Source organism: Kogia breviceps, chromosome 4, assembly GCF_026419965.1.
Source record: "Kogia breviceps isolate mKogBre1 chromosome 4, mKogBre1 haplotype 1, whole genome shotgun sequence".
NCBI classification, from domain to species: domain Eukaryota; kingdom Metazoa; phylum Chordata; class Mammalia; order Artiodactyla; family Physeteridae; genus Kogia; species Kogia breviceps.
In genome coordinates this window covers 60,439,584-60,576,735 of record NC_081313.1, presented here as the reverse complement: position 1 = coordinate 60,576,735, position 137,152 = coordinate 60,439,584, and the positions used below count along the sequence as shown (strand labels likewise).

General features: G+C 40.1%; 2 protein-coding genes and 1 non-coding gene across 5 annotated transcripts; 2 read left to right on the top strand and 1 right to left on the bottom strand.

Annotated features, from left to right (window-relative positions):
- Positions 1-37,796: 37,796 nt before the first annotated feature.
- Positions 37,797-50,299, top strand: ZBED3 (zinc finger BED-type containing 3). 3 transcript variants are annotated; one of them, XM_067031179.1, is made up of 4 exons: positions 37,797-37,896; positions 41,326-41,361; positions 44,872-44,987; positions 45,689-50,299. In XM_067031179.1, the coding sequence occupies exon 4, from the start codon at positions 45,703-45,705 to the stop codon at positions 46,342-46,344; it is 642 nt and encodes a 213-aa protein (XP_066887280.1). In that variant the 5' UTR covers positions 37,797-37,896; positions 41,326-41,361; positions 44,872-44,987; positions 45,689-45,702; the 3' UTR covers positions 46,345-50,299. The 3 variants fall into 3 exon arrangements, with proteins under 3 accessions (XP_066887280.1, XP_058917395.1, XP_058917396.1); XM_059061412.2 differs by lacking the exon at positions 41,326-41,361; XM_059061413.2 differs by lacking the exon at positions 41,326-41,361 and having other exon boundaries at positions 37,797-37,963.
- LOC131756517 (small nucleolar RNA SNORA47) lies at positions 42,758-42,895 on the top strand. The gene has a single exon (XR_009335690.1). It is a non-coding gene; the product is annotated as a small nucleolar RNA SNORA47 (small nucleolar RNA).
- Positions 50,300-60,177: 9,878 nt separating the features above from the next.
- AGGF1 (angiogenic factor with G-patch and FHA domains 1) lies at positions 60,178-108,899 on the bottom strand. Its single transcript, XM_067031178.1, has 15 exons — positions 108,330-108,899; positions 105,730-105,832; positions 104,283-104,485; positions 103,062-103,226; positions 100,608-100,796; positions 84,384-84,714; positions 83,283-83,394; positions 82,176-82,227; positions 71,268-71,369; positions 69,879-70,044; positions 68,668-68,750; positions 65,393-65,520; positions 63,404-63,503; positions 61,935-62,137; positions 60,178-60,887 (listed from the first exon to the last, which is right to left on the bottom strand). The coding sequence occupies exons 1-14, from the start codon at positions 108,537-108,539 to the stop codon at positions 61,937-61,939; spliced, it is 2,145 nt and encodes a 714-aa protein (XP_066887279.1). The 5' UTR covers positions 108,540-108,899; the 3' UTR covers positions 60,178-60,887; positions 61,935-61,936.
- Between the last annotated feature and the right edge of the window lie 28,253 nt (positions 108,900-137,152).

Sequence of the window (137,152 nt, the reverse complement as noted above, 5' to 3'; positions counted from 1 at the left end):
TATTATGATAAAAGTTATATCACAGGATAATACAAATATATTTTATTTATCCATTTCCCCTTTGATAGGCATTTCCGTTGTTTTCAATTTTCACAATTACAAGCAATATTACAATAAGCTGCAAAGTTTTCAAAACAAACCTTATGGTATTGGCAGTAGGAGTTACTGGGTAGTGGCCACCAATTAAGTGGACAGGTGGGTTTGTTGAGTCAGATGCTGGTAAGGAGGAATGTCCTGCTTCAAGTGACCCGTGGTCTGTACAGAAATAGCCAAAGTCGGATATGACCCTGTCTCCAAATTGCAGCTGAACAAAGTGGCTCTGTGATGCATCCTGCAGAGCTGGAGATGATTCAGAGGACTTCAGTGGCCCACAGAGTTTAAATCTGAGTTGGACACAGAGGGGATCCAAAGCAGAGGACCTTCCGTGACACAGGTACAGCAAATGCCTTTAGCAACAAGCCATGAGCAATTCAACTCTATCCACTGCTGTTTAAATTCTTGAGGGTTTTAATGTTAAATGAGCATCAGAAAATGTACAGTCACTCTTCTAGATTACTGTGTGATGTATATGTAGTAAACCTGCCTTGTTTGTAGTATTATTCAGATCCTTCTTTATGTTTAATTTTTACTTTCTTGATTTGGTAAAGTCTCAACGTACCATGTTAAAGTCTCCACTATGATTGTATTTCTAACACATTTTGCTTTGTATATTTTGATGCACTGCGATTCAGCATATACAGATTCCCAAATGTTATGTCTTTCTTGTGAATTTTACCTTTCATTATTATAAAATTATATCTCAAAAGTGTGAAGAGAATCTCCAGCATTTCAGTGGGCTGAGCTGATGCAGAAGAGTTCCCCTTCGGCTACTACTACTGAGAAACACTGGACCAACATTCGTGTATATATAAGCCATTGACCGTAAGAAAGGGAACTCTCCCTATTCTAGAAACAAAGAGGGAACCTAGAGGCTGAGCAGTAAGTAGGGGCTAATGCCTCTGTAGCCTGTGCAGGGTTTGAACCAGCTAGGGATTTTAACACCCTCGCAGGCCAGTAAGATGTTGTCTCTGGTGTGAGCAAGGAAGCAATGGGCGGGCACTGAGCAATCTGCAAAATCTGAGTTCCTGAGCACTAGGCTACTGGCAAAAACAGGATCAGATAAGTTCCTGCGCCCTCAGGCTATAGGTGAAAAAAAATTCATCTACAAAAACTTGAAACTATACCTGTGTCATACATTGACATGAGTTCTGCATTTTCACTGTGAGACAGAAATACCAGACTGAGAAGGAACATAAAAACAAGTTGAGAACTGGTGATGTCTCTAGGAGTCTAGCAGAAGCAAACTTGCAACCACAGTGAAGGGACAATCTAACAACCCCAGGCACACAGTTCTTCCCCAAGGGGAAAAAACCCTGCTGAAAATAAGCTTATAATAAAAATTAAAAATCATAGGAGGAAGTCACCCAGGGCCAGATCATGAAATTAACAGGAGAAATAATGCCCCACGAAGTAGAGAAAACAGATCAACCTATAGATGGCTATAAAATAAGTATGTTTTAGATGACTTACAAGAAGGAATAGAGAGTACAAAGGAAAACAGGAAATCATGGAAAAAGAAAAGGTAGATTTGGAAAAGGACCAAATAGTTCTTTTATAAATGAAACCTATATCCACTGAAAGTCAAAACTAAATAGATATATTTAATACTTGCATAGAAAATAAGGAAACTGGAACTAAGGACATGTCTCAGAATGTAGCACAGAGATAAAAAAGGGGGGAAAAAAAGAGTTTAAGAATCACCAAGGACAGAATCATAAATAACAGAAAATATACCCATTAGGAGTTATGGAAGAGGGAAATAGGAAATGGGGAGGAAGCAACCACTGAAGTGATAATGACTGAGAATTTTTACCAAATTGACAAAAGACGGTGTACAGAGAAGTACACTGCATCAGAATATATTGCTATGTAACAAACCAACCCCAAACCTGGTGGATTAAAAACACCACTGTTTATTTAAATCATAGTTCTGTGGATGAACAAGTTGGGCTTGCCTCTGCTGAGAGGTTACCCACGCGTCTGTGGTCAGCAGGAAGTGGCCTCACTCACTTTAGCGGAATGAGAAATAAAGGGGAAGAGAACTGGCTGAGCCCGAGGGCTCCCTGCAAAGAGCGCATTCTGTTTCCCTTGGCAACTATTGGGCGGCAGACAAGTCAGCCTCACACTACCCAAAGGCCTCTGTGTTCTGATTTAATGTTTTGCAGCTGGGTTTTCAAATGGGCTGTTGTGTAGCATGTTCTGCCCTTTTACACAGATTGTGACAGACGTCGACTTACTGGGAACAACTTGGTTTCAGGAGGGAAGTTGGAGTCATTTTCATTAATGACTTGACATTTCTTTGCCTCTGTTGCAGGCTTGGGGTAACTAATTGTTAGTTTTACCTATGACCACTTCACCCTCTGAATTGAGTTCAAAGCACCTAAATAAAAAAAGAATCACTTGGGTCAGTGTTAAAATTTGCTTTGCTAGGACTGCGGTACTAAGACTTTTTTTGGGCAGGGGGCGTAAATTATGGTTAATGTTTAGAAGAATCAACAAGAATTATATTTACACAGTCTTGTAGATTGATGATTGGGCATAGTAGGAAAGGGGGCTGGATTGTGGGAAATAAAAGCAGGTAGAAAAGTTGAAAATAATTGATTAATAACTGATTAATTCAAAGGAAAAAACAAGAAGGTTTTCCTACTTGGGGTTTCCTAAACCATGAATCCCTAATTCCTCTCAGCCAAGAAGTAGAAGCTAGAAAAAATTTGTTTTTCCTAAATAAATTCCACACCAGAGTCTTTGATAAACAAACTCATAGGAAATAAGGAGATCTTGTTAATCATCACAATAGACTAGAATTGACAGCACTCCGTGTACCTGTTCTGGAAACACCCTGTTCTGGAAAGGGCTCTCAGGCAGATAATCCTCACCCATTTGTTCTACTCAAAACATACATGCTATTGGGCAAAGAAAAAAAAAACTGAGAGCAAGAGGGAAAAGTGTCACTTGTCCTAGGAAACTCCTAACTTAATCTATTTAGGGCCTGAAAGCAGGGACAGAGGGTGAAGGGTTAGGGAGGGGTGAGAATAAGAAATCATTGTGGTGCCTCAGGCTGAGAGGGGCTGAGGAGATGGCATTCTTAGGCTCCAACTTTCCAAGGATGGTACCTATTTCAAATATTCAGACTCCATGTCCTCATGAGTGCCCTTGGACTTTTCGAAACAGATGTTTAGATATATGGTTTTGAGACTTTGGTCACTATCAACATGGGCAGCCTAAGGTGCCAGGGAAGTGGAGGGAGTTTCTCCTGCTCCCTGGGCATCCATTCTTATTTGTAATGATTCTCGGGTGGGCAACACATCTGTGCCTTCGCTCCGGTTAGTCTGTGGATTTGGTGTCCCCCCTTGGCCACCTCAGACTTAGAAGTCTCCCCTCTGCTTTAACAATGACCAATCTCTAGCCATACCACCCTACATCCACCACTCTATTTTACTCCTGCAGGGGAAAATAATGCCCAAATTGAAAAAGATATACAAAATGTGATGGCAAAGTAGATAGACTCATAGCTAGAGCAAGAGTGTGACTTTCTGAGGTTTTGGTAAAGTGGTCTTTTCTATAGAGGGCACTCGCTGACTCTGGAATTTGACCACTGGTGTTCCTTACTTTGTGTTAAGACACTGAGGACCAGGAAGCGGTCTTCTCTAAGCTAGTGGCATCCAGACAGGTCTGACACGGCCACTAGAAGAGCTTGGACAGAAATTCAAATAAGCTGCTTCCATCTTGACTCTGCCTTGGCCAGCCCATGAGCGCTAGAGCTTCCTTCTTCCACATCTGATTGAGTCCACCCTCAACCCAGTTACAGTTCCCATCCCATTTTTGAGCAAACCATTTGGAAACGTGCTCTTTCCCATCTCGATCATGCTTCCTGCTCTTGGCATTCGATCCAGCTGCATCTATGTACACCTGCAGTGTTGGTGCCCCAAGTTCTCCTAGACCAGGCTCTCCTGGCATAACCTACACAAGCTAGTTAGGAGTTAGGCATTTACTCTTTTAACATGAAAAAAGCCTGGGGAAGAATTTCAGTTTTAAGGCAGTACAGAAAAGAGATGTGTTTCTCCTTTCGCCTCTCAGCAACAAGTAAGATGAGAAACAGAAACACACATGCAGCACTGATGAAACCAGTAGGCCCTTCTCTTCTCAAATCACAATACATGAAGACAGAAAGTGACTAGAAGATTCTGGCCTGAGCAGAGTAGAGAAAGGTGGAACTTAAGAACCTGCAGAGCATGAACTCACCAAGAAGCAAACTGATTTTGCAGTGCACACCCCCCTGAAAAGCTGAGGCTTTGAGGCACTAATTGGAGTGAGGCAACTGATGAAAATAGGGAGATTTGTTCAGAATCCATTTAATGAGCATTTGGTCCTCACCCACAAGCCAAACAAAGTAATTTAAAAAAAAAAAACTTCCCTACATATATTTTTGGGGGAAAAAAATTGAACCAGAGGCTTTTAGGATGTTAGATTCCAGAGTAAAAATACTGAATGATACAAATGTCCTCATCTCAGACTCAAAAATCCCAGCAGCTAGACATAGATCCTTTAATAATGAGACTGGAAAATTCTTCTTTCCAGACATTAATAGTCCCAGAGAGAGACGTCCAACAGACACTGACATTTGAGTTTCCGCCACTGAAATAGCCAGCTTAATGCCATATACACTGCAATGGAGCCAAGGGGTGACAAGCCCCTCCCAAGCTCACAGACTGTCCATTAAGCTGGTTAGTGACTAATTCTTAAATAAGTAAGAGGAAGTAGAACAATGCCAGGAATAAATGAATAGTTCAAAGACAAAAAAGCTAGAAATAACACCTTTAGGTAAGAAGAGAAGGTGCATTCAGGAAATAAAAACAAGATACTAAAGAAAACAGATAACTAGAAAATAAGAATGAACTCTTGGAAATTAAGAATAAGAAACCTGAAATTTTGAAAATTGATAGAAAAGTTTGATGATAAAGTTGAGGAAGTCTCCCAGAAAACAGAACAAAAAGAAAAAAGATATGGACAATAGAAAAGATAGGAAAATTAGAAGCTTGATCCTGAAGGTCCAATATCCAACTTAATAGGAGTTCCAGAAAGAGAAATCTGGAGAGAAGATTTGAAAAGAAGAAATAAAATTTCCTCTAACTGAAAGTCTCGAGTCCCTCAATGCAGAGGGTCCCCCAAGTGTCCAGCACAGTGGATAAAAACTACACCAAGTCATAGTACGTCAATTGCTATTGCCAAAAACACTATGGGACAGGTCCTCTGAGCAGCTATCGAGAGGAGATTAGATGTACAAGAGATTTACTGGGGTAAATGTCTGTGAAGGATAAAGGGATAGAGAACAAGAGTAGATGGAAAGAAGCTTCAGATCACAACACAGGTCTGATACCTGTGAAAGGAGAGGGGAAAGAGAGATTTGAGTAGGAAAAGCTTCAGACCTCAGAACAGTTCTGAAAAGGTATCAGCCAGGCCAAAGGGGAGTCTCTGAGCCACAAACTGTTCATGAGAGGAACAGGTAGGCATAGCCTAGCTCTAGTACCCTCACCTTATTCAGTTATTAGCTGGAAGCTGTCTAAGGGAAGTATGGCCTCTTTGTTCCTGTGGTATTGGATCCAGAGGTGTGGCAGCTGGGCTATCAGTCAACTTTGATATACATGGCAGATTATCTTTAAGGGACATCTAAGCAATACACCTCTATGACTACTACAGTCCATTTCTTGCCCTATACAGATCAAGTTCTCCATGGTTTCTACAGGCCTCTCTTCTGGAGGAGAAACTTAGAAGAGAGAAGTTATGGGAAGAACTGCAGTCCCTGATGCTGCCATTTGTCTTCAGGTCACAAATAGTACTCATTCTCTCCCACCTGCACTATCCGATTTAAATTCCTCTCCCCATCAGCTATCAGTTCTGCAGCTTTTGGTGGCTTACTTGGTGGGGTGACCCCAACTTTCATTCTACAGGCATCTTAGTAATCACATTCTTTTCAAGCAGAATGTGCTGCCCATATATGTTCGGAGATTGAGCAAGGGTGGAGAAGAGATGCCCATGAGGATCACTTGGGATCCAAACACGTTTCCTCCTTTCCCCCCAGTGTGCAAAAGCAGCTCCACCTGCCCCTGCGGATCAAAGTCAATTATCTCTGCCTAGACGATGACTCCCTTTTTCACCTGCTGGTCATTGGTTATAAGGCATCCAAAATGCCCTGGTGGCAGCCATAGCATATAGTTCAATGGGACTCTTGCTGTGTCTCCTGTCAAGAGTGCACTACATTTGGGTAGCAGGACCTCAGAGCCCAGAATGGCAGAGACAAGAAACACAAATTTCCCCAGTGGGTCATTGGGATTGATGATACAGGGTACCACTCCTGCTTCCACCACTTGGTTCCCAGACCCACACAGTCTTCCTGTTGAGGATGCATACCACACGGAGAACCTGATTTAATGTATACAGTGCTTCCTGAAGGATAGCACCCTATCCTTTCAAGGTATAATTATCTCCAAGCTGGAGATACAGCTGTGCCTTAGTAACCATTCCAGTGCTTTATGAAGCTTGCTCCTTCTAGATGATGCCATATGTGACATGGCCAGTGGATCCCGTGGTCATGAGCTTACTCTCACACCTCCTTTGGTATGAAGTGGATCCAGTGGTTGACATTATGTTGTATGTGATTTCATGACTAAGATCTAGCATTCTGTAAGTCCTCAGATAGTGGTGCTTGCTGAAGCTCTGTGAGCAACAATGGCAAACCAATAGCCAGAACAGGTATCTAACCCGATGGGATGAACTGCTGAGCCTTCCAGGACAGAGGGGGCCAAATGTAGTTGACTTGCTACAATGTAGCCAGGTGGAGATGAAAAGGTTATTTTCCAACTCAACAATTCCTGGGCTCCCTCTATTCCATCTACATTTTCCTTGAAAACTGGCTGGTTCACTTATGAACTCATCTCTGTCTTGTAGTCCTATTATCGGCAAATAAATACAACTAGCTCACACTTTCATCATTTTCTCTGGAGATCTCTCAGCATAAATCCAAATATTTTTAGGTGAATATTCCAATTTTCAAGTTACCAATGATTTATAAAACATTTCATCCCTACATAACACAGGTCTACATTTTCTTTCCAGCCTATTAGGCTTCTTATGCCCACCATCCAGTCCCCAAACCAATGCCACTTATTTTTTGTTCTCCTTGTGTCTATATCCTACTACTGATACCAATTCCTAATACCAATGAGACACTAGATACCAATTTCTGACACCAAAAGCTACTGCCACAAAATGTTATATGACAAACATTCAAAAACTCAGTGGCTTAGAATAACAGCAATTTATTATCATTGATCTGTGAGTCAGCTGAGGGTTGGCAGATCTCAGCTAGGCTCAGCTGGGCAGCTCTGATGACTTAGGTTGAACTTGGCCAGGACTGATTGGCTTTGTTCCAGGTATTACTCATTCTTTTCCTAGAACCAGTGGGCTACTCCTCAGCACGTTCTGCTGCTTCTGATGACAAAGCATGGGAGAGCAAGCTCAACCATTTAAGTGCTTTTCAAGCTTCTGCTTGCAACATGTCTGCTAATATCCCATTAGCCAAAGTAAGCCACATGGCCAAGCCTAGAATCAAACAGGAGGGAAGCACACTCCACTCACCTAAGTGGGAGGGGAAGGGAGAACAGTGAATATTTTTGAGCAATAATCTAATCTAATCACATATGCTTTTGTGGATTTTTAGACCACCTCCAAAGAGGATAATCTTCAGGTACAAAGGATTGGGAATTCGAATGCCAGAACCTCTCAGAGTAATACCAGAAGCTAGAAGATAATGGAATGCCTTCCAAATTCTGAGTAAAATGATTTTCAACCTACAAGTCTGGATCCATCCAAACTATCAGTCAATTATAAGGCTAGAATAAAGACACTTTGAGACATTCAGAGTCTCAGTTGATCTACCTCTCATATAGCTTTCCGCAGGAAGCTATTGGAGAATAAGATCCACCAAAAAGAGGGACTAAACCAAGAAAGAGGAAGATGAGGAATATAGGAAATAGGAAACCCAACATAGGAGAGAGGTGAAGGAAATGTCCAGCATGATGGCACATGGAAGTTCCATCCTGTTGCACACAGAGCTACAAGAGCAATCTGGGGTGGAAGGACAGAGGCCTCCATGTGCAGTGTGTGGAATTTCATTGTGTGAAAGATATATAAAATGCCATTGTGGAGAATGGGAACACTCAAGTATACATAAAACAAAAAACTAAGAAATGGAAAAATGACTTATTATCAACTTTAGGAAAGTAAAACAGATGCATATGGAAAGAAATATAATCATAGTTCACTATGGTTCAGCTGTAAACAATATTTCATATTAATTTAGTCATAAAAATTATACTATAACTATACTGGGGGTATGGGAAGAAGAAAGTAAAATCCTTACCTACCATAATAGAAAGTTACTAGATATTATCCAACATTGATAAATCTGGAGAAAGCAATTAGCAGTAGTGAAGAAATATGCTGACTCTGGAAAGTGGAATTAGAAAATATGAAGCACGAGACATGGAATTGCTATTTTTTTGTTGCAAGTCTTCTATCAGCCCATATAACACTTTGGTGAGAGCAAATTTCATCCATTTTGTCGTTTACTGAGTAATCATTTATGCTTGGTTTCAGGCATCAGAATAAAGATTAACACTTCACAGTGTTTAGTGATTACAAAACAGGTTTGCATATATTTAGTCCTGTGACTTAATTCTCACAACTCTATGAGGTTGACACAGAAGTAAATTTACCATGATGCTAATGAATCTTAAGCTTCAAGACCCTTTGAGGAATGAACCCCTTCCTAACTCCGAGAAGGGGCCCTAGCAATATACTGACACACACAAAAAAGGCCTTTTGTTAAGGCGATGGTTTCTTTATACTCCAACTTCCAAAGCATCATACTTCCCCTTATATGGCCACGGGCATTATTCCTAACTAAATATACATTTTGTACCCACCCAATTTGTATTCACAATTTTGTATTCTTTTGTTTAAAAAGGGTTCCCCCAAAGAGTATAAACTTCAAGGCCCATAAAACCTGAATTCATCCCTGGGTAAGTACTATCTATCCCATTTCACAAATTGATGAATGAGGTTAAGTGGCTTTGCCCAAGTTTGCACATCTAAATTCAGATATTTGAATGTCCAAATCCATTTTCTTTCTAATACTCCACAATGCATATCTAGATGGTGAAAGAAAGGTTAAGAGGCATCAGCTCCTTTACTGGGAAAATCAGTCCTGGAACATGGATGGAAAGGGGGCAAACCTGAGCCATCGGGATTCATGTGGTGGTGTTCTGGCTAACAGGTGGTGGTGAAAGATACAAAAGGGAAGTTCACTGAAAGCAAATCATGATGACACATCATTTTCTCTTCAGCCGGCTCAGCCTAGTGCTTGGAGAGCAATTACACCAAAATGCCACCTGTGAGACACAATCCGCTTGGAGTAGGAAGAGGTGATCTCCTTCTTCCAAATATCTATTTCAACGTGGCCTCTGGGAACAGATCTTGGTATCTCCATAATGCATCTCTACCTGGTGGGAAGAGCCTGAGGCAGGTTGAAATCAGAGGTTAGGAAATCAAAGATGTGCAGAATTGGAAGAGACACTTGGGGGAATTTAGCTCAACTCCATAAGAAGAGGCAGATGGGGCTTCCCTGGTGGCGCAGTGGTTAAGAATCTATCTGCCAATGCAGGGGACATGGGTTCGAGCCCTGGTCCGGGAAGATCCCACATGCCACGGAGCAACTAAGCCTGTGCACCACAACTACTGAGCCCGCGCGCCTAGAGCCCATGCCCTGCAACAAGAGAAGCCACCGCAATCAGATGCCCGCGCACCGCAACGAAGAGTAGCCCCCACTCACTGCAACTAGAGAAAGCCTGTGCACAGCAATGAAGACCCAACACAGCCAAAAATAAATAAATAAATAAATTTTTTTAAAAAAGAAAAGGCAGAGCATAGTGAGATGCAGCCCATGGGGTGGTTAAGAGTATGACTTTGAGCAAGGTATTTAATCTCTATGCCTCAGTGTCTTCATTTGCAAACGAGAGATAGAAAAATGAGTCCATATTCCCTCATCTAAAATTCAGAATCGATAAATCTCAAATTATTTCAAAACCTATTTCATGGGAGGAGCTAACCTGACCTCATTTGGCAGCAAAATCTAACCCAATTCATGTAAAGGTATGTATTCCATTTAATGTAAAACTCATATGCCTCACCACAGAAATATTAACGTATTTGACAGTGCCATGGGAGTGTTTTCTAACATGAGGTAGATGTGCCAGGCACCTTTCTAAAATCCAAAGAATTTTAAAATACATCTGGTCTTAAGTCTTTAGGATAAAAGCCTGTGGATCTTAAGTGTGTATCTCATAAGGCTGTTGTGAGGATTAAATTAGTAATATAGGAAAGGTGCTCAGAATAGTACATGGCACAAAATAAGTGCTCTAGAGAGGTTTTCTGTTACTACTGGGAACTCCCTCTATAAGTATATTCCTAAGACATGTTATCTGGCATTTATCTGACTCCTAGGGAGGAGAATACAATTCCTTATGAGACAATCTTGTTTAAGTGCTGGATATTTCTAATCTAATCTAATCTTATAATTTCTAAGATTATAAAGATCTTATAAAGCTGAAATTTGCCTTCTAACTTCCACCCACTGGTCATAGTTAGCTTTCAATACAGCTTTTGCAGATAGCTACTGCATCTCCCCTGGATCTTCTTTTCTCCAAGGTTAATTGTTCTTCATATATTGCTCCCAAACCAGCCTTTTAGCTCTCCCCTTGATACACTCCAGTTTGCCAATATATCCTTTCAAATGCAGTGCCCCAAATAAAACCCAGAGGTCCATATGGGCTCGGAACAGCATACAATACAGTCCATATTTTTTCTGTGCTCCAGGTTGTGAAAAACAACTGCATCTCAATGTGAAAACAGAAGTGAGATGGGAGGAGATTTGGAAAAACACAATCAAAGTAATCACAGAGTTTCATTAGAAAAACATACTAAAAAAAAAAAATTCAGGGCTTCCCTGGTGGCGCAGTGGTTGAGAATCCGCCTGCCGATGCAGGGAACACGGTTTCGTGCCCCGGTCCGGGAAGATCCCACATGCCACGGAGCGGCTGGGCCCGTGAGCCATGGCCGCTGGGCCTGCGCGTCCGGAGCCTGTGCTCCGCAACGGGAGAGGCCACAACAGTGAGAGGCCCGCGTACCACAAAAAAAAAAAAAAAAAAAAAAAAGGAAAAATTCAATTTCAAAACAATGTATTCTGATTTCCCTGAACTAAGACAGAAAACAGTGAGCAGCCTAGGCCAATCGAAATGCAAGAGTCAAATACTGTAGAAGATTGGTGATTTATGCCAATTCATTTACTGTGAAATCCTACAGACAGTAATGCTGGAGCCCACGTGAAGGTCACCGACCGTATCCCACAGTCCAAGAAAAACCAATGACATTTCAACAGCAGGAAAAGAAGAACAGAGCTAAATAAAACTCTGACAAGTATCAGCACCAATGCACAGCGAATTACTGAGAAACAGGAGGACACTGCTCCCTCTGATTGGCACAGCTAGATCCTTCCTCATCTCTGGCCTTGACCACTCTGGTCACAGAGAACCTAAGCAAATGAACCCACTGGAAGGGAAGAGATCCGTTTCCAGGGTAGGCAAGCTGTGATGGGAATAGTGAGAAAAACATTCTTCTCTGGCAGTGGCCATCTTGGCTACCTGCAAAGTAAGCCTAGAATTCTAGATTCCTTTGGCGTCTTGGTAAAGATCCCCTGAGAGCTGGCTGCCAGGTACATGGGGATTCATTATTCTATTCTTTCTATTTTGTGTATGTTAAAAATTTTCCATAATAAAATGCTTTGAAACATCCTCAAGCATTTGTAGCTTTTTAAAAGAATGGTGACAGTGTAATAATTGAATCTCCTTTTCCCTATACTGAAGATATTTTTTAAGTCAGAAGGTACCTTCATTAATAAACTGGTCAGGAAAATGTTAGTAATTTTTTATGTGAATATATTAGCTCATATAGTAGGTTACACGTCTAATAATTGAACAGGGAAAGAATCTATTCAGACAGTTTTTTTGTTTGTTTGTTTGTTTAATTTATTTTTGGCTGTGTTGGGTCTTCATTGCTGCGCGCAGGCTTTCTCCAGTTGTGGCGAGCGGGGGCTACTCTTCGTTGCCGTGCGTGGGCTTCTCACTGCAGTGGCTTCTCTCATTGTGGAGCACGGGCTCTTGGAGCGTGGGCTTCAGTAGCTGTGGCTCGTGGGCTCAGCAGTTGTGGCTCACAGGCTCTAGATAGCAGGCTCAGTAGTTGTGGCACACGGGCTTAGCTGCTCTGTGGCATGTGGGATCTTCCTGGACCAGGGCTCGAACCCGTGTCCCCTGCATTAGCAGATAGATTCTTAACCACTGCGCCACCAGGGAAGTCCCTCAGATAGTTTTGATACTGAAAACTATCTTCAAAGTTATGTTGGTGAATGAAATAGCCATCAGGTTCATATCTGACTGAAGGCAAGGATGTCAGTAACTTTGGGAATCTCCAGCCTGCTTTCTCCTTTAATCTACTGAGAAATGGATCTGTGATCATGGTCCTCAGACTCAGACCAAACCCACTATCAGAACCACACAGATTAAAGAGTAGTCAGGAAATTGGTAAGGTGAATAAACTTTGACCTAGGTCTGGTCAAATGCATGTAGGAACTGACCTCCAATTTACTTGGGCTCAAGTAAATGCTTGGAATGGGCTGACAATGTTTTGTATACTAATATTTGGCTAGAGGCAGAGCCTCCAGTGTACCGGAGTCCTGAGCACCTTTCTCATCCTGGCCCTGCCATTTACCCCAGCCACTGCTATGGACAACCAGTTCCACACAGGTGTCATCTGACAGCACCTCAGCCCACATCCACACTATGGATCTCTAGATTTTGCTCCAGAGTTTCTCTGACACCAAGATCTGTGATGCCTGTTGAAAGCTACCTGGCAGTCACACATGCACAATTCAGAGGTGTTCAGCAGTTACTACTTTTGAGGCTCCCCTTGGATAGGATGTTGTAGGTAGACAGAAATAAGGACCCCATTGTGGTGGAAGTGCAGATCCAGTAGCAACACAGTTAAGGCTCTCACCTGTGGTGGACTGGGATAAGCTACAGGTAGAAGGAGAAGCTTTGGGTTATGCAGTTGCTGTGCACCTGAACGATATGGAAGCAATGATAATGATAAGAAATGGGGAATTCACTGGCTTTTGCAAACTGCTTTGGAAATCTTGAAAAGAGGAAATTGATGGAGTCAGGGTAACCAACAATCAACTCAAGCATACTGTGAACTCTAGAAGGTCTCCATGGCTATGTTTAAAACACTTTATCTCCTAGAGGTGCAGGGAATATTGTCTTGAATATTAAACCGATAACTGAGTCATAATGTGACAAAGTCAAAAGGCAACAGAATACAAAGCCTCAACAGGTCTCCTGTTTCAGTTAGGGTCCTTAAAGGAAATGTTTAAGATCTTAAGAACTGGAGGGCTTCCCTGGTGGCGCGGTGGTTGAGAATCCGCCTGCCGATGCAGGGGACACGGGTTTGTGCCCCGGTTCGGGAAGATCCCACATGCCGCGGAGCGGCTGGGCCCGTGAGCCATGGCCGCTGAGCCTGCGCGTCCGGAGCCTGTGCTCCGCAACGGGAGAGGCCACAACAGTGAGAGGCCCGCGTACCACAAAAAAAAAAAAAAAAAGATCTTAAGAACTGGGATAGGGTAGACAAGTCTGAAAATATTGTCACTAGATATATTTTAATCCTCTAGGAGAGCAGAACCAGCCTTTGTCCCCCCGCTAGAAGAGGACAGCCTCACCTGGCCAGGACACCCTGCAAAGACCTTACCTGAACCTTGCCTTGCACGATGATGCTTGTCCTCCTCAAGATCCTCTCCCACCTTCACTCTCTGCCTCCAGGATAACTAGAGCCAGGGCTTGGCTCAAGCAGGAGGGGAAATATATCCCAGCTCCAGTAGGAAATAGTTTTACTGAATGAATGGAAGGCCGTAGTTAATGCATTCAGCCAGGAACCCGGTTATGCTAGTGGGATTGGGCCTCGAGGATGTCAGACCAGGTAGAGTGCATGGAAAGCAGAGAATTAATTGACATGACAGCGCCCTTCTTTGATTTAAACTGTCCTGGTAAGGAAACTATCCACGGCAAAGATAGCTTCTTGAGGCTTGGACAAAATAAGGGCCTACAATAAATAAGGTTCAGTTGCTGGAACTTTCCTGACATAGCTCTGAGAAAGGAGTGAGAAAGCTCAAGATAAGGAGAAATATTAGAGTAGACTTATTTTTTCTTGATTATTCATTTATGACAGATCGCAGAAAGTGTTCATTAGGAATTAACAGAGGCAAAATGTAATTTAAATTTCTACAAGCATCTAATTTTTTTTTTAAAGTTTGTAGGGGGCTTCCCTGGTGGCGCAGTTGTTGAGAGGCCACCTGCCGATGCAGGGGACACGGGTTCGTGCCCTGGTCTGGGAAGATCCCACATGCCGCGGAGCAGCTGGGCCCGTGAGCCATGGCCGCTGAGCCTCCGCGTCCGGAGCCTGTGCTCCAGCAACGGGAGAGGCCACAGCAGTGAGAGGCCCGCATACCGCAAAAAAAAAAAAAAACAAAAGAAAAGAAAAAAGTTTGTAGGAAATACACATAGATTCCATTTTACATAACTGAATTCCATCAAGCTCTCTGATTTTTTTCATCATCATTGAATGACCTATACTGGCCAATAAGGCATGGTTTATACTTGAAGAGTGGTAACAATTTTAAAAAATTTTATCATGGTAAAATATACATACATACAATTTACCATTTTAACTTTTAAGCCTACTACTCAGCGGCATTAAGTACATTCACATTGTTGTGCAACCATCACCACTATCCATCTCCAGAACACTTTCTGTGTTCCTAATTAGACTGGCATTCAGACAAAGATTCAAGAGGATTCCTACAAAGACTTCTTGAGTTCTTTTTGTATAACTCTCTCCTCTCAGGTACTCTGCCTCTAAAATTATAGTTACCTGGGCCTTCTTGAACTACAATCTCTATCTACCCAATTCAGTGAGACTGTCACATTCCATATAGTTTCCTCTACCTAAAGCACAGCCTTGGAGCTATCTACAAGCAGAAAGCCTATGCAATGGTAGGTCTTGTCCCATTCGTTTCCCTCTTCCCACGGATCACAATCTTGTTTGACTCTTGCCCAGTGTTTGAAAACAATTATTTCCTAAATTTTGCTTCGTCTTCTACTTGCTTAGGTTCAAAAGGTAATTCCAGACTGGATCACTCCCTCATGGCTGGAAGCAGTTATTAGAAAGTGCTTCAAATACTCAAGCTTAAGTGTCAGCTCAGGGAAAACATCCTGCTGTTAGGACACTGTCTTCCAGGATATTGTATATATGTGCTAAAACAAGAGCTGGTATATAGTGCCATGTCCCCTGTATCTAGCAACACTGGTCCAGGAAACACGAAGCAGAAGTAGCATTGGCCCCCCACTCACCAACACTCCTTATAATCTAGTTAAAATTTGTGTTTCCCATTCCCACAATTACAATTCTGTTGTAGTAATCAATTTCTGTTGAATTAATCATCCTACATTTAGGTAGGAGAATATTTCCTTAGGGGAAATGGCAGGCCTTCTACTGAACTTGAGGCTATGACCTGTTAACTGTGGCCTCCTCAAGGCAGTAAACTAGCAAGCAAAGAAAGGTGTTCTTATACTGGCAAGAATAATTGACTCTGATTACCATGAAGAGCTAAGGCTGTTCTTAAATAATGTGTGCAGGGAGGAGTATTCTGGAACACAGGAGATTCACTGGGATATCAACTGATGATTGATCAGAGATGATGAAACAGGCAGCTGCAGCAGTCATGGCCTTAGAAAGACAACTAAAGGGCCAGACCCCTCCGAGATGAGGGTCTGAGTCATCCATTCAGGAAAGCAACCAAGATCAGCCAAAGAACCAGCTGAGGGTAAGGGAAATCTAGAGCAGATAGTAGAAAAGGGAGATGACAAATATTAATTATGGACTAGGGACATATTGTAGCAGCAGGGAATGTAACTTTTTCTACTAACCGTGTTGTATTAAATCTTTGTAGGGTTTGCAGCTGGCCAAAGTTTGAAGATGACTCTGGACAGATTGGATTTAATGCAGAACAGAAAAGTGTATAAAGGACAAAGGTTGAACCCTATTAGAAATATGTTGTGGTCTCAAAATAAGTCCACAAATTCTTTGATGCTCCTTCATTCAAAACGTGACACCTAATTCCCTTCCCCTTAAGTGTGGACTGTACTTAGTGACTCACTTCTAAGAAACAGAATGTGGTGCAAGTGACAGTGTATGACTTCTGAGATGAGGTCATAAAAGGCCTTGTGACCCCTCTCTCTCTCATCACTCATTAGAGGAAGGCAGGTGCCATATCATAAGGACACTCAAACAGCCCTACGTTGTGGGTGAACTAATGTAGTGATCTTTCAGCCCTAATCAAGCTTTCAGATAAATGTAGCCCTAGCTTGAAATATTGGATGTAACGTCATGTGAGACCCTGAGCCAGAACCACCAGTTAAGTGGCTCCTGAATTACTGACCCATAGAAACTGTGGGTAATAATTGCTTGTTTGCTGTAAGACACTAAATTTGGGGCTCATTCCTTATGCAGTGACATGTAACTAACTTAATGATTCCTCTACAGCACTTACATCCTCTTGTTTGACTCTTAACTGCAGCATTGCTGGAGGTGACCATTTCTGCATAGGCTTTGACCTGCTGCCCCCAGGTGTAATCTGAAGCATACGACCTCAGCCCATGCTGCAGACCTTTAGCTTCCTACACTGGGAATTCTCTTAGGTGTGGGACACTTGCAAGATGCCTCCTAGCACTCACATAATGAGAAAGAAACCAAAGGATAAATGCTTTCCCTTTCACCACTCAGGTGTTAAGTTCTGAGGTGGCTTTCACAAAGCTTCTGAGAAGGCATTGGTAGGCTTCAGTACCATCTGCTCAAATGTCTCAAACTTGACAAGGTAGTTTTCTTTTTTTTTTTTCTTTTCTTTTTTTTTTTTTGGTGGTAAGCGGGCCTCTCACTGTTGTGGCCTCTCCCATTGCGGAGCACAGGCTCCGGACGCGCAGACTCAGCGGCCATGGCTCACGGGCCCAGCCGCTCCGCGGCATGTGGGATCTTCCCGGACCGGGGCACGAACCCGTGTCCCCTGCATCGGCAGGCGGACTCTCAACCACTGCGCCACCAGGGAAGCCCCGGTAGTTTTCTTTTTATCCTACTTTTTATTATGAAAATTTTCAAACATAGAGAAGTTGAAACATAAAGAAGTTCAAAGAATTTTACAGTTAATATCCATATATCCACCACCTAGATTATATAACATTTAACTCTTTCCTTTACTGCATGTCTATTATCTATCTCTCTATCCATCTACTAATATATCTCATTTTTAAATGCATTTCAAAGTAATTTGCAGACAACAGTACAATTCACCTCTAAGCACTTCAGCATGCATATCATTAACGAGAAGTCAATATCTGTGATTTTTTTCTTTTAAGGCAAAACCTATATTCAGTGAAATGCAGAAATCTCAAGTGTACCATTCAAAAATAAATGTACCTGTGTGACCCAAATCCTCTGAAGATATGAGCACTCCCTCATGTCCACATTCTATCAATTTCCATTTCCATACACATACAACCACTCAGACCACTGTTTTGATTTTTCCTCACCATAGATTAGTTTTGCCTGTTCTAGAACTCCATATAAATGGAACGAGAGAGTACTCTTTTGTGTAAGGCTTCTGTCACCAGCACGTTTTAATATTTATCCGTATTGTTGTATCTACAGCTTTCCTTTTCATTGCCGACCAGGACTCCACTGCATGAACACGCCAGTTTGCTCATCCATCCTTCTGTGAATATGCTGTTCCTAGTATCTGACTATTATGAATAATGTCGCTGTGAACATTCTTACCCAAATCTGGCTGTGTATAGATATTTTCACTGAGTAAGTATTTAGGAATGGAATTGCTGGGTCATAGAAATGTATGTTTAGTTTTATGAGAAACTGCCAGATTTTTCATAAGTGGTTGTCCCATTTTACGCTTCTACCAATAATTTATGAGAACTCCAATTATTCCACATTCTCAACAACATTTGCTGCTGCCAGTCTTTGTAATTTAGCCATTTTAGTAGGCATCCAGGAGGTGTCTCATTGTGACTTGAATTTGAATTCCCCTGATAACTAGTGATACTGAGCTCTTTTTCATGTGCTTCTTGGTCATCTGTGTATTAATAGGACATTCTTGTACTGGCTTTTCTGCCTTCCTTGTTTCACTCTCCCATTCCTCACTCTTGGTATCTAGTATCATTTCTCAAACTACCTGTCTGTGACCCTTTGTCTTGGCTTTACTTTAGGGATATGCAGGCTAAGACAGCAGAGAAAGCTGGAGAGCTGAGAAGGTACAACTCCATTCCCTCCCCGACTCCTATGAAAAGAGCAAGGGCGATGCTTCTCTCTTCTGGCGACGCCTCACCTCTCCTAGGTTAACAGGTGTGCTTCCATGTGATGTCGGAGGGAGAGGGGGTGGAAAATACACCTCTGACTGGGAGTATTCTATAAGACCACATGCAGTTAAATTTCTATATCCTTCACAATTAAAGAAATCTTTTGTCTTTTGACTCTCTGTTATCACTGTTAGAATCACCAAGATGGTCATTCACACTAAGTTCAAACACAAAGGACACTGGTCTAAGAAACAGGCAGAGAAATGGCTTAGAAAATAAAATTCTTCTTTCATTCATCAGCTGAACTTCACGTAAGACCCAGATCAGCTTCCACATGGTGGACACCATCCTTCCTCAACACCCAGAGCACTCTGAAGCACCTCCTGACTCTCCAGCATCCAGGCCCAAGAGAACAAAGCTGAGAGAGAAGCCCTCACGACGCTCCCCTTCCACCAGCACTACGCTCATATTCTGCGCCAGGATCTGGGTCTTCCTGCCACCACAACAGCAACAAAAAAAAACCTTCAAGCTTAACTGAGGATTCTAGACTTAGATACAAAACTACCACCTAGAATAGTGCCTGTACATATGCATTCAATAGTTTTGGTTGAATAAAATAATAAAGGTACAAATGAATGGATGCAGATTTAAATAACAGTTCAAATAGAATGTGGCAAGTACACACACACACACACACACACACACACACACACACACACACACACACAGGCACAGGCACAATGAATGATACAAAGTGCAAGTTCCATGGGGAAGTCCAAGGATGGAAGAGGAAAGTACACATCCCTACAACTAGTGTTACTCCCAGCTAGTCTGGGAGTAACCAAACCCGCAGCCTCACTACTTCTGACCTGTCCAGGAGACCTGCACCAGCGCCAGAGGCTCTGAGGAAGCCAAGGAGACACAGGTGATGGTGGACAGAGGTGGTGGCAGCTTGGAGACCAACACGTTCTCACTGCCCCAGGCTCCAGAGGAGGTGGCTGCACCCTGGGACCCTTCGAGCTGTGACCACACTGCCCAGGTCCAAGTCCATATGGGTCACAGTCATAAAGCCACCAAAACAGAGCAGGAAGAGGCTTCCCCCCCAACAGAGGGCCTGGAAATAGCCTCTGCCTGGGTGGCAACTGACAGCATCTTGGAAAATGGCTCTCAGGGTGCAGAGCCACAAGGTCCTGCTGTGCAGAAGGCTCTGGAGACCTGTGGTGCACACGGGTCAGGGTGGCAGGTGGTGGCAGCTGTGCAGGCTGAGGAAGTGACAACTGGAAAATGTACCATTTTCCCAGTAGCAGTGGAAGGGGAGGTGATGGAAGTGGAGCAGGTGGAGAAGAGAGGAGGAGATGGAGGCAAGAAGCTAGCAGGTGAAGACATGGACATGTCCAATAGAGATGAGCTGCACACTGGACTTCAAAGACTTAGTACAGAGAAAAGGAATGTAAAACACCTCAATTTTTATATTGATTGCCTGTTGAAATACTACGTTTGATATATTGTATGAAATAAAATATAATTAAATTTTTTAATATGGAAGAAATCAGTGGGCAGGAATGGGCATGAAAGATTTATGGGAGCTGAACAATGTGAACTGAGCCTTGAAGGGTACGTAGGATTGAGCTGGTGGAAGAAAAGGGAAACAGCCAATAAGAGAGGCCCCAGACTGTACAGACCTGAATTCTTTCTGATGGCTCTCTTCCGAGCTGAAATTAACCTCATCACGGCATTGAAAAGATCAGGGACACTGGAATCTGAAGATTTCGATTAAAAAACCCCTTTCACTATTGATTAGTGTTGGACAAATCACTTAATAAATCTGAGACTCTAATATGTCATCCGAAAACAGGTATCAGAAAAATTCTATCTCACTCTAGTGATACCTAAATTAGACAGTATGTTAAAGAGCTTTGTTATAAAGAACCTGGAAATATATCACTCTCACTTCTTCTCCAGTATTTCTGTATTAGTACATCTTCTCAACAGTTTATTTCATAAGACTTGTGTTTCTCCTTCAACACCTATGTGTAGTCAGGGAGGCCTGTGTATTTTAATATATTTTCAAATGCTTCCCTTCTGCATACATATTTCTTCTGTAGATATCAGACCCTTCTAATTGGCTTTGGGGTGTAGAGGGTGGGGGGGGTCTCTGCAGAAGAAAATGGACATTTCCCATCTTCCTGATTTGCCTGCTCAATGAGTAGCTAGCAGCACCATCCACCCAGCTGAGTTACCCTTAGAACAACACTCCCTTACTGGACAAATCTGAGAATAAGCCCTATTTTACCTCTCAAACACCTTTCATTTCTCTTGCTGCCACCCAAGTCTAACTTTTATCTTTGCCCGAACTACTGCAATAACCTCTTAGATGCCATTAAATCCTTGTCTTCTGTCCATCTCTCTACAATCCATCCTTTACTCTGCAGCAAAAGTGATTTTCTCAATATTAAGGGAAAAGCATTCAGTCTTGAACCACTCAGTGTGATGTCAGCTGAGTTTGTTCTTGTTGTTGTTGATCCCCTTTTTTAGGTTAAGGGACTCTCTTCTGTTCCAAGATGGCTGAGAACTTCTATGATGAATGGGTGTTGAATCCTGTCAAATGCTCTTGATGTGGTAAATTACAGGAACCCTGCCTGAATGGGAGACAGAATTGGAAAAGCCGGGGGAGATGGTATTGTCTGAAATAATTGGATGTGTTATGGCTAGAAGGAGGCCAACTAGAGGTCATCTTGCAGTCCCTGTTGCCTCCACGATTCAAAGGCAACCAGGTACACAGCACGGCCTTTGAAACTGCTGATTCTCCCTTAGTCTGTGGGTAACAACTGGGATACATTCTCTAAGACCACCATCTCAGGATGCCCCTAGAAAGTTTCAGTTGGTATCCATTCCCTCAGCTTGCTGTCCTTCAACAAAAGGCAATTGTGACATCTCCAATATGAAATTGGGCGTGCAGATTACCTACTATTCATTGGCAGTCCTTGTAACTAGCTATTGAGCTCAGGTGGCAAATCCCAATGCAAATCTATTCATCAGAGTACAATTAATTAAACTTGACTTTCTTGTTAGACACCTATAGTTTTCCTAACCTTTCATTCAGGCTAAGGATTCCATGTAATGAATGTCACCTTACAATTTGTCGTTATCAGTCATATCATTTTATCTTACAGTACTTGATACTACTTAAAATGACATCTCTTGGGCTTTGCTGGTGGCACAGTGGTTGAGAGTCCGCCTGCCGATGCAGGGGACACGGGTTCGTGCCCCGGTCCGGGAAGATCCCACATGCCGCGGAGCGGCTGGGCCCGTGAGCCATGGCCACTGAGCCTGTGCGTCCGGAGCCTGTGCTCCGCAACAGGAGAGGCCACGACAGTGAGAGGCCCGCGTACCACAAAAAAAAAAAAAAAAAAAAAAGACATCTCGATTTTGCAGAATGATGAGCTTGAAGGACAAAACACTGGTTATTTAATAATTAAAAGATATTGTGGGGCTTCCCTGGTGGCGCAGTGGTTGAGAGTCAGCCTGCCATGCAGAGGACACGGGTTCGTGCCCCGGTCTGGGAGGATCCCACATGCCGCGGAGCGGCTGGGGCCGTGAGCCACAGCCGCTGGGCCTGCGCATTCAGAGCTTGTGCTCCGCAACGGGGGAGGCCACAACAGTGAGAGGCCCGCGTACCACAAAAAAAAAAAAAAGATATTGTGAAACAACAAAGGCAGTAAAATATGTTTAGTAATTCATTTCTATTGTATTAACTTTGAAAATCATTTTCAAATCTTCACTCTCTTAGCCACCCACCTATATGAACGATGCTCAATCCTCGGAATGCCTTATATATACTGGCAAACAGTTTATGAGCAGATTCCTGGACCCTGATCTTAGACTCCGATTCTGCAAGACTGGAAGCACTCCAAGTGATCTGGATGTCGGTGATCCATGAGCACCTTTGGAGAGGCTCTGACCTCTGGTATTGGATCTGCCTCTGTCAGGGACGGAACAGTCTCTGCCTCTGCTGTCTGAGTCCACAGAAAATTTCCAGGCAGAGGTGGGTTTCAGCTAAGCATCCAAGAGAAGCCCCAAGGGCAGACATATCATGAGTTAGCCACTACCTGTCTACCCTCTGCAATCTAACTTAATAAAGGCCCCACAGCCCTGGGAATGAGGTGCAAGGTCACCATCATGATAGGAGTGAGCACCACTGAAATGGCTGAGGACAAGCCTCTTCAGTTTGCCTTTAGAAAATGTTTCAATACTTAACTGCCTTGTCCTTCCCTCCCCACTGGTCAAAGTCTCCAGGGCCTCTTCTTTGTCCACTGATACAAACAACAACAGTAATAATAACCCCTTATATTTTATAACGAGACAAGAGAGTCACTGAATTTCAGAACCAGAAGAAATCACTGAGATTGCTTCATTCAACCCCAGAGAGGTGAAAAGCAGATGACGCGGTGACAGGGCAGAGAGGCCTGACTCTTAGGCCAGGGTTTTCCACTAGAACTTTACAAAATTACCTCATGTCTTCTAATCATTAATCCATCTGTCTTATCTGTGCCCCTGCCTCAGAGCAAAACTCAAAATGCTCCCCAGAGGACAAATCACAAGCAACCAAGCAACCGAAGCACACTGTCTGCTTGGTGGGGCAGTGTGTGAGGTGACCACTGCCTGGGGCTGGCCCTGCCCGGGCTCCACCCAGCCGGGGCTGGGGCGGGCACACTCCTCTACAGTACTACACTTCCTGTCCTGAATAATCACGAACCGACATGAACAATAGTGACGACCTGAAAAAAATTGCTGACAAGAAAAGTTCTCTTTTATTGAACTTGGTGCATGTAATGTTGCCAGCAAAACAAAAAGTAAAAAATAAAAAGTAAGATAACACAGTACAAACATGTAAACATGATGACTGACTTTTTTCCCCCCACTCCATTCATGTATTTTTTTTGTGTGTGTGTGGTACTTGGGCCTCTCACTGTTGTGGCCTCTCCCGTTGCCGGAGCACAGGCTCCAGACGCGCAGGCTCAGCGGCCACGGCTCACGGGCCCAGCCGCTCCGTGGCATGTGGGATCCTCCCGGACCGGGGCACGGACCCGTGTCCCCTGTATCGGCAGGCGGACTCTCAACCACTGCGCCACCAAGGAAGCCCTCGTGTATTTTTAAAAGGAAAAAAACTTAGACCTACCTAGTGGTCCGTCACAAAAACAAATATTACAGTTAAACAACAAAAGCAATTAAGACGAATAAACTTCAATTTTTAAGGATATTACTCAAATCAGAAAAAGTTCATGTATGAATTAAAATTTGCCCCTACCAAACAAAAATATCAATATTACACCTCATGGTTTCAACTGTTTTAAATTTTAAGCATAAGTAAAAACTCTAGTAGTCACATAGACTCCAGAATTGAGGTACGTAAAGTTCTGTTTCTTCATCTTTGCATTCATTGTGCTGTAACTGTTTATTTGGACTCTACTGTGTAAACACAGGAATATGTTCATTCCAGGGGCTGGAGGCACAAACTGTACCTGAGGCAAGCTGGGATGATTTCAATCTGTTACAAATTCTCCAAAGAGCATATGCAGCCAAGTTACAGTGTGTGCAGAGAGAACAGGAGGGCAACTTATGACTAGGGATTCTCTTCACTTCCACATAAAATGCAACTACTAATGGATAATCAATATAAATGTGTGAATTCTAAGATACATATATATTAAAAAAAAAAAACCAACAGTAACTCAGCAATTGTTTGGAACTTTAACAAATAATATTTGGGGGACACTGTTTTTTCATTGACATGTTTAGAATTGCCAGAACATGGTAATAATTAAAAGCAGACTAAATTTTAGGGCATCTAAAAAGAACCTACAGCTAACATCATGGCTTCCTGGTGACAGACTGAATACTTCTCCCTAAGATAGTGAACACGCAAGAATGCCCTCTTTCATCACTTCTATGCAACACTGAACTGGAAGTTCTAACAACTGTCCAAAAAAAAGGCTCAGAAGAGAAAGAAAAGGCATAAATATTGGACAGGAAAAAAATAAAACTATCTTTTTTCACAGATAACATTATTGTGTTAGAAAATCCTAAGGAATCTACACATACACACACACACAAACACACACACACACAGCTACTAAAACTAGTAAATTGAACTTATCAAGGTCATAGGATAACAAGGTCAATATACAAACTTGATTATATTTCTATATACCAGCAATGAACATTCGGAAAATGAAATTTAAAATACACTTACATTTATAACACCACCAAAAAACATGATATACTTTGGAGTAAATTTAACAAAGTATGTGCAAAACCTATACACCAAAATTATAAAACTTTGCTAAAAAAATTAAGTAAGACCTAAATTAACAGACACATATATCATGTTCATGGATCTGAAGATTCAGTACTATTAAGATGGAAATTCTTGGGGGCTTCCCTGGTGGCGCAGTGGTTAAGAATCAACCTGCCAATGCAGGCATCTCAGGTTCGAGCCCTGGTCGGGGAAGATCCCACAGGCCGTGAAGCAACTAAGCCCGTGTGCCACAACTACTGAGCCCGTGAGCCTAGCATCCGTGCTCCACAACAAGAGAAGCCACCGCTGTGAGAAGCCCGCACACCGCAATGAAAAGTAGCCCCCACTCACCAGAACTAGAGAAAGCCCATGCGCAGCAACAAAGACCCAACGCAGCCAAAAATAAATAAATAAAATAAATAAATTTTTAAAAAGAAAAAAGATGGAAATTCTCGGGCTTCCCTGGTGGCACAGTGGTTAAGAATATGCCTGCCAATACAGGGAACAAGAGTTCGAGCCCTGGTCCAGGAAGATCCCACAGGCCGTGGAGCAACTAAGCCCATGTGCCACAACTACTGAGCCTGTGCCCTAGAGCCCATGAGCCACAACTACTGAGCCCATGCGCCACAACTACTGAAGCCTGCGTGCCCAGAGCCCGTGCTGCACAACAAGAGAAGCCACTGCAGTGAGAAGCCCGCGCACCGTAGCTAAAGAAAGCCCGCGATCGGCAACAAAGACCCAAAGCAGACAAAAATAAATAAATAAATTTTTTTTTTTTTTTAAAAAAGATGGCAATTCTCTCCCAAATTGATTCACGGATTGAACACAATCTCAATCAAAATTACAGAAGATTTTTTTTTAGGACTTGATGAGCTGATTCTAAACTTTCTGTGGAAATGAAAATGACCTAGAATAACCAAAGCAATTTCAAGACTTTCTATAAAATATAGTAATCAAGACAGTATGATAGTGAAACATGTAGACCAATGGAACAGAGAGTCCAGAAAGAGACCCACAAATGTATAGTCAAGTGATTTTCAGCAAAGGTGCCAAGGCATTTCAATGGGGAAAGGGATGCTGCAAAAATTACAAGTATTGACCCTTACCTCAATTACAAGTATTGACCCTTAATTATTGAGCATACTCAATAATTAACTCAAAATGTATAACAGACAACATACGAAATTGAAAACTATAAACTCCTAGAAGAAAACCTAAAAGAAAATCTTCATAACTTTGGTATAGACCAATATTTCTTAGGGCATAAAAACCACAAACAATTAGAGACATAACTGGAAAATGGGGCTTTCTCAAAATTAATACTTTTGCCCATCGAAAAACACTATTAGGAAAATGAAAATAAAGCCACAGAATAGGAGGAAATATTTGCAATATATATACCTCACAAAGGAATTATATGCAGAATATATAAAGAATGAATATAATTCAACTGTGTAGACAGAAACCAACTAAATATAGGCAAAATATTTGAAAAGACACCACAAAAGAAGATATATGAATGACTAATAAGCACATGGAAAGACCTCAACATCATTAACCATTAGGAAAATGCAGATTAAAACCAAAATAAGATATCACTTCACAGCCACTAGAATGACCAAAGTAAAAGAGACAGACAATACCAAGTGTCAGTGACATTGCTGATAGGAGTGTAAAACACTACTGCTACGTTGAAAAACATTTCAGCAGTTTCTCATAAAGTTAAACATATGCTTTACCATATTGCCCAGTAATTCCACTCCTGGTATTTATCCAAAAGAAATTAAGACATATATCCACACAAAGATGTGTAAACAAATGTTCAGAGCAGCTTTCAAAAATATATACAATACCCCTAAACCAGAAACAACCAAATGTCCATCACCACGGGAATGGATAAACAAACTGTGGTATATCTACATAATGGAATAAAACTCATCAATAAAAAGGAAGAATCCAAGGATACACTGCAACAACATGGATCAACCTCCAAAGCACTATGATGAATGAAAGATGCCTAACACATTTATATGAAATTCTAGAAAATACAAATTTTCTACAGTGACAGAAAGCAGATCAGCAGTTGCCTGGGGGTGAGAAGAAGGGGAGACTAACTGAACAGGATATAAGGGAACATGGGGGTGGGTATGGAAATATGCTGTATGTGGACTGAGGTGGTGCTTACATGGCTGTGTACATTTTTCAAAACCCACCAAACTTTACACTTAAAATGGAAGCATTTTGTTGTATATAAATTCTACTATAAAACTCATTTTAGGGCTTCCCTGGTGGCACAGTGGTTAAGAAACCGCCTGCCAATGCAGGGGACATGGGTTCGAGCCCTGGTCCGGGAAGATCCCACATGCCGTGAAGCAACTAAGCCCTTGCGCCACAACTACTGAGCCTGTGATCTAGAGCCTGCGAGCCACAACTACTGAGCCTGCGTGCCACAACTACTGAAGCCCGTGTGCCTAGAGCTCATGCTGTACAACAAGAGAAGCCACAGCAATGAGAAGCCCGCGCACCGCAATGAAGAGTAGTCCCCGCTCGCAGCAACTAGAGAAAGCGCTCGCACAGCAACAAAGACCCAACGCAGCCAAAAATAAATAAAAATAAATACATTTCAAAATAAATAAAACTCATCTTAAAAAAAAACAACAGTAGGGACTTCCCTGGCAGTCCAGTAGTTAACACTCAGCACTTCCACTGCAGGGGGCACAGCTGAAGCCAAGCCCATGAAGTCTAGCCTGTGTTCACGTCCACAGCCTCTGCTCATGAACTCACTCTGTTCCTGACCACCCTGCCAGCCTCCCCCCGGCACCCTGCCCGAAGCGCACACAGTCAGGGGCAGGCTCAAGGATGGTGTTCAGAACAAATAGGACCTCGGCCCAGAACACACAGTCCTGTTCGCCTCTCTGCTCCAGCTCTATCGAGTGCCCAAAGTTCAGAATCCTATTAAGTCATTTTCTCTGTAATTCAAGTACAGAAGTACTTTTAAGAGACGCATAGCATTCTGGCTATTGCCATGTGCTATAAATATGCGATTTATGGGGAAAATGGGAACTCTGTGTCACATTCAAACTGAGAACTATTTGAAGAAAGGGGGAAATTATCCCATCCTATTGAGTCATGGGGAAAAATAACCACAGTATATCATACTAGTAAATAGGAATGTAAAAATAGCTTCTGTTTGGAAGTGCAGACTGTTAATGTGGCCTTGAGTTTATTTCAAGTATTTTCATTAAGCATTTTTTATTTTTCCAATTTCATCTTTGCAACCCGAAGCTCCCTCCGTATTAAACCAAGGTCAAATAAGTTCAGATGCCAACTTGAAAAACCTTAAGATCAATGTGCTCAACTCCCTAGGAAGAAACCGAAGGCAACTGTTCTTTGAAAACAGGCCACCATGACATATAGGTCATTAGTTACTATAGAACAGGACCCCTGAGGGTGGGGCCCATGGCTGATTTTCTTCAGCTAGTCCAGAGCAGGAAATACTGTGTGCAGTGGGCTCCTCGTTTCTCTTTGCCCAACACTCCTTTTTTCCAGGAGGCAGGAATTCTCTTCACTGAAAACTGCCCCCCTACTCCAACCTCTGGTCAAGTGAGAGTAGCCAAAGCTGGTCTCACCTGACCAAGCAGGTGAGACGGCCAGCCAAGCCTGGGTCTCGTTGAGTCCTTTCCCAAGATCTTTTTAATTTATTTATTTTTTAAAATTTAATTATTTTATTTATTTATTTATTTTTGGTTGCGTTGGGTCTTCATTGCTGTGCATGGGCTTTCTCCAGTTGCGGTGAGCGGGAGCTACTCTTCGTTGCGGTGCATGGGCTTCTCATTGTGGTGGCTTCTTGTTGCAGAGCACGGGCTCTAGGCGCACGGGCTTCAGTAGTTGTGGCTCACGGGCTCATGGTTGTGACTCATGGGCTCTAGAGCACAGGCTCAGTAGTTGTGGCACATGGGCTTAGTTGTTCCGCGGCATGTGGGATTTTCCTGGACCAAGGATCGAACCCGTGTCCCTGGCATTGGCAGGCGGATTCTTAACCACTGTGCCACCAGGGAAGCCCCAGATCTTTTTAATTTAAATGAAAGAAAGAGAGCACGACTGGGGACACGTGAGCCCAGGAGCTGCTAGCACAGTGTCTGGCTGAGCGGAGAAGTCAGTCTGCAAGAAAGAGCCTTTAGGCCTCTAACTCTCTGGTCCGGTTGCTCCTCCAGGCAGCAAGCCGGTACCTTCCAGGGATTTGTTACAAGAGGGATCGCACGTCCTAGATGAGGCACTGTTGGTCTACGGGGGACCTGTAGTCCACTTGGCTTCTGCTCAAAGCCACGCTGAAGTCACAAAATCAAAGAATTCCCTGATGCCATTTATAGACAGGTCCTGGGTATCTCATGTAACTCATCTCATTTAATCCTCATAAAAACCCAGTGGAAGAAAATATGACTATTATCCCCATTTTACAGGTTCAAGTTTTTTAGATCTTAGGTAACATGCCCACAGTCAAACCGTCCCTTGCCTTTTCCCATTATTCTGAGGACAAAACTAACACTGGTAACATTGGTCGGCATGTGGACCCCTTCCTAACCATTCTCGTGAAGGCACGAACTACAAAAGACAAATCTAGACTAAAAGCCTGATGCAATCATTCCTGTGTTTCTAAAACAATGGGGCTAGCAAGTGGGAAGCTGAGCCCAGTATCTGAAGCCTGCCCAGAATGCCCATCTAACTGGAGATTTCATTCACACCCAGATATTGATTCTGCACACCCGCACTAGGTGGGGCAGCTGAAGGCAGAATGAGGGAAGAACCTCCGATTTCTATGGTATGTGCCTTTTAAAAATATATACTTTCGGGCTTCCCTGGTGGCGCAGTGGTTGAGAGTCCGCCTGCCGATGCAGGGGACATGGGTTAGTGCCCGGGTCCGGGAAGATCCCACATGTCGCGGAGCGGTTGTGCCTGTGAGCCATGACCGCTGAGCCTGCACGTCCGGAGCCTGTGCTCCGCAACGGGAGAGGCCACAACAGTGAGAGGCCCATGTACCACAAAAAATAAAAATAAAAATAAAATAAAATAAATAAAAATATATACTTTCTATTGTGGTAAAATATACATAAAATTTACTATTTTAACCCTTTTAAAGTGGACAGGTCACTGGTGGTAAGTACACTCACTGCTGTGCAGCCACCACCATCCAGCTCCAGAATGTTTTATCTTCCCAAACTGGAACTCTGTACCCATGAAACACTAACTCCCCATTCTCCTCCTTCCCCACCACCCCGGCACCCACCTTTCTACTTTCTGTCTTTATGAATCTGACTACTCTAAATACCTCATATAAGTGGCACAGTACATGTTCTGCATTTTCAATCCCTCCGCGTATATACTGAGACCTACTACTTGCCCAGCACTGTGCTAAGCTGTATGGGGGGAATGTATAAAATATGAGATCTGATTTCTGCCGCTGAGATCGTTACAGGTGACCTGTGAAGGGGCAAGGCTAGCTTCTAGGATCTCTCTCATCTAAATTTCCCCTGTCCTCCAAGTTTGTCTCATGCACTTCCACATCGTATAGTCTAAGAAGTCTTCATAACAGTGGTGGCTTGAGAAATGAGAATGACGTGTGGTTGGGAAGAGAGGAGGTTCTGAATTAATTAAATCACTCACAAATCCAGGCAGCCTGGATCATCCCAAGCCAACCCAGGAAAAGCCAAAGGGCCACAGCATAATGACCTGGCTTCTCGGAGGACAAGATGCTGAACTCTAGATCTGTGAATCAGACTTCTGTTTGTATCCACAAACCACACATACAATGGTTTCCTTTTCCCCTATTGCAGAATAAGACACAAAAGAAAATCAAAATCGTTTTGTTGTCGTTGTTATTCTTTTTAATGATCTCAGAGAATAGCCAAACCAGCTCTTTTGTGCAAGTTTGTCTTTTTTCCTTTGGCAGAAGAAGCTAGTAAGAACTTCTGAAACTTGTGTGGAATGTCTGACCACCAGGGTTAGGTCACATCAACCTTGACCACGGCAGGGGACACGGACCCCTGGAGAGATAAGCCTCCAGATGCTCACCCTAACAGTCACACCAGGCCTTCAGACAAGCAGTATAGACACCACCCCTGACGCTCCAGCCCCGCCAGCACTTTGAGCAAGTGTCCAATGCAGCCGCACTCAGACAAAGCTGTCTGTGCAGGGGTGCCGCACACCTACCATGGCTCCTCCTGCCCGGTCTGCTTTCCAAGCACAAGCCCCCGCTGGGGACCCTGGTGGGAAAGAACAAGAAGGCCTTCACTGCTGTCACTCATACTGCTTTGCCTTTTCTGTCCCCCTGCCTTCTTCCCTTTAAGATGTGGCAGTTACAAAAAACAGTATTCCCTACTTTAAGACATTAACATTCCTTAGCGTGTCCCACAGCATGTAGGTTTGATTCTGACTGTCCATTCAACTGTATGTTAACAGAAATTGCAAATGTGGGGCTAAGTGAAGTAGCCAGAAAGTGCACTGTGGTTCTTTTTTTTTTTTTTGCAATATGCGGGTCTCTCACTGTTCTGGCCTCTCCCGTTGCGGAGCACAGGCTCCAGACGCGCAGGCCCGGCGGCCATGGCTCACGGGCCCAGCTGCTCCGTGGCATGTGGGATCTTCCCGGACCAGGGCACAAACCCGTGTCCCCTGCATCAGCAGCCGGACTCTCAACCACTGTGCCACCAGGGAAGCCCATGCACTGTGGTTCTTTACAAGGCATTTTACAGCCCTTGGAGAAGGAAAATGTGAAATGGCAGCCAGTGGGTCCTACCTGGATACTTTAAGCCACCCACAGTTGGAGGCATGCAGTAGTTTATGGTGAATGGATGTACACAAACCACAACAAAATACAGGATGGTGGATTAATGGATTCTGAAAAGGGGTGGAAATTCTGAGATAAGCCCTTCTATTATTTCTTCCTAATAGTTCTGAGAAATAGAAATCAAGTTCTAAGGCCCATCTGAGAATTCCCATAGGAAGAGAGCCATTTTTTTTCTGCTACCAGTGTCTCCCTCTCATCCCAGTGACCTGGAAGAGGTCACCGGAGGACCACTACTCTCTAGAGGTGGGTACCACAGGGATGCTGCCCTCTGAGCAGCAACCCAGGCACCTCAAGCACACCAAGGCCAGGAAAAGACAGCAGGGAGACATGGAACCACAAACCACACTGCAGTTACATGTACCAATTCTGTCATCCACCCATTCTCTTGCTTATTATTTTCTGCTACATATTGAATTGGTTGAATCTCAAACTATCTTGGTTTTGGCCCACAATATTGCAATATTGGTCTACCTGTCTCTTTTTTTTTTTTTTTTTTTTTGTGGTACGCGGGCCTCTCACTGTTGTGGCCTCTCCCGTTGCGGAGCACAGGCTCCGGACGCACAGGCTCAGCGGCCATGGCTCACGGGCCCAGACGCTCCGCGGCACGTGGGATCCTCCCGGACCGGGGCACGAACCCGTGTCCCCTGCATCGGCAGGCGGACTCTCAACCACTGCGCCACCAGGGAAGCCCAGGTCTACCTGTCTCTAGTCTGTTTTTTTCCTGCACACCCCACAGCCTTCCCTGAAGTGGTATACTTAAAATAGAAATCTTACTGTGTAACTCTCTTGCTTAAAACTAGCTCCAGGATAAACCCCAAGCTTAGCTCACTATGTTTCAAACAAAAAGAGACTTGCACTTATATATAATTGTAGTGAAAATGTCAAGTTTCAAAGGTAAGTTTAAAAAACTTCCTAAGTGTCCAAGCCAAAAGCCAACCAACGAAATAAACAAAGTCTATAGTAACACATTAAATGACAGAAAATGATAAAGTTACAAAAATGAAGAAGTTGGGTCTGAAAAAGCCTAAAGGTGAGGATTGAAAACAGTTTGTCACGTGGGGATAACTTTTGTTACAATCATGACTATAAATATAAAATGAAGACATTATTTGAAAGGCACACAATTATTTAGAGTTAAAAGAAAATAAAGCTTCTTTATTTTGGTGTGCATTACTCTCCCTGCTCCCCCATCCCACCTCCTGTGATTACCTCTCAAGCTACTTGCATCATAGTTTTTGTCTTAGTTACTGCATTTAAGGGAACACAAGCTAAAAACCAGAGTGGTGCTAGAAAGCAGAAGCTTAAAACCTGTGAACCTCCAAACCTCCTGCGATTCTGGAACTGGATTGGTAACAAGGCTCTCATTTCTAGTGGTAGGTGGAGCAATGAGAACGCTTAGTGTGCTGTGGCATTAGGATTAGGATTCTCACCTGTGATGGATTAAGATGAGGAAGAAATGAAAGGGAAAATGGTTTATTCAGTAGCTTTGGCTGACCCTGTAAAACATACACATCCAGAAGCAGCTAGCCTGACAGACCATTAGAATAGCCTATTAAAGTTTCAGCTAAGGTGACATTTGTATCTTATAGGGATGGGAAGCTGTCGTCCAGGGTAAATTGTATACATTAAATAAATGATTTAATGGGTCTATGTCCCCGGTAGCTAGAATACATGGGTCCTCAACACCATATAAGCTTTCTGGGGACTTCCCTGGTGGTACAGTGGTTAAGACTCTGCACTCCCAATGCAGGGGGCCCCGGTTCAACCCCTCGTCAGGGAACTAGATCCCACATGCTGCAACTAAGAGTTCGCATGCCACAACTAAGGAGCCGGCAAGCCACAACAAGGACCCGGCACAACCAAAAAAAAATAAGAAACAAAAAACAACAACAACAAAACACTATATAAGCTTTCAAGCACCACAAAACCTGGATCCATATTGTGTCTACTAATGTCAGCATTAAAAGCAGCTACATCGGGCTTCCCTGGTGGCGCAGTGGTTGAGAGTCCGCCTGCAGATGCAGGGGACGCGGGTTTGTGCCCCGGTCCGGGAGGATCCCACGTGCCGCGGAGTGGCTGGGCCCGTGAGCCATGGCCGCTGAAACTGCGCGTACGGAGCCTGTGCTCCGCAACGGGAGAGGCCACAACAGTGAAAGGCCCGCGTACCGCAAAAAAAAAAAAAAAAAAAAGCAGCTACATCATACCCTTCTTTTCCTAATCCTCAGCTCCTCAGACTAGCTTCTAATTTTTCTCTAAGTCAGCTAAGCTGCAGGCAGCTGCTAATCACGGCTCTCATTCTCACCAAAAGAATAATTCTGAGGCTCTGACAAAGCCCATACAGCAAAAACACTTTTCTGGCCAGTCTTCCCCACCCTCACTCCCCATTCCTGCAACTCTGTCTGATTTTGGGGGGCAAACTTTTCTTCCTACTTCCCTTTCTCTCTTTTCCTTTTTCTTATCTCCTTTCCCACTTCCTTTCTGCCTTCTTTCCTTCGGACACTGCCAAAGATGCATATAATTAAGGAAAAACTAAGTAATTCGGAGAATTGGGACAAAAGGAAAATAAAGGTAGGAAAATAAAAGGTTTGCACATAGAAAAGTTTACCATATGGAACTGGTAGGTGAGTGTTATGAGTTGAATTGTGTCCCACCTGCAAAAAAAAATATGTTAAAGTCCTAATCCAGGGTGCCTCTGAATGTGACCTTATTTGGAAATAGGGTTTTTGCAGATATAATCAAGTTAAGTTGAGGTCATTAGGATAGAGCTTAATCCAAGCTCCATCCTGCTGTCCTTGTAAGAGGGAAGATTGGACACACACACACAAGGAGAATGCCACAACAAAGGCAGAGATTGGAGTGATGAAACTGTAAACCAAGGATTACTGGCCACCACTAGAAGGTAGGGAAAGGCAAGGAAGGGATCTCCCCTACAGGTTTCAGAGGGAGATGGCCTAGCTGGCACCATGATTTCAGACTTCTAACCTCTGGAACTGTAAGAGAATAAATTTCTCTTGTTTTAAGCCACTTAGTTTGTGGTACCCTGTTACAGCAGCCCTAGGAAACTAATAGCATAGGCATCCCATATTTGACTCAGGCTCCTAGCAGCTGAAATAAGCAAACAGTCCAATACATGAACCACAGTGGCCACAGGATTCAACGGTTCCATTTGTTCATGGGATGCAAAGCTTTCCATGACATGACAGATCAGAGAATGGTCTTCTCTCTGGGTCCTACAGAAGAAACACTGTGGCATACAGTGGACAACTGTAGTCAATGACATTATGATACTGATCATGATAATGAATTTTATGTAGCTATGTCCTACAAACTACCTCACTGAAGGCAGATGGCATGACCCCAATGGAAAGTTCATTAAAAGCACATATAGGAACCAGAAGTGAAAGAGGAGACATTACTACCAACCTTACAGAAATTAAAAAGGAATACTATGCACAACTGTACACCAACATATTAGATAAGTTGGATGAAATAGACAAATTCCTAGAAAGATACAAACTACCAAAACTGCCTCAAGTAGGAACTGAAATCTAAAAGACCTAGAACCAATGAAGAAATCAAATTAGTAATCTAAAACACTACCCATAAAGAAAAACTCAGGTCAGATGGCTTCTCTGTTGAATCCCAACAAACATTTAAAGAAGAATTAATACTAATTAGTCACTAAATCTTCCAAAAAATAAAAGAGGAAGGAATATTTCTCAACTCATTTTGTAACGCTGTATTACTCTGACACCAAAACCAGACAAAACCATCCAAGAAAAAACTACAGACCAAAAGCACATATAGGAAGGATGTATTGTACCAAAAGAGTGTGGTCCACATACACAGCTCTACAATTTCATGTCTTTGAGGCAACCTCCCTAAGTAATTTTCTCAAACTGGGTTTTTGATAAGGATTAGAGAGCAGATTTCAAGGTTATAATCTCTGGCAAGAATCTGGAGAGTAAATGTTCTTCATTATCAATGAAATGTAAGTCCTTATGCTTGCCAACTTCCAGGGAAGAAGACAGAAATGAGATCCTCTTATTTATTTATTGTTAACAGCATGATGAAAGTTAAGGGAACTGCTACCACCAAAATAAGAATTAAAGAGTGTTTTTCTTGCTGAAATTTGAACAAAGAGTGTGGGGCAAAGGAGAAGAGTTATTAGATATTTTAGATATATTTTATAATTTGATTTAAAATTTAAAACTACAAGAAAGATTTCAGATTATAGGAATGTTTAAGCATTGACTTAAAGACAGAAAAGACAGGCTCCTTTTCTCTGGACTTTAAAAATAAATCCAAAACACATCTTGCAAGCATAATAAACATAATTCCAGGAGTCCAAATTCTACCCTTTTTTAGGTCTTAGTTAAATGCTGCCACTTTCAAAAAGATGTAGCTGTTCTCCATTTACTGTGGCACATGAGGGTTTCCTCTTACATTTTTCACTTTCTTCCTGGAGTTGCATTTGTCTTACTGTCTCACTGGAGTGTAATCTTCTTGAGGGCAGGAATGGTGTCTTGAATTAAGACTCTTGCTCAGGTATAGGATAGTGCTTTGGGTACAAATAGCACTAACTAGAACTAACAAAAATACCATGTGTCTCATTAAACGGTCAGTTAACGGCTGAATGGATTTTTAAGGTAGTCAAAGTGTTAAAGCCTCTTGTTAAAAGGATTGTCAGGTACAATAAACTTTAAAATTTTGTTTTTGAATTAAACCATGAAAAAGAGATGGCTTTAATATGATCCATTTATACTATGTACTTTTAATCAGATGTCCTCAGCTGTAAGTATAGACATCTTTTGGGAGAAAAGTAGTAACCTAATAGTTAATCTTCATTTTACAAAACTATCCCTTTGAAGACACCCAACCAGTTTCTTCTTCTGAAACCATTCTTGGAATGGTAAGCAGAAACCCCATTAATAGACTGTGAAACTCTGGTTTATAGAAAGAATGAGGTTTTCAGAAAGAAATTACTTAAACCAAAGTATGTAAGGCAGATTGTATTATTCTAACCAGTTGTTTACTCAACTTCTTTTAAAAGGATTATACAATCTCTGCCTATTAGCATGTGACTGACAAGGCTTCCTTATAAGAGGAATATACTTTCTGGCCCCACTGATAGGCCCTGTCATGTTACTTGCTTTGGTCAATAGAATGTGAGCAAAACTGAGGTGAGCAGAACTGAAGCATGCAGAATGTGAGCTGTTTTCAGTTTTAAGAAAAGCATGGGCCAATGGTTTATAAGAGCTGATTATTACATTTCCAGAAACTTGGCAAGCCCCTTGTTAAACTGTTTGTAGCCTGAAATCTGCCATGGTGGGAGTATTCACATCGTGGAAATAGCAAGCACTACAAATCAGTACTCCTCCTCCCTCAAGGTTGGGTCCAGCACACAGTGAGCGTGTCCCCAAAAAGTTGGTCTTTCAACCTGGAGCCTGCAAGCCAGGACACCAGTGGAGTAGAGCCAAAGGTGTCTGCAGCAGATGTAATTTGCTTGAGAAATGAATCTTTGTTTTTGTAAATTACTGAGTTGTAGGGGTTGTTTGTTACCTCAGCATAATCCACCAAAAGCTGACTGATACACCATGCTAGTGTTACTAAGTTTTAGTGAACACCAATGAGCCCTACCTTTATCTGTCCAGATCTTGGTTCAGGGGATTTCTTCTAACGACTTGTGCCATCACACACCTTGAATCTGAAAGGATGAAAATTACACTCAGAGACTCAAGCCCAGGAATCCAGGTCTTGGAAGGTTACTATAAAGATATAAAACAGTAATTCCATTTTTAACAATCACTAAACTACTGCATCATTTTTTTTTAAACCTGGGCAAACACAAGTCTGTCGCTCATGGACCTGGACGGTTCGGGGAGTGACTCCCCAGCCCTTTCAACACCAGGTCGCACGTTTCCATCCCCCTTTCCACTCCAGGCGCATGAATGGAGCGCTGTGTCTTTAAGGGGGACGCGGCGCTGAGGTTTCCGCACAGGACAAAATGTCTGCGAGGATCCTGGAGGGGATCGGCGATCCCAGACACCCAGCCCACCTCCCACTTCGGGGGTGATGGGGTGAGTGAGGGCTGCGAGACTCGCGGCGGCGCGTGCCCACAGGAGACCGGGGAGTCCCGGGGGACAGGTGAGGGATCGCGGGAAGCTGCCTGGGGGCGGCGGAGTGAGCTGGGATCAGCCGGGGGCCTGGCGGGGGATCGCAGAGCAGCCAGAGCCCCGCAGACGCAGACGCGCAGGCTTGCTAGTGCACGGGGTGCCGGGCGTGCCCTCCGCGGTGGTGGGATTACCGTTATTGTAAAAGATGCATTTGGACACGGGATTCTGCGTAACGCCCGGTTCAGTTTCTTTATGCACCTCATTTTTGCTCCTGCTCTACAGTCTCCCTTCAAAAAAGTTATTCAGGAATATCGAAAGTCATGTGCTCTCCCTTTATTAAAGTTGCCTTATTGCAGTCAGTCCTTTAACTGGGCAAGTGGTTGGTGGCCCTTTCTCTAATTGAGACTTTCTGAATGTTTCCCACTTTGGGGAGAAACCGAATGCAAGCCAGCTGCTCAAACAAAGACCCCGATCCCCACCGTGCTCAAACAAAGGAATTTTCTGATCCTTCAGGAACATACAGGAGCAGTTTGCTATAATCACTTACACTAAACTAATGCCCAAAGTTTACCAAACAAAGTTAGTTTTCCCTCCTTGAAAGAAAAAAAAGTACCTGCTACCATCCCAACTTCTAATTAGCCAAGACTACGAAGATGCGGTGTTTAAGAGAAACTGTTGTAGAAATAGCTTAATAAATTGACATAATTAGGGTAATCATTTTCTGTACTTTTCATTAATGTAACTATTTATATACTTTTTTAGCCAAAAATAGCTTGAGGCAGCTGACAATGAAAAGTATACAACAATGTATGCAAAGACCAAGAGCCAAAACCAGATAATTCTTAATTAAAAAATCTTTGTTACAGAGCTCTTCAAAGTAGGGCAGCTTTAAATCCCACTAATTCATATTAAATAATGCATCTCACAAGATGAAAATGGATCAACACCCTTCTTTTTAGGAACACATGTATTAAATAAAATAATGTAGGCCTGAAATAAAGGTCCACTTAGGGAAGAAGCTTCACAATTTTCATTAAAAACAAATACACTAATAGAGAGCGTTTCTCAGCCTTTTAGCTAATGAAAGAAGTATCTAAACTTTTGGCTTATGACATTTAGAGAACATCTCTGATTTACCAGTTAATTAGCTGTGGGTCCAGTACATTTTTTACAGTCCATGTGTAACATTTTTCCAAATTTTTTCACACTTAACCCTTTATTCCCTAACTGAGGTATATCCATCCTTTACAGTTTGGAAGAATTTTTACTTCTTCTAAGCCTTCAGCCTGGTGACTATAGACTAATTCTTCTAACTGTCTAGATTTGTTTATAAACAGATTAATATATGGCAGTAAATTAATATTTCAACAGAGATGGACAGGTAACAGATGAACTGTGGTTTCCTTGATACCTCAGTTGTCAAGGCTAATTATTTGTTTTAATTATTATATTCTGCTTTGATTAAAGTTACTGGTGGATAAAAATGTTTTTAGTGTTTTCACATAAGTCTGTGTGGATTTGACATTAGGGTGAATTTCTCACCTAAGATCCAGCCAGGCTCAACCTACACATATTTCTTCACAACTCTGAAAGATTAATCCAACTAAAGGGATTAGACTTGACCATGCAAGGACAAATAGAGCTTTCTGTGAAAGCTCCAGAATACTGCCTGGTTCTTTGACCTTTAGCCTGCCTGATATTTTGTATGTGTATAAGGACAAGTGTAAAATAATAAAATTAACTTTTGTGGGTGGTTTATAGGATGATTCTCAATGTTATAATCATACATTGTATGTATACTCCCATATTTACACAAAGTATTCATCCAGCGATCTCTTCCTTTATTCTCTATATTGGTATTCAGGGAGATCGTATTGAGGAATATGGGCTTTAATCTGATAAGTTATTAGAAGAATAAAACTTCTTCAGAGAACATCAAGTGCAGAGGTAATTAATATGAATGTCTTATCTTCCACCAGCTTAGACTTCGTATCATCCCTTCCAGATAATGGATACGAGAATGAAACTCATCATAGAATTAAGAGGCATCATACCATCAATACTACTCTCTCTCCTTCCAAGAAATAACTAAAATCTACTTTTTTTTTCAGCTTTTTTCCCTCTGAAACTGGGGACTCAAAAATTTCCACTGTTAAATTAATTTCATGCTAGCAGTGCATTTATTTAGCTTCCAGAAATTTTATTTAAAATACGAGCTTGGAAGCCTAACTATACAACTAAAGAACTGGACCTTTATTTATTAGAGTCAGCACTAATGGTGATGTGTTTTAGTGAATGTTGTACCCTGAGCAAGGTGGGGAAGGGAAAGAATGCTTAAGCACGGGTATCTGCATGAACCTTTGTGTTGTTAGGGTCCCCAAGCCCACCCTTCCCCACTCTTCATGAGTGAACATTGCTCTGACCTTTACCATGGGTGTCAACATCTTGAAGCATCTCTCCCCACCAGATGGTAGGCTTCCAGAGGGCAGGGACTATGTGGTGCTCCTCTTGGCATCCTGGGCAGCAAGCACGTGCCTGGCCCTGATCAGGTGGTACACAAGGAAAGTTTGAATGAAAGAGTAGATGAAGTGAACGGATGTAAACAAAATAATCATTCATTGGCAACTTTCTGGTAGGTTTAAAATTGTTTAAGGAAAAATAAGAGAGCTTTTACTTTTCGTTTTCTTCTTGTTAGCTAACCATACAAGTTAATAGGTGTTCGGTTTGGGGACAGTACTTGGTAAGGAAGAAATGCATATCACAGGACTCTGGCTAACGAGGCCTCTCTATCATCTTCTACCTGAGTGACGAGCCACCTATTTTGCAGGAAGATCAATTGAGAAAGTGAAAATAAATTTGGTTGGGGGTGGGGAAGTGGATCTAGGATTCGTTTTAATTTGCTTTTTGTATGTAAAAATCCCCAAGATGGGCTTCCCTGGTAGCGCAGTGGTCGAGAGTCCGCCTGCCAATGTAGGGGACACGGGTTCGTGCCCCAGTCCGGGAGGATCCCACATGCCGCGGAGCGGCTGGGCCCGTGAGCCATGGCCGCTGAGCCTGCGCGTCTGGAGCCTGTGCTCCGCAACGGGAGAGTCCACAACAGTGAGAGGCCCGCGTACCGCAAAAAACAAAAACAAAAATCCCCAAGAGAATTCTTCCAACTTAAACTACTTCCTCTATTGAATAACAGAATATGTCAAAGAGAAAAACAGCACTGCCTTTTAGCCACTAAGATCTTCATGTAGGCATGTTTGAATAGTAAATACTGGGAGCTTCCTCTTGTTCATGCTTTGAATTGATAGCGCACTAGCGAGTCCAACAGTGACATCGCGTGCATCATCTGATTTCAGCCACCTATTTATTAGGGGCAGCTAATCTTATCATTTCTCCTGACAGATGGAGAGAGAGAGACTCCGGTGAGCTGGGGCTAAGGTAAAGTCGGGCTCATTTCATTTAATGCAGTGTCCCCTGAGTGCCTGCCCTATGCAGGGCCTATGCCAGGGAGATGAGTGAGGTGTGCTACCCTCCCGTGGCATCCTCCGTCTTACGTCGATATAGAATCTCTTTCTGCTCAGGCAGGGCACAGCGAACCAGCCACACTGAGCAAGCTCACACATTGGGATCCCTCCAGGGCCAGATGGCAGAGCACTATGCCCCATGGGACTGTTCCCTCCAGTCTCCAGAGTTAAGGCTGCCTAGGCATGCCTGAGCTCACATGCTTGCTTGAGGATTGTTTTATAAAATTACTTTTTATTTATGTATAGACCCTGCCATATACATACTCTACCTAAATGTATACACATGATCACATGCATGCTTTCTCAGCACGCTTTTTTTCCTTTTGTCTTTACTTCTTCCCCTTCTCCTTTCACATCAGCTGCCACCCCCTCAACCCATAGTGTATCTCCTTATTTTTCTTCATATATATAAAAAAAATCATTAATCTATATATCCTATACAGATCAACTTATTATTTAATAAGAGTGAGATCATATTGTACACACTTTTCTGCATCTTGCTTTTCTCCCTAAACAGTTCCTCCAGAAATCCCCCTGACAGAGCTCCAATCCATCCTTTTTAATGGCAGCATAATATTCCCTGGGGTGACTACACATTATTTACCCAGCCATTTTCCTGCTGATAGGCATTCTCTTGACTCCAGTTTTTTGCCATTCTGAATAATACTATGATAAACATCCTAATACATGTTACTTTACATATTGGTACTTTTACTTCTACAGAACAGATTCCCAGGAGTTGGAACCCCAATTACATCTATTTTTAATTAATAGAAATTGCAGACTGCTTTTCCTAAAAGCCTTCACATCTCCACTAGGAATGCATGAGCATACCCTTTTCTCTGCCCCCCTTCCAACTTTGGCTGACAGACCTCTTCATTTTTGTTAGTGTGATGGATCTAACATGAGACCTTATTGTTACTTTAATAGCACTTCCCTGAATATAAGTGGTGTGCATCTCTTCACAAATTTCCTGGCCATCTGATTTTGCTCTTGGGTCATTTGTCTACTCATATTTCCTGCCCATTTTTCAATTGGCTTGTTTGTCTTTTTCTTCTCAGTTTGTAAGAGCTCTTTGTATATTAGGGTCATGGCTGAAGATTCTAAGACTTCTCTCCCAAGCCAAGCTGACTTCCAAGCCAAGCTTCTCTCCCTCTGCACTGTAGGGATGGTTGAAATGAGCTCAGGGATTGCTCAGCAGAACTAGGAAGGCTCTGCTAGGAATGACTTGTGGCCACAGTTACTGCTGGTCACTCTTTAGAGACTGAGTCTGAACAGAAGACTCTTTTGAGCCAGAATGTAGCTGTGGTCGGAGGGCTGAGAAGGTGAGGCAGTTCTGAACCATGCTGCCTTCCACCGGTTAAAACCTCCGAGAGTGAAGGCTTGCCAGGGCAGAGGAGGTCACTCTGCCGCCCTCAGAGGGGCAGCACTCTGCTGGCCAACACTTGTGGTGCTGCTTGTCCCTGGCTCAGATGAGGGCTCCACTAAGTCTAAAGGATTAAGACACCAAAATCAGTGATCAGTGCTTCTCATCCCTGTTTTCCACCTTAAGTCTTAGATGCCACTCCTGTATGTGGCACTCCTCTGGGCATCCCAGATTTTGAAGAAACCCAGAGACATCTTGTAGGGAGGTAAAGCTTGACAGTAATTGGTCACCTCTGGCACTTGTAGGGGCACATCAGTAATAATTGCTCTCAGACTCTGGCAGAGGTAGAAGAGTCTGCAGCAATACAATTTTCAACCCCCAGCTCAAGAAAGCATATCAGAATGCAAAGCAATAGTCTTAATGTTATACAAAAACTTTAAATCTCTTTATTTTTTTTTTGGGGGGGGGGGGTGGTACTGTGGCCTCTCCCGCCGCGGAGCACAGGCTCCGGACGCGCTGGCCCAGCGGCCATGGCTCACGGACCCAGCCGCTCCGCGGCATGTGGGATCCTCCCGGACCGGGGCACGAACCCGCGTCCCCCGCATCGGCAGGCGGACTCCCAACCACTGCACCACCAGGGAAGCCCTTTTCTAAACATCTTTATTGGAGTATAATTGCTTTACAATGGTGTTAAATCTCTTTTAATTTATAAAGTAAATATAGGCACTCATAATACTACTATTCTCTCCACTTTTGTGTATGTCTAGTAATTTTTTAAAAGGTCACAGTCTGGAAAGGTAAGATTCTAATTCAGAAGGAATGGAATTCTAAAAAAAGAAAAAAGAAATGTAGAAAAAAATGTTAAGTAAAGCTGGATAACAAAAAACATCTCCAAGACTAAAATCTGGTTCTGTTTACTAAACACAATGTTTACTAACTGCAAAAAAGTTATCCTTGAAGGGGGTCTGTAACTCCCCTCCTCATCCCACCACTCCAGCTTTGGGGACTTTAGTGATTTAGTAAATCTCTTGGGGGAAATCTAGCCTTTAATTTCTAAAGACCTTTTATACTACTTATCATGGGTAACCATATTCAACAATGCCTCATATCAGAAGATATGTAAATAGCTATTTGTTTTGTTAGAAGAGGCCTGGTACTTATTATTTTTTTGGATGATTCTGGTAAATTCATTCTTTTTTTTTTTTTTTTTTTTAATTCAAGAGATATGTTAAATGTCCTGCCTGATCTCAGTGGACTTGCTTGGTGGGAAAAAAACAAATGAGGTTTAGAAAAGTGTAATGCATCTGTAACAAGACTATTAGCAACTGAATTAAAAGCTTCACTAAATACTATTATTCAAGCAACATATTTTTCCTGTTTTCATCTTTGTCTTCAGTCATCCCTAGTTGCCTTTAATAAAAGGATTCTGGAACTTCATCATCTCCACTGCTGCTGGTTCAAAACCTGACAGTAGGAATGGGCACTGGCTATCTCATTGTCCATTATTCCACCTTGGCCTGAATTTTCCTGATGAAATAAGTTCTCAGGAGACCTCCAAGTCTGTCATATATTCTTATTATTTTTAAACTTTCAAAGCAAATTTGTCTAGAATCACACATTTGACCCTTTGTGAAGTTATTTTTTAAAGAAGAAAATTCACCCTTTCTATCTCCCCCCTCATTTGATAGGTATAACAGTGGGAAATGTTTTCTTAATAGAAAAGACCTGGCAGTGATAGGCACTGTGTTGTATTTGGATCCCTTTAACTACAGGTATTTGTTGGACAAAGCAAACAGCTATTACTTCTATTTTTCTTCTTTAATTAAGAGAATCCACCAAGCTTTTTGTCTTGCAAATACAGAGTGCGGGCCATTTAGTTGGGATAAGCAATATAGAAAACTAATTTTATATTTTTTTATGACTGGAGCACCTATGAGAGGGTCGGTGGAATGAACACCAGAGGGACATGACACCATCCAGGATTTCTAGTATCTACTTTCAGGGCTCTTTAATTGAATTTCTTTTACTCCACTGCCTGTCCTCTGAATTTACTCTTAGCACTACTGATGGTTCTTGCGAACTCAGAAGCCACACTGCAGTGTTTCCACCTGAGAACCTGGGCTGGCTAGAAACCCTGAGGCAATGATAGAGACAGCCCACCGCCTGATTTGAAGGTAAACGTTTAGAAAACTGCTTTGTATATTGCTGTTTTCTAAATTTGCGTATTTTTAAAACATTTTAATGATTCTTAGCAGTCCATGTTTCTCATAAGCACATCGTTTTAAAAATCACAAAAACAAAGATATTTTTACCTTGAAAAAAGTTGTCTCCTTGAAAGCTTTTTGAAAAGCTGCTCAGTCCTAGCACTGTCACTCTTAAAGTCTAAGAAACAAAATTTTCATTCCCGAAACTTTTTTTCCCCACTCCTTTCTTGTGCAACACTGCGAGGAGAATTCAAAAGGGAGCCTTGCTCCTTTTTTTTAAAAGAGCGTAAAAGAGACTAGTTAAAACTAACATATACATACAGCACTTATTTAGCTTATTCTTATGAGAAGCTTGGCTTCCCAATTTTAGTCTTAGTACTTGTTAGCCAGGGAATCCAATGAATTTCGAAGAAAATTCCTGGTTAAGGAAAAAACGGCTAGGCATTTTCTACCTTTCCCCCCCCCACCCCCCACGAGGAATCAACTGTTAATACCTACTGGAAAAGAAACGCAAGCATTTACCCAAACTAACCGCAGCATTTTTGTCAGTAGTGAGAGGGAGGCATGGTTTCTTGACAGGCTAACTCTCGTCCTAGAAGTTGTGTGTTGGAGCGTGTGTCCGTGTGCACATATAATTTTGTGGTCGTCTTACCCTGTGTCCCTCGGTGCAGGCGCTGCCTAGAGAATGAGGAGCGACGAGCCGGCCGTGACCATGGAAGAGACGGGCGGGCCGGACGCGGCTGCGGGCCGCCTGGGGGCGCCGTACTCCGAGGCCTGGGGGTACTTCCACCTGGCGCCGGCGCGCCCTGGCCACGCGTCGGGCCCCTGGGCCACCTGCCGGCTGTGCGGGGAGCAGGTGGGCCGCGGCCCGGGCTGGCACGCGGGCACCCCGGCGCTGTGGAAGCACTTGAGGAGCGCGCACCGGCGGGAGCTGGCGGAGAGCACCGCCCGCCGCTCGCCGCCCGCCGCCCCCGGCCCCGCCGCGGCCGCCGAGGGCGACTGGGCGCGCCTGCTGGAGCAGATGGGCGCGCTGGCCGTGCGCGGCAGCCTGCGGGAGCGCGAGCTGGCGCGGCGCGAGGCGGCCGTGGAGCAGGGCGAGCGCGCCCTGGAACGCAGGCGGCGGGCGCTGCAGGAGGAGGAGCGCGCGGCTGCCCAGGCGCGCCGGGAGCTGCAGGCCGAGAGGGAGGCGCTGCAGGCGCGGCTGCGGGAAGTGAGCCGCCGGGAGGGCGCCTTGGCCTTGGGCTCGGCCCTGCTGCACGCTCCGCTTAAAGAGGAGCCCGAGGGGGACCCCAGGGACGGCTACGTCATCACGAAGGTCTTCCTGTAGGTTTTAGCCGCTCCCACTCCCCCACCCCCGGCCAGCGCTACTCAAAAAGTGTGGCCCGCGCACCGGCGTCTTCAGCCTCGCCTGGGAGGGAGATCTCAGGCCCGTTGCCGCTCTGCCGAATCGAAATCGCCAAATGTGGGGTCTTGAGAAGCACTTCGGAGACCAGGCAGAACCAAAAATCATTCCGTGGTCCTCCGGGGTGCCTGGGAGCGCAAGCTCCAGTGGCCTCCAATGCTGGTGGCGTTTAGTGGCATCCGTGCAGGCGGTGGTTTTCCTCTGACTCTCTTTGGAATGAGAGCTCCAACAGCCCAGTGAACCTAGATCACCTGGAGCCATGGCCATTTTGTGCCTGGTTGGTGACTTTGAAAGGACAGGAGCTTCCTTACACACCAAAGACTATCACACCAGGTGCCTGTACACCAGCCAGGGCAACCCAGGGTAGAGGGTGCATGGAAATGATAAAGCATTTTTACCCAAAAAAGAGTTTTCCTCATTTCCTAATGAGTAAATCTTTGATGAGTAGTCTTTCCCCAGCACCAATTTCTGAACGGGAGAGTTTCCAAGACTGCTCATTACCCTGTCATTTCTAGTGCCTTAGGAAGGCATTCCTGGAGAAGCCCTCTTTTTGCTCCCTTCCCCAGCTTGCCCGGCAGGCCCAAGCACCCTATCTTACCTCCGCCCTCGTTTTTCCCCGTTTCAGAGCCAGTGGCAGCTGTGCTGTTTCCCCACTTAACTGCCTCACACCTGCCGCCTTACTAGCAAGACATGACCCCATCCCTCCTTGTTGTTAGGAAGGGAGCTTCTGCCCCCGCATCTCCATAGTCCTCACTCCTGAGCCAAGGGGAAGTCACCCTCCCATCTGAGGCCACCTCCTCCTCTCATGTTTTCATCCATTCCTCTTCCACCTTTCCTGGGCCCTTCCTCCACTACGTTACCTCTTTTCCTCTGTCTCATTCCTTCCCTTTCTTCAGAGTTTTCCTTTTTAGCAATACCCCAGCCTTCCTTGAACTGAAAAGAAAGACTACCCCAGCCTGGATGCTCCCAACAGAGCACCCCCTAAGCAAGGACTGTCAAGCAGTCCTTGCTGCTTATATTTCCTCCCCATTCCTTACTCCTTCACTCGTGGTCAGCTTTTCATGCTACACTGGACTCTTAAGAAGCCGCTAGTCTCACAATGGCTGAATATGATAATTTATTTTCAGCCTTCATTTTGCTTAATCTCTCCCTTCTTGAAATTTTTCCTTTGGTAGATGGAACTTGCTTTTCCTCCAGAGAATTCCTTTTCCTGATGTAGACTGATTTCCAAACAGTTTTTCTTCAGGTCTCTTTTTTCCTCATTTTTCTGAGAATTTGAAAATGTTCAAGCATCCAGAAAAAGTTGAAAAGCTAGTACAATGAATACCCACATATACCCTCCACCTAAACTGTTGTTGGCATTTTTGCCATATTTATTTTTCTTCCCTCCACCCCAAACATGCATGGCATTTCATCCCTAAAGTATTTCAGCATGTTTATCCCAATAGCCTCTAAGATAGAGTCCTTAATTGAAATTCCCTAATTGTCCCAAGAGTGTCTTTTTCTCTTTTCTAGAAAACAGGGCCCAGTTAAGATTCATACATTACTTTTGATTATAACTCTAGTCTCTTTTAGTCTAAACAGCCCCCTTACTATATTTTTTCCATGACATTTACTTTTTAAAAGGTCCCGGCCATCTTATGTATGTCTTATAGACGTCCTGTATTTGTATTTATCTTCCTTAGGCCAATTTATGTACCCAATCTTGGTTCATCTACCTGTAGAGGTACAATAATCACCTCTGTGCCAGCGACTCCTGACTACCTCCAGGCTTGAGTGTTCTTCCGGGTCTGTCCTTCATGGCCAGTCCCCTGCAGCATGTCTCCACCTCTACTTGCATATCTTGCCACAGGAGATGGTAGGGGTAATTCTATTCAACTCTGCATCTCCACCCCTGACCCAATAACTAATAACTACTGGGCTCTTAAAATGTATCAGGTACATTTACATGTATTATCTCACTTTATTTCCACAGCAGCTCCTTGCGGGGGCGGGTATTGATACTATGCCCATTTTACAGCTAAGGAAACAGAGAAGGGTTAAGTGGCTTGTACGAGATTACAGCTAGTAAGTAGTTGAGTCGGGTTCCAAATCCAGTCTCTACCGGCAGATGCCATGCTCCCAGCTGCCGTACTGTCGGCCTTGTTACTCAGTCACCGGAGCTGACACCTGTTTCCTTCCTAACTCCAACTCCAGGTAGTACCATCAGTGACAGTAACATGTACTGAGCACTCACCATGCCAGAGCTGTGCTAAGACGCTTCACAAGAATAACTGCCTCTGCCTACTATGCAGCAACCCCATGATATAATTACTCTTACACCCATTTTGTAGAGGAGAAGGGACAGGCTCAGGGGAACTAAGTAATGTAGTGGCAGAGTGGGATTTGAGCACCAGTCTCACTGAATTCTAGGCCCCTGACCTACTGAGTCTATTTCTACAAAGTATCACAGCTGTCTTCCTTCTGATGCCACCTGCCCAGCTCGGGCCCCATTTATCATTCATCTGGGATTCATCTTCCCATCCGTGTCTTCCCACACTGTCCCCTACTTGGCCAAAGGAACTGTCCTAAGCTGACGTTGATTGTATCACATCTCCTGCTCAAAGGACCCCCAAGATCACCCATCATCTACAAGCTCTAGCTTTGTGGCTTGACATTCAAGTCCCCTCTACCCCGTGCCAGTCTTATCTGTCCCTTCCCCTACATGTGTAGGGGAAGCTGTATGCTTTGGCCAAATTGGACTCCTTGTTCTTCTGACATGCCCTGGTCTTGGCACCTCTGTGCCTCAGTTTGCCTTCCCTCCACTTAAAAAAGCCCCTTCAATTTCTAAGTATGAAAAATCCCGCCCATTTTCTAAGAGCTAGCTCAAAGTCGACTGCCTACATGAAGCTTTCCTGGATTCCTCATCATTCAGAGATGATTCTTTACTTCTCTGGACTCTCAGCATTTTGTATCTCAAAACCCTTAGAAAGGCCACCTAGGCGTGTGGCTCTGTGGGTTCCTGTCTAACCTCCCTTGCCTGAGCCCTTGGGAGTAAGGATGGAGTTCACTCATCCTTCTACTCCCACAGTGACTTGCCTGTAACAGCTGCTCAATAAATATTTGAGGCATTGAACTCAATGTCTTTAAGATTTTCACAAGTCTTCTCAAATTATTAATATAATTATTCATTTATCTTTAATCCTCTAAGTAGAATTCCTAACAGAAAAAAATAGCCTAAAAGGAAGTAGCAGTAAATTTTTAAAAGCTCTTTAGTCAATAAAGATTTAGTAAGTGTCAGTTATTGGGCTGTTTGGTTTGAATCCAATCACCTAGCATGTCATTATCAGGAACACTTTTCTTAAAATTATTTTCTTCACTACACAATTAATAAAAATGCAATGCCTCACTCTACGAAGGAAAGTTGAAAAAAAATCCCCCAAAGTCCTGTCACCTTAGACTGCTATTAACATTTTAATGTATTTTATTCTTTTGTCTCTTGCAATTTTTGTATTACTCTAATAATAGTATGATCTTTCTTTTAAGTATTGAAATTTAACTTCTTCATGTGGATTTATAAGTTGGGCTATAAGATCTGAATCTGGACTTTTTGGAAGGAAAAAAAAAAAAACTTCTACAAATGTCACTCTTCAGTTTCACCAATTGTTAGAACCACTAAAATAAGCAAAGATTGACTTTCAGGATCTTAACCGCTCCTTCAAAATAGATGGCTAATGGGAGCCTGTTCAGGGGATGGGGAACGCAATTAGCCTGACTGATGACTCACCACTGGTTGTGGGAGTTATATGCTTTTTACACTTCTGCATTGCTCTTTTTTATATCAAGCATAAATTACCTTTATCATTAAAAATAAAGTTACTTACCTCTTGCAAATGGAAAATCCTTACTACCAGCATTCAGCTTCCTTATTTAAGATAAACAAAACTTCCAACACAAGAACTGAAGATAATCTGCAATTCCAGAGAAGCCTAGAAGGAAATGCAGCCCTTGTCCAGTCCAACTCCATCATTTGACAGAGGAGAAAATCGAGCCTGAGTGGCTCATCCACTCTTAGTGGCTATGATGACTCACCTGACTGCAGCCTCCTTATCAGATATTCTACCTCTTTGGCCTTGAGGGCTTCTGCTGGCTCACCTGGCAAAGCACAAGGGCTATCAGGACCAACTGGCTAAGCCGGCATCCTGTCAGCTAAGAGCTGGGATCTGAAAGTGCAGAGGTGGGTTCCAGGGATTGCATCAGCCTCTCTGGCTGTGGCACAGTCTGCTCACAATTAGAGTTGTCACTGCTAGTGGGTGATGGTGACATGCCTTGCGTGTACTGGCAGAGCTTCCCTGATTTATGTGACTAGGCTTGCTAATAGCACCAGCCAGCACTGCCTTTGAGGGCAATGCATGCAGTGGTGAGATGGATGGCTGGAATTGGGATGCAGAATGCCCTGAACCTGACTCCTGAACTCCTGCCATGATGTAAAGTGATCAATCACTTCTTTAGGTTGAAATTTGTCAGGGAGGAGGGGCTGTGGGCAAAGCAGGGTAATGACAACCAAGGTTGAAAGAGCTAGGGCCCTTTATGCACCTAAGTTTTCACCCTTGGAGGCTAGAGAAGGGAAGGGCTTGGCTTGGTTTGGGCTGAATTTCTACTTTAAACGGCTGTCCATGTCTTAATGTCTTAGAAGGGATTCATGAAAACTGACCTGTTGTTTTGTTTTGCTGCCATGGACTCATTAGGGAATTCTATTTCTAAAGGTTTGATCTTCTTACCTTTCTACAACTTGAATCTGCTCCTTTGTCTGGAAAATGGATGAGGTGATCCTTAAGGTCCCCTTTAGCTCTAACATGCTATGATTACATAAAATACAGTGAAACATCAATCAATCTTTGAGTGAATCAGTTGTTCTGTTTAGATTTTGTTAATTGCAGATTTACAAGAAAATGTTGAAAGTCACATGTGCATTTATTATTAAAAATAATAATAGTATATCACACTTCTACAGAACTGAGGTACTAACTCTATGGGATTCATTAGAACTGAAAAATGTGTGCATTGGTAATGAGCGTGCTCTCCCATACCATACTCTTTTTGTCTTCACAACCTGCTGACAGGACAGGTATAATCATCCATGTTTTACTGTGAGGCTCCACACTTCAACAAGGTGAAATGGGCTGCTAAAAGCCACACAGCTTAATAAGTAGCAGACTGGAGGCTGGACCTCAATCTGTGGTTCCCAGTCAGACTTGGGACCAAAGAGCTGCACCTCCTTCTACAACTCTCTTCTGGCTCACCTCTTTACCAGTGCCAGGACCTCTGTATCATGGCCTGTTTGCTGACACTTGTGTCAACATTGGCTACTTCCCACCCGCAAGCTCTGGTGCTGAGGGTAAGCAAGGCAGCTTTCCCAGAGGAAGCAATGTTGGCCTTTATTAATAGTTTCCTATTGCTGCTGTAACAAATTACCACGAACTTAGTGGCTAAAGACAACACAGATTTTATTATCTTACAGTTCTGCAGGTCAGAAGCCTTGAAATGCATCTCAAAGTGTTGACAGGGCTGTGTTCTTTTCCAGAGGCTCTAGGAGAGAATCTATTTTTTTTGCCTTTTCCAGCTTCTAGAGGCTGCCCACATTCCTTGGCTTGGGGCCCCTTCCTCTTCAAGGCCAGCAAGGACCAGTCTTTCTCCCGAGGCATTACTCTGCCTCCCTTGTCCACATTTAAAGGACCCTCTCCTTATTTTAAGTTCAGTTGATCAGCAGCCTAATCCCATCTGCAACCTTAATTCTCCCCTGCCAGGTAACACTGCATTTCCAGGGATTAGGGTATAGACATTTGGGGAAGGCGGGGAGGTGGCAGGCATTATCTACTCACCATAGCATTATACTGCCTGACCCAGGTCTGGGGGGTTGGGGGCGGTTTAGAAAGGCATGTGCCTGATGGGGACCCCCTATTCCTCAGGAATCAAAACTTTCCTGGGGGTCCTAATCTTCCCCTCTTGTATTAATATTTTACTCAGCCTCTCTGCCCAGTGCAGGGAGTCCTCATAGACTTTTCTAAGAAAGATACCTAGAAGGTGACTACGAAGAATGCCTCTGGGGGGTAAATCAGAGGCCTCCAGAGTTCTGAGAACATTTACAAATTTGTGGCACTGAGTAGGATCTGGCTGACTAGGAAGGCTGGGGGTGTGTGCACAAGGAGCTGATCGAGCCTTTGGAGTCAGATGTGAATTAAACTCTAAGCTTTCAAAAAAGAAAAAGCACTCAAATGTTATGATTAGTGAAAACGTTGAAACATTTTTTTAAAAAGTAAAATAACATCTAAGCTCCCAACCACCTATGTTAGCTGTCACCTTGGCAACCAGCTCAATCTCTCTGAAATCCAGTTTCTTCATCAGTAAAACAGAGAGAAGACATACCTTACAGAGTTGTTATAGTGATTACTATTTAGGCAAATTCTGACATAGTTTAAACTCAATAACCATGACTTCTTTTTTTCCTCTTACTTAGCTGAATTGGGAGCTCAAAACCAATCCAAAGAACTTCAGAAAGAGCAAGTCCCCTGGGATGATTCCCAAGAGGAGAGGCACATAAGCCACAAAGGTTTGCCAAGTCATTTTCCCTCATGATGGAACTATTTTTCTATGAAAACATAAATTTCATACCTGATTTACCAAATAAGCTAATCCAGTCAAACTCAATATGACTTGTGACTACAAAAGAATCTGACCAATCTTACAATATATCAAAACCTACCCATTTAAGCACTTCTGCCTTCAAAGTTGTCACCTTTGAAGACTATATAGTTATTCCAAAAATGCTTCCATGCTTAAAACACTTCCGGAACTCCCCTTTTAGAGTAGCTCTTGGAATTTCTGGCACATTCTTTGAAACACCCTAAAGTTGGTAAATATTCATCTTACCAGGAAAAGTTGATTTTGAAAAGAGCTGCCAGTTACTCAGAGCCCAGTCTGGTGAATATAACCAGATTAACATTTCTTGTTAATAAGGTGTGATTATAATAAAGCAGTGATAATTCTGTGTGTGTGTGTGTGTGGTTCATAAATTGGCCCTGAAGGTTTTGTACATTAAGGTTAAGTAAAGGGAGCACAGTTGTAGTAGAGATTAAAGCCCATTTGAGTGGGTTTATGATGTGAATGAATTCAGATAGCCCTGGGAGTCATTACATATTTAAATAGTACTAGATGTTTCTCTTTATGAAAGTCTTAATTATGACATTCTCTAAAATCTGATTTCATAGTATTAAAACGAAGGCTTTAAGGAAAAGCAGTAAATGCTAATGAAAACTTTATTATTTCAGTATATCTTTTCCTGGGCCTTTGGTCAAGGTAAGTCATAATCAGATGAATGAGCTGCCAGAAGTCTGTTAGTAATTGGAAGCTAAGTAACACACTGTCACATGTTTAAATATATTTAATAATATTCCACCAATGTTTCCCTGTCTTGCTTTGTGGGCAATGAAACGTAGATGAGGAAATTTCTGGGCATTTTAACAGAGATGAGGAAAGCTAGCTTTCTGCTGGAAAAGTTTCTGAAAGTCATTCTTACTCAGCAGACACAAAACATTGTTTGCCTCCAATCACATTGGCTTCCCCGAGTGTGTGTGTTCCTCATCCTCCAGGGACTTTTTGATTTAAATGTTTTCCATCAACTCCAATTTCTAACAACCTGATAAATGTTGCTGCTTTTTTTTCTTGGTACTTCAGTGCTCTATTGTTCAGACTTAGAACCACAAAACCCCAGTGTCTGAGCAGGCAGAGTTACTAAGAGGAGATACATAATCAAATGAGGGGCTGCAGCCTCAGTAAGGTTCTACTGCTGTCTACATATCCAAAACCCTTAAAAACATGACTAAAATATTTTGAAGGCAGAGTTTATAAGATTTCCCTAAAAAGGTCTGATTTAGAGACAGATCTAAAAGCATTAAAAACAACAACAAATTGCTCCTTCCCCTCCACTCCAAGAACTTCGGCTTCTGAAAAAACTTGGAAGTGAACAGAAACCATTTTGGATTAATACTTTTTTTGAAACTATCAAGACCTTCATGTGACTACTTGGCCTTTGCATTCTACCAAATAGTATCTAAAAATAAATGTAAGCCCCAAGACTGCAGCAAGTCTTGCCCAATTTGTTTACGGCTGTATCCCAAGTGCTGAGAATAGTGCCTGGCCTATATTAAGGCCACCTGCTGAAGGAATGCATTGCTGCTGAACAGTATCTGAAATCTAGTTGTTCGAGTTCTCCCTGCAGCCCTGCTCCCACAGGGTACTGAGAGCCAGGGTGACCTGCGAGCCCTCCCTATCATTTTCTCCAATGGCTTCATTTCCAAAGTCATGCAAAATCCACCCCTTCTTTGAGAATGACCTCAAAGGGTCACCCAAGATACCTTCTACCCTTTCTCACCGTCTATCATCTACCGGTCTCCCATTCATTCTCCAATATTCATTAAGAAACCCAGCTCCTGGGCTTCCCTGGTGGCGCAGTGGTTGGGAGTCCGCCTGCTGATGCAGGAGACACGGGTTCGTGCCCTGGTCCGGGAGGATCCCACATGCCGCGGAGCGACTAAGCCCGTGAGCCATGGCCGCTGGGCCTGCGCGTCCGGAGCCTGTGCTCCGCAATGGGAGAGGCCACAACAGTGAGAGGCCCGCGTACCGCAAAAAAAAAAAAAAAAAAAAAAAAGAAACCCAGCTCCTGATGCAGCCTTGTCCACTATCATCACCTCAGGGAATGAAGACGACCCATCCACTTACTCGCCTCATCCATCATCCTCCCTGACTTCTACTAATAACCACCATCTCTGCTCCAGGAGTCTACTCCCAACCGCGCCCTTGGGATTTTTTTTTTAAATAAATTTATTTATTTTTGGCTGCGTTGGGTCTTCGTTGCTGTGCACGGGCTTTTCTCTAGTTGCGGCGAGCGAGGGCTACTTTTCATTGTGGTGGCTTCTCTTGTTGCGGAGCACAGGCTCTAGGCACACAGGCTTCAGTAGCTGTGGCGCGTGGGCTCAGTAGTTGTGGCCAAAGGGCTTAGTTGCTCTGTGGCATTTGGAATCTTCCTGGACCAGGGCTCAAACCCGTGTCCTCTGCATTGGCAGGCGGATTCTTAACCACTGTGTCACCAGGGAAGTCCTGCGCCCTTGGTATTGATAGCACAGCATAATAACACTAACAGTCACTAATATTTGAGGGCTTATTATGCACTGGACACTGTGCTCAGTGCCACACAGGCCTTCTCTCATTTAAACTTCCCAACAACCCCATGAAGACATTAAGCTAGAGGTTTAAATAAATTTTTAAACATCACTCAGCTGAGGAGTGGTGGAGCTGTGATTTGAACCCAGGTCAGACTCTTCAGCCAGCGCTCTTAACCATCCCACTGGGATGAAAAGAATCAAAACTTAAAACCCCAGCTATGCCACTCTGTCACACAGACTTTTTCGCCTCGAGCAAAATAAACACCTAAGTCTCAGCTTTCTAATTCATAAAATACTGGCAGAAATAAAGAAGATAATATATGTTAAGTGCTTACTTAGAACAGTACCTAACATACCACAAATGTGTGTTCCATCCATCCTATTAACAAATGCTTAACGAACACCTCCTAAGCATCCAATCCTGTGGCAGGTACTGAAGACAAAGCAGTGACTAAGACAAACAAGTTCTCTGCCTTCACAGGTCTACCCAGACCCTGCTGCATGCTCAATAATAAATATTTGATAGAACAAGTCCTCAAGGAGGTCTGCTAGCCTCCACTCTGCCTCTCTTCAAGCAGCCACAGTTATTTTGTTATAAAGCAATCTAATTAGGGCCCTTCCGGGCTTAAAATCCTTCAGAAATTCCTCATTTGCAAAGAGATAAGAACCAAATTTCTTAACACATTGAGAGCAACTGTACGTAAGTGGCTCAGTTCTCCCTACCCCAACCTCCTCTTCTTTAATCAGTGAAACTCTTTTTCGTTTGAAATCTATTTGGAATCTTGAATTGTAAACCAGATCAATGTAGACCTATTCTGTTAACCTAACCCCTTCCCATCTTTCTCTCTCTCTCTCTCTCTCTCTCTTTCTCTCTCTCTCTCTCTCTCTCTCTCTCTCTCACACACACACACACACACACACACACACATCTGTGTCCTAACCCCTTCCCACATCACACACACACACACACACACACACACCTGTAGCTCCTAAGGCAATGCCACAGGTTCTGTCAAACAGTTTGAAAACCAAGTTTAGATCAGTCTTTTTCTAACTGTAGGGCACAGCCCATTAGTGAATTATGAAATCACTTTAGTGGCTGGAATCTGACTCGGAAAACAAAAATAAAAGTGCATTACATGAACTAATGGCTAAGTATTAGTATATAAAACCTGTTATATACTCACACACACACCCTCACATTCTGAGCTGTGATATAAATTGTATTTCTTAATGTGGATCATGGTCAAAATGCTATTGCTTTACATCCTCTTCTAGCTTCAGTTCCTTCCATTTCCTCAGTCACATAAAACTCCATCCGTATCAAGCCACTTGTGGTTCCCCCAAACCCATCCTGCTCTTCCTCTTCTATGCATGTTAAGTGTATGGTGCTAGACACCAGGAACGCAGTTGCAAGAAAAAAACAAAATCTTGCTTACACGGACAAATATACAAATCACACTATGTAGCTGTGAACCCAAGTAAGTAGTCTAAATGAAACAAATTTGGATTTTTAAGAACACGTACCAAAGACAATTAGGGAGACAAGGGAGCCATCCCTGAAGAAGAATCAATTAGCAGAGATCTAAAGAATATGTCAGAGTTAACTAGGTAAAAGGGTAGAGGAAGAGCATTCCAGACATAACAAAATATAGGCAGCCCTGGGATGAGAGAGGATATGGCATGTCTGAGGAACTGAAAAAAAGGCCAGAGTGCTGGAGCCCAGAGAACAAGTGGGAGGGCAATATGAGACAGGATGGGAAAGGTTGGCAGTGGTTAGACCAGGTGGGGACTTACGGGCTAGGATTTTGTTTTCTGTCCTCAGAGTAATGGAAAGCCATGAGGACGATTTAAACAGGAGATGATGAAATAGGTGTTTTGAAGACACTATGTCTGCAGTGTGGAGGATGGACTAGTGGGAAGGAGTGACTGCAGGGAGACCTGTTAGGAAGCCAGTAGAATAATCCAGGTGAGTAGTGACAGTGAATTGATTCACTATACTGGAAGTCAGGGGAAGAAGAGAGAGGGTGTGGTAGTGAAATAGAGACTGACTCCTAGGTTTTGGCTTGCATAACTGGGCAGATGGTGCTGCTAGCTGAGAGTAAACTGGAAGAGACAGGGTTTGGAGAACACTCTGGGTTCAGTCTTAGATAAGCTACATTTAAGGTGACTTTGAGTTGGATATGGGTCCTGCTAAGACAACCTGGAAGCCATGGGAGTATACCTGGTAAACGAAATTGGGCATGAGTGTGAGGAAAATACCTGGGCTTGAGCCCTGAATGCCTCGCCACTCTTCCTGGTGTTGTATTTCTACTTATTAAAAATGTCTATGAATACACATAGTTAACTACACAGTTTTACTGCTTTAAAGTTCAAATATGGAAATAAGAAAAAGCAAAACTCTGCTCACTTCTTGGGTAATGTTAACACTTTGATACGTACCCTCATATAGTTTTTAAATGGGATGATGCTTTCATACTTTTCTACAGTATGCTGCTTTTTTTTTATAAATTTATTTTATTTATTTATTTGTGGCTGCATTGGGTCTTCGTTGCTACACGCGGGCTTTCTCTAGCTGCAGCGAACGGGGGCTACTCTTCGTTGCGGTGCGCGGGCTTTTCATTCGGTGGCTTCTCTTGTCGTGCAGCACGGGCTCTAGGCACGCGGGCTTCAGTAGATGTGGCACGCAGGCTCAGTAGTTGTGGCACACGGACTTAGTTGCTCCGCGGCACGTGGGATGTTCCCAGACCAGGGCTTGAACCCGTGACCCCTGCATTGGCAGGCAGATTCTTAACTACTGCACCACCAGGGAAGCCCCAATATGCTTTATAAAATCAGCAATGTAATAAGAATATTCTTCTCTATCATGGTATAGACAGTTCTATCTTACTCATCTGAATGGCTACAAAGTATTACACAGTAGGCCTGCATCACAATTTAACCAACAACCCAAGTCACCACTAATGGATAGCTGGGTTATCTGGCAGACAGTTACCTGCCCGTTCAGTAGCCATTGTCCCCCTCTGCCTTGCTCATTGAACCTGATTTTGTTCCAACAAGCAACATGTTCTGCCCTAGGTGATAGTTCATGATTCGCTTAAGGCAAGTGAGACCATCCTGTTGGCCTACCTTTTCAACTTCCCTTGCAGCTATGGGCAGCAATGTTATCAGGCTCTAGCTAATAACCCTAAGCAGAAGTCTGTTGTGTGAGTTTCTGAGTAAGCTTTTGCTTTCCTGATAAAAGAGAACTAACAGGAATACTGACTGCTCTTTCCCCTTTCTTCTGTTTTGGACATGACTATGATGACTGGAGTTCCAAAAGTCATTTTGCAACTACAATGCCATAAGCCAGCACTAAGAAGAGTAAAGCAGAAAGGCAAAGAGAAAGCCTGGGCCCTGATACACAGACACACACGTAAACACTGACTCATTTTAAAGAATCCAAATGTATTTCCACTTTAAAGCCTGAAAAAGTAAAATGAATGCTTTAGATCAAAGATTCAAGGCAGAGATATAAGTGATGCCCTACAAAAATAAGAAGCACACTTAGAACAACACAATGGGGAAATGCTTTCAGCTGTTCCTGAGCACCTTTAGATGTTATGTCTAGAAATGCCTTTCTGGCTCCCTGCCAAGCACATCCCCCTGCCCTGCAACTCGTTAGGAAGGCCTTTGTATACAATCTCTCCTTGTTGGAAACTTCTATTTCTTTTGCCTGCCCTTTGAAAATGTGCCAAATTAAGAAATAATCTTTTACATGAAAAGTTGGAAGGTGTTTGAATTGGATGAACCATAACTTTTCATAAGTTCACAACTAGAGTAAGTGAAACATCAGAAGTAAAAACTTTTTAAAACAGAAAGAAAAAAATCCCCCACTTTCTGAGAAAAAGTGCTTCCTGGCTATTTAATTCTAGAAAATAATTTGTTATTTTACTGTAATGGTGATGGTTTCTTCTGTTCTCAATTTTGCCAGCTTCTCATGTTCTGGCAAAATATGTTAGATTTCTCAAAATTCAGCAACTTGTAGCTCCACTTAAAATAAACACTTAGGGCTTCCCTGGTGTTGCAGTGGTTGAGAGTCCGCCTGCCGATGCAGGGGACACGGGTTCGTGCCCCGGTCCGGGAGGATCCCACATGCCGCGGAGCGGCTGGGCCCGTGAGCCATGGCCGCTGAGCCTGCGCGTCCAGAGCCTGTGCTCCACACAACAGAAGAGGCCACAACAGTGAGAGGCCCGCGTAACGCAAAAAAAAAAAAAAAAAAACCACTTAAAGGCTATTAAGTTAATAAATTTATACTGCATGAATAAACTATAGTTTTAAATATGAGACGCAAAACAACTTTATGCGTAACTCAAATTGTACATAATCCATATTTATGCTTCTAAACAAACAGAAGCTCACATTTGTACTACTTTTACAGTTTACAAAGTGCTTTTACACACATTTTCCCATTTTCTATTCAAGACAAACATGTGAGTTAAATATTCTCATTTCACAGGTAGAAATAGAACCAGACATTATTCAGTGCTTTAACCAGTATATAGTATAGCCCTGAGACTTTAGATCTGCAAAGGGTTTTAATAAAGCAAATATCACATATATTTCAATTTTTATCACCATTTTCAAGTTTCCATTTTCTTAACAAAAGAAAACAATGAAAAAGTTTTCCACAATCTAATATTAAAAATGGGAAATATTACATAGACAGTTGTATACTAACCCAATGAGTGAGATCTACCAGAAGCAAGTTTACTCTGAGGGTCCTATATTGTTACCTGTATGTAGGGCACGGGCACCAGAACCACATTTAGATGAGTAATTTTTCTACTTTAGAGAAAATAATGCAGGACACTCCTAGTGCCTGCAAGTCTAATGTACATATATGTGTGTTAGGGTATGTAGGTGGCCAAAAAGGATACAGAAAATTACTTAATCTAGATTTTTAGAGTTATAGGACCTCTGTTTTTTCCCATCTTAGGCCTTTAATAACTTGACAATTGTTTGGTCATATGTCTCATATCTTTAGTAATGCATTTATTTTTCTTTCCACACCCCCCTTTCTTCCTAAGTACCCTGTACATTAAGACTAGAAATTCCAACAGGTAGCCTTTCTTTCTGAATTATCTTCCGTACTGCATACATTTTTCCAGAATTTTCATTTCCTATTTCTATATCTTGAAGACATTTCTTTTAATAGATGAAGGAGCTATACAGTTTATATTCATTATGAGAAAAGATCAGTTCCAGCACTGATTTCCCGGCAAAAAGCTGAGAGAAAAGTTGAACAGAAAGGAAAAGAACAGTGTTAGCTGGCAGAGCGGTGACACCTGCACTCAGAAGCTGCACTGCAGTCTCCGAAAATCTGAGGTTATCCTTTCATTATTGTGCTGCCAATTTACAGAGGAAAATTCTGGCTGGTCATGAGTTCAAAGCAGACCAGTATGTTTAAATTATTGGTTCAATGAATCATTCTTTTTGATGTTATAATGTTTTTTATTGCATTTGAAGACGTTTTCAATAAGTATCTTGAGTTTGAGGCCTTGGCTAGGTAACCCTTTTGCAGTAGAAATCAGATTTTTCTGGCACAACTCCATTGCCAGCAATGGGATTTATCAAAACTACAAATGCCAGCACACTGAATATTTCAATACTGTACTCAATTGTTCATATCTAAATATTTCAGCTATGAAACAAACCAAAGGTAAATGCTTAATATATAGTACAAATCAACAGATTCTTCACAGAAGAAAACAATGAGACTGATTTTCTACAACATGTCAGCTGTTCATTAGTTCTTCAATAATATTACCTGGGTTATTTCAAATATAGTAACATTTATACACCACTACCCATGTTTTCTCAACATTTTCTACCTAGGTCCTAAAGGGCATAAACAAGGATGTATATAGTCAGAATTGTTTTTATAAACTTTCGATGGCATCATACAATAATGAATATAAGGAGACAAGGACAAATATACATTTAAGTTAGTGGTTACATGAATTTTGCTTATATGGCTAGTTGCTTATATGGGTCTTGCAAATGACAAAATAAAGTAACAAAGCTTGATAAGCTCATCTGTGCCCTGTGAACTTTAGTCCACTAACAGCATAACTTGATTCAGTCACTATTTATTAGTTTTTAAAAATGTTTTTTAAAAACTGCAAACCACACTTTATTACACATTTCTGAATCAAGAGGGGGTAAATTGTGACACGGTTCCCTCATGCCACTGACTCTTTTGGAGAGAAAATTTCTGCAATTAAACAAGAGTTTCCAAATTCTATAAAAAAGCTTTTGTGTTCTATGACTGACCTTCACTCTACAGTCCCTTTGACCCAAGGCACAGTTCCTGGTGCATCTTTTTGAGATTTAGTTTCGGGGAAGTTTTCAGCAAACCTCTCTCGTGCTTTCTCCCAGTTATTTTTGCTCTTGTTTTGGAGAAGGTGAACATCTTCAATTGAAGATGGCTTGCCTGTCCCCAAGCCTGCATGTGTTCGCCGAAGCTGAAGCTGGATCTGTTACCAAAAGTTAAGAAAAGAACTTACTGTAGTATCTAAACACACTGAAATCTGCTGTATCTATTTTGGTACTTCAACTATAATTCTTTGAATTAGAAAAGATTGATGCATAAGAAAAAACTGTCAAATGCATCAAATACATACAGGAATAAATACATGATTACACATGGAACTTAAACTCATTTTTCTACATTGTCTTGTTTGTCAATAAGTACAGTTGACTCTACAGAAAACAGAATCCTCCTTAAATAGCAATCACCAAATTTCACTGAGAGGCTGCAGAATCAATCTGTCATCTACTCTAACGAGAAGTAAAAGCAATGGATGTATTTAAACCTACAGTCCAAGCCTCACCTAAGTAAGTGAACAGGTAAGTTAAACACTAAGAGTCATAAAAAGAGAACTTGTTATTTTCATAAAAGGAGGGGAGGACTTCGCAATATACTGAGAACCATTATAAGCCACCAGTTACTGAGTGCCTAATATATGTCAGGCACCAATCTAGGGGCTTTATATTCCGACATCCCTGAAAGAGTTCTCATTATCCCCATTTTTACATATGAAAACTGAAATCCAAACTTGCCCTAAGCCACACAACTACTGATAGAACACATATTCTAACCTGACTACTAAACCCATGTTCATCCCACTGTACCTCAATGAAATGAGAAAATTTACATTAAACTCACACTGATGCACCCATTATTTCTTTAGGTACTAAGTAATTATCAAGAAAGTTCTCTGATCATATTACTACTTTGTAAGGTTTTTGTGAAAGAGAATCTGAACCTCCAATGAACCATGGGACTACAGAATTAAACCACTGTATTGTTTTCCAGACATGATTCTCTCTATTGCTTGTTACATGCTCTGAATCTTGAACCTAAAACAGATTCTCCAGCTAGTACAGAGTCTGCCCGTTGATAAAGAAACACTGTGATTGCTCTTGCATGTTAGGACAAGGAACAGTAAAGAAGTCATTAAAAATAACTAAAAGACACAGAAGAACTTCTGGCTCAGGAAATAACATTCACTATCCTAGTCTGATGAAGGAAAATACTCTTAAGAGCCTTCCTAAGAACTTTAAAAACAAAACAAATCATAAACACATATTTGGTAACTGTGATTGCCACAGAGGTAGTACTTATGTCTCTTTTTGCTTGCTACAATACTCTTAGCACTTAAGGCAACACCTGGCATATAGTAAGTACAGTAAACACATCCGTTACAAGAATAAAGAATGAAAGAAATCTCGAGTCTTACCGGAGTTTTCATTCCTCCACCATCCTTCCCTAGGCCCTCTCCTTTTTTCCAACCCATTTTTTCCAACATCTTCCGACCTTTATTGCTGTCAGTAATTTCACTTTAGAGAAAAGTAGGATGAGAGTTGAGTTCTAAAAGACCATTTAAGTCACACTTATAATAAATTCATGAATTAAAAATAACTGGTACAACTACTTTAGAAAACTATTTGGCATTACCTAATAAAGTTGAAGATACACAAATTCTACTCCTACATATACTACTTAACAGAAAAGGGAATGTTTTAAGCCAAATCTAACAATAACCACAAATTAGAAACAATCCAGATGTCCATCAGTGGTAAAGTGGATAAACTGTGGCATATTCATACAAGAGAATATTATATGGCAATAAAAATAAAATGTACCTAACATAACAAAGCAATGCTGTACAAAGATAATATAGACACAAAATAAATACTAAATTATCCCATTTGTTTAAAGTTAAAAAATAAGTGAAATTAATCTGATGCTGGTGAAGTCAGTACAACAGTTACCTTTGGGGAGGAGAGAGGAATAGTGATTAAGAGGGGACACTAGGAGGATAGGTTTCTGGGGTTACTGATAATTTTCTATTTCTTGACTAAGATGTGTATTCTGCAATGTGTTAATCTTACGATGTATCACTGATATTGATACTTACATTTGTGAATTTAACATCAACAAAAAAAGTTAAAATGAAACTAAACCTCTCATAAACTATTTGTATTCTGTTTTATGATTTTAAGGTCTGCTAATTTAAGGGCATTTTAATTTTATGTTCTATCACATTGCCTTTTCAGTTCTACAAAATATGTAAATTAGCTCTTCAATAACGATAACCCAAGCAATGTCAGACCAATGGATTTCACATTTCATTTCTGTCTTCTAATTTAACTGTAATGCAATCTTCATATTCTCCAGCAATTATTTCAAAAATATTAAACCTTAAAATATACTTGTCATGTTGCTTAGCATATCTAATTTAAAATGCTATATTTCATAAAATGTGACTCCATAAATTCTAAGATGCACTGTTAGTCTATGTACCATTAAGAAAAAACTCCTATCACATATAACTGTAAAATTCTATCCAAGTAGTATATCTTAGAATCAATAAAATGATAATAAGTCAAAATTTAGTAACTAATTGTGAGTTCTACATGAAAGATTTAAATGTTAACTAAACCTAGAATTTATATTCTGAGAAACAAAATGTAGCTAATATATGATTAAATGCAGAAATATAATCATTTTGTAGGCTTCAAAATTACATTTTTCCTGTTTATCAATGCTACTTTACCAAGAGAAATGAACCGAATCAAAAATAAGTAAGGGACTCCCCTCGTGGTCCAGTGGTTAAGAATCCGCCTTCCAATGCAGGGGATGTGGGTTCCGTCCCTGGTCGGGGAACTAAGATCCCACATGCTACGGGGCAACTAAGCCCACGCACCACAACTAGAGAGAAGCCTGCACCCCTCAAAGAAAGATCCCACGTGTCACAACTAAGATCCCGTGTACCACAGCTAAGACCCGACGCAGCCCCCCCTCCCAAAAAAAGTAAGAAAAATAGTATTTCAGGGTCAAGAACAGAAGCAGCTGAGTTCTGAAATAACTATTAAAAGTATCAGTCCATACCAATTTCTTACTAGCCCAGCCTCCTAAATATCTAATATATAAAAAGTATGGTTACTCAATTGTTTGGCTACAATGTTAGCTATGCATATATATGTGTGTTTAAGTTTGTATGTAATAAATCTGTATGTATACTTACATATATGATCAGTAATTTTCTAGGGAATAAAGCAATACCAATATTAGAGGAAAATGTAAACAGATGCAGTTTCCATCTTGTTCTATATTATTCCTTTAAAGGCTACCTATCAGATTATATAGCCCTATAAATCACATTACCCTATGAATGTGATTATGGCACAAAGACTGTTTCAAGCAATTAAAATTTAATACTTACGAATGAACAGATGCAGGAGCATCATCTCTTTGGAAAGTTCCTTCACTTCCAATCTGCTCTCTACGTTTTCCAGCTCTATCTTTATATTTTGGATTCTTCAAAGCCTTTTCATCTTCGTAGTCTGTATTCTTCATAAACATGAAATATTCATTGAGGAAAACAAAACTGATAAATAAAAATATAATGTCTGTATATTTGCCTTGCTTAGCAAATATGGTTCAATGTGGTCTCCATTAAACAAGCCATGATATAAATTAAGATATGATACAAATTAAGACAATTACATTATTAAATATTTCTATTCTACCCCCTTTAATATAGTGAAAATATAGTATATTTTGAATCAATGCTGTATACTCATATTCTCATATGAACTACCAGTATTCAAAAAAAATATGGAGAACCCCTGGGGTTGGGGAAAAAAATCTATTTCTCCTTTTCTCTAAGGAACTGAAAGTTCCAAAGGACCTAAAATATTTTGATACTCTTCCTTAGAAGGGAAAAATGTAGAAAGTCTTTAAAAAATAGATAAAAGGAAATAAATACTCTTTTACCCTGGCAATCATAATAGCTTTTTGCTTCAATACAGCTTCATTATATGATTAATCAGTCACTCAACAAATATTTTCTAAGAGTAAGTTATGCCCTATGCTAGGTGACAGAATGCAAAGAAATGTATAATCCTGAAGTGCAGACACACACAGTCTTCAGCATGTTACAGTATGACTGGTTCAACAGTTAAGGTATACACAAGATATGGCAGTGGCACAGAAGAGATAGGCAATTCAGCTTGGGGTTTCAAAGGCTCCTCTTCCCCTTTGTTACTATTTGCTAATCTTTATATAAAAAGTACAACATTCATCCAAAAAGATGCTACGGACTGCTAGAGCAATACAAGGAAAGTACCACAGAAGTTTTTACTTAATTCTGCTTTCAAAACAGAAAAATACAGACCACCAACCCTAATGGGTATTCCCCCCAGAAAATGATGTAGAAATTGAGCTAAAATTTTTGAAAAAACATTTTAGTATCTCCTTATATATCTTCTATTTTCCTCCCAAATTAACCTCTTAACATTTTTTTCTATTATGATTTCGCTCCCTTAGTACAACAGTAACAAAAAATACAATTCTGCATAAAAATGTTATTTTGCCAGCATCTTTTCTGACTTGTTCATAAAGTGTAAAAAACACTGGACAAATACACTTAAGACCTAGATCCTATATCTAGCTCTGTCATTTAGTAGGTAGGTGACCAGCTCTAGTTTCTCTAATGTAAACTGGCAATATTAATTAGTTTCCTGGTCTACTTATAGGATTAAATGGTAATTTTTTAAACTGCCTTATTGAGGTATAATTAACATACAATAAATTACACATAAAGTGTACAGTTACTTCTGAGATTTGTATACTTATGAAACCATCGCAATTAAGATAATAAACATATTCATCTCCCACAAAAGTATCCTCGTTGTTCTTTGTAATCTATCCCTCCAGCCCCTCTCCCTGTGCATCTTCTCCTGTAGCCAGGCAACCAATGATCTTTCTGCCATGATACATTAGGGTTGCTTTCCTAGAATTTTATAGAATCGAAGTATATAGTATGTTGAGTTGATCTTTGAACAACATGGATTTGAACTTGGTGGATCCACTTATAGATTTTTTTTCAGTGGTAAATACTACAGTACTACATGATCTGCAATTGGTTGAATCTGTGGATACAGAACCCCAGGTATACAGGAACTGGACATAGAGGGCTGAGTACCAGCTATATGCAGATTTTTCAACCAAGGTGAGAGTCAGCACACTTAATCCCCAGGTTTCTCAATGGTCAACTGTACTCTTTTTGTCTGGCTCTTTCACTCAGCACAATCATTTTGAGATTCATCCATGTTGTAGTCGGTATCAATAGCTTATGCTTTTTTATTGCTAGAGTGTTTGACCATATAGATTTAACATAGTTTATCTATTAATGATGGACAGATGAGTTTTTTCCAGTTTTTGGCTATTAGAAAAAAAGTTGCTGTGACCATTTGCTCACTAGTTTTTGTATGAACATATGCTTTCATTTCTCTTGGATAGAAATGAAATACTTTGAAGTAGAATGGTGAATATTCAGTAGGTGTACATTTAACTTTTAGACAAAGTACTAAACTCTTCTTCAAAGCAATCACACCATTTATATTTTCACCAGCAGTTCCTGAACAGGAACAGAGTTCCTGTTCCTCCACATGCCCACCAACACTTAGTATGGTCAGTCTTTTTAACTGGTTTTGGTTTTACATTGCAATTCCCCAATGGCTAATAATACTGAACATCTTTTCATGTGTGTATTTGCCACCTGCTTTGGTGAAGTGTCTATTCAAATCTTTTGCTCATTTTTAAATTAAGTTGTTTTCCCTTATTGAGTTTTCAGAGTTCTTTATATACTCTAGGTATAAGATACATGATTTTTATCAGATATATGATTTGCAAATATTTTTCCCAGTCTGTGGCCTATCTTTTCATTCTCTTAATCGTATCTTTGGAAGAACAGAAGTTTTGGAGGAAGTACAATTTGTGCTTTTATGGATAGTGCTTTTAGTGTTAGATACCTTAAAAAATCTTTGACTTTTTTTTTAAGGTTTGCTTCTAGAAGTTTAATAGTTTTAAGTTTTAAGTTTATATGTATAGTCCATTTTGAGTTCATTTTTATATGTTATGAGGTGGGGATCAAGGTTGTTGTTGTTGTATATGGCTATCTAATTGTTCCAGCACTGACTGCTGAAAAAAGACCATCCTCTTTCCAGAAAATTGCCTTCATGCCTTTGTTGAAAATCATACACACACACACACACACACACACTTACACATTTATCTATGTATCTACCTATCTATATGGGTCTATTTCTGGACTCATTATTCTGTTCCATCAACATATTTCTTTATCTTTTTGCCAGTACTATACTGTCTTTATTGCTGTAGTTTATAGTAAGTCTTGAAATCAGGCAGTATTAGTCCTCCAACTGTGTTTTTCAAGGGTATCATTTTAATGCAAGTTTTTTAAAAACCAGAAATGGCTATTCCAATATAGGGTATTATCATCACTTTCCTACTCCAACCTCAACAGTTGTTGAGGTAAAAACAGTAAACAACTAACAGGAATTACATAAATCTCAGAATCATTCTAAATAGCTCTCTTTTTATATATAAAAATGGACTATGCTTATCTACAGGCAGTTTTATACAAAACCAGATGCACAGTTTAACACATGTAACAATATTTAACTCCCTTACCTGCAAACCATATTTTACTCGTATTTTCTTTAATTCTTTTCTCCTTTCCAACTCTTTTTCCTCCTTACTTAGAGTTGGACCAACTAAAAGGAAAAATTGATTTTGGTTTAAAAAGACAAAAACAAAACAAAACACTAAATCTGATATAATACTATTTAATAATGAAAAACTAATAGTACTAGTATCCCATCTGCAGATTAACAAAAAGTTCAAATAAATTAATATAAAAGGATCTTAGGTTGTGATGATTTCCTTTCAGCATTTTGGTAATTAAATCTACTTGGAAAGTAAACCAAACTCAAAGATTATAGGAATGTTTTAGATACTGAAAGAAACAATGAACGTCTTAATTTTTCAATATGGTTACTGTAATAGAAATCCAAATGCAGAAATATTGCGAGTTTTCCAAAGGAACATAAGCTTGTGCAAAAGAAAAACAACAGAACCCAAGATTCACATTACTACGTAATGTGCCATACTCATTTTCATAATGTAGTATGAGAAAATAAAAAATACATAATGAACATGTATAGTTGGTATTTAAAGGAAACAAATGATGTGAAAGAAATTACTTCTTACTAGTTAAAAGTATCTTTCAATTTTTAAAGCCTTAGATGAGTGGGTTTTAAACAAGATAGCAACATTTTACAATATTATTTATTATAGAAAGTAATGGTATGTACACAGATAATATATCAAACAAACTGTAATATAACAAATATATCAACCAATAAATCTTAATACCTTGGCCTATTATTTTCTATGTTACTATTTTACATCAGAGTTCAACTGTGGATGACTTTTTATATCAGTAAATAGATGTTAAAGGGAAACCAATCTCTATTTATGTCACAATTACTCCTTTGAAGTACATTTAGCTACCACTGCAGCGCTGCTTCAAAAGCCTATAGACTGGATTAGCAAAAACAGAGCTAATGATTATCATTCCTGGTCATAAAGTAACCTAACGCTGTAATAGTACAACTAAATTATTATACAGAAAAACCAACTACAATCATAATCTACTAGTCTAGGTCTCAAATTTCAAATACATGTCATTTCTTAGTCTCATTTGATAATATTCACTTAAATATAAATATATCTCAATAGAGCATTATATCAATTAGATATGAAGCTGGTAACTGATACTTTTTTAGAACATGCAGTGAATTAAAAAGCTACCATGCCCATAAACAGTATGTTTCACATACCAAAAGGTTCATCTTTCTTATCAAGACGAAGGTGAGCTCTAACCTGCCCTGGTTCACAGCCATCACAGGTATCACTGCCGGGGTGAATGTGAAAGGACAACACAGTCTCTCCAATTTTCACTTCATCTCCATGCTCAAGTACATAAGGGTCACATTTAGTTTTGGGCTAAAGGAGAAGAAAATTACAAAACCAAACCCAATAGAGTTACATATGGTTATTTTATTTATTTTATGTCTACTGTAAGTAATGTCTGATTATAAAAAAAAAATGTGAGATTGTTCTCAATGAGATAGACATATGCAGACACATTTCCACAAAACTTGAAGGTGATGCATAATATTCTACTAGTCGAGAAGATGACAGCTGAACCGAGCAACTTCTAATTTTTTAAAAATATTTTATTTATTATTATTTATTTTTGGCTGCATTGGGTCTTCATTGCAAGGCGTGGGCTTTCTCTAGTTGCAGAGAGCAGGGGCTACTCTTCATTGTGGTGCGCGGGCTTCTCATTGCAGTGGCTTCTCTTATTGCAGAGCACAGGCTCTTAAGCGCGTGGGCTTCACTAGTTGTGGCACATGGGCTCAGTAGTTGTGGCTCACGGGTTTAGTTGCTCCGCGGCATGTGGGATCTTCCAGGACCAGGGCTTGAAGCCGTGTGCCCTGCATTGGCAGGCAGATTCTTAACCACTGCGCCACCAGGGAAGCCCTCTAATTTTTATATTATCAAAATCCACTGATCTCCCCATCTCCATACCCAATTCTATCACAGAAATACCCAACTCAAACTTCAAACAGTCTATTACCAAAATGGAGATAAGTGCATCATATTTCCCTTTTTCCATCCTCTCTTGATAATTCAGTTTTATCTCATTTTTTATTCTTACAGACTAAGAATAAGACCTCCCTCCCTCCCTTCCATATATTATCTTGTTATGTGCTAAAGCACTCTGTTACATGTTCGGATAGAAGAGTTAACTGAATAGACATAGCCCCTGCCTTCAAGGAGTTTACAGTTTAACAACATTTCCTTTAAAAGTTTAAACACACACACACACACACACACACACACACACACACACACACACACACACACACACACACACAGGATGGCCCCTAAATTTGCTATAAGAACATTTACTCTGAATAGCTTTAAAATGCATTTACTTCTAAAAGTAAGGCATAGGTACATAATTAGAAGTCAAAACTCAAGTATCCACTTACTGTATACATTTTTTAGCCCTAAGAATTCCCTTCCATGTTAACACATTTGGGTGAATACCAATCTGAACTAAATGATATGTATAATAACTATGGCCCTGAGGGATAAAAAGTTTCATTTCAGTTTTTTAAAATAATGTGCAAGTATTTAATTAATAAGTATATACTCACTTGAAGAATCTGTTTTCCATTAACAATTGTACCATTCTGACTACCTTGATCCACAAGGACATAACTTTGTAAGTCGTGGTCAAAATAAATTTCTGCATGAAACTTAAAAAGAAAAAACAGGTAATTATAAAGTATTATACCTTTTTTTAAACCATAGATAATTTCTCTATGATAAGATGCAACGAACTTTAGTCTCTTAATAATTTAACGTTTATTATTTTTAATACATTCTTTTCAGAATACAAAAGTGTAATAATGCTTCTGGTAGAAATCAGAAGGCTACAGGAGAAAAAGTCACCTATAATTCTACCTATAATTACCATTAATAATTTAGTATGTGTCCTACCTTTTCTACTTTTATAATATAGTTGAGATTATACTATATATATAATTTGAAATAATTTTTTCACCTAATATATTTATTCATGTTATTAAAAATTCTTAATAAGAAAGGTGATTTCAAACATTCAAGGCCAACTTCTCATTTTCCAAATTTTCAATACTCAGAACTAATCACTCCCTTCTGTTCCACAGCACTTTGTTTATATAACAATTAAATTATACAAAGCTTCCGTATATGTGAATGTCACTGTACTGCTTACAATTGTCACTTACATTTATTTATTTTTATTTAATTAATTTATTTACTTATTCATTTATTTGTTTATTTATTTGGCTGTGTCAGGTCTTAGCTGTAGCATGCAGGATCTTCCTTGAGGCATGCGGATCTTCCGTTGTGGCGTGTGGGTTTTCTCTCTAGTTGTGGTGCGTGGGCTCCAGAGCGCTGTGGGCTCTGTAGTTTGCAGCAAGTGGGCTCTCTTGCTGGGGCGCTCGGGCTTAGTTGCCCCACAGCATGTGGGATCTTAGCTCCCCGACCAGGGATTGAACCCACATCCCCTGCATTGCAAGGTGGATTCTCTACCACTGGACCACCAGGGAAGTCCCTATTGCTTACATTTAGTTTACAATTTTCTTAACACTTAGTACATAATGCAGTGCCTCACATATTATATTGGGCATGTACTCAATGTCTAGTTAACTGGATATAGAGTTGCAGAAATATTTAATTTTAAATTTCATAAACAATACTTTGCTGGTGGGAATGGAAAATGCTACAGCTGCTTTGTGGGGGATCTGACAGTTCCTCAAATGTCAAACAGAGTTACCATGCAATGCAACAATTCTACTCTGAGGTAGGCATCAAGAGAAATGAAAACATACCTCCAAACAAAAACCTGTACGTGAAATGTTCACAGAAGCATTATTCTTAATAACCAAAAAGTGGAAACAATTCAAATGTCCATCAGCTGATGAACAGATAAAATACACTGTATCTGAACAACAGAATATTATTTGGCAATAAAAAGAAATGAAGTACTGACATATGCTACAACATGGATGAATCTTGAAGACATGCTAAATAAGTAAAAAAGCTAGTTACAGGGGCGGAGTCAAGATAGCGTACTAGGAGGACAGGGAATTCGCGTCTCAGCACAACTAGGGCACCTAGCAGGCACCAGTGGGGGACAACAGACACCTAAGGGTACAGGAGGAACCCCCAGCAACTGGGTAGGATGTGGGGGGTGGGGGGAGTGAAGGGGGAGGAGAAGTGGAGACGGGACTGGCACCCCTAAGGGATGGTTGAGGGAGGGGAAGGGATCCCATGCCTAAAGGGGGAAATTGGGGAACCAATGGGAGGGCAGAGGATCAAAAGGGAGTGTGGCCAGGCTTCCCCTGCCCACTTGCGCACCCAGGAACCTGTTCAGATCCCAGGCCTGACTCTCTGCCCACCGAGGCCCCCTCCAGCCGCAAGCATCCTGAGGAAGTGGGAGAGAGGGAAGGGGGAGCAAAAGTAAAGGCCGGACCTAAGGCACAGCACCCCTGAGGGGTGGCTAGGGAGGGGAGGAGTTCCTACACCCAGTGGGACCCACCCATGGTTAGGGGTCCAGCGGTGAGGGAGACCCTGGGGTAGACAGTGGGGGAGGGGCACAAAAGAACAGAAGGGAACGGGGCCAGTGCTTTCTTTCCCTGTCCACTTAGGCACCAGGGAGCCTGTTGGGCTCCCAGGCCTAATCCTCTGCCCTCAGAGCCTCCCTCCTGCCTCGCAGAACCCAAGCCCCATGCCCACACACCCCCACCCAGGGCCCCACCTCTGCACTCAGAGACACCCTCCACACGTGGCCTAAACCCCACCCACACACCCTCACTCAGGGCCCTACCTCCAAACTCCAGAACTCCACACTCCAGAGGCCCTTCTTTCAACATGCTGCCTCCTCTCCCTTTCTGCACAGGTCCAAAGCAGAGGCCCCACCCAATGCCTGAACATGGCCACCTAGGCCCCCGCCCCATGCTCAAATGTCACCCCCAACCTGCCTAGGTCCCGCCCCACCCTAAATCCCACCCCTGCCTGTTCCACCCCAGCCTAAACTCTGCCCCCATAGCCAAGGTGCATTTTTTTTCTTTTTTCCTCTTTTAGACTGGGGTTCTGCTTTACCTTGTTGATTCACTGTTATTCTTTTATATTTTTATTTTTCCTAATAAATCTTTTATTTTTCTAATTTTATTTTATTCTTTATACTTTGTTATTGTTCTCTCCTTCTGGCTTGTTCCCTGCCCACCCCCCGTTTTTTCCTTTCTTCTGTTTTGGTTTTATTTTACCTTGTTGCAGTTGTTTCAATTATAGTTTTCTTTTTCCTAATATAATTTTTATCTTTCTATTCAATTTTGTTTTTTATTCTTTGATACTGTACTGCTCCTTTTCTTCTTTCTTTCTTTTTTTTTTTAACCACGCCACAAAGCTTGCAGGATCTTGGTTCCCAGGCTGGAGATCAGGTCCAAGCTCCTGTGGTGTGAGCTCTGAGTCCAAACAGCTGGACTAACAGAGAACCTCAGACCCCAGGGAATATCAATCGGAGTGAGGCCTCCCAGAGGCAAACAACCAGTAAGACAGGAATACAGCACCACGCATTAAAAAAAAAAGAAACGACCAAAAAATATGTTACAGATGAAGAAGCAGGTAAAAACCTACAAGACCAAATAAATGAAGATGAAATAGACAACCTACCTGAAAAAAAATTCAGAGTAATGACAGTAAAGATGATCCAAAATCTCGAAAACAGAATGGAGAAAATACAAGAAACATTTAACAAGGATCTAGAAAAACTAAAGAGCAAACAAACAATGATGAACAACACAATTAGTGAAACTAAAAATACTCTAGAAGGAATCAATAACAAAATAACAGGTAAGAGAGCTGGAAGATAAAATGGTGGAAAAAATTGCCAGGGAGCAGAAAAAAGAATGAAAAGAATGTCTCTGAGGAGTCTCAGAGACATCTGGGACAACATTAAACGCACCAACATCCAAATTACAGGGGTCCCAGAACAAGAAGAGAAAAAGAAAGGGTCTGAGAAAATATTGGAAGAGATTATAGTTGAAAATTTCCCTAACATGGGAAAGGAAATAGTCAATCAAGTCCAGGAAGCACAGAGAGTACCATACAGGATAAACCCAAAAAGAAACACAGAGACACATATTAATCAAACTATCAGAAAATAAACACAAAGAAAAAAATATTAAAAGTAGCAAAGGAAGAGCAACAAATAACATACAAGAGAATCACCATAAGGTTAACAGGTGATCTTTCAGCAGAAACTCTGCAAGCCAGAAGGGAGTGGCAGGACATATTTAAAGTGCTGAAAAGGAAATATCTACAAACAATATTACTCTACCCAGCAAGGACCTCATTCAGATTTGATGGAGAAATTAAAATGTTTACAGACAAGCAAAAGTTAACAGCATTCAGCACCATCAACACAGCTTTACAACAAATGCTAAAGGAACTTCTCTAGGAAGGAAACACAAGAGAAGGGAAAGACCTACAAAAACAAACTCCAAACAATTAAGAAAATGGTAATAGAAACATACATATCGATAATTACCTTAAATGTAAATGGATTAAATGCTCCAACCAAAAGACATACACTGGCTGAATGGATACAAAAACAAGACGCGTACATATGTTGTCTACAAGAGACCCACTTCAGACCTAGGGACACATGCAGACTGAAAGCGAGGGGATGGAAGAAGACATTCCATGCAAATGGAAATCAAAAGAAAGCTGGAGTAGCAATTCTCATATCAGACAAAACAGACTCTAAAATAAAGACTACAAGAGACAAAGAAGGATACTACATAATGATCAAAATATCAATCCAAGAAGAAGCTATAACAACTGTAAATATTTATGCCCCAACATAGCAGTACCTCAATACATAAAGCAAATGCTAACAGCCATAAATGGGGAAATTGAGAATAACACAATAGTAGGGGATTTTAACACCCCACCTTCATCAATGGACAGATCATCCAAAATGAATATAAATAAGGAAACATAAGCTTTAAATGACACATTAGACAAGATGGACTTAATTGATATGTTTAGGACATTCCATACAAAAACAACAGAATACAATTTTTTCTCAAGGGCTCATGGAACATTCTCCAGGATAGACCATATCTTGGGTCACAAATCAAGCCTTGGTAAATCTAAGAAAATTGAAAACATATCAAGTATCTTTTCCGACCACAACGCTATGAGAGTAGATATCAATTACAAGAAAAAATCTGTAAAAAATACAAACACATGGAGGCTAAACAATACACTAGTTAATAACCAAGAGATTACTGAAGAAATCAAAGAGGAAATTTAAAAATACCTAGAAACAAATGACAATGAAAATATGACGACCCAAAACCTATGGGATGCAGCAACAGCAGTTCTAAGAGGGAAGTTTATAGCAATACAATCCTACCTCAAGAAACAAGAAATATCTCCAATAAACAACCTAACCTTACACCTACAGCAATTAGAGAAAGAAGAACAAAAAAACCTCAAAGTTAGCAGAAGGAAAAAAATCCTAAAGATCAGATCAGAAATAAATGAAAAAGAAATGAAGGAAACGATAGCAGAGATCAATAAAACTAAAAGTTGGTTCTTTGAGAAGATAAGCAAAATTGATAAACCATTAGCCACACTCATCAAGAAAAAAGGGAGAAGACTCAAATCAACAGAATCAGAAATGAAAAAGAAGTTACAACTAACACTGCAGAAATACAAAGGATCATGAGAGATTACTATAAACAACTATATGCCAATAAAATGGACAACCTGGAAGAAATGGACAAATTCTTAGAAAAGCACAACCTTCCGAGACTGAACCAGAAAGAAATAGAAAATGTGGACAGACCAATCACAAGCACAGATAATAAAACTGTGATTAAAAATCTTCCAACAAACAAAAGCCCTGGACTAGATGGCTTCTCTCAGGCGATTCTATTGAACATTTAGAGAAGAGTTAACACCTATCCTTCTCAAACTCTTCCAAAATATAGCAGAGGGAGGCACACTCCCAAACTCATTTGACAAGGCCACCATCACCCTGATACCAAAACCAGACAAAGATGTCACAAAAAAAGAAAAGTACAGGCCAATATCACTGATGAACATAGGAGCAAAAATTCCTCAACAAAATACTAGTAAACAGAATCCAATAGCACACAAAAAGGATCAAACACCATGATCGAGTGGGGTTTATTCCAGGAATGCAAGGATTCTTCAGTATATGCAAATCAATCAGTGTGATACACCGTATTAACAAACTGAATGATAAAAACCATACAATAATCTCAACAAATGCAGAAAAAGCTTTTGACAAAATTCAACACCCATTTATGATATGCCAGAAAGTAGCAATAGAAAGAACCTACATCAACGTAATAAAGTCCGTATATAATAAACCCACAGCCAACATTGTTCTCAATGGTGAAAAACTGAAACCATTTCCACTAAGATCAGGAACAAGACAAGGTTGCCCACTCTCACCACTCTTATTCAACATAGTTTTGGAAGTTTTAGCCACAGCAATCAGAGAAGAAAAAGAAATAAAAGGAATCCAAATTGGAAAAGAAGAAGTAAAGCTGTCATTGTTTGCAGATGATATGATACTATACGTAGAGAATCCTAAAGATGCTACCAGAAAACTACTAGAGCTAATCAAAGAATCTGGTAAAGTAGCAGGATACAAAATTAATGCACAGATATCTCTTGCATTTTTATACACTAATGATAAAAAGTCTGAAAGAGAAATTAAGGAAACACTCCCATTTACCTCTGCAACAAAAAGAATAAAATACCCAGGAATAAACCTACCTAAGGAGACCAAAGACCTGTATGCAGAAAACTATAAGACAATGATGAAAGAAATTAAAGATGATACAACCAGATGGAGAGATACACCATGTTCTTGGATTGGAAATGTCAACACTATACTACCCAAAGCAATCTACAGATTCAATGCAATCCCTATCAAACTACCAATGACATTTTTCACAGAACTAGAACAAAAAATTGCACAATTTGTATGGAAACACAAAAGACTCAGAATAGACGAAGCAATTGTGAGAAAGAAAAATAGAGTTGGAGGAATCAGGCTCCCTGACTTCAGACTATACCACAAAGCTACAGTAATCAAGACAGTATGGTACTGGCACAAAAACAGATATATAGATCAATGGAACAGGATAAAAAGCCCAGAGATAAACCCATGCACATATGGTCACCTTATCTTAGATAAAGGAGGCAAGAATATACAATAGAGAAAAGAGCCTCTTTAACAAGTGGTGCTGGGAAAACTGGACAGCTACATGTAAAAGAATGAAATTAGAACACTTCCTAACACCATACACAAAAATAAACTCAAAATGGGTTAAAGACCTAAATGTAAGGCCAGGCACTACAAAACTATTAGAGGAAAACATGGGCAGAGCACTCCATGACATAAATCACAGCAAGATCCTTTGTGAACCACCTCCTAGAGAAATGGAAATAAAAACAAAAATAAACAAATGGGACCTAAAGAAACTTAAAAGCTTTTGCACAGCAATGGAAACCATAAACAAGATGAAAAGACAACCCTCAGAATGGGAGAAAATATTTGCAAATGAAGCAACTGACAAAGGATTAATCTCCAAAATTTACAAGCAGCTCATGTAGCTCAATATCAAAAAAACAAACAACCCAATTCAAAAATGGGCAGAAGACCTAAACAGACATTTCTCCAAAGAAGATATACAGACTGCCAACAAACACATGAAAGGATACTCAACATCGCTAATCATTAGAGAAATGCAAATCAAAACTGCAATGAGGTATCACCTCACACCGGTCAGAATGGCCATCATCAAAAATCTACAAACATTAAATGCTGGAAAGGGTGTGGAGAAAAGGAACCCTCTTACACTGTTGGTGGCAATGTAAACTGATACAGCCACTATGGAGAACAGTATGGAGGTTCCTTAAAAAACTAAAAATAGAACTATCATATGACCGAGTAATCCCACTACTGGGCATATACCCTGAGAAAACCATAATTCAAAAAGAGTCATGTACCACAATGTTCATTGCAGCACTATTTACAATAGCCAGGAAATGCAAGCAACCTAAGTGTCCGTCAACAGATGAATGGATAAAGAAGATGTGGCATATACATACAATGGAATATTACTTAGCCATAAAAAGAAATGAAATTGAGTTATCTGTAGTGAGGTGGATGGACCTAGAGTCTGTCATACAGAGTGAAGTAAGTCAGAAAGAGAAAAACAAATACCGTATGCTAACACATATATATGGAATCTAAAAAAAAAATAAGAAAATGGTTCTGATGAACCTAAGGTTAGGATAGGAATAAAGACACATACGTAGAGAATGGCGTTGAGGACATGGGGAAAGGTAAGCTGGGACGAAGTGAGAGAGTAGCATTGATATATATACGCTAGAAAACGTAAAATTGATAGCTAGTGGGAAGCAGCTACATAGCACAGGGAGATCAGCTCAGTGCTTTGTGACCAACTAGAGGGGTGGGATAGGGAGGGTGGGAGAGAGGTGCAAGAGGGAGGGGATATGGGGATATACATATGCATACAGTTGATTCACTCTGTTATACAGCAAAAACAAAACACTGCAAAGCAGTTATACTCCAATAAAGATGTTAAAAAAAAAAGTTACAAAAGACTACATATTATATGATTCCATTTATATGAAATGTGCAGAACAGGCAAATCCACAGAGACAGAAAGTAGACTGGTGGTTGCCTAGGGGTGTGGAGGTCAGGTGGAAATGGGGAGTGATCACTATTGAGTATGATGTTTCTTTTCATGGTGATAAAAATGTTCTAAAATTGACTGTGGTGATGGTTACACAACTGTGAATACACTAAAATCCTCTGAATTACACACTTTCAATGGGTAAATAGTATACGGTATGTAGACTATATCTCAATAAAGTTCTTAAAAATTTTCGTAAGTATAAAATTATTATAAAATGGTTCAAACATACAAAAGAATATACTGAAAAATGTCTACCATATCCAGCTTTAATAAATTTTGCTATATTTGCCTCAGATACTTAAAAGAAAATAAATTATTATCCATCGATGTGTACTTCACTCTATCCTCCACCCTTTCTTTCAGAGGTTTGATGTTTATTTAATCATGATGTATTTCTTTATACTTTTGCCATATACGTATATATCCATAAAAATTATGTTTATTTTGTCTTGTTTGGAACTTGATATAAATAGGAATCACACTATGAATTTTTTATTGAGACACAGTTTATAGACCGGAAATTCATAGTTCTTAAATGTAGTTTGATGAGTTCTGACAAATTTATGCTAAGAGTATATATTTCTTTTACCTTGCTTCTTTGGCTTAATATTATGTTGTGAAGTGTATATCTAGCTTGTGCATAGTTGTGCTACTTTGCTGAATGGTAATCCATTGTATGACTGTACCAATACGAGTTCTACATATTTCTACACATTCTTCTGATGCCGACATCCAGGTTTTTTCCAAGGTTTTACTATTTTTCAGAATGCTTCTATAAATATTCTTATACATGCACCCTTCTTGTGGACAATACAAGGGTTTCTCTGGGGTATACACTTAGGAAGGAAACTGCTAAGCCACAGTATATGCAAACCTTAAACTATGATACTGCCATTATCATTTTCCAAAGTGGTTGGACCAATTTATATTCCACACCAATCTATAAGAATTCTTGTTGCTCCATGTACTCTTAAACAACACTTTGTCAGAATTTTTAGTTTTTGCAAGTATAACAGGTATGAAATTAATCTCATCACTGTGATTTTAATTTGCATTTCCCTTATTACTGTTGAGACTACAACCTTTTCTTATATTTATTAGCCATTTGGGTTTCCTCTTCTGTAAATTTTCTCTTCATGTACTTCGTACATTTCTTTCAATTGGGTTTAGAATCATAATAACTATATCGAAGAGTTTAAATAGTTTCAAGTCTTTTGACCTGAAACCTTATTCCGAAGAGCTTTCTAAATTATGCTCTCAACAGGAAGGATATTTAATAAATAGGATGAAAAATAACATCTTGGTCTCATTTGTATTTCTTACATTACTACAAATATTGAATGGTTTTCCCACATTAACCATATCTCCTCTACTGTGAATTACTTATTTATGTCCTTCTCTCATTTACCCACAGGGGGGTTTGAAAAAATGAATTTGTATGAGCTTTTAAAATATAAAGGATATATATTTTATCAGATCTGACTGTCCTAGTCTGCCTTTTACATTTATTTAACAAATAAAGAACTTCAAACTTATATTCAGTATTACCTTGTCCTCTGTGATTTTTTTTCCTTTTTTTTAAACTTAGAAGGTCCTTTCCTATCCATTCATTAAATATTCATTTCTGTTTTCCCCCTAATATTAATATGAAGTATGTGGCAGTTTTTTTAATTTAATTTTTTCATATACCTGGGTATGCGTGATATATATTGTCAAAGTGATTTCACACAGCTAACAAATTATCTATCCAACCAGTGGACATGTTTGTTTAAAAGAAGGAAAAAGTAGAAATGCCATCAGAGAACTACCTACATTTTAGACTGAAGTGGGAGAAGGACGTCTTTGCTATTTGTTACAGATTGGGTTTTCTTTGGAGGCAGAAGAATCAAGGGTCATAAGAAGGTAAAAAAGAAAGATAACTTGGTCAGAGTTAGGATTACGAGGATTTCCTTCCCTCTGAATGAGTACAAAGCAAAAATAACTAGACTTTCAAACTAATAATGGGAAAACAAATTTCATTCCAAAAAGACAAAAATCACAAAAAATACATATTCTAGAATTATATTATAGTCCATTAAATAGAAACAAAATGGGGATGATGAAAGGTCAAAAAAAAGAAAAAAGAAAAAAGGTAACAGTCAGAAAACGGAGGGGGAAAAGTACAGAAAATACAGTAAAGAAAAAAGATAAATGAGAGTTTTGGTAGCTAAACTTTATAACTTAAGCTGCAACTGTTTTTATTGTTTGTTTTGAAAAACCCGACTGCTCTTTTTCCTGAAACCATTAGAGACTCAACTAGGAAAAGATATAAATGGAAAGCCTTGGATGGTAGAAGACAGATTGTTCTTGAGTTGGAAAATACCCTGGACTCAAAGTAACCATGCACTAAAGTAGCCTGAATCCAGGTCTGATTTATTTTTGAACTGCTATAATATCTAGCATATTTATTTCACTCAATAAATATTTGTTAAATGTGTGTTACTTTAATACTTAAATTAATCCACATTTTCTACTCCTGCACCAGACTGTTAAAAATTAAACATAATTTTAGCTCATCCAAATTGTGAAAGAGAATTTTTATTTTCTCAAGCAGTGGAATAAACAAATCTGCATTGCTTTCATCACCATTACTATATTGACTATAACCTTTCTTTTTAATGGGAAAAACCCTAAGCTTTCTGCCATAATGATGATTTACAAAATCACATCTAGGGGGCTGTAACCAAAAATCAAAGAGCTTACCTTACTGACACCAACTTCAGGGATTCGGAGAGTATGCTCCATATCTTTTTCTCTGCAGAGTTAAGTAAAATGCCTTTAATTATTTTTGAAGCATACATAAATGTAGCACTTAAAGAATTTTTTTAAAGATTAAGTTTTTTTGTTTTAAAAGATAATATTAAAATGCATGTCTCTTTATCACATTAAATCTGGTTTCCATAATGCTACTCTAATTTCCTGTTTAAAAGAAGGTTCTAGAATTACTTTTACTCTTTGATACATCTGTCACAGGCTAGTAAACATCCAGTGAGACAAAATATCCTTTGTACTAATGTCAATCACTTTTTCCAGACCTGCTGACTGTTTTCACTTCTATTATTACATGTAAAAAAAGTATATTATTTCTAAGAATTTAAAATTAAGATATCATATGGAACCTGAATTAAAGATACATTACCTTTCCAGTTGGGAAGAAAGGAAATTATCCTACTCATGATTAAAACCTACCTCTCTACCAAGCTGGCTGAATTACAAAGGGGTAAAGGAAAAGAATCAGAGGAGGTCAACAGTGGGTTTAAGTAATTTTAACCTAAAAAAAGTGATACAAAAGGTAAGAAAATGACAAAACCCCTGTGGAAGGTATCATATCACCAAGATTTTTGTGTGTGTGTGTGTGTGTGTGGTACGTGGGCCTCTCACTATTGTGGCCTCTCCCATTGCGGAGCACAGGCTCCAGACGCGCAGGCTCGGCGGCCATGGCACATGGCCCCAGCCGCTCCACAGCATGTGGGATCCTCCCAGACTGGGGCACGAACCCGTGTCCCCTGCATCGGCAGGTGGACTCTCAACCACTGCGCCACCAGGGAAGCCCTATCACCAAGATTTTATCTCTTTCCATAGGCAGTTCCCTTTAGGGATAATGAGGTTATATCTCCAATTGTCTTCCAAAAGCAGGTGATAAAAGTTAAGTGTCAGAATATTTTTTGAGTGGAAAAGGGAGGGACATTGATGTCACTTTTTGCCTATTCAACAAATACTACGCATATTTAATGATTAACTGCTCAGGAAAAGTATAGTCCACTGGAATAAGACAAATACACAAATATAATAACATTAAACATTTTTTACCTTCCAATTGTAGCAGGATTTACAGCTGTAATGATAAAAAGTGATCCTGTCTGCAACACAGGTGATCTAATTACTATTACTCTAATACATGGGGGCCAAATTTTTTCTTCATCTGCCAAAGAAAGAAATGTGTAAATATTAATTCAAATGCTGTGGGAAAAAATTAGAAATGTATAGGGATGAGTAGGAGGCATACATAAAGTAAAAATATATTGATAAAAATCTTCATTCTGTTTAAAACAACATTCTTAAATTCTGCTATACCACATACACAGTAAGTAAGGTTTAACAATGTCACCAATTTAAAATGATCAACCTATGGGACTTCCCTGGAGGTCCAGTGGTTAAGACTCCACACTTCCACTGCAGGGGCACAGGCTTGATCCCCAGTCAGGGAACTAAGATCCCACATGCAGTGCAATGTGGCCCAAAATAAATTAATTTATAAAAAGATCAACCTAAAGATATTCAGCACCTATCACAATTATAAAATAATCAACTCTCTCTTTTTTAAGGTCTTGGAATTTGAAAGTATTCCAAAAAAGCATTTTTACATTAAGTTAGAAAAACTGAGTCTGCCCTTTTTAAGAAAAAATGAGAGGAAATTCCATTAAGAACAAAATAAGCTCATATACACCAGTATGAAATCCTGAGTTTTAAAAGTGTATCTTTATATCCTCAAGTAAAATAAATATTAGATTTACCATAATACCCATGTAAGCTGAATTCATGGACTACTCTTTTTAAAGGCAACTGCTTTCCCTCCCTCAATTACAAAAGTGGACAATTATCTAATCCACTAAAATAGACTTTTTACCTACTTTAGGATTAGAAAGTAGGTAACTTGGTTTTGTGTTCTGACTAAGCCATTCAATGCAATGAAACTTCAGGATCCAAGTACTAGTCATTTATTCACATCCTACTCTTGAAAAATAACCAAGCAGTTATAATTTTTAATAATGTCATTAATCTCTTTAAAACAATCAGCTCACTTTTTGGCAGATATATTATATGGGTTAATAACACTTTTAACTGTTTTGCACTTTTACAATGACCATACTTGGTTATTTATGTAAAATTAAATAATGGCCATTTACTCACCTTCATCTTCAGAATCTTCTGCAGTTACATTGTCTTCACTGGTAATGTCTTCATCATAACTGTCCTCAGTCTGAGAGTCTGTAATTTCACCTTCTTCAGGCTCACTATCAGTCTCTATGATTTTCTCATCTTTAAATGAAGCCGAATTATAAATGTTTTCATTAAGAGTAGATTCTACAGTCTTTGCGCTAACTGGAACAGTATATTTGGGGGGACTCTTTTTGTAATGAATGTCCATTTTGGCCTTCTTTTTCACACTTGCAAAATCTTCTCCCTCACTGCAGCTTACATGTTCAATACTTGATGTTTTTTGATCTTCTGAATTCAAATTCTGGAAAGAGGTGGGAACAGGAGAGAAGACTCTTAAACATGACCATCTTATATTTAATGCTAAATGTTTCAATGAATTAGTGAAGATATATGTACAGTGAAGTAGCTATTATCTCTACTGCCTCTTCCTCTCATGCTCCCTTTCCTGGTTAATGATATTACCATCCACTTATCCAAATCATAAGTCTTTGACATCTCCTTAACCACCACTTTAATTCAATTACCAAGTGCTATACACTATGTCTGAAATTTATCCCAATTTTCTCTCCTTATCTATTTTCAGTGTCTTAACTGTCCCAGTCCAGGCCCTCATCACATATTGCTTGGACATGTGACAGCCTAGAACAATGCAGTCAAAAGTAAAATGCAAGTTATATTTATACTTTAAAATTATCTAGTAGGGCCATTAAAAAGGTAAAAAGAAACCAGTGAAACTCATTTTATCTAACCCAGTACTTACAAAATATTATTAATTATATATAAAATTAACATTTAATCAATATAAAAATTACCAAAATATTTTACATGGATTTTCTGTACTAAGTCTTCAAAACTGAGTGTAGTTTACACTTAGAAAGCATCTTAATTAGGATTAGCTACATTTCAAGTATTCAATAGACAGATGGAGCTGGCTGAACAGTGCAGGTCTAGAGAATACAACTAAACCTAAATTTTCTTTTTGAACGTTGAGCCAATTATCGAGTCAACATACATAACATAAAGAATTAGCTTTAATTACAGCAGGGGTTTAAAGGTTCAAATGTACCTAATGTAGCAGAACTGAAGTTTTGCTAAAATTTAATATATTAGAGTTGGTTTGATAATACAAAAAAAGTACAGATGAATCAGTTACATCTCTTTTGTTCCAAAATTCCAACTTAACTGGCATAAGTCTTTTATTATTTATTATACACGCATACTGGGCATACCCTAGGACAAATGAACAAATCTATTATTTTAACTTTAGAAGAAACAGAGTTATTTTCCTTTGGTTTGTAACAGTCTGAATTTTCTTTCTATCTTAGAGCAACATGATGAAGTGAATTCGTATGTTCCGCTGTTACTTTATAAAACATGAGAGCATCTTAAACACACTTTTGTTTGTTTGTTAAATTAATTAACTTATTTATTTTTGGCTGCGGTGGTCTTTGTTGCTGAGCACGGGCTTTCTCTAGTTGCAGTGGGTAGGGTCTACTCTTCATTGTGGTGCGCGGGCTTCTCATTGCAGGGGCTTCTCTTGTTGTGGAGCATGGGCTCTAGGCGCGCGGGCTTTAGTAGCTGTGGCACGTGGGCTCAGTATTTGTGGCTCACTGGCTCTAGATCGCAGGCTCAGTAGTTGTCATGCACAGGCTTAGCTACTCTGTGGCATTTGGGATCTTACCGGACCAGGGATCGAACCTGTGTCCCCTGCATTGGCAGGCAGATTCTTAACCACTGTGCCACCAGGGAAGTCCCTAAACACGCATTTTTAATAGCAGCATAAATTCAGTTTGAAGACTGGCTAAACACTCACAGTGTGATAGATAAACTATACATATTTCCAGCAACATAAACTCACCAAGAACAAGAACAAGGGAAAGGAGCTGAAAAACTATGAGGAACTTTAAAGGCCACTATGAATTATGGCCAAAAAATTTCCCTATCTATATATGCTTAAAAAAAAAAAGTTTCCAATCTTACATATTTTATTATTTCTACTGCTTACAGGACAATACATGAAGAGGAAAAATGAGTGAAATTGCAAGAGGTACTGCTTTTTAAAAACTATTTGTCAGTCTAGAATGTTAGATAAATATTCATTAAGATATAAGAAAGGCCCAGGGCCTACATGTGGGCATTAAGCATATATGCATATTTCAAGTTATTACTCCAATCACTTCACCCTACTTCCTTCCTTCTGTATACTCTACACTTCCAAAAAAGGAGGCTCAAGAACATCTTAAAACTCAAGAAAAAGATGAGGATGTCCTAACTGCTTTCCTCCCATGCTTCACAATTACCTTTTAGAATCCTTGGGGAATTCTCAGAATTTCATCAGGATTTTTCTTAAGTCACTGTCCTGAAGTTAACATATTTTTGAAGGATGGTAAAGATGAACACTTATGGGAGCTAAGCTGGACCAAAATCTCACAAAATGCTTTCAAATTTCATTCTCTAGTTTGTCAGAAAAGGTCAATTGAGGACCCCTAAGTGTTCTTTGCTTTGCTAGGGAGAAGTAGTTTCATAATGCATCCTTTCAAACAGCTCAACCACTGGTAATAGATAGACGTCACTAAAAAAGAGATCTTAAAAAAAAAAGAAAAATCATTTTTGGTATTTTAGTTACATAATCTTCAATTCCTAGGTATTGCCAGTGAAAATAAAAGAGAAATAAAGACAAATCAAATACAGAATTGAGATAAAATTTCAAGAGTAGGAGAGGTGGCCACGGTGGTGAAGCAGGAAGACACTGAACTCACCTCCTCCCATAGACACATCAAAATTACAACTAGTTACAGAGCAACTATCTATGAGAATGACCTGAACACTAGAAGAAAAGATTTTCCACAACTAAAGACATAAAGAAGCACACAATAAATATATACAATGGAATATTACTCAGCCATAAAAAGGAACAAAATTGGGTCATTTGTAGAGACATGGATGGACCTAGAGACTGTCATGCAGAGAGAAGTAAGTCAGAAAGAGAAAAACAAATATCGTTTATTATCGCATATATGTGGAATCTGAAAAAACTGGTATAGGCAATCTTATTTACAAAGCAGAAATAGAGACACAGACGTAGAAAACAAACGTATGGATACCAAGGCAGAAAGCGGGGAGGGGCATGGGATGAATTGGGATATTGGGATTGATATACATACACTATTGAAACTATGTATAAAATAGATAACTAATGAGAACCTATTGTATAGCATGGGGAACTCTACTTAATGCTCTGTGGTGACCTAAATGGGAAGGAAATCCAAAAAAGAGGGGATATATGTATACGTACTGCTGATTCACTTCGCTGGATTCACTTCGCTGTACAGTGGATACTAACACAACATTGTAAAGGAACTATACATCAATAAAAATTTTTTTTAAAAAATTAAAAGAAACAAACAAACAAAAGGAACCACACGAGATGGGTAGGACATGTGGAGACCCACACTCCCATGCTGGCAACCCACAAATGGAAGGAATATCACAAGCACAGAGGTCCTCTACAAGGAGCAAGGAGTCTGAGCCCCAAATGGGGTCCCCAGCCCAGGGGTTTTGCACTGGAAAGATGAGCCCCCAGAATGTATGGCTTTGAAAAACCAGCAGAGCTTATGTTCAGGAGAACTAAAGGGATATATAGGAATAAGATTCTGCTCTCAAGGGCACATGCAAAATGTCACATGCTCTAAGTCCCAACACTGAGGCAGTAGTTTGAAAGGAGCCTGGGTCAGCTATTTTTGGGAGTCTGTTCTATCCCAATAATACTGGTACTGGAACACACCACTTTGGAATTTTCCTCTAGTCTGTTAGTGCTGGCGCCCCAGCCCTGCCCACCAGAAGACTGGCACAAGCCCCAAACCCTACCCCTGCCTGCCAGAAAGACAGCCATGTGGGGACCCAGCTTCACCCTCCAGTGAACCAGGAACAACCTTGAGCCCCCCAGACCATGCAGTCAACTTCACAGGAAGGCTACCCTACCCTCTAGTAGGCCCACAGCCACCATAAGAAGGCATGGCCTCACAGCCAACCAGGCCAGGGGCCAGCCCTGCCTACCAGTGCTCCCACAGTAATCAGCCCCACCACAACAGAAGGATGTATATGCAGTCCACATAGGGGACACCTCTAAAGCATCTGGTTCTGGAAACCAAAATGGAGTGTGCTGCTGGGGTCCCAGAGGAGGTCTCCTAAATAAGGCCACTTCTTCAAGACAGGAAACATAAACAACGTACCTAACACATAGAAATAAACACAGAGAATTGGGTAAAGTGAGGAGACAGAAGAATATGTTCCAAATGAAGGTACAAGACATAACCTCAGAAAAAGAACAAACAAAGTGGACATAAGCAATCTACCAGATAAAGAGTTCAAGGTAATGATCACAAAGATGCTCACCAAACTCAGGAGAAGAATCAATGAACATAAAATTTCAATAGTTAGAAAATATGAAGAAGAACCAAACAGAGCTGAAGAATAACTGAAATTTAAAATATAACTAGAAGGGACAAGAAATTAGATGATACGGAGGAATAGATCAGCAATCTGGAAAACAATAGCAGAAATCACTCAAGCTGAAGAAAAAATAGAATTTAAAAAAATGAGTATAATTTAAGAGACCTCTGGGACAATATCAAGCATATTAACAATCACAATACAGGAGTCCCAGGAGGAGAAGAGAAAGAAAGGGGAAGAAAGCTTATTTGAAGAAATCATAGCTGAAAACTTCCCTAACCTGGGGAAGGAAACAGATACCAGGTCCAGGAAGCACAGAGTCCCAGACAAGATGACCCTAAAGAGGTTAATTACAATTAAAATGGCAAAAATTAAAGAAAAACAGAATTTTAAAAGCAACAAGGGACAGGCAACTAGTTATCCACAAGGGAGCTACCATAAGGCTATCACTGACTTTTCAGCAGAACTTTGCAGGCCAGAAGGGAGTGGCACCATATATTCAAGGTGATGAAAGGAAAAAACCTACAACCAAGAACACTCTACCCAGAAAGGCTATCCTTCAGATTGGAAGGAGAGATAAAGAGACTTACAGACAAGCAAAAACTAAGAGTTCAGCACGATTAAAACAGCTTTACAAGAAATGTTAAAGGGACTCATCTAAGCAGAAAAGAAAGGACCACAACTAGAAATATGGAACTTAAGAAAGGAAAAATCTCATTGGTAAAGGTAAACATACAGTAAAGGTAGCAAATCAACCACTGATAAAGCTAGTAGAAAGGCTAAAAGATGAAAGTAGTAAAATCATGTATATCTACATAAGTAGTTAAGGGATAAACAAAACGAAAACGTAAAATATGACCTCAAAAACATCAGATGTGGGGGGAAACGAAAGTAAAAATGTAAAGCAGTTAGAATGCATTCAAACTTAAGAAATCGTCTTAAAATAATCACATATATATAGGTTGTCAAACATGAACCTCATGGTTACCAAAAACCAACAACACATACACAGAAAAGAAAAAGGAATCCAAACATAACACTTAAAGACAGTCATCAAATCACAAGGGAAGAGAGCAAAAGAAAAAAGGAACAAAAAGTACTACAGAACCCCCCCCAAAAAACAATGAACAAAATGGCAGTAAGTACATACCTATCAGTAATTACTTCAAATGTAAATGGATTAAAAGCTCCAATTAAAAGACACAAAGTGGCTGAATGGATTTAAAAAAACACATATATATGCTGCCTACAAGAGACTCACTTCAGATCTAAAGACACACAGACTGAAAGTGAGGAATAGAAAAAGGTATTCCATGCAAATGAAATAAAAAGAACACTGCAGTAGCAATACTTATATCAGACAAAATAGACTGTAAAACAGACTGTTGAAAGAGACAAACAAGAATGTTATATGCTAAAGGGATCAAGCCAACAAGAAGATATAACAATTGTAAATATCTATGTACCCAACACAGGAGCACCTAAATACATAAATAAAATACTAACAAACATAAAGGGAGAAATTGACAGTAACACAATAATAGTAGGGGACTTTAACACTCCACTTACATCAATGGACATCATCTAGACAGAAAAACAGTAAGGAAACACTGGCCTTAAATGACACGTGACTAAATGAACCTAACAGATACATAGAGAACATTTCATCCAAAAGCAGCAGGATACACATTTGTTTCAAGTGAACATGGAACATTCTGTATGATGATAACATGCTAGGCCACAAAACAAGTCTCAAGAAATTTAAGACTGAGATGCAACTAGAGATTATTATACAACGTGAAGTAAGTCAAAAAGACAAGGACAGACACCATATAATATCACTTATATGTGGAATCTAAAAATATGACACAAATGAACCTATCTACAAAACAGAAACAGACTCACAGACATAGAGAAAAACCTGTGGCTGCCAAGGGGGTGGAAGAGAGGGAGAGGGATGGACTGGGAGTTGGGGTTAGTAGATGCAACCTATTACAATTAGAATGGATAAACAACAAGGTCCTACTGTATAGCACAGGGAACTATATCCAGTCTCTTGGGATAAACCATAATGGAAAAGAATTTTTTAAAAGAAGAATGTATAGATGTGTATAACTCAGCAGAAATTAGTACAACACCATAAATCAACTATACTTCACACCACAACGGTATGAAACTAGAAATCCACTACAAGAAAAAAAACTGCAAAAACCACAGACACATGGAATCTAAACAATATGCTACTACACAAGCAATGGGTCACTAATGAACTCAAAAAAGAAATCTGAAAAATACCTGGAGACAAATGAAAATAGAAAAACAATGATCCCAAATCCATAGGATGCAGCAAAAGTAGTTCTAAGAGAAAGTTTATAAAAATACAAGCTTACCTCAGGAAACAAGAAAAATCTTAAGTAAACAATCTAAACTTACAGCTGAAGGAACCAGAAAAAGAAGAAAAAAAAACAAAGTTAAGAGAAGAAATAATAAAGGTCTGAAAAGAAATAAATGATACAGAGAATTCCCTGGTGGTCCAGTGGTTAGGACTCTGCACTTCCACTGCAGAGGGCATGGGTTCGATCACTGGTCGGGAAAGTAAGATTCTGCAAGCTGCGCAGCATGGCCAAAAGAAAAAGAAAAAGAAATTGTAGAGACTAAAAAAAGAAAAAAGGTCAGTGAAACTAAGAGCTGGTTCTTTAAAAAAAATAAACAAAATTGCTAAACCTTCAGCAAGACTTATCACCAAAAGAGAGGGCCCAAATAAATAAAATCAGAAAAAGAAGTTACAATTGATATTGCAGAAATACAAAAAATAAGAGATTACTGTGAACAATTATATGCCAATAAAACAGACAACCTAGAAAAACTGGATAAACCCTGAAAAAGTCTCCTAAGACTGAATCAGGAAAAAATAGAAAATATGAACAAACAATTTACTGCAAATGAAATTGATTCAGTAATCAAAAAAACTCACAAGAAATAAAAGTCCAGGATCAGATGGCCTCACAGGTGATTTCCACCAAACATTTAGAGAAGAGTTAACAAATCTATCTTTCTCAAACTATCCCAAACAGTTGAAGAGGAAGGAACACTTCCAAACTCTCTACAAGGCTAGCATCAGCCTAATACCAAAACCAGACAAAGACACAACAAAAAAAGAAAACTTAAGGCCAATATCACTGATGAACACACATGCAAAAATCCTCAAGAAAATATTAGCAAACTAAATTCAATAATACATTAAAAGGACCATATACCATGATCAAGTGGGATTTATCCCAAGAATGCAAGGATGATTCAATACCCACATATCAATCAATACAATACACCACACTAACAAACTCAAGAGTGAAAACCATGATCATCTCAATAGATGCAGAAAAAGCTTTTGACAAAATTCAACATCTATTTATGATAAGCTCTAAACAAAGTGGGCACAAAGGAAATGTACTTCAACATAATAAAGGCCATATATGACAAACCCACAGCCAACATCATACTCAAAGGTGAAAAGGTGAAAGCGTTTCCTCTAAGATCAGGAACAAGACAAGGATGCTCACTCTTGCCACATTTATTCAACTCAGTATTGAAGTCCTTGCCACAGGAATCAGACAAGAAAAAGAAAAGAATCCAAACTAGAAAGGAAGAAGTAAAACTGTCACTGTTTGCTGGTGACATTATACAACAACATATAGAAAATCCTAAAGACACTACCAAAAAAACTGTGAGAACTAACAAATGAATTCAGTAAAGCTGCAGGATACAAAATTAATATACAGAAGCCTGTTGTATTTTTATACATTTAACAAAAAACTACAAGAGAAATTAAGAAAACAATCCCAGGGACTTCCCTGGTGGCACAGTTGTTAAGACTCCACACTCCCAATGCAGGGGGCCCAGGTTTGATCCCTGGTCAGGGAACTAGATCCCACATGCATGCCACAGTAAGAGTTTGCATGCCACAACTAAGGAGCCCTTGAGCCGCAACTAAGGAGCCCGCCTGCCACAACTAAGGACCCTGTCTGTCACAACTAAGACCCAGTGCAACCAAATAAAGAAATAAATATTTTTTTTAAAAAAAGAAAACAATCTCATTTACAACTGCATCAAAAAGAATAAAATACCTAGGAATAAATCTAACCAAAGAGGGACTCCTCTCATGTCTCAGTGGCCAATGCAGGGGATGTGGGTTCAAGCCCTGGTCCGGGAAGATCCCACATGCCGCAGAGCAACTAAGCCCAGGCGCCACAACTATTGAGCCTGCACTCTACAAAGTCCATGCACCACAACTACTGAGCCCGCGTGCTACAACTACTGAGGCTGCATGCCTAGAGCCCGTGCTCTGCAACAAGAGAAGCCACGACAATGAGAAGCCCGCGCACTGCAACGAAGAGTAGCCCCCGCTTGCTGCAACTAGAGAAAGCCTGCACTTAGCAACAAAGACCCAATACAGCCAAAAATAAATAAATTAAATAAATATATAAATAAGGCTCAAGGATTAATTTAAAAAAAAAATCTAACAGAAGAGGAAAATGACTCATACTCTAACTATAAAATACTGAGGAAAGAAGAGGAACAAATGGAAAGATATACTGTGCTCATGGATTGGGAGAATTAATATTGTTAAAATGGCCATACTATATCCAAGACAATCTAAAGACTCAATGCAATCCCTATTAAAATACCAATGGTGCTTTTCACAGAACTAGAATAATTCTATAATTTGTAAGGAAACACAAAAGAACCCAAATAGCCAAAACAATCTTAAGAAAGAAGAACAAAGCTGGAGGTACCATGCTCCCTGATTTCAAAATATACTACAAAGCTACAGTAATCAAAACAGTATGGTACTGGCACAAAAAAAGACACATAGATCGATGGAACAGAATAGAGAGCCCAGAAATAAACCCACACTTATATGGGAAGTTAATCTATGACAAAGGAGGCAAGGATACACAATGGGAAAAGATTGCCTCTTCAATAAATGGTGATGGGAACATTGGATGGCTATGTGCAAAAGAATGAAACTGGACCATTTTCTCACACCATACACAAAAAATAAACTCAAAATGGATTAAAGACTTAAATGTAACAAAGGAAGAAAGAATATACAATGGAGAAAAAACAGTCTTTTCAGTAAGTGGTGTTGGGAAAGCTGGACAGCCACACATAAAATCAATGAAGTTAGAACACTCTCTCACACCCTACACAAAAATAAACTCAAAACGGTTTAAAGACTTAAATATAAGACATGACACCATAAAACTGCTAGAGAAGAACATAGGAGAAACATTCTGACATAAATTGTAGCAATGTTTTCTTAGGTCAGTCTCCCAAGGCAACAAAAATATTAATAAACAAGATCTAATCAAACTTAAAAGCTTTTACACAGCAAAGGAAACTATAAACAAACAAAAAGATAACCCACAGACTGGGAGAAAACCTTTGCATATAATGCAACCGACCAGGGCTTAATTTCCAAAATATACAAACAGGTCACACAACTCAATAACAACAAAACAACCAACCCAAAACAAAAAATGGGCAGAACACCTAAATAGACATTTCTCCAAAGAAGACATACAGATGGCCAAGAAGCACATGAAAGGACACTCAACTTCATTAATTATTAGAGAAATGCAAATTAAAACTACAATGAGGTAATCCCTCACACTGGTCAGAATGGCCATCATTAAAGTCTACAAATAATAAATGCTGGAGAGGGCATGGAGAAAAGGGAACCCTCCTATACTGTTGATGGAAATGTAAGTTGATGCAGCCACTATGGAAAACAGTATGGAAGTTCCTTAAAAAGCTAAAAATAGTGTTACCATATGATTCATCAATCCCACACCTGGGCACATACCCAGAGAAAACTATAATTCAAAAAGATACATGCACCCCATGTTCTTTGCAGCACTATTTACAACAGCCAAGATATGGAAGCAACCTAAATGTCCATCGACAGATGAATGGATAAAGACGATGTGGTATATATACACAATGGAATACCACTCAGCTATAAAAAAAAATGAAATCATGCCATTTGCAGCACATGGATACACTAGAGATTATCATCCTAAGTGAAGTAAGTCAGAAAGAGAAAGACAAATATCATATATCACTTATATGTGGAATCTAAAACATGACACGAACTTATTCACAAACAGAAGCAGACTCACAGACATAGAAAACAAACTTATGGTTGTCAAAGGGGTGGAGGTGAGGGAATAAATTAGGAGCTTGGGATTAGCAAATACAAACTACTATATATAAAACAGATGAACAACAAGGCCCTACTGTATAGCACAGGGAGCTATATTCAGTATCTTGTAATAAACCATAATGGAAAATATGAAAAAGTATATCATATTACTGAATCACTCTGCCATACACCAGAAACTAACACATTATAAATCAACTATACTTCAAAAAAATATATGAACATATACATATAAAAAGACATGTATGACCTGAAACCACAAACCTCCTAGAAGAAAACATAGGCAGTATGCTCTTTGATATCAGTCTTAGGAATATTTTTTTGGATATGTCTCCTCAGTCAAGGAAAACAAAAGCAAAGATGAACAAATGGGACTCCATCAAACTGAAAAGCTTTTGCACAGCAAAGGAAACTATAAACAAAACAAAAAGGCAGTCTAGTGAAAGGCAGAAGGTATTTGCAAATGATATGACCAATAATGGGTTAATATCCAAACTATATAAACAGCTTCACAACTTTGCATCAAAAAAAATCCCGATTAAAAAATGCGCAAAAGAACAAATAGACATTTTTGCAAAGATGCTCAACACTGCTAATCATGAGGGACATGCAAATCAAAACAACGAGATTATCACCTCACACCTGTTCTAGAGACTATTATCAAAAAAACATTAGGTCCCATTTGTTTATTTTTGTTTTTTATTTCCATTTCTCTAGGAGGTGGGTCAAAAAGGATATTGCTGTGATTTATGTCAGAGTGTTCCGCCTATGTTTTCCTCTAAGAGTTTGATAGTGTCTGGCCTTACATTTAGGTCTTTAATCCATTTTGAGCTTATTTTTGTGTATCGTGTTAGGGAGTGTTCTAATCTCATACTTTTACATGTACCTATCCAGTTTTCCCAGCACCACTTATTGAAGAGGCTGTCCTTTCTCCACTGTGCCCTCCTGCCTCCTTTATCAAAGATAAGGTGACCATATGTGTGTGGGTATATCTCTGGGCTTTCTATTCTGTTCCATTGATATGTGTTTCTGTTTTTGTGCCAGTACCATACTGTCTTGATTACTGTAGCTTTGTAGTATAGTCTGAAGTCAGGGAGCCTGATTCCTCCAGCTCCATTTTTCGTTTTCAAGATTGCTTTGGCTATTCGGGGTCTTTTGTGTTTCCATACAAATTGTGAAATTTTTTGTTCTAGTTCTGTGAAAAATGCCAGTGGTAGTTTGATAGGGATTGCACTGAATCTGTAGATTGCTTTGGGTTGTAGAGTCATTTTCACAATGTTGATTCTTCCAATCCAAGAACATGGTATATCTCTCCATCTAACTTAAAAGCTTTTGCACAGCAAAGGAATATAAACAAGACCAAAAGACAACCCTCAGAATGGGAGAAAATATTTGCAAATGAAGCAACTGACAAAGGATTAATCTCCAAAATTTACAAGCAACTCATGCAGCTCAATATCAAAAAAACAAACCCAATTCAAAAATGGGCAGAAGACCGAAACAGACATTTCTCCAAAGAAGATATACAGATTGTCAACAAACACATGAAAGAATGCTCAACATCATTAATCATTAGAGAAATGCAAATCAAAACTGCAATGAGATATCATCTCACACTGGTCAGAATGGCCATCATCAAAAAATCTAGGGCTTCCCTTGTGGCACAGTGGTTGAGAATCCGCTTGCCAATGCAGGGGACACGGGTTCATGCCCCAGTCCGGGAAGATCCCACATGCCGCGGAGCAGCTGGGCCCATGAGCCATGGCCACTGAGTCTGTGCTCCACAATGGGAGAGGCCACAACAGTGAGAGGCCCGTGTACCACAAAAAACAAACAAACAAACAAACAAAAACTACAAACAATAAATGCTGAAGAGGGTGTGGAGAAAAGGGAACACTCTTGCACTGCTGGTGGGAATGTGAACTGGTACAGCCACTATGGAGAATAGTATGGAGGTTCCTTAAAAAATTACAAACAGAACTACCATATGACCCAGCAATGCCACTACTGGGCATATACTCTGAGAAAACCGTAATTCAAAAAGAGTCATGTACCAAAATGTTCACTGCAGCTCTATTTACATAGCCAGGAGATGGGAGCAACCTAAATGTCCATCATCGGACGAATGGATAAAGAAGATGTGGCACATGTATACAATGGAATATTACTCAGCCATAAAAAGAAACGAAATTGAGTTATTTGTAGTGAGGTGGATGGACCTAGAGTCTGTCATACAGAGTGAAGTAAGTCAGAAAGAGAAAGACAAATACTGTATGCTAACACATATATATGGAATCTAAGGAAAAAAAAATGTCATGATGAACCTAGGGGTAAGACAAGAATAAAGACACAGACCTACTAGAGAATGGACTTGAAGATATGGGGAGGGGGAAGGGTAAACTGTGACAAAGTGAGAGAGTGGCATGGACATATATACACTACCAAACGTAAAATAGCTAGTGGGACGCAGCCGCATAGCACAGGGAGATCAGTGCTTTGTGACCACCTAGAGGGGTGGGATAGGGGAGGGAGGGAGACAGAAGAGGGAAGAGATTTGGGAACATATGTATATGTATAAGTGATTCACTTTGTTATAAAGCAGAAACTAATACACCATTGTAAAGCAATTATACTCCAATAAAGATGTTAAATAAATAAATAAAATATAGTGTTAAAAAAAAAAGACAACAAATAACAAGTGTTGCCAAGGATGTGTAGAAAAGAAAACCCTTTTGCACTGTTTGTGGTATTGTAAATTGGGGCAGCCGCTATGGAAAACAGTATGAAGGTTCCTCAAAAAATTCAAAAGAGAACTGCCATGATTCAGAAATTTCACTTCTCCGTATTTACCAGAAGAAAACAAAAACATGAACTCAAAAATATATATGCACCCCAATGTTCATCACAGCATTATTTACAACAGGCAACATGAAAGCAACCAAAGTGTCCATTGACAGATAAACAGATAAAGATATGGCGTGTGTGCGCACACAAGCACAGGAATATTACTCAGCTATTTAAAAAACGAAATCTCATGGGCTTCCCTGGTGGCACAGTGGTTGAGAGTCCACCTGCCGATGCAGGGGACACGGGTTCATGCCCTGGTCCGGGAAGATCCCACGTGCCGCGGAGCGGCCGGACCCGTGAGCCACGGCCACTGAGCCTGCGCATCCGGAGCCTGTGCTCCGCAATGGGAGAGGCCACAACAGTGAGAGGCCCGCGTACCACAAAAAAAAAAAAACAAAAAAACCCGATATCTTGTCATTTGCAAAGACATTAATGACTCTAGAGGGTATTATGCTGAGTGAAATAAGTCAGACAGAGAAAGGCAAATACCTTATGATCTCACTTACATGTGGAATCTAAAAAACAAAACAAACAAACAAAAGGAAAACAGATTCATAGATACAGAGAACAACTGGATGGTTGCCAGAGGAGAGGGAGGTAGGAGTGGGGGCAAACGAAGTGAAGGGGATTCAGAGGTACAACTTTCTGGTTATAAAATAAATAAGCCACGGGAATACAATTTACAGCAAAAGGAATACGGTCAATAATAATATAATAACTTTTTATGTGGAAGATGATGGTTACTAGACTTAAGGTGATCATTTCATAATGTATGCAAATGTTAAATCACTATTTAGTACACCTGAACCTAACATAATATTGTACTTCAGCTGTATTTCAAAAAAAAAAAGAGGGCTTCCCTGGTGGCACAGTGGTTGAGAGTCCGCCTGCCGATGCAGGGGACACGGGTTTGTACCCCAGTCCGGGAGGATCCCATATGCCACGGAGCAGCTGGGCCATGTGCCATGGCCGCTGAGCCTGCACGTCTGGAGCCTGTGCTCCACAATGGGAGAGGCCACAACAGTGAGAGGCCCATGTACCGCAAGAAAAAAAAAAAAAAAAGGAAATCAAGAGTAAAGTATCGAATAGTTGCCACAATTTACAAAATGCCAATATAACAAATAAGCCTCCTTTCCTGCCTGTAAACCACCAACCTAATTCTATTTAGGGAGTAGAAATAAGAGCATTGATAACATTATTTTATTTCCCTTCTTTCAATTTAATATTGTATCATAAGTATCTAAAATACCCCTCAGCCTTTATAAATTACCATCTGAATAACTAAATGTTTTTTCAATTAAATGTACTATCATTTTCTTTCTTTTTTCTTCCATTTTTATTAAGACATAATTGACATATAGCACTGCAGAAGTTTAAGGTTTACAGCATAATGATTTGACTTACATACATCAAAAATGACTACCATGGTTAAGTTTAGTGAACATCCATCATCTCATTTTCATACAAAATAATTTTTTTCCTTATGATAAGAACTCTCAGAATTTACTCTCTTAACAACTTCCATATATAACTTACAGCAGTGTAAATTGTATTTATCATGTTGTACATTACAGCCCTAGTACTTATTAATCCTATAACTGGAAGTTTGTACCTTTTGACTACCTTCATCTAACTATCCCCCTCTCCCCAACCCCTGCCTCTGGTAACCACAAATCTGGTATCATCTTCTATGAGATTATTTGTTTTTCAAATTCACCTAACTATCCCCCTCTCCCCAACCCCGCCTCTGGTAACCACAAATCTGGTATCATCTTCTATGAGATTATTTGTTTTTCAAATGTAACTGACTTACAACACTATCTCAGTCCTTGGTGCACAATATAGTAATTCAATATTTCTATACATTATGAAATGATCACAATGTCAAGTCTAGTTACCATGTTTCCACACAAAGATATTACATTATTATTGACTATATTACCCGCACTGTACATTTCATCCCTGTGACTCATTTACTTTGTAACTGGAAGTTTAAATGTACCATCATCTTCTTAACCAATAACTGTCAGCCATTTAAATCTATTTTTTTGTTCTTATAAATATTGCTGTATAACTACAAAGGAATGTTTCTTTCTTTGGAATTTTTTTTTTATTACAAACTAGAAATGAGACTTTTCCAGTTAAAGCATATGAATATTTTTATGGTTATTGATATAAATAATCCATTTTCCCAAAAGATACCAATTGAAACTAATGAATGTATACATATCCTAAATTTGCTAGCAATGGAATTTTTTAATGTTTGCTAACGTAAGAAGGAATTGCTCAACAAAACTAAGAATGTTGAACTTTACCTACACCTATTTACAAACTGTGTTTTTCTTTTATTGTGAATTGTGCACTGACATCAACTTACCAATAGCTGGTATGAATGTTCTTCTTCCAAATTATGTAACACAAGAGTATTTTATCTGCCCTAAATCTACCTGCTTCAAACTTTAAGAAATTTTTTCTGCTTCTAGTGATTGAGAATTTGTGAAAAGTCCATGTTTGTCCCATGTGAAAGCTTCTTGGTTGATAGATTCTGATATCTTGTTATTGTAATGAATATGTTTAAAATACAGAGTTACTAGATGATTTTCAGTTTCATCAAAAGTTTTGGCTTAATTATGATATCACCATTATGTAAATTTTTAAAATTATGACATTACCTTTTCTTCATTTGTTGTAGAAGAATCAAGATCCTTTCTTTTCTTCTTCAATTTTTTATCTTTACTTTGTTTTGTGCCAGAAGTCTGATAAGGTTGCAAATCTACTCGAGAATGAAATTGATATCTACCACTTTCCACATCACAGTAGTAATAAATTCCAGTGGAAGGATCATAATATAGTTGATTTTCCTTTCAAAGTTAAGAAAACAATAAGTTCTATTCAAGTAAGATGAAATAAAATAGAAAAACAGACTTAACAGAAATGACAAATATATTCAAATACAGTAAATTTTCTTTTAAAACTACAGTATTTTTGGAAAAAATGAATAAAGATAACAGAATGAAAAATGCTTATAATTTTCCAAAATACTTTACCATTCAATCTGCTCTAATTTTCCTAGTGTGGAAAATGAATACATTTACATATTATATTAAATCTCATGAAATTGCCAATATTTTTACTTATAAAACAGCAACTTCATATGGTTCAACAGAAACCTTTTAAGTCATGAAAACCAAGGTATGCATGAGAAAAAGCTGACCATATAAAAGCAACTGCAGACTCATTCTCCATATAATTACACGATAATGGTTTGGTAGTATAAACCCCTAAACCCTCCTCTCAATAACATAAAACAAAGATTTGCCTTTCAATGTTCATGATTCAAAATCCTAGACAAAAACCTGAAAATAAAATTAAGCTCACGAACACTACAACATAACATTCTGTACAAAGAAATCAATAAACAATTGTCTTCACTAATCAATTAATTCTACACTAAGTAACTGCATAAGACTTAGAGTAAAGCAGCCATGCAATATAAAGTTTTGGTAAATTATGGATAAAAACTAGAAAGATAAAATTATGTAATCATCTGCATTTATTAGATACTGGCCAGTACTCTATAACCAAGATTTAATTGAACGGTCTGTATTTTATTTACATCATAAATCCATGCAGATCAGACTTGGAAACATCTTGCAAAGATATATACTGAGATTAAGCAAGTAAAGCTTCCTGAAAAAGAATAATTTATTTTTCTAACTGTTGATACTATTGCAATTTATTGTCTTTAATTCATTTTGTAGATCTCTTACAAAAATATTTAGAATTCTATCTTTCCTTCAGCTAAAAACTGAATGGAAGCTTTCTGATCTTTATTTCCAGTGATAACAGAACTTCTACAACTCAAATCTTTTTAATCTGCTATGTCTTTCAGTCTAAAATATAGACATTTTCAAATATGTAAGAAAATTAATTAAAATAAAATGAAAACTAGCACAATAAAAATGGCCAAACAATGAAGTCCCTACTCCACTGAGACACAACCTGAAGAATGTAATTAAGCATTTACAGAATAGATGTCAGGAAGAAAATTACAGAAAAGAAGGTAGAAAAATTACAAAGACTAATGTCGTATACTTGGAAATTCCATATTTTTCTAGACACCAAGTAATTAATAGCTATTTTCTTTGGTAATAAGAGTTTAAACATTAATTTTCCAGGTATTAATTAGCACTGTCAATCAGCATACTCCTGTGAAATAAAACCCTCTTTTACAAAGTACTATACCAAGTACAAACTGACAAGCTAATGAAATCCCTTATCTAACTAAAATATTTACTATTATCATTACGTTCCCTAGAATAGTTAATAATAGTTCCAGTAACTGGAATGGTGAATATCTGCTCCACTTTGGGGCACTACATTCCGTAATTCCTGAGGACCAGATCATATGTGTAGACCACTGAGGTTGAGGTATGTGGGTATATAACTTCCAGCAACATTGTCATCAAAACCTGAAAAAATCCAATTAAATACCAGAACTTCAACAGTCATAACACTATATTATAAATCAAGAACTTTCTTTTCTGGTTTTGTCCTAGTCCGTAGTCCATTATATTTCTGATTCCATACTAATTCCCTAGTTCTCACTGTTAACAAATTGATTTTTTTTAATGAAATGCTTAAAAGTCACAAAATATAAAACAATGACTAATAATAAACATGCTATAAAGAATTTAAGAAAAAGACTCCTCTGTGGTCTAAAATGGATTCATAAAGATATAAGTATTTGAAACAATTTTTTTAAAAAATCTTACCCCAAGCCTAGAATTAACAACATTACTTCCTTTTAGTTTAGGTTCTTAAACATTTTACAAAATGTAGTTGTCTCCTTTTATTAATAAATACACTAACATTTTTGTATGTTACTTTACATATAAAAGGTTATTAGATCTAAAATATTAATCTATAATAACACAATTAACTTATTTAAACATAGAAATATAGTATCATAAACTACGTTATAAATCTTTACTCTTGCCAAACAGCTTTAAATCAATTTTTACATGCAGCTCCCTGCTTATCTTAATTCAACCTAGGGTTTAATATTTGGTATTCAAGCAGCTAAGAACACAACCATACAGTATTAAAAGGTCTGAGATACTTACAGAATCGTAATAGAATCCAGTGCTGTGATCAAAATACAATCCAGTATTCTCATCATAACTAAATCCAGTCTGTGATACAGCAGCTTCTGCTGCAGCTCTCAAACTTTCAGCTAGTGATGAACCTTCTAAGGATGTATCTTCTGTTGCTAACACAGATGCTGGCTCCTAGGTATAATACAATCATGTCAAATAGGACAAAAACATCCTCATATCAATATAGAAGTTAGCAGAATTTGAAACAATAAACAGACCTAAAAACTATTCTGAATAATAAGACCTCAATTTCTGCAATGAAGGGATGGCTATCAATTACAATTTGATCCACTTTAAAATACATGAATTAATGTATCAGTTAATTCAAATCTGACCCAGTTTTGAAGACACTAGAAGTAAGTGAGTGACCATTACTCAAAAATAAATGCCTAATACCATAGGGAAGCAATCCACAAAATACAGACTGAAATATTCTTTAAGACAAATGATCTGGATTCTTCAATAATTACAGGCTCAAGGGGAAAAAATATTTTAGAAAAGAGATAGAGCAGAAAGGTATAAATTATACATCACACATCAAGCAGTTGCCCTGTATGAACCTTACTGGGATCCTGATTCAAACAAATGGTAAAAACAAATTTATAAAACATTCTGGGAAATTTGAACAGTGGCAAGATATTTGACATAAAGGAAGTATTTTAAAAAATTTGATGTGAACATGGTATTGCGGTTGTTCAAAATTTTTTGGTTGAGTCAAACGTACTGACAAATTTTGTTTTAGTTTATGTACAGCATACACTTTTGCAACACAACAGAGTAGGAAAACAGTCACACATACGAGCAGGTTCTAATTTTTGTTTCTCAAAAACTGTATTATTAGGCTTCCCTGGTGGTGCAGTGGTTGAGAGTCCACGTGCCGATGCAGGGGACATGGGTTCGTGCTCTGGGGGTCCGGTAAGATCCCACATAGCCACGGGCCGTGAGCCATGGCAGCTGAGCCTGCGCGTCCGGAGCCTGTGCTCCGCAACGGGAAGAGGCCACAACAGTGAGAAGCCCGTGTACCGCAAAAAAAAAAAACTTGCATTATTCACTGCATAATTACACGCAGAACATTTACAACCCTTGTACATGTTGTAATAAACCAAAGAAGTCTATTTTTCTATAGAATAACAACAAAGAAAAACAAGTTCTTGAGTATCAACAGTTTCAAGTGAAGCATTTTATTACCTGTGAATTTGAGGCAAAATGGTCCTCTTGTCCACAATTAACATTTTCTGTTATATCAGTACCAGCATAAGCATCATTTTCTATGTGTGACTGGTCTTTAGAATTAAAAGTAGAAGATTTGATATCCTGATCTTCCTGAACTGGGAGTTCAGATGCTTTATTTGGAAGATTAACATCATTATAGTATGTCTGATAATAATAATCTATTGCAAAAAAAATTAAGTGATATCATATTAGAATAGTGTATATAAAAAGGACTTAATTCCAAAACACTGGCACTGAACACAAAAGAGCACATGTTGCAAACAAACCATATTTTTATAATTATACACATTTTAACAGATTAAAATTAATGGTCCAAATAAATCTGCAGAGAATATATCTTTGATTCTAATGTCACCTTCAGTACCCTAGCTGTCAAGCTAAAAAGGAAAAAAAGGTAAGCAGATTTGGATTTTCCATAGCAAGAGTAAAAAGAGAAAATGGGTAGATAGGTTGTGTTCTGTCAAAAAAAAAAAAAAAAAATAGCAACTCTTAACAATGTCTAACTACATATCACAGCATACTTCAATATCAAATGACAACATGTCAAGGGCTGACTTTTTCTGTCAAATTTTGCTCATGGTGCCGACTTTTTAAAAAACATAATATTAGGGCTTCCCTGGTGGCACAGTGGTTGAGAATCCGCCTGCCGATGCAGGGGACACGGGTTCATGCCCCGGTCTGGGAAGATCCCACATGCCGCGGAGTGGCTGGGCCCGTGAGCCATGGCCGCTGAGCCTGCGCGTCCGGAGCCTGTGCTCCGCAACAGGAGAGGCCACAACAGTGAGGCCCGCATACCACAAAAAAAAAAAAAAAAAAAAAAAAAAAAACATAATATTATACAGATATGTAATGTTCATACCATTGCTGTGTTTAGCATTTGCTAAGTTGCATACTGAATAAAACAAGGCAAAATTTAATGGGAAAGATCATTTCCTGTTATCCCTATTTATTAAAACTTGGTTTCTCAGTTATTTTGCCTCACAACATAATGCCACTAACAAGGCCAGGGTTGTAGGCTCACCCCATTCCCAGGAGGGCCTAAGAGACTGACACTGAACTGATGCTAAGTGGAACGCATCACCAAGAAAACACATGCCCCTGGTCACAAGTAAGGTCAGATGAGAGTAGATGGCTTACAGCATAGCAAAGATTACTCAGTGTATGTGCCACTGAAAGCATATTAGCAATATTATGTATTTACAGGAATAACAATACATTTCTACTTTCCCACCAAAAGAGCAAACAGACTATCTGAAAATACCAAATCATATGGAGAAAAGTCAACTTTGTAACAGCTCTCCTGTTTATCTAGATGTATACAGATTCTAAATTTAAAGAAAACTCCATGATAGCATGATTTGAATGTAGTAGTATTAGGATATCTTCACTATAAGCTGAATACCTGAGATTGACCAAGGAGGGTGGTTCTCTGTTTGTACTTCTACATCAGACTTTTTATTATCTTCATTTCTCCCACAATGGAGTATTTTACTGAGCTCTTCTACCTGAAAGAAAGCAAGGCTTTAGGAAAAATAAACCATACAGCAATCTAATAATATACACACTATTCTCCTGAAATTACAATAATTATTTTTCCTGGTAAAAGTTTGGAGAAGGACCAATATCAGCTAGTTTCCTTTACAGAAAAACTGAAAATACTACAATATAATTGGTTTTCACCTTTTACATCTGCAGAAGGAGATGTTTTTATTCTTATATTCTCTAGCTAACCTCAAACTATTACCTCCAAAAATCAGACTGACTAAATTAATAAGACTTAGTGAACAGGATCCTTTATTTCTAACAAATAAGAAAGTTTTTATATTACTATTTTAATCAGTCAGCAGTTCTCCCTAAGGAGAATTAAATCATTGAATTAAATTATCTAGTATCATTCAGTGTTCTCCACCTGGAATTAACCATTCACTTAAATAATGCCACTCATATACTTTAACATACTTTTTCCTTGAAATAGTAATATTATAATTAAGTAACTTGAGCAGAAGGAAAGAGAGGTGACTGCCTCAGAGATGCATCTCGCCTCCCTGTGTCTCACTGAATACCAAGGCCAGAGCAACTGAGTGTGAAAAATACCCATAAGCAGATGAAGAGCAGCCTCATCAATACAGCTCAGTCAGACAGGAACTCAGTGTGAGATTATACCCATTATAAGCACAAAACCAAAAAACAACCTTCTTTAATGATACATAAAGCTTAAAAAGAGAAAGGTGATAAGACTGATTATATACAGATTATCTGTGCACTTCATAGATTATCAGATCTGCTGCTACCACCGGGGCTGGAACTAAAGTGAAGCGAGAAAGGCACCTAAGGCACAAAATTTAAGGAGACATTTACTCTCAGCTTCATGCAAGTATAGCATCATACCTGAGAATGAGTGCCCCCTTGAATTTTTCACCCTAGGCTACTGATCACCTTGCTCTAATCCTGGCTCTGGCTACTACCACTATTACTATGAACAAGACCATTTATATAGTATCTGCTACATGCTAGGCACTGCACTTGGTACTGTGGGTAACATCTCATTCATTCTTACAGCCATCTTACAAATTAGTTGTCCTAATCCCCATTTTACATGTGAGAAATCTAAAGAAAGTAATCTGCACAAAGTTTCTTTGACTCCAAAGCCTGTATATATTGTACTTTCCTGCTAGTTCACCCTCAATTCTCAAGCCAAATTTTTACTGCTCCAGATAAAACACTTATCTAGTAATTAGGAATGACAGTTAAACTCCACCCACCACCAGGGAAGACCGACTACAAAGATAAGAAAGAAGAGTAATTTCTATGCATTTCAATTTTTCATATTAGACTGCTATCAAATTAACACTAATAACCAAAACGCTGGCTCTTCAAAGATTAGCAAAAACGTTTTCTTTTAGGATCTCTATAGCAAGTGGTACTTTTATAGTTTAGAATTATAAAAGGGTTTTTTTTACAGCTCATCATATTTTACTCCCCTTTCCCCACAATATTTTAACAATATTTGTAGTCTCCTAGCACAGTCGCTATGCATTGTAGTTGTCCAAGAAATAGTTGTTGAGTAACAAAACACAAATTTTCGATAATGTCATAATGTTAACAATTCTATACAATGGGCACAGAAAGTCATTGCAACTCAGCGGTTATTTTCATAGATTATCTGATAGCAAAGCGCAACAAAGTTTGATGAAACTTTAACGTTCAGCCTACATTTGTGGTTTTAGGAAATGTACCAATATATGCCAAAAGACCAGACAACAGTTTAACTGAAATTAATAATTACATGGAAATAACTTGTTGGGAGAGTGCGACTGCCCAAAACAATGAAGCTGAAAAGATTATGCTGTTTAAAAGTTTTTTCAAAATGTGAGTTTAAATATTTGTCCTTACTGCATGTTATAAAAACAAGGTTAGCTGCTCAGTGTCTCTAACGAAGACAGTTCTATCTTCCCTACTTCCACTAGACTACTCAAGATGAATGCCCAGAACAACCTCACACATACCTAGAGTTCAGCAATTTACAAAACTGTAAAACAGTCTGTTGACATTTACTTTGATTTAACCTCCACCAGTGTGGTCCTAGCATTCTCATTTTATGGGCCACTGAGGCTCAATATCAGTTCACACATCTAGGGTATGATAAATGGGATTCTGACTGAAATCCGGCGCTTTAACAAACTCAAAAGTGATCTAGAACAAAATATTAGAAATGTGCCTACTGCCGGTGGGACTTCACAAGTGAGAATGAAGACTCAAGTACTTAAGTGCACTCCACGCCGGCCACAACTGCAGCTCACGCACTTATCTAAATCGAGTACCCCAACGCTTAGGTTTGTTCCAAATGTACCTGGAATTATCATCGCACTGAACTTTTAACTCTTTCAGGTACTCTATAAAGCAGTCCTGGGCCCTACCAGGGAGCCCTTCTGAGGCTATCTGAGACTTCGAAGGCCTCATCTCGGGCTGGATGGGGCGTGGGGCGGGAGGCGGACGGCGCACCTGGGTGCGGAGCTCCTGGTTGTTGCTCTCGGCGCTCTGGTACAGCCGCTCTGTGTGATGCAGCAGCTTCTCGATCTCCCGCACTTGCCGTTTGCAGCTCCGCAGCTCGCGTTCCAACTTTTCCACCTTCCGCCTCAGCTGGGCCAGCTCAGGCTCGGGGGAGGGAGGTGGCGACGGCGACAAAGAAGGCGGCGGTGCCTCAGAGGCCATGGGGTCCAGCGCGAAGCGGCCCGCGGGAGCGGAGGGACTGCGCTCAAGCAGAGACGGATGCCGAGGGACCCAGGAGGCACGGGAGCGCGCGAGCAGCGAAAGGCGGCCTCATCCCCGCTCGGCCGCGGCGGCCCGCGGCCATGAGGCCCTAAAGCTGGTTACCTGTAGCCGAGGCGAACTGTGGGCAGCAAGCAAGGGGACGGAGAATGCGCCCAGTCCTCCCGGCTTTGAAACAGTAAAACTTTATTGGTAACCACCTGCCCCGGCGACCGACTAACCCACCGAAACGTTGGAGAAATGGGCGGGCCAGGGAAGCAGGGACCAGAAGTGATTGGGACGTTTCTGGGCTGAACCGGAAACGACGGCGCCGGCAGTGGGCGGGGCCGAGACGGTAAAGGAAGCGACGGAAGGCCAGAAGAGCCTCACAGAGCACAGGCGCACTTCCCGCCGGCTGCGGGGTGCACGGGACGGGGCGGGGCGGGAGGGCGTGGAGAGCGGGCGAGAGGGCGTGGAGAGCGGGCGGGAGGGCGTGGCGAGCCGGCGGGAGGGCGTGGAGAGCGGGCGGAAAAGGTGCTACAGTAACCCGGGAGAGAAAAACAGGAGATCGCTCATCCTCTGGTCGGGGGATTTTATCCTTGCACACTTTCAAAACGTTTTCAAACTTTTTGCACAGAGTGCACTTCCTAGCTCCTTGTTTAACAGATGAGAACAGTGAATCTCCAAGAAATGTTTTGCCAGGGTTCATAGAATTGATGCTAAACCAGGACTGTGAACGTAGTGTTCTGACGCTCTGCTTACTTAGTGCTTCTGCGGATTCCGTGAGGTTAGGCCCCCCAGGAAAAGAAAGCAAATTCCTATAGGTCTGGCTTGCAGAGAGAAGCATCCCTAGTGGGAAAGTAAGCAGCAAGATTCTACGGAAGCAGAAGAGAAAATTTTTCTGTTTCAGTGCATCTATTTGGTGTTTCGTCTATGTGAAACAGGCGTTTGTTCAGCAGCCTTTAAACTGATGAGGACTTCTTGGAACACACTTCCTTTCTTAACCAAAGTCATTTAGACTTAGAGCTTGAGTTCGGAATGCCAGGCCTGAGACCTATGGAGGTCAGCGACTACATCTTGCCTGTCCTCTCCCAGGGCCCAGCTCAGTGCCTGTCACAGAGCGGGTATCCTTAAATATTTGCTAAACATAAGAATCCTGTTTGATGTCCTAGTTCAGTGGCCACTCTATGTGCTTTTTGTCCCGTGCACTGCCCACTAGTTGAGTCACAGGCGGTGAGTTCTCCAGCAGGGACCTGCCCTCTCTAGGTCCTGCACACATTATTCCTTAGGCTTTAAGAGCCCTTCCAAATGGCACCACAGTGAACTTCTAGCCATCAAAGGATATTTAGTGAGAAGGCAGAATATGTACTCCCCGATGTAAAATAGAGATGCACTCCGCCCCAAAATCTGACTTACCTTAATGCATTATTACTCTAATCAAGAATGTATCCAAATCTTCAATAAGTGGTGCTGGGAAAACTGGACAGCTACATGTAAAAGTATGAAATTAGAACAATCCCTAAAACCACACACAAAAATAAACTCAAAATGGGTTAAAGACCTAAATGTAAGGCCAGACACTATCAAACTCTTAGAGGAAAACATAGGCAGAACACTCTACGACATAAATCACAGCAAGATCCTTTTTGACCCATCTCCTAGAGAAATGGAAGTCAAAACAAAAATAAACAAATGGGACCTATTAAAACTTAAAAGCTTTTGCACAGCAAAAGATACTAGAAACAAGACCAAAAGACAACCCTCAGAATGGGAGAAAATATTTGCAAATGAAGCAACTGACAAAGGATTAATATCCAAAATTTATAAGCAACTCATGCAGCTCAATAACAAAAAACAAACAACCCAATCCAAAAATGGGCAGAAGACCTAAATAGACATTTCTCCAAAGAAGATATACAGATTGCTAACAAACACATGAAAGAATGCTCAACATCATTAATCATTAGAGAAATGCAAATCAAAACTACAATGAGATATCATCTCACACCGGTCAGATTGGCCATCATCAAAAACTCTAGAAACAATAAATGCTGGAGAGGGTGTGGAGAAAAGGGAACCCTCTTGCACTGCTGGTGGGAATGTAAGTTGATACAGCCACTATGGAGAACAGTATGGCGGTTCCTTAAAAAACTACAAATAGAACTACCATACGACCCAGCAATCCCACTACGGGGCATATACCCTGAGAAAACCATAATTCAAAAAGAGTCATGTACCAAAATGTTCATTGCAGCTCTATTTACAATAGCCAGGACATGGAAGCAACCTAAGTGTCCATCAACAGATGAATGGATAAAGAAGATGTGGCACATATATACAATGGAATATTACTCAGCCATTAAAAGAAATGAAACTGAGTTATTTATAATGAGGTGGATGGACCTGGAGTCTGTCATACAGAGTGACGTAAGTCAGAAGGAGAAAAACAAATACCGAATGCTAACACATATATATGGACTCTAAGGGAAAAAAATGTCATGAAGAGATTAGTGTTAGGACAGGAATAAAACACAGACTTACTAGAGCATGGACTTGAGGATATGGGGAGGGGGAAGGGTGGGCTGTGATGAAGTGGGAGAGTGGCAGGGACATATATACACTACCAAATGTAAATTAGATAGCTAGTGGGAAGCTGCTGCATAGCACAGGGAGATCACCTCTGTGCTTTGTGACCACCTAGAGGGGTGGGATAGGGAGGGTGGGAGAGAGGGTGATGCAAGAGGGAAGAGATATGGGAACATATGTATATGTATAACTGATTCACTTTGTTGTAAAGGAAAAACTAACACACTATTGTAAAACAGTTATACTCCAATAAAGATGTTTAAAAAAAAATAAAAATAAACAACTCTGTCTTAACCAAAAAATAAAATAAAATAAAAATAAAAATAAATAAAATAAAAGCTATATTTCCCACTTTCTTCACCTTTGGGAGGGGGAGGGTAAGGAATTCCATAAACACCACCTGTAAGGTAACTTTAAGGTAAAGGGGACTTCCACTTTCTCATTTTATAGATGAGAAATTTCAAGTTTTAACCATTCATTATAGAAGGAATAAATAAGCTTATTAGCTGCTACTTGAAGCAATGATTTGTCTTAAAGATAATTCATTTAATCCTAAATTCTGACCTATCATGCCACTAGTCTATAACTTACCTCTGACCATTAGTCTGGAAGAAAAGAGTCACAGTATTTTTTTGAGGAAAAAAAAAAAGCTTTGTGTATAAGGTGGGAATTGCATTAAGGTTCTAGTAACAGAACTTAGTTTATAGTGGCTTATTAAACAAATTAGGAGGTTACTCTATTACATTAAAGAAGTCTGGAGATGAGCTGTCCAGAGCTGGTAAGGTGGCTCTACCAGCTCTTTAGAGACCCAGGCTCTGTCTCTTTCTGCTCTTCTATTCGTAGAGCATATTCCCAGCCTCTGGGTCAATTCATGGTACAATATGGCAAGGGACAAAAGGACTTTCCCAAGGCCCCACCCAGTGACTTCTGTTTACATCTCACCCCTTGCTGCAAGTGGAGCTGGGAAGTGTGTGTGTGTGTGTGTGTGTGTGTGTGTGTGTGTGTGTCTTTCTGAGCTGGACGCATTATTCCCTCTAACAATAAAGGGTTCTATAAATATGGAAGAAAGAGAAAATACTTGTTGAGTAGGTAAATAGCAGTCTGCCACACCTAGTTTTCAAATCTAAAGGTACTTAGTAGAGTGGATAGGGCCAGTGCCCTAGAGAAACATACTACTCGGCACCCTTCATAGTTTGACTTTGTTTTTATAGTGTTTTTCCTAAGTTATTGATATTTGGTATCTCAGACTGTAATCAAACTCCTTAGTTCACAACACATTATCAACATTAGCCCATGGATGGCTCTTCTCTTTTTCTGTTTTTGGGGTTTTTTTTGTTATTTTGGGGGGTTTTTTGTTTTGTTTTTAAATTGCTCTGTATCCCCATTCCCCAGTCCCATTACCTCCTTTCTGCCAATATGGGCACCCAGTCTCACATGTTTGATATGTGACCTTAAATATAAATCTATCCTATCCTTATGTTTCCTGTGTATTTCTTTTACATAAGTAGTATTTGGTTTTAAATCTTATGCTGTTTCTTATTTTTTCCACACTAAAGATGTTTCTAAAATTCATATATATTGCTATCGTACATCTAAGTTCTGCATAGTATTCCAAGATTTGCATATACCACATTTTATTTACCTATTACCCTAGTTGTCAACATCTAAGTTATTTCCAATTCTCTATTAAAACAATTGATGCCACGATGAAAATCCTTGTTCATGCCACTTTATTGACCTGTGCATTCATTTCTTTGGGATATATAGCAAGGCATGTGATCTCTGGCTTATAGGGCAAACATTTAATTTCACTATGTTCTGCTATATTGCTTTTCAGAATGGCACCAACAGTGCACAAGGAGTTCTTTGTCCTCCACTTTCTCTCCAATACATATTAGTCTCTCTTGTACATTTTTTTGCCATTTTTATGAGTGTAATGAGGTATTTCACGGTTGTGTTTTGTTTTGTTTTGTTTTATTTGCTGTACGCGGGCCTCTCACTGCTGCAGCCTCTCCCGTTGCGGAGCACAGGCTCCGGACGCGCAGGCTCAGCGGCCATGGCTCACGGCCCCACCCACTCTGCGGCATGTGGGATCCTCCCGGACCCCTGCATTGGCAGGCGGACTCTCAACCACTGCACCACCAGGGAAGCCCTCACTGTTGTTTTAATTTGCAATTCTCTGCTTATCAGAGAATTTCGTATATTTATTGAAATGGCTATTTGGACTTTCCCCTCTGTGAACTGCCTATTCATAATTTTTTTGCCTATTTCTTTCCTGCTCTTTTGCAGTTCTTTCTATAATCTAGATATTAATCCTTTACAGTTTTAGATATTGCAGAGATCTTCTCCCAGTCTGTCATATATCTGTTAAATTCATCTATGGTGTCTTTTATTGAACAGAAATCCTTAATTTTTATGAGTCAAATCAGTCTTTATTCAACTTCATTTTATTTCATATGTTTTATGATTTGGGCTTTTGAATCTTATTGTGAAGTCTTTCTCCACCCCTGAGTCATATTTTCTTCTGTAAGGTTATAATTTTAACCTTCACTTGTAGTTCTCTACTTTAACTAGAGGGATTCAGATGTATTTTTTCCACACACATTTATCATCTATCAGGTTCCCATATATATCTGAGTCCATTTCTGAGCTCTCTATTCTCTTCTGTTTGTCTGCTAGCCAGAACCACTCTACATTCAACACTTTGGTTTTCTAGTATATCTTAATACCTGCTAGGGCAAGTTCCCACTCTGCCTTTATTTTTCAAAATTGACCTACTCGGGCTTCCCTGGTGGCGCAGTGGTTGAGAGTCCACCTGCCGATGCAGGGGACACGGGTTCGTGCCCTGGTCCGGGAGGATCCCGCATGCCGCGGAGCGGCTGGGCCCGTGAGCCATGGCCGCTGAGCCTGCGCGTCCGCAGCCTGTGCTCCGCAATGGGAGAGGCCACAACAGTGAGAGGCCCGCATACCAAAAAAAAAAAAAAAAAAAAAAAAAAATTGACCTACTCATGAACCTCTATTTTCCCATGTAAATTTTAGAATGAGTTTGTTGAGATCCTCAAAAACTCCAAAGGAATTTTTATTAAGACTGCATTGAATATATAGATTTATTCAGGAAGAAATAGCATAAAACTTTACATTGTTAAGATATCCCATCCACATACATTCTTTTTGTTGTTGCTTAAATTATTCATTCTCTTTTGTCCTTTAATAGAGTTTTAATACTTTTCCTGTAAAAGGTCTTGGGCATTCTTTCTAAGGTATTTCCTAGGCACTCTGGTGTTTTATTGCAAATGAAAAATTTTTTTCTAGTATTTTAGAGAAAGAAAAGTCAAAGTGATGGATAGTTTTCTAGCTTGGACAAAGAAGGTAGGGACCATTGGAGAAGAGTATGTTACACAGGGGAGGGTTGCTTTAGTTTTGATTTTGTTGACCATATTGATTTTGAGGTTCCTTCAGGACATCCAGTACAGATGCTCAGGAAGTAATGAGTATTCTAGAAGCCCATCTGAAGCTTAAGAAACAGATCTGGCTGTAGAAGTAGTGTATAAAGCAAACACAAATGGCTCCAAGGGCTAAGGAGATAAAGCAAATAAATGCACAGGGCATAGGGCAGCAACTACTCAGTTCTGGAGAGCTGTGAACCCACGTGGGAATGTGAACCCAGTGTTACAGAGCTTCTGATTTTTCAAGGAAAGCCAGAAATTTGGATTTTTATGGGACATCTGTTTAAAAACAATGGTTCAGATTAGAAAAATCATTTCTATGGTTTCATTATTACATCCTCTTCACTGTACATGTGTGCTTCAGGTGCTGCTCTGGAGTCCTATTTTTACCATCATTGCCACTGCCATCTTTGCTCCTTTCCTTCCCCTTTCATTGTTTTCTAATTTGTCTTTCTTTTCCTTTCTCTTTCCCCTTGATTTTATGATTTTGTTTGAAAAAGTTTAACTCTCTCTATGCATATGTATCACTAGTCAATAATAGAGCTGTTCTTATCTATGCCGTGATTCAAGTAAACCCTACGTGTAATTTAATCTTCAGCCCTTTGATTATCACTTGTAGTAGATGCTGTGGAAATCACATTAATGGCCCCACTTCTTCATCTATCCTGGAGTCACATCCTTTGCCATGTGACTTTGTGGTTTCCTTCACTATAGAGGCCCTCCCTTCCATTTTTGAATCTGGGTTTGGCTGTGTAATTTGCTTTGGCAGGTTGAATGAGGGGATGTGCCAGAACCGTAGACCAGTTCCCAGCCCATGTCTCAGAAGGACTTAGTATTTCTGCTTGCTTTCTTGGATTCCTGGCATTGCCATGAGAAGGACGCACCTAGGCATATATACTGGTCTCAGAAGGAGGATAAGTAACACATAGAACAGATCTGTTCCAGCTAAGATACTCTAGCTAAGCCCGACAGAGGCCCCAGGAAATCTTCAGACCCTTTGCAATCCCAGCAGAGATCAGCCAGCCCCGCACCACCCCAGATTTGCAAGGAATAATAAATGGTGGTTGTTTGAAGCCACTGAGCTGGGGACATTTTGCATGCAGCAATAACAGATACTAACCTCATCTAAAGCCATTCCAGGAGCCTGTGAGTTTCAGCAGGCTGGAGTCCAAGCACTGAGTTATTAGGATACAGGTATCCCCCATTTTTCTACAGTTTCAGTTTTATCACTTTGCTTCTACAGATACCTGTTTTTGCTAACAGAAGAAATCTGGAGAGGATTTCCACTTTGATTTAAAAAGGTAAAAGGTGAAAATAGTGTGCAGCATTTGTTTTGCAGCACCCAGAGCAGCCAGAATGGCACCACCAAGCTCCTTCCTGAGAACTACCCTCAGCATCTCAGCATCAGCCTCCACAGCTTTGAACTGTGTCTGTGAACATCTGTTCTTCATCTCCATTTATTTGGTGCACCCATTAGAAAGATGTGTCCTAAGATATCAGAAAAGCCTAAGAGAGCTCCTAGGATGTTGTGCTTAGCATAAAACTGGATGTAATTGTTTTGATCGTGGTGAACAAAATAGACACTGTGTGTGCATCAGACTTGACTGTGTCCACCACTTGTACTAATTGCACCCAGAAAGAGATTCTTCAAAGCTGCTGAAATCACTATTGGTTCTGCTAGGAGCAAAATGTATGAAGTGCAGCATTCAGTTAAGTTATCCTACACCTAAAGAGAAATCAGTCAGTCTTTTCAATAAGATGAAACAGAAAGCACTGGTTGATGGTGGTGAAAATGTTGCAAAAGTGGAATTTAAAGTAGTCATGGGTGATTTGATCAGTTTTTGAGGTGAGGGGAGTTTCATAGCTTAAAGGTTACTGGAGAGAGTGCTTCAGCTGATACTGAAGCTGCCAAAAAAGGTCCCAGAACAACTGAAGGAAATAATTACAGAAGGTGGTTATTTGTATAAGCAAGTGTTTAACTGCAAGGAAACAGCAAATTATTGGAGAAAGTTGCCAAGCAAATCATTAATTTCAGTACAAGAAAAGCAGGCTAAGGGACACAAAGCATTGAAGGACAGGTTAATGCTAATGCCTATTATTAACACCACTGGTGATGCTGTCCTTAGGCCTCTACTAGGGTACCATTCAGAAAACCCGAGGGCACTTAAAGGCATTGATAAGAATACACTTCCTGTTGTGTTTCATTCACATCCAAGTGTTTGGAATACCCAAGTGATTTTTTCTGAGTACATGAGTGGATATGTTAGTCCTTTTGTTGAAAAATACTGTAGAGAAAGTAATCACGATAATAGGTGTCTTTTGATTGTCAATAATTGTGCTGCTTATCCACCTGGCATTACCGAGTATGGCAGTAACATTTGTGTTGCGTTCTTACCGCTGAATACAACGTCCTTGCTGCAGCCGTGTGACCCAGACCTGACAGACACAATTAAGTCTTACTCTATACAAAATGTGCTGTGTTTTATTGTAAGTGCCATTGACAGAAAGGGCAACTCTGAAGCATCTTTATGAGAGATTTGGAAAGGCTACAATATAAAACTGGTCATCGTCAACCTTGGAGATGCTCTTGATAGGCTAACCGTCTCGAGGAGAAATGGCATTTGGAGGACACTGTGTCCTGAAGCAGTGAAGTATTTTAAGACTTTGAACTAACAATAAGTACAGCAAAAGTGACTGTGTTTGTGGAAGTTGGCAAAGATGACGCTGAAGAGGTTTTGGCATTCCATGACCCACAGCTGACAGGTGAAGAGGGTCATCCAGGAACCGACCATGAAGCACTTGTGTGAGCTTTCACCCTGACTGGCAGAGCTGCAGGGATTGCAGAAAAGCATGACTTTAATTTTGAAAGGGCACGTAGGTTTAGGGCAGTTTCGCAGGATGTTTTGAGTACCTACAAAGAATTCTGTGACAGCATATTGCATGAGGCTAAGCAGTCAAGCACATTGTCATATTTCAAGTCTTCCACATCAGCCACAGAAGACATCAAGGCAGGCAGACACAGAAGGTGTAGATGTTAGTAGATGGTGATGAGATCTTAGTAGGTGACTGTCTTCCTCTCCCTCCTACCTGTCCTCTACCTCCCACCTCCCCAGCCTCCCATGACTCAGCCTGACACACCATCATCACTACCTCTCTGCCTTCCAGTGTGCTTAACGGTCTTCCCGGTTCTGATAAGCAAAACTACACTGTACCATACATTATTTCTACTTTATCCAGCCTGTGTATTTATCATATCACTCCTGCTTTTACCATATGTGCGTGTTATTTTAGGTTTTATATATTATTTGGAATGATTTGGTAGGTTATTTTTGGGTCTGGGAACACTCACACATTTTTCCATTTAAATTAACGGTAATTGCTTCTTTGCTTTACGCAGTCTTGGCTTACGAAAGTTTACATAGGCCTGCTCTACTTTCGGATAGTGAGGGAAACCTGTATTCCACAACCGAAGAATACTATCAATTAACTAAAACCTGATTTATATCCAATTTATTTTACCGTATCATCAATTCTATATTTAATGAACACTCACCTGTCATAATTTATGTTGAATCTGGTAGCCAACTCTCTCCTGTCTGATCCTGCTATTTGATATCACACAAGAATATCTAGGGAGCCATAGCATTTCAGTAGTTCTGATTTATTGCTCTATATTACTTCTGGTCAATTGCCCATTAACTGTTTCCTCCCCTTGGAGACCCAAGGAAAGAATGGATGGGTGTAACACTAAAACCCTGGAGCGATGGTAAAGGAAGGAAGCCAAAGGAAACTAGGCACGCCCATCTTCTCCACCCCCAACTGAAATACTTACACTTTGCACCTTCCTTGTATAATTGTGTAATGAGTAAAAAGATTACTATATTGTAAATTTCCCCATGCTGCCCCCACCCATCACACATGCCTAATGTGGAGAATGCTGACTCTCCAAGGAGTGTCTCTCTCCACTAGACCCATTCTAGACCTCTAAGATGCAAAAATCAACCCTTTAGACTAGGGCAGTACTTTTTCAAACTCAGTGGTGATGGACCATTAAAAAAAGTTCCAATCTATTGTGGATTGATACTTTTGTAAAATATAACGAAGTGTGCGGGTGAATAGGAAGAGGAGAGATTAAGGGATGCAAGAAGTTTCTCGGTAGTAGGAAGTGATTACCCTTCAATATCTTAAGAGATACAAGTTAAAGTTTGGATATGTAAAAAATTACTTGGCTATTTGAATTGTACTTTGAATGCAACTGACCATCATTAGGTTGTTGGCATTAAAATTGGATACAAATACAGAAATTTGCAATTATGCATCATTGCTAAATTCTTTTGAGGGTGTTCATTGCTAGTTGGTGCCTTTCAGGCATCCTACAGCATAAGTGGGAAGGTGACTAGATAGTTCTTTTAAAAAATCACTCAAGCCAGCTTATGCTGAACTATGTCTAACTGCCCATTGGTGGAAACATAGGTAATATCCTTGTCCTGAGCTTGAGCTTGTGAGAAACTTCTTTCACAATGTTAAATTCATTCATTTTCTCACTGCCTCCAAAGTTCCTGGGACTCAAACCCTTTCTGCCTTCAATTTTTAAAAGTGTTTTTGTGGCAGACACTGCTGGTTGTCAATCCAACAGCCATTCTCCCTTCTTCCTTACAAGGGAACCCAAATTTTGTTCAGGGTATCAGTACACCTAACTAAACGTCTGTATTTCTTACCCTTCCTTATAGCTGGGTGACCATGTGACACAGTTATGGCCAAAGAAGTGTAAGTAGAAGTCTAGAGGAGAGGCAAGTCTCCTGGGAAAGCCATTGCTTTCCAATAGACAAGGACAAATTCAGGCTTTTGCCTTTGCCTTTCTCTTTATTCTTATTCTCCCTACCCGGAAAGTCGATATTATGCTGGACGTGGAGCAGCCATAACCATGAGGCAATCATGAAAATGAATACCACATTCGAAGGAAAACAAACCAGAAGAATAGGAGGATCCTGGGATGTTAATGACTGACACGGTGAATTGCCTATCTCTGGACTTCCTCTTTGGGGAGAAAAATAAACCCCTTTTGATTAAGTCACCATGGTTGGATTTCTAGTTCATTGAGCCAAATGTAATTTCTAAATGACCGTTATTTTTATGTAGAGTAGTTCATCTACTTTGCTAGATGTCTTAATAAGTTTTAATAACCTAAATTTAATGAGTAAAACATTTAGTACACTTATTTCTAGACATACCTTGTAGGAGTTTCAACTCAAGAAATGATTGCTGATAAAATGACATGAAAGCTAAGAAATTAATTCTTGGTGCTGTTTTGGTTAGCAATGGAAGATTTGAGGATATGTAGTTTTTTTCTTGACCATCTTTTGTTTTTCTTCTCTGTGACTGGCCTGAAAAAATTTCCAGTTAAAACATTTCAATTGGCTCAGAGATGAAAGTTTTTTTTTTTTTTTTTTTTTTTTTTGTGGTACGCGGGCCTCTCACTGTTGTGGCCTCTCCCGTTGCGGGGCACAGGCTCCAGACGCGCAGGCTCAGCGGCCATGGCTCACGGGCCCAGCCGCTCCGCGGCACGTGGGATCTTCCCAGACCAGGGCACGAACCCGTATCCCCTGCATCGGCAGGCGGATTCTCAACCACTGCGCCACCAGGGAAGCCCGAGATGAAAGTTTTATACCCTCCAACCTTTTCTCCAGAGGTCAAGGACTAATTAATTGACAAGTGTCCAGCAATTAATATATTAAAACTTACTAGGAATTTGGCAAAGAAATTCTTGTGGATTCTTTTCCAACCAGTGTGACAGAAAAATGTTCCTGGTGTGTTTTGAAGTTTCTGACTTTTCTCCTTTCACTTTGGTAAATATTAACTGAGAAGTGGTATACAGAAGTTGTATCCATGGTGGAAAGAGGAAGCTGACTGGTTGTGTGTGTGTGTAGCATTTGTCTGCTACCTGGGTTCATTTGGAAATTAGAATTCGTTACATTTGTAGGTAACTTTGATTCAGGCTTTTACAAATGAGTGGTAGATTTTGCTGTGAACGTAAAACTCTCTAAAATAATAAAATCTATTGAAAATGAGTAGTAAGCAGAATACCTGTGTACTGAGCACCACCAGCACACCCCCAAGACAGCAAGTGTTCAGTATAGGCTTTGCTGAATTGAACGGTAAGAGCATTAAGCGCATGAGAAAACGCAAGTCATTTATATACCGGTGGCTGGAGTGGTGCAGAACTGTGGAACTTACAGAGTTTCCGAACTGAAGAAAGTTATGTGAAAGATTGGCGATATGTGATTTTTTTCCATGGTGCCACCGCCTCCCAGCATGAGATGTGATCAGCATACAGCCACTCTGTATGCTGATGCAGCATACAAGGATGCAGCACTCTACACTTGGCTCTTTCCATTGAGCCCAAGCTTGACTTCGTAATCCCCAACTCTTCACTTTCTTCTTATTCTCCCTATCCTTCATAATCCTCAACACAACTGTTCCCGTCTTTAATATGGTTCTGCCAATATTCTTCTTCATCCTTATTTCTAAAATGTGCATAAAATCTTCAAGAGAGGCAAAATAGGGTAACATCTATTTGTTCGACCAATATGTATGGAACACCAGCTACATGCCAGGCATGGTGGTGGGCTCTGTGCATACAATGGTGACTGAAAATAGATTCAGTTCATTGTCATTTACAGTCTAGTAGGGGAGACAGGCATTAGTCAAGAAATCACTTGTAATTCTAGCATTTCCAAATTCCTATGTGATGTTTAGGTAAACTAAATGTGCTTAAGGCGAATGGACATGAAAACTTTCAGAAGGCATGGTTTAACACGTTTCTCATAACATGACATTGCCAGCATAGAACCATATCATCCACTAAATGCAAATTACTTTGTAGAACTACAAGTCTTAAAATGTAATGGAAGTTATATTTAAAAGAAGCACTAAAGATTGTCAAAGAAAGTAGAGTAAGGGAAGTCTTGCAACAAGGTCTTTGGTTCCACTAATTAGATTTAAGAAAATAGCAAAGGAAATTCTCTTCTAGAGAATCAAAACAGACAACTGGGACAGAATAAACACTCTTTCCTTGTTAGGGAGCCAAAACATACTCAGAACCTTTCTCCCAATTATTCCACGCATAGGCATTCTCCCTGGAGCAGCCAAGTTTGCTCGAGATTGGCACAGCATTGTAAATCAACTATACTTCATTTTTTAAAATTAAATTGAAAAAAAGGTGTGAAAAGATAGGAATGTTCAGACCATTTTAATATCCTCATCATTATATAGCAATATATAAAATTAATAGTTTATACTTATATTTGCTTATTTTTATTAATTTATGTTTTAATATTTCTAACATTAAAATGTTGTCACAATTATAAGTGATATAATAATATAGTATGATTTTCCCCTAGATTCTTAGAAAAGTCTGAAGATCAGTCCAGGATAAGGGAAAGGAGTGGGTTCTGAGTCTAATACACATCAGTCCATCATAAAGGAACACAAGACTGGAGCTGGGGAAGGAAAGAAAGAGAAAGAAAGAAAGAAAGAAAGAAAAATAAAGCAAGGAGCTAACGAGAGGACAGGTTTTTCTTAAGACCAGAAGGAAACAAGAGGATGGAGGAAAGAGGAACCAGGGGGCTGGGGGCTGGGTTGGGAGCCAGGAAAAGTTGCTCACGGAGAAAGAGAGGGGATTGCCCTGGAAGATCTGGGCAGATGCATCTGAGATAGGTCCTCCATGAGGGCTGTTGATTCAGAGCCCGGGACCTGCTTGGAACTGAGCCATCACCTGTGGTTTGCCTTGCTTTCATTCAAGGGAATGTCTCTACTACCTGCACTAGGGGACTCTGACAACTGTCCTCCTTTGGGGTCCTTGAGGACTTCATTCCTCCAGCAACCTCCCCTACTGATTGCCTAAGAAGACTTGCAAACAACCTCTTCTCCCCTATTTGCGGCCCAATGCATACCACACCTCCAAGACACCGTTGCACTCATGAACACAAAGAAGAAGAGGACTGATGGGCTCTGGACTAGACCCCCAGTGGAGTGAGTATGGGAAACATCTTACACTTATACCTGGGGTGGGGGTCTGAATGAATCCATCTTGATGCTGGAGGAGCCTTCACCTTCTCTCCCTGCCTTTTTTTCCCCAAGTAGAGTAATAGTTATTGACAATTCTCTTGTAATAATTAAAACTATTTAAGAGTATAAAAAAGGAAATTAAAATTAACCAAAAGGGGGCTTCCCTGGTGGTGCAGTGGTTGAGAATCCGCCTGCCGATGCAGGGGACACGGGTTTGTGCCCCGGTCCGGGAAGATCCCACATGCCGCGGAGCGGCTGGGCCCATGAGCCATGGCCGCTGAGCCTGCGCGTCCGGAAGACGGGAGAGGCCACAACAGTGAGAGGCCCACGTACAGGAAAAAAAAAAAAAAAAAAGGTAAAATTAACCAAAGGAAACATTAGAATGACAGGAATACATATTTGCCCTCTTGCTGTTTCAAAGAAGGGCCTGTCCACGATCCTATCGTTTTATTGAAATATATCTGCTTCTCACCTTGCTTTAGTTCATGAGGATTTAATGTGAGACCACAATGAATGAATATTTAATCACCAAAGTAGTGGTATTAATTTGTTGAAATAGTCTCCTGAAGAGAAAGGACAGAATGTTTGTGAGCCTAACAATCTTGTTACTATCATCAGATTTTATTAAACATAGCCATGGTATTCTGTTTGGCATTAATTATATCTAGATATAAAACAGTTATGAACTAATTAAGGCTCATCTGAATATATGCCAAAAACCTAGAAGAGAAAGACAAAATTGGGTGCTTAAGGAGCTCATTTGGGTTCCAGAGGACAACTAGTATAGAATTAACTCGATAAATTAGTGAAAAGGTTTAAATGCAATGGGGACATAAGTGGGGTAGTAAAATAACAATGTTTAGATGGAAACAGGTTAACTAAATCTCAGCTCTGCTACATACTTGCTGGGTGACTTCCTGCAAGTTTCTTAAGCACTCTGTGTTTCAGTTTCCACATAAAATGGAAACTAAATAATAGAATCCTTCACATGGATGGTAGGAGGATGAAAAACAATAACATGTGCCAAGTGCTAAATTTAGAACCTGGCACGTGATAAGTTTGGAGTGAATATTAATTATTTTCTATTATTGTTTTATTTAATTAATACTTACATAGTGCTTGCTATGTACCAGACACTGTTCTAATTGCTTTACAAAAATAATTCATTTATGTACTAGGCACTATTTTAAGCACTGTGCAGATACTAACTAGTTTAATTCTCATCACAATCCTGTGGGATAGGTACTATTATGGATGACATCACCTCTATTTTACAGATAAGGAAATCAAAGGCCAGAGATTAAGTGACTTGTTTAAAGATAACAGCCAGTAAGAGTCAGAGCCAGGATTCAAATTCAGACCATCTGCTTTTAGAGGCAGTGCTCTTAACCATATGCCATCTGTTCTCCACATGCTTGCATCATCTTCAATTGAAGGTGACACATAAGACATTAACATATATACATTTGTTAGTTGATTATTAAAGTTTTTTTCTATCCAACAGATGTTTTCATAAAATTCATGTCACTTTAATAAACAGAATTATATTTTAAGTGCAAAAATGAGCCTGGTAATGAAAAAGTACACATGGAGGGACTACGCTGGTAGCTCAGTGATGAAGAATCCGTCTGCAGATGCAGGGGACACAGGTTCAAGCCCTGGTCCAGGAAGATCCCACATGCCATGAAGCAACTAAGCCCGTGCGCCACAACTACAGAGCCCACGCTCTGAGCCCACAAGCCACAATTACTGAGCCTGTGTGCCACAGCTACTGAAGCTCACGAGCCTAGAGCCCGTGCTCCGCAACAAGAGAAGCCACCGCAGTGAGAAGACCGCGCACATGGCAACAAAGAGTAGCCCCCGCTTGCCGCAGCTAGAGAAAGCTCATGCTTAGCAAACGAAGACCCAACACATACAAAAATTAATTAATTATTTTTTTAAAAGTTACATTACAGGGCTTCCCTGGTGGCACAGTGGTTGAGAGTCCGCCTGCCGATGCAGGGGACACGGGTTCATGCCCCGGTCCGGGAAGATCCCACATGCCGCGGAGCGGCTGGGCCCGTGAGCCATGGCCGCTGAGCCTGCACGTTGGGAGCCTGTGCTCCGCAACCGGAGAGGCCACAACAGTGAGAGGCCCGCGTACCGAAAAAAAAAAAAAAAAAATTACATTACAAAAGTATACATGGAATCATTCTAGAAAAGTTTAAAAGATTAGTAAGACAAACATTTGCAAGGAAATTTAAGGATGCATTAATAATTCCCTATCTTCTCATGGGATTGCTTTAAAAATCATTCCATTCCCACTTGCTTCTCAAGTTAATAGAATGACCAAATGCAAAAGCACCTTGTAAACTTAAACAAACAAACAAACAAAAAACACTTGTAGAAATTTAAGCTATAATTATTTCCCTTTATATCCTTACAGATTCAGAATAGTATTCATTTGTGTGTGTGATATAAATAAACATATATATGCATGCACATCCTTGGAAAGTTTCTCAACAGTTATATAATATTCTGTCCATATTGGTTGCCACCGTGGGATTGCTGATCTGACAGGGACTTAACTTCTGTCAAATCCTTTTTACTGAAACCTAATGACTTGCAGAAATACCATAAGACACATTTTGACCAGAAGGTGGCAATAAAGCATTGATACTTTCAAAAGGTTCCAGGAGCAAGAACTAACTTCTCGTAGGTGTTGTATATCCAAGGAGCCAAAATATTCTCTAGGTTCTGATCATCCAGATTCTGTGGGCTACTCCTCACCCCCACCCCGTCCCTGCCCTGGAGGATCCCAGGCTCAGACAAGAGATGATGGGAACATAGTGCATAAGTGCTACCACTGGAAAAGCACAGGGCTCTGGGGGCAGGTCACCTATCTGAAAAGTATGACCCCATCTTAGAATCCTCATTTAAGTTAACTTTACTGCATAAGTGAAAATGATTACTGGAGTATTATGGTCATTATTTTAACTCTTTGATGAAGTTTTTCCACGTACCAACGTTACTGCCTCCAAGAATGTGTTTTTTTCTCTTCTTCATCTAAGGAACAGCAAAGATAAACTAGGAGAAAATGGATACCCTTTAATTTGGTCCCCTCATTGTTCACCCCAGGCAATGAAGTAAACCCTGACAAGGGTCCCTTAATTCTGGGAAGTTCACATTAGTGTTGCCTAGAATAGTCTGACCTGGGGTTTGTTAAAGAAAAAATTATTCTGACACTTGTAAGAAAAACTTTACTCAGGACCATTGCTATAGGTGTAGCTACCAAGACTACTGCAGTAGGGGCAAGAAATGGGAGTCAACTCCAAATATAAGAACAAGGAGGGATTTATAGCCAAGGAATAGGTGTTGGAGTTGGGGGTGGGGGGAATGGATGGAAAATTACATCAGGAGTCCGATGAAAAGAGGCAGATGGGTGGATGGCTTTTATTCAAAGACAACCTCACAGGCAAGTTGTTTGCTATCTCTAGGAATTTAGCTAATCCTGGGAAAAGCACCACATCCCTAGGTCCTCAAGGCCCTAAGATGTCAAAGCATTATAAAATACAGAAAAAAATTTACAGCATGATTAATGGAAAGTGCCTTGCTTCTAGCTTCTAAAATATCATTTATCTCAACCACCCAATTACCTCATCAAATGAGAAAACATTGATCAGCAAGATCATCTGATTTCCTCTAATAATCATAATAACATTTAATTAGTTCCTTCTATATGCTACGTCTCGTGCTAAGCACTTTAAATGTGTAATTGTATTTAATCCACACATTTGTATATTGATTATATTGGTAATTATACAAATCTGTACATGTGATAAAATACCATAGATTTATACACAAAGCCCTAGCAACAACAACAAAAAGAATGCATGTGAAAACTTGTGAAACTTGAGTAAGAATGTCTAGTCAATTGTATTGTGCCAATCAATTTCCTGGTTATGATAATGCACTGTTTAAATAAGATGTCAACACTGGGGCAAGCTAGGTGATATGTACAAGAGACCTCACAGTAACTTTCTGTGAACCTACAATTATTTCAATTAAAATGTTACAAGTCCTGGGCTTCCCTGGTGGCGCAGTGGTTGAGAGTCCGCCTGCCAATGCAAGGGTCACGGGTTCGTGCCCCGATCCGGGAAGATCCCACATGCCGCGGAGCGGCTGGGCCCGTGAGCCATGGCCGCTGAGCCTGCGCGTCCGGAGCCTGTGCTCCGCAACGGGAGAGGCCACAACAGTGAGAGGCCTGCGTACCACAAAAAAAAAATTAAAAAAAAAAAAAAAAAAAAAAGTTACAAGTCCTTTGAGGCCAATACTACTATTATGTCCATTTTATATACATGAGGAAACAGAGGCTTAGAGAGGTTAAGTAACCTTTTTAAGGTCATTCAGTTAGTAAGTGACAGAGTGTGTGATTCTGACCCACAGCCAATGCACTATCAACCTCCCTTCAACAGAGATAATCTTTAGAAAAAATGGTGATTCCTCTTACTCATAGAATTTTTTAGGTCCCAATATGGTCTGAAAAAAATGTAAATACATCCAATTACACTGCAGTGCTTGAGAGTTAAATGGCAGCACACTTAAAAGTTAGTATAGGAGACACAGGCAGCCTCCTGCAGCACATGCAGCCTTTCCAGTGCCTGGCTCCTGCAGTAAACAGTAGTCAGTAGCACCCAGCAGCTCCCCTAGCACCCTTTTATTTTTTTTCGCGGTACGCGGGCCTCTCACTTTTGCGGCCTCTCCCGTTGCGGAGCACAGGCTCCCAACGCGCAGGCTCAGCGGCCATGGCTCACGGGCCCAGCCGCTCCGCGGCATGTGGGATCTTCCCGGACCGGGGCACGAACCCGTGTCCCCTGCATCGGCAGGCGGACTCTCAACCACTGCGCCACCAGGGAAGCCCCCCAGCACCCTTTTAAAGGCAGTTTTGTTGCGGGGGGGAGTGCCTGTGGTGAGACACCCCCTGTGAGCAGCTTGTGTGGCATCCCAAACATCTTCTTTAAAAAAAAAAAAATGTGATGTAAATTTATGTAAAAAGAACTTAATGTAAAACAATGCAACTCTTCTCACATATTTTCTCTTATTTTGGAAAATATAGATATTTTCTGTTAAAAACGTGATTTATGCTGACACGTAATAAGTTGATTATTGTTATTATAAATGAATCAATAAATATTTTTAAGTTGCAAAAAAAAGAAAGAAATGAAAAAGAAATGAAGGAAACAATAGCAAGATCAATAAAACTAAAAGCTTGTTCTTTGAGAAGATAAACAAAATTGATAAACCATTAGCCAGACTCATCAAGAAAAAAAGGGAGAAGACTCAAATCAAGACTCTTCTCAAATCCATGATTTGAGAAGACTCAAATCAACAGAATTAGAAATGAAAAAGGAGAAGTAACAACTGAGACTGCAGAAATACAAAGGATTAGGAGAGATTACTACAAGCAACTATATATATGCCAATAAAATGGACAACCTGGGAGAAATGGACAAATTATTAGAAAAGCACAACCTTCTGAGACTGAACCAGGAAGAAACAGAAAATATAAACAGACCAATCACAAGCACTGAAATTGAAACTGTGATTAAAAATCTCCCGGCAAACAAAAGCCCAGGACCAGATGGCTTCAGAGGCGATTTCTATCAAAAATTTAGAGAAGAGCTAACACCTTTCTGTCTTAAATTCCTCCAAAATATAGCAGAGGGAGGAATACTCCCAAACTCATTCAACAAGGCCACCATCACCCTGATACCAAAACCAGACAAATTTGTCACAAAAAAGGAAAACTACAGGCCAATATCACTGATGAACATAGATGCAAAAAACCTCAACAAAATACTAGCAAACAAAATCCAACAGCACATTAAAAGGATCATACACCATGATCAAGTAGGGTTTATCCAGGAGTGCAAGGATTCATCAATATATGCAAATCAATCAACATGATATACCATATTAACAAACTGAAGTATAAAAACCATATGATCATCTCAATAGATGCAGAAAAAGGTTTTAACAAAATTCAACACCCATTTATGATAAAAACCCTCCAGAAAGTAGGTATAGAGGGAACTTACCTCAACATAATAAAGCCCATATATGACAAACCCACAGCCAAGATCATTCTCAATGGTGAAAAACTGAAAGCATTTCCGCTAAGATCAGGAACAAGACAGGGATGTCCACTCTCGCCACTGTTATTCAACATAGTTTTGGAAGTTTTAGCCACAGCAATCAGAGAAGAAAAAGAAATAAAAGGAATCCAAATCATAAAAGGAGAAGTAAAACTCTCACTGTTTGCAGATGACATGATACTATACACAGAGAATCCTAAAGATGCTACCAGAAAGTGACTAGAGCTAATCAATGAATTTAGTAGAGTAGAAGGATACAAAATTAATGCACAGAAATCTCTTGCATTCCTATGCACTAACGATGAAAAATCTGAAGAGAAATTAAGGAAACACTCTCATTTACCACTGCAACAAAAAGAATAAAATACCTAGGAATAAACCTACCTAAGGAGACAAAAGACGTTTAGGCAGAAAACCATAAGACACTGATGAAAGAAATTAAAGATGATACAGATGGAGAGATATACCATGTTCTTGGATTGGAAGAATCAATATTGTGAAAATGGCTATACTACCCAAAGCAATCTACAGATTCAATGCAATCCCTATCAAACTACCAATGGCATTTTTCACAGAATTAGAACAAAAAATTTCACAATTTGTATGGAAAGACCCCGAATAGCCAAAACAATCTTGAGAAAGAAAAACTGAGCTGGAGGAATCAGGCTCCCTGACTTCAGATTACACTACAAAGCTACAGTAATCAAGATAGTATAGTACTGGTACAAAAACAGAAATATAGATCAATGGAACAGGATATAAAGCCCAGAGATAAACCCACGCACATATGGTCATCTTATCTTTATAAAGGAGGCAAGAATATACAACAGAGAAAAGACAGCCTCTTCAATAAATGGTGCTGGGAAAACTGGACAGCTACATGTAAAAGAATAAAATCAGAACACTTCCTAACACCATACACAAAAATAAACTCAAAATGCATTAAAGACCTAAATGTAAGGCCAGACAGTATAAAACTCTTAGAGGAAAACATAGGCAGAACACTCTTTGACATAAATCACAGCAAGATTCTTTTTGAACCACCTCCTAGAGAAATGGAAATAAAAACAAAAATTTAAAAATGGACCTAATGGGGCTTCCCTGGTGGCGCAGTGGTTGTGAGTCCATCTGCCGATGCAGGGGACATGGGTTCATGCCCCGGTCTGGGAAGATCTCACATGCCACAGAGTGGCTGGGCCCATGAGCCATGGCCGCTGAGCCTGTGTGTCCGGAGACTGTGCTCCACAACGGGAGAGGCCACAACAGTGAGAGGCCCGCGTACCGCAAAAAAAAAAAAAAAAAAAAAAAATGGACCTAATGAAACTTAAAAGCTTTTGCACAGCAAAGGAAACCATAAACAACACAAAAAGACAACCCTCAGAATGGGAGAGAATATTTGCAAACAAAGCAACTGACAAAGGATTAACCTCCCAAATATACAAGCAGCTCATGCAGCTCAATATGAAAAAAACAAACAACCCAATCCAAAAATGGGCAGAAGACCTAAATAGACATTTCTCCAAAGAAGACATACAGATTGCCAACAAACACATGAAAGGATGCTCAACATCACTAATCATTAGAGAAATGCAAATAGAAACTGCAATGAAGTATCACCTCACACGGGTCAGAATGGCCATCATCAAAAAATCTACAACAATAAATGCTGGAGAGGGTGTGGAGAAAAGGGAACCCTCTTACACTGTTGGTAGGAATGTAAATTGATACAGCCACTATGGAGAACAGTATGGAGGTTCCTTAAAAAACTAAAAATAGAACTACCATATGACCCAGCAATCCCACAATGGGACATATACCTACCCTGAGAAAACCATAATTCAAAAAGAGTCATGTACCACAATGTTCATTGCAGCTCTATTTACAATAGCCAGGACACTGAAGCAACCTAAGTGTCCACCGACAGATGAATGGATAAAGAAGATGTGGCACATATATACAATGGCATATTACTCAGCCATAAAAAGAAACAATACTGAGTTATTTGTAGTGAGGTGGATGGACCTAGAGTCTGTCATGCAGAGTGAAGTAAGTCAGAAAGAGAAAAACAAATACCGTATGCTAACACGTATATATTGAATCTAAAAAAAAAAAAAAAAATGGTTCTGACGAACCTAGGGGCAGGACAGGAATAAAAACACAGACATAGAGAATGGATCTGAGGACACGGGGAGGGGGAAGGGTAAGCTGGGATGAAGTGAGAGAGTAGCACTGACATATATACACTACCAAATGTAAAATAGAAAGCTAGTGGGAAGCAGCTGCATAGCACAGGGAGATCAGCTCAGTGCTTTGTGACCACCTAGAGGGGTGGGATGGGGGGGTGGGAGGGAGACGCAAGAGGGAGGGGATATGGGGATATATGTATACATATAGCTGACTCGCTTTCTTATACAGCAGAAACAAACACAACATTGTAAAGCAATTATACTCCAATAAAGATGTTTAAAAAAAAAAGTTAGTATAGGAATTGGGATGGGTCTGCCCCAAGAAACAATGAAATGATAACATTCCATTTCATGGGCTCCTTTCAGCAAGAAATTGTAAAATATCAAGACTTTTTTTTTTTTTTTTTACTATTGTAAAACACCAGATACTAGATTAACAGTTATATAAAGATTTTTTTCACTTACCAAGAGAAATCTTACACCTGAGTCATAAATAACAGATAATGCATTTATTTTATACAGTTCAGTCTGCTCTAATGGCAAAGGAATTGGCAACGTATTTCCAGTATTCTAATTTATCCTTGGTCGGTGAATCACAGCATTTTCTATGACACACTTGTTAGAAGCCTTTTCACTTCGTTAGGTCTTAATTACAGTGGCAGCACATAGCACTGAATCAATTGAGTGCTCATATCTGATCTCAAGGTCTGTAAAATGTCAGAAACACAAGGTAATCATAGACCCGGTACTTTTCTTTAATATACTATGTGCCTATAGAATTAAATTCATAAAGTATGAGTCAATGACCTCTACAGTTTTACTAAATACTTTGTGTCATTTCCTAAATGTTCTCAATTATGTTTTGCCTTTGGCTATTTCTTTTATTTGGTTTAGTATGACCTGATCTTATTTGACTCTTGATAATTGGCTATCAAAATCCAGAAGGCCTGGGGCAAGCCATGTTTCAAGTACATGACTGCCATAATCCTCAACTCTTGACCTTAACTGTCTCTATAGGGCAGGTTTTTCTGTAACAGGGAGGGGAATGTGTGTAAGGGCTTGTTGATGGTAACCATTACCAGCTCCACCCTGGCCTGGCTGTGGACCTGCATTGAGGAAAACCAGAGGAGTTTGATTCCATCAACCAATGACTCAAAATAAGGTTTTGAGAATGTGCTTTATGGTTTTCTATGTAAAATGCTACACAGGCTAACTGATGATCTCTTTCAAAGGGCGGGGGGAGGAAAGGAAAGCTAGTATGGAGCCATTAACATTTTTGAGCATTCTACAGAACTCCCATGTAACAAGGTCATCTTCATTTTTTGTCTTACTCCTTTGGACTGATTTCAGTTTCATCAGTGTTTCTTTACTGGTGTTCACTGTTTCTTTTTTTTTTTTTTGCGGTACGCGGGCCTCTCACTGTTGTGGCCTCTCAGGTTGCGGAGCACAGGCTCCAGACACGCAGGCTCAGAGGCCATGGCTCACGGGCCCAGCCGCTCCGCGGCCTGTGGGATCTTCCCGGACCGGGGCACGAACCCGTGTCCCCTGCATCGGCAGGTGGACTCTCAACCACTGCGCCACCAGGGAAGCCCTGTTTAGTGTTTCTTTACAATTAATCTGGAGTTTGAAGTCACTGCTATAGACAATGAATTCTAGTCAAATACCAAATGATATAGGAAGTGCTTGGTCATTTTAAAGTTTTAAATATATTCTCAGATACATTTTCATCTATACAGCAAAAGAATGAAGCAGATTTAATAAGTACAGTTTTCTTTATTGTATCCCACACAATTTTGTTAAGGATACAAAAAAGGTCCTGTGCAACCAGCCACCAGGAAATACTCCCAGGTCATGATGGAGTTAAGGGTTGCTGCAACCACATACAACATTGTGAGGCTTCCCTGGTGGCACAGTGGATAAGAATCCTCCTGCCAATGCAGGGGACACAGGTTCGTTCTCTGATCCAGGAAGATCCCACGTGCCACAGAGCAACTAACCCCGTGCGCCACAACTACCGAGCTTGAGCTCTAGAGCTCGCGTGCCACAACTACTGAAGCCCACGTGCCTAGAGCCTTGCTCCGCAACGAGAAGCCACTGCAATGAGAAGCCCACGCACCCTCTCACCGCAACTAGAGAAAGCCCGCGTGCAGCAGCGAAGACCCAACACAGCCAAAAAAAAAAGACATTGTGGATCTCTTTGATGGGTGGGCCCCAAGCTAACAAGACAGCGGAAGCCAAGAAACAAGATTTTAGCGGCTTTGTGAAGACAAAAATTGGGAAGTAATACAAACGTAGAACTACAAAGTACATCCATACCATGAAATGCTCTGCAGCTGTCAAATGGTAATACAGGGATATAGTGATTGTATTTAAGTGCATTTAGATTACATATTTTTAGTTTAAAATACAACTTTTTAGTTTTTTAGTTAAAAAGAATTATGTAGTAGGATTCCATTTCTATATATGTTTACATATGTATAGAAAATAGCCTGGATAGATAAACAGCATCATATGTATGGGTGTTATACATGGTTGAGAGATAATGGGTAATTTTCCTTTTTATTTTCACTTGAGTATAGCTCCTAGGTTTTTTAGTTAGCTTATATTAGTTAATAAAACTTTAAAGAAAGAAATGAAAAGAACAAGTAGGTGGTACTCTAGGAATCTGAAAACTAACACTTAATTCAGTCACCATTCCTCACTCAAAAAACACTCAGCAAGTGTTTATTATCTTTCTATTCAGTACACAGATCATTGCTATGTCCTGAGAGAGATTTAAATATGTATGCTACTTCTCTACTGTCAAAGACTTAATGTTAGTAGTGGTAGAAGCACACATATAAGCAACCAAAATTAACTCAGAGGAAGAATGAAAGATACAGGAAAAGAACAAACAAGTTTCTGTGGGTAAACAGGGGCAGGAAGCAGCGACTGCTGACGAGACATTGACAACCACAAAACAGAGGATGAGAATGAGAAGGCAACTGGTTCATGGCCGCAGCACCACACCCAAGCCAAGCATCTCCAATAGCAGAGCTAAATCCTGTCTTCTACTTAAATCAACTACAAACTTTATGCTCTCACTCTTCAACAGTTTTATTTATTTATTTATTTTTATTTATTTACTTTTGCGGTACGCGGGCCTCTCACTGCCGTGGCCTCTCCCGTTGCGGAGCACAGACTCCGGACGCGCAGGCTCAGCGGCCATGGCTCACGGGCCCAGCCGCTCCGCGGCATGTGGGATCTTCCCGGACCGGGGCACGAACCCACGTCCCCTGCACCGGCAGGTGGACTCTCAACCACTGCGCCACCAGGGAAGCCCTCTTCAACAGTTTTAGGTGTAAATTTATCACAGAAGAGCTCTTGTATTGTAGATGTCTGACATTATGCATTCATCAGGAAATATATGGATGTATTGTCATTTAATGGATGAAATATATTTCTCATCACGTGAGCCAATGCCCAGCTTATCATAAACAGTGGGGTGATGGCTAGCAAACAAGCTGCAAAGATGCATGGAAGACTAATTCAGGGACAAGAGAGCATGGCCACCAACTTTGGGGAAGATGGAAGATGAACCTTTTCCTTCCGGGGATTCCATCTGGGATGAAGTGACTAAGAGAAAGAGGCAGTGACAATGAAAGACCAGTGACTCTTGATGAGGCACGGATCTCGCCACCAAATCACACCACTGACATTCCATCAGTGGACTAGTTGTTACTTAGTGGCACACACGCTGCTTTCTTTCCCCTGCTTATCCAATTGTTTCATATGGAGACAAACCTCTTCTGCTCCATTTCAGACTCTGCTGCAAATTTTCCTCTGTCCTAGAGCTCAATTGCATGGTGAAAAAGAAGAATGGAATAGATGATGACCAAAATCGTCAGAGTCCAAAGGATTGTGATAATGAATGTTCTCTTACAAATAAATAGCTATAGGGATTAGCAGATGAGTGTGTCAGAGTATCAACAATGTTATAAGAACATCCAATAACCACATCCTCGTCTCACCCTATGCTTGCTTTATTACTCATCCTGCTCTCCTCAGTTAAGAGGTTCAGTAACCCTCTTTATCATTTTGCCAATGCTAAATGTATACATATTTGGGGGTAAAACATCAGGACTGGGATCATTTTCTGATATGCATAATACTGAGTAGGATGGCAATTGTAGCAATTTATTAAAGGTTGAATTTTCCTGTTCCAAGGAATGAAACTAAATGGAATGGAGGTATGAACAAAAGAGCAGCTAAGCGTTGTGAATGCAGCACACCTAGGGTTTATTCCACAGTGCTGAGTCCTTTTGAATCACTAACAGTAAACCTGTCCATTCTACTTACTCGGTGATGGATGTTAACTAGACTTATTGTGGTGATCATTTCACAGTATATACAAATATTGAATCATTATGTTGTACACCTAAAACGAATATAATGTTGTATGTCAATTATATCGCAATTAAAAAAACACAGTTGTACTCTCTTACAGTTCTGTAGGTTAGAAGTCCAACGTGGGTCTCACTGGACTAAAATAAAGGTGTCGACAGGGTTGTTCCTTTCTGGAGCTCCACAAGTACAGTCTATTTCCTTGCCTTTTCCAGCTTCTAGAGGCGTTCCACATTCCTTGGCTTGTAGCCCCCTTACTCCACCTTCAAGGCCTGCAAGATCACAAGATTGCATCTCTCTGACCATTCTGCCATAGTTGTGTCTTCTTCGCTCCACAGCCAGGAAAACGTCTCTGTTTCTAAGGACTCGTTGATTACATTGGGCTCACCTGGATGACCCAAGATACTGTCCCATCTCAAAGTCCTTAACCTTAATCACATCTGCAAAGCCTGTTTTCCCATGTAAAGCACCAAATTTTTTTCTCTAATCCCTTTCTTTGCATTCCCATAGATTTAGTCTAGGTTCTTATCCCTTGATTTGGGTTTACAGCAATAACGTGCTAACTGCTCTCCTTGGAGGAATTTCTCCTCCACTTCAATCCATCCCATGCTCCAATTTCATATAGATCCTCTTAAAGCACCGTTAAAAAACAAAATTCAATTGAGTACATTTTAAAGATCTTATTGGTTTTATTCAATGATTCATGAATTGGGCAGTATCCAATCTAACAGCTAGAAAGGAGTTCCCAGGAGCTGTACAAAATGAAAGACTTTTACAGGCTGAAGGCAGCAGGAACAAGGAAGTTATACTAGGCAAAAAAATCAGGTTGGTTGTTGCATGGGTACTCTCTTAGGGGATAGCAAGGGTCTATCAAGCTGAGGACCTAACTAGTGCTGATTAGGCGATTCCTGATTGATTGGTTAAAATTCCATTGCTGGAAATTTTTGCAGCTTTTCATATATATTCTGAATACACATAAAACATTTCTGAAAGGATACCCAAGAAACTGTCAATGACTGAGAAATGGAATGCAGTGGTGAGGATGGGCACAGATTAACTAGATGGGTGGGTAGAAAGGCAACTTTAATTTTTCCTATTTTATCCTTTTCAATATTCATTGAGTTCTGACAATATCGATGCAATTCTTTTAAAATTTTAAAAATTAGCAAAATAACTTTTATTTAAAAGGATACAGATTTTTGAAGAAAACTTAGGTACGCAGAGAAAACCTCACTACCATTGTTCCTCTACCCAAATACAACCACTATTCAGAGTGAGTAGAATGTTAATAACAGCAAAAAGCACACTGCCACTCTCCAAAAAAGTCTCTGAAAGTAAAAATGGTTAGGTGCACCCATAACATTGTCCTCTAAAGTGCTCCAAGCCCTGGACAAACAGCTCCCACTGTGGGGCAGCAGGGAGAGGAATACTTTTAGGTAATCAAAGAGAAAGAGACCATGTAACCCACTAAGTGCCTGTCCTGCCAGGTGCTGGCACAGAAGAAACAGAAGCAAAGAGGAGCAAGTCAGTCCCTACCCCATGGAAGTAACACATTGCTTATTTCTGAAATTAAGAAAATTGAATGATCGTGGGAAGAATGTTACATTTATAACCTAAGTAACGTTTAGAGATTAGAGTCATAATGAATCAGTGCTTCTTTTCTCCTGGAAAAACAATGTGTAGGCACCAATGGAAAAAAGTACTGTAAGATTTTAATTAACATTATATTAATTATATCCCAGGATCTGACTCTGGAGTCAGATAAACAAGATTTA

Coding starts and splice junctions, on each gene's coding strand:
- ZBED3 (XM_059061412.2), top strand. CDS start 45,703: ATGAGGAGCGACGAGCCGGCCGTGACCATGGAAGAGACGGGCGGGCCG.
- AGGF1 (XM_067031178.1), bottom strand. CDS start 108,539: ATGGCCTCTGAGGCACCGCCGCCTTCTTTGTCGCCGTCGCCACCTCCC. Junction 103,227..104,282: donor ATTTTGCCTCAAATTCACAG/GTAATAAAATGC, acceptor TATTATACCTAG/GAGCCAGCATCTGTGTTAGC. Junction 65,521..68,667: donor GAGTAAAATATGGTTTGCAG/GTAAGGGAGTTA, acceptor ATGTTTATGAAG/AATACAGACTACGAAGATGA.